The sequence below is a fragment of the Colletes latitarsis genome, chromosome 2 (genome assembly GCF_051014445.1).
Source record: "Colletes latitarsis isolate SP2378_abdomen chromosome 2, iyColLati1, whole genome shotgun sequence".
In the NCBI taxonomy this organism is placed as follows: Eukaryota; Metazoa; Arthropoda; class Insecta; order Hymenoptera; family Colletidae; genus Colletes; species Colletes latitarsis.
Genome location: NC_135135.1, coordinates 11,173,154 through 11,287,888, shown reverse-complemented (window position 1 = coordinate 11,287,888; position 114,735 = coordinate 11,173,154). Strand labels below are relative to the sequence as shown.

Below are 114,735 nucleotides of genomic sequence, written 5' to 3'. Positions count from 1 at the left end.
ACTTGATCGTGTTATGCATAATAAAATTATTGCTATGAAAATCTTTGCATGACATTTTGTTAGTCTCCTCCCCCCTCCCCCCTTGACCTCTTCAAGATCCGTCAATGTCTGGAGCTTCTCCTTTATCAAAGTGACCTACTTATTCGCTAAATTGAACGAGTACGAACGTCGATCGAGAATTTTTGGTGTAAACACTTTTCAATTACCGTGATTTATGTTTCGTACACGTAGTGGGGATAGTAAGACGTAAGAATATAATGAAAATGATTACTTGACGTTTGTACAAAAAATTCTGACCAATAATTTTCATAAAAAACAGCGACGTTAATTATCGGTGTGTACAGAGTCCACACAGCTGTTACAAGAAATTATACGACGCATAATTTCGCCGAATAGTTAAGTCGAATGACGTCGAGATGTTTGTCGGGGCCACGTTAATTGGACGTTAAATTTTAATATTTTGATAATTGAATTGTAACTGAACTTTATACTCGTCCGAATATTGATATACAGCTACAGTTAAGTTTCTGCGCGCTGCAACGCAAAGTAGTGTTTTTCATCCGCGAGAACAGAATCAAGTTAATTACGTCCATTCGTAAATTAATTTTCATTTACTTTTCATTTATAAATCAAAATCTATTAACGGGTATTTTTAAACCGAATTTAAAATTTGTATTCGTTATTCGCGAATAAAGTTTGTTTAATACTACGTGAGAACGCTTATGATCTGACAATTGAAAGAGGATTCAAGAGCGAGTTTCTACATTCGTTACTTTCGAGCGGGTATTGCTACACTCTTAAGCTAGGTAAGACATCTGGATCTTCTTTTACACAGTTCTTTAACACAGTTGCAAAACGTACCCCCAATTAGTTCACAGCAAATGTCATAAAAGTCCTGATCGTGAAAAATCGGTGGAAAATCATTTATGGTTAATCGAATGTCGTGGTTGTAGTGGTTCGAGTATGTACGATTTCAACAATTTCGAGAATTAGACTCGAATTTCTTAATGTATGTGTCGAGATCTCCACTTTGTTCTTAATCAGTCCACTCCACACAAAAATAATTTTTACAATGTTAGGGTTTTTCTTGGTTGTGTATTCTTAGTTTCTACCTGGGATTCTATTGATTCTCGGAGAGGTCGTGGAGGGTGCAGTTTTTACCGCTCCAGATTTATAACTACACCTGCGTAAAATTGCTTTCCAATGACGATACTTATAAAGCTTTTGCACCTCAACATAATTTAACTTTATTATTATTCAACGGTACTTACGATTTCAATCGTTACTTTTATCAAGAGCCAGAAAATTCATCTCTCTTTCAAAGATTTTGTTCTAATATTTCTTAAATTTTCTTCAACTTGCTCGTTATGTCTCAAAATATAAATAATAAATAAGTTCGGTTGCAAGTATGAACATGTTTTAATTCCAAGCATCTAAGATTCTATTTAATTGATTAAAAATTGCATTCAAAATTGGGGTCGTAAATGCTAATGGAGATCGTGCAATCGATCGAAAGCAATTCTGTAGTAATTATTTTACAAATAGAAATCACCAAATACAGCAAAATCCAGTTAATAAATGTTGGTCGTTTGCAACAGAATTTCAAAAAACGCGAATTTCTAAGGACGCGTCAATACTAAACACAAATATTTCCCTCTCCACCCAGTCTCTTGCAACCAGACAAAGATGCATCTATAAGGTACAGGCTTTCTTGTCAAACGGGTCGAATTTTATTGCGCATGTGCGGATGACGAACACAGTGGCGTGCATAACGCAGGTTGTGTGGTTGTCAAAGTCTTACAAGGGAGGTTCATCATCTGAGCACTTTTTTAACTGTATAATCTAATTGTAGAGTCAGACGACTACAAAAATAATATAAAAAATTAACCGTTTTATTAGCCAGTTCTACAATAAATAACTTCAAATATAAAAATTTCGTTATTATCGAATCAAGATGATTGCTCGTGCAAATAAAAGTCTCTAACGAAATGGGTACAAATTTTTTATAAGATAGTAGGTCTAGAATCGATAATTTGATTAAAAAAATTTAATGTGCTATTTTCATGAACTTTCATTGAACCTAAACAATTGCACAATGTTTCAAATTCTTTGTCGAATGACTTATCTATATAAGAATCAAAAAAAAAACATACAATCGTATAACACATAAATGTAACAGAACAGTGATTTATAATACCTATTGCAATTTATAATTTTAATTTTTCGATACTTTTTCTTTTACAACATCTTTTCTTTGACATAAGTCCTTCAAAAATAAGTAAAAATTAGACAGAAAATTAGACATCCCTTAATTTTCTATTCTTGAGTATTTCATGTTTTATCCAAAAAGTAAAGGCATTTCTTTTGCAATTTGAAATACTATCATACTATATGTATTATATATTTTCGACTGCTGTTATAATTGAAAGGCTGTTTCTTCAGAACATTTCTTATTAATTGACAATGAAACGTATATCAACAATGATGACGACATATAAATGTGTTTGTTCGTTTCATTTTCGTGCGTAGTAAATGTTCATATAATTGGCGCGAGGCTCAGTAATATTTGAGATAACAGAAGTCCATCAAAGTTGACGAGAATTTCGTTCCAATAAATGGAGTTCTACCATACTGGTATTAAGTCTGTCATAAACTCCCTTGTTGGCGTGCCCTGTCGAGCAACTGCCAAAAATAAGGGCGATGGCGTTATCTCATTGGCAGCTGCGACAGAGACGAGCGTCCCAAGGGTCGTTATTTCGAAAGATCACGAACAAACTTCGTGACTTCGTGATATGACTACGTGACTGGTCCAGTGTTTGCGTTAAACAGCCCTTTTGCTTCCTCCACTGGCCTCCGCGGTAGTCCTTCCAAGAAGCCAGTCAATTGGTCCGACTGCTTGGGAAGCCTCCCGCGGCGGCCAATCGGCGTCCCGTTTCGGTTGGGTTTGAAAGAGAGCTGCGAGGTCGCCACTTGAGCTACGCTTAACGTCGCGACGCGCATTGCCGGATGGCCGCAGTCGTTGCGTGTGCCTAGCCGTAGATGGTGATGAACTCCGCTGCCGGTTTGATCAGCTTTTAACCCTCCTCAACCAACATCTCGTGACCAACGCCAGCCGCGACCGGTTTATCGATTTCGAGGAAAAACACCGAGCCACCAAAGAATGGGCATATTCCGCGAGTTTCCAATAGTATTTAATCTTTACAAAAAGTATAGTTAGGCGTGTCCGTGATCGAACGGGACCGGTGGAACGGAGTGATCGAACGGTTTATATGGGCACCGACCGTCGTGAATTTACATTCGACGTTCATGTAAATACAAAACTATACCGTGAAGGTGAGTAGTCGAATGGCCTGGAACGTTTCATTTTCTTAATTGTGACAAACTACAACATCGTGACACCGTAAAACGTTCTTACGAATTTCCGTTTGGAAACGTATTATCGAGAAGGTACAAGCGTACAAAGATTTCCGGACAAGTTACGGTAAATGTTCGAAGGATACAAGTCTACGTTCGTCGGAATTAAAATTTTTCAAATTCTTGTGATTATTCGTTTCGCGTTACGAGTTATGGTATATTTACCGTATTTTCGTGAACCAACGACTTTACACGACCCTTGTAAATAAAAATTAAGGAGAATTTTAAATCTGGTGACCTGGAAGGTCAACTGTTAGATCTGCTGCAGCCGATCTAACGTCGAGGGAATTGTTTATTCTCTCACGGTTTCAAGTACAGTCCCCAGCAAAAACATTGACTACATAATTTTTGGGCGAAAGAGTGACATGACGTTCGAAGGTTTTTTCTTTCTGAGCGCTAAAAGTACTTGGACTACCAGTGCATAATTTATCTTGATTCCCCATGCACTGGAACATTCTCTTCGTCAATTGGTCTGATGGACGGTGACAATTCACCGTATTTCCGCCATCCAATTATTAATTAGTCCGCGACCTGTACCGTCGAGGGTCGATCGACACGGTACTTTGTCCCCCATGTTTACCTCGTTGTCCTCGTCATCTCTTTAAGGACACGGCCAGAAGTTTCTCGATGCGACTTAAATTTTACGCGGAATACTTTTGCGATTTGGTCACTAACCATTATCATAAGATCAACGTGACCGTTTTGCTAAATCAACCGTTTGGTATGCCTCTCTTTTGCACCGTGTTTGAGAAACTGGTATCCTTGCGAAGGAACAATGCAACGAAAGAGGTTACTTTTTCTTCGATCGCTGTCTTCCACGGTCGAAGCAAAGATTTCAAGGTCTACGACACGCTAGTATGCTCCGAATTTGCTGTACCTGTTTCGTCAATTATAGAGGACTTAAAGAGGATTTAAAAATTAATCAAAAAGATAGAGACAAATAAACTTTTATATTTGAGACTTTTAGTAGCAACGAAAAACAAAAAGTATTTAAAATTTTGATCCAACTAAAAAATGACACAAAATATTTTGGAATAGTGGTATTTCAATCTATATAGAATTTATACAGAAGCAAAAATTACAGCATAAGAACATCTTTGTTAAATGTCAATTCTAAATCGCAAATGTAATTTCCGGTATCATAACCAGCACATTCGCAATACACTCACATTTCACTGATAAGACAATGCACTCATTCTTCTCTTGATTATCTTCGTTGTAGTTCGTATTACAGAAGAAATACAGTTAGTCTTCCGAATTAGCAATACAGCATTACAATACAAAATTTTAAATTTAATATGTAACCGAGTATCATGGTTTCATATTATATGATTTCCTTTAAAGTTTTTCATGTCTTTTAGCCATGATTTGAACGATTGAATATTTGGCTGAAAAAGCTTTGAAAAACGTTTACTTATTCTTCGGATTGCATCGATAATGCTAAATTTTCAGGAAAAATATTAAGTAGAAAACTTTTTCAGTTTGAAAGGGGAAATATAATTTCTACGTTATGTATTGCAGTGTTGTTTTACTGAAAAATGAAGTTGTCCTCATGATTTCCTTCGATAAAACAAATCAAAATATCTTTGAAAAGATCGATATATTTACTTGTAGAATTGTATTTCTTTCTTGTTTTGGAATTTTGTGGTTTTGGGTAAGAGATGGCTTCGTTACATTTTTAATACAATTTAACTGTTTATCTTGATGTTCTATTATTATTTGTTATTTCTTTAAAAATACGATACTTATTACGTCTCTTTCATATTACCACCCATCTAATAAATCTATTAATCTTGTTTGGTATTTCTCGAATGAAGAATCCTAATCAAGACTTTGCTTCGCGGCATTCTGACACGAAAGAATTTATTTACGATATTCGTATATGAATATTACAAAATATTGTATTTCAGTTTCGATATTCGCTCTTCCTGAGATACGGATAATGTTTCTTGTAGGATGCAGAGCCGAGAAAAACACATTTTTCTTATCTGAATTTCGTTTTCACCTCGGTCAGCATTTTAACATTTCTCTTTCTAAAGCAAGAACCACGCGAGTTTGTTTACATGCAGTGTTTACAAGGTTTTCGAACGATGTTAACATATATTTATAGCATAAATAAACTTGTCGCAATAAATCATAGTCTTCTTATTAGAGCTGTCCAAATATACGAAATTCAAACCAAGACAAAACTCATTTGTTCGAACCAAATCTGATCATCCAAGTAGCTTGAATATTTGTTCAAGCTTGAAAAGATTCGATCTGTTCAAATGTTTGAACTACTTGATTCTTTATACAAAATCATCATATTCTAAGCTCGAAAAAAATTAAAAAATTTTAAATCATTCTTTTACTAATATCAGGCCACCCCGAATTATTTAAATGCACAGATATTTCTTTTTAATTTCTAGAATTATCTAAACTTGTCCAAATTTTAACCAAGCGAACTTTAATATTCAAATATAATAATTATGTAAGAACACATAATCAAGTTTATTTGAACAACCAAGTTCATTTGAATGATCAAGATTCTTTAAACGATCAAATAATTGATTTGATTTAAACAATCGAAATTAAGCTTGACTTTGCTTGGTCACCTCTAGTTCATAAAAAAATTTCGTCCACTGCAAGTGCGATACGACCTACCTAAGTCAGGGTATGACTGTACACAAATGGTTAGTCAATTTGGACCAGTTCCTCTACATTCGATGGTCCTCTATCTACGATCTACGAGGTCGCTTATTCGCGTTGATCAAGAGGAGGTGGAGGGGAGGCATGGGGACACAAGAGTATATTACGATCGACTCAACCGGTTCGCGAGTGTGTCATGAGGCTCGTGCCGTTGTGAAATAGTGCGTTGTACCGATACGCGTCCGTAGTCATTGTTTGTTCTTCTGCCCTGACGGTTCCACCTACGGATACCTTCTACTGTGCGTTGCGTTTCCAAACTTTATCGAGTTTCTCGGTTTCGCCAACGGTACGGCTAAAGTTCGAACAAACTGTTCGTTTCGCGATCGACGTTGCTCCGAATCGTCTGAAAATGCCGCTGGCTCCTTAATCTCGGGTCGCATGGGCTATCTGACTGCCGCCTTTTTTTTCTACCACGTAGCTTTCACAACGCGAAAAGGCAAAGGTCTGTTCAGTAGCGATCAAAATGTTTGCTCGCGATTCTTGAACCGTACGTCAAAATTGACCGCGACCGGTCTACGTGCATCGATGAAAATATTTACATTTACGTTCGTTGCCGATCTCCTGTCGTTCAAGCTCTTTTCGAACAACGTTTTTCGTTTATTTTTCAGAACGAAATACCAATAGCCGATCGCGATCGGACATTGACTGAAACGCCCAAAAGAAAACGCAAACGATCCAAAAATAACACAGAAGTCTTGAGCTATCGCTAGGTAACAAACAGCATGGCGAAAGTACCAGGAATGGTGGAGACTGAGAACGTGGTTGGGAAACAGACTCTAGTGGGCCGTGTATCCAATATGCTCAAAGGTGAGAGACATTTTATGTGTTACGTTTACCCAAATTACGCACTATTGGGAGACGAAACGCTGAGACGCAGAAATCAAACGACACAAATGTCCGAATTCTTCCAGTTCTTGTTTGTTATTATTGACCGAGTTGATCGAAGTAAGATACAGCAACAACAAATAATATTGGCGTAGACGTAAACTCAGAATATTAATCGTTAACAGAGTATTTCGATCCAGAACTTCGAATTTTATTTCATTTTACATCAATAACGAAGTTATAGAGATTTGAATATGTTTGTTGCATACAGTCATGTACCTTTTCTCAAACTTCTTTTGCCCCTGTCTCTCCTGATATCTCAACATTTCGTCTACCAATAGTAACAACGTCGGTTTCTGCAGCTTGCCAATGATTACTCTCAGGATTAAGTTAACTAGTGTAATATGGTTGTTTTAAGCTACCAGAACATCGTGTAAAAGGAAAATTATTTATATCTAATCGTTTTTTTCTAACGAGCACTTACAAAAAGGCTCGATCTGACTGCCTGGTTCCCTTAACGCGTCGCTGAAGCATAGGTTTTCTTTGTCCACAGATGGAAGCTACAGTGGACCACCAATGCTGTTCCGCCACGCGTCGATGCAGAGAATCCGCCATTGTTGCCAGAATCTGAATCTCTTCCCTTATCTGCTCTACTCCTTCGACAATTCAAAGTCGCACCCCATCGCGCGCAAGGTGCATCTGCGCTTCGGTCAGCTTCTCCAGAGTATCGCAGCAAGGATCCTCTGCTTGTTCAGGAGCTTTCGGCAGTCGTTGGTCCAGGACATTCGTCCCGACGAATCCCAGACGCAGGAATCGACGCAGCCCAAAAAGTCGTGCAAGTCGACGCGCAAGTTCCGGACGGTCGATCCGCAGAAGCGCAAACAGCATCCAATCGGGCTGATCATAGCCGTTTACTTCGCACCGATGCTACTGATCTTCCAATCGATCGGCCTGTTCAGTATAATGGTCTTCGACAAATACACGCCAGGCTTCATCTTCCTCATCGCGGCTCTGCTGATCTTGGGTGGGATCTGGCTGAAGATCCTCTTCCACGAGTCCGTGACGTACAGTCCCAAGCACGAGAAAAACAAAGATCAGTGATACCACGGTGATTCCTTCTTGACTCCATCATCCGTCATGCTGCGATCGAACTGTTCATCGAAAGGATAGCGGACTACAGAAAGTATTGTGACTCTTGGTCTCCCATCGCAATTATCCGCCCGTCGCATTTAAACACTTAAACAGTGCCGGATAGAGTTTACGACTGTCGCGAGACTAGCTCGTCGATAGATCGTGTTCTCACTTGTCCATCTGCTTCGATAGTTTCGTAGTTTTGTAGGATCTCTGGTTCGACCCGGTCAGTTTTGCGAGTTCTGTAATATTTGTTCTTTTTTTTTTGTACGTCGCCAAATGGACATGTAAGAAGCGTTAGAGGATAGGAAACGATGACATACGACCGTGAACCCGGGTAGATTTTAAGGATACCGTTACAGCACTTAAATGCCCGCATAATTGTAATTGTTCTTTATTTTAAACGTAATTCTGGGAATTGCTACTTTCCAGCGCCGTTACGAATCGAGGGCAATCGAAGGAATTATTTAGATAACGATCGCGAAGCACCTTATCCTCTGCAGCAGAAGACTGAGAACCGTTTTAACTTGTTTGTATATATAAAAGAAGAAGAGGAGGAAGAAGAATAAAAAAAAAAAGATAAAACGCGTTAGGGAAACATTTATTATCTATATTACACGGAGTTGCTTGATCGTTCTTGAAAAGATTTGGTGCGTTCATTGAACAAGTTAGGTTGATCTGTGATGAAGTGGATCCGAGTGTATTTTTCACGGCCACTTGCTATTCCACTTACTTAAGTACAATAAGAATACATGTGTAACGTCGGTTTTTTTAAAATATATGTTGCTTACACAATTACGTTCTCTCGTACTATGAACACTGTACACCTTCCACGAACAATTTCTACCACCGGTTGACTATAACTAGGAAGAACAAACTGCAGTATAAAAGAATGGTAATTAAAACATCGCTGTCGTGTCTCCAACCACTGTTTACGTCTGAATTTGAGTTCGTGCGTGGTTCCATATTCGCTGCAAAACCTATAACGCGAGCGACGTAATTCTGCTCGTGCACGCTATGGAATAGGTGAGCGAACGGACCTACGGAATGGAAAAATATATTCAGCAGAGTTGGATAGAATGTTAGTGATTACATTTTGCCCAACTCTGACATTCAATCGGTAAGTTCCCAATTGCTATACTCGTTTCAGACTCCTATTATAAATCATTCGTATTAGTACCTATTGCATAGACAGCTACGTCGCCGCCACCATGATAAGCTTCGTCCGATATGATCGTAGCTTGTTGGCTGTACGTGAATGCTGTGGTGTTTTCTCGAGAAGGGTCCATCCTAACCGAAACGTTGTTTTTTACTGTATACGCGACGTTGTTGGGGCCTCCGGTGCTGTAAGTCAGCGTCGTGTATGGAATACCGTCGTGTTTCGATTTCTGAGCGACGCCTGAAATTTTTTGGTCCGTTACTCTCTTTCAGATTCACTTAACAAGCAAAGCTCACGGATGTGGAAATGAGTTTAACTCATTACGAAGTCCCATGCATTAATATCAACACATTTACGTACGACTCGAGGTCGATCGACTAGGTTGTTCAATTAAAAATTATCTAATGTAAACGCGGTGTACCGAGGATGTTTGAGCCACGATCACTGTATCCGTTGAAGCTCATCGAATGAGTGTGATCGCTTGTTACGATAACCAAAGTATCGTTGGTGTTGATCATCTTTAAAGTCGCGTTGATAGCATCCGAGAACCTAACGGTCTCTAGTAATGCCTGAGCGGCATGGCCACGATGATGGGCAAAGTCGATAAGACCCCCTTCGACCTAAAAGTAACACTCCATGTACACTCCGTGTTAATGTGATAGAACACCTCTGAAATTTTTCTGTTTCTCGAAAACAATAATGTGGAGGGTGTTCAGCCATCCCTGGGAAAAATTTTAATGAGAGATTCTAGAGGCCAAAACAAGACGAAAATCAAGAATACCAATTTGTTGATTGAGGCTTCGTTGAAAAGTTATTAACGAAATTATCGTTAAAAATTAACTTCCTGAATTTTTTTCTCGAAAGTGCGTAGGATTTCGGGGATGTATGTATTCACCAAAAATGGTTGCATTTGACCTTAGAACCTAGAAATAATTTTTTTAGAACAATTCGAAATTTTTTTTGCCGAGAAATTTAGGCATCTACCCTTGTCAATTTTTCTTAAAAATTAATTTTTGATTTTTAGCAATTTTGTTTGACGCCTTATAGAAAAGTTGTTTAATACTTTTTTGTAGGTATCCATGAGCTCTACTTCACCAGTAAATTTCAATTAAATCCATTGACTATTGTAGGAGTTATGATCGTTTGAAAACTGGACCACTTTTATGGGGTTTTTCGAACTTTACAGAGTTAAGGAACAACTTTTCCAATATTTTTAGGATTTCTACATATTCTTGACTAAAATACGCGTTGTTTGCATTTTGAAACATTAAAATCGTCCAATCCGTTCAGGAGTTATGACTTTTTAAACATACGCATGACAGTTACAGAGATTAGGCATGTGATTTCATTTATGGTCAGACATTGTATTCTTGAAGAATTTTTTTCTCGAAAGTGCGTAAGAATTCGGGGGTATGTTTATTCATCAAAAATGATTATAATGGACCCCTGCAACTGAAAATAATTTTTTCCACAACGATTTGAAATTTTTTTTTTTCGCCAAAAAATTTTCCAGTCGGTATGAAACTTTAACGTTAACAACTTTTTAACGAAGCCTCAATCAATAAATTAGTATTCTTAACTTTCGTCTTATATTGGTTTCTAGAATCTCCCATTAAAATTTTTCCCAGAGGTGGCCGGATATCCTATATATTAACAACCCTAAAAGAAACAGAAAAATTTCAGGGACGTCCTATCATTTTGTCGTTTCAACCAAGAAAAAATTTTCCATTTTGATAAAGTGTCATTACCACTAATAGGTAGCCCCGTTTCGATCTCTGTAAGATTTTTAACGCCGTGACGGTCATCTCTTCGAGACTTGGCTGCCCTTTGGGACCCTTTTCTCTGTTCCAGTCCATGTTAATGTGACCATTCGCGAAGATACCTAACAAATAGTCCACCTTGCCAGTGTTTACCTTGGATAATTGTTCGTTATTTTCAACGACACTGAACGACAATTTCCTGGACACTTTGTCCCGTTTCCATTCTTCGATTAAATCTCGACCATCTTGTCTTTTACACGCCCACGTATCTATCGGATCGAATTGTGTACCTGTTGTGTTGGTCTTCATTACTTGTCTTCCTCCTCCCATGATTACCTGGATATGAAAGTTTCTATTCAGCCGTAATCTTCCTCCATGTAAAGTGGGTTGCGTAACAAATCCATGCGCATCGTGTAATACATAAGGTTGTTGCATATGAAACGACTCGATTAATAGGCTTTACACTGTTAGTGTTTATAGCTTAAAAATTGGCTTCTTCTCAGATCCGTTCGAGACGGTAGTAAAAAGATCGTTAAATACATTCACACTCACATTGTCAATAATAACAGTATTTTGCTTGTTTTCTTTCAAACTTGTCATAATAATTTTAACCCTCTAAAATGAGGTGTTTATGGGTTATTTATAATTAATGGAGGCCACAACTGTCCGATGGTGGGAAAACTGACTAGTATACAATTTCTATGACTCTATGCAGAAATGAAATTTCCCATCCCTGTTATACCATTTCATCTTTATCAACTTAATATTTTGCCTTTATATTTCTCCCTGGCTGATCCTCCACCAACTGCCTCGCGATGTCCTTGCATTTTCCAGCAGTTTTTGGCATGGTTCCATCGCATTCCCATCTCCTGTCTGCGCTATGCGCGTACAAAGGCGCGGGAGTAGCATGGGTGACTCTGGTGGTTGTCACGAATCCTGTAAATTGAAGGGTTCGGTGTTAAATCCTGACATTCGTTTGGGGGTAGTTTCATTTTCAAAAAAGTACATAGACTCCGATATCATAAAAGCATTCGTGGCAGTAACTTTTTATAAAAATGTAAAAACATAGCGCAGTAACTACGTACTTCGACACTTATTCAAAGGGAGGTCTTGCTGCTTCCAATTATGGCTTAGTTATGGAGAAAACACTAGTAGCTTCGGAACTGCACGCGTCTAAAGTTTAACTATTTTTACGCGTTGTTAGACTGTTAGACTGTTCTAAGACAGTGGAAACTGAAGATTCTCTCCTTTCGTCTTTCCTATAGATATATTTCCTATTTACATCGGAAACTAACCAGAATTTCGTACCAAATTTTGTCCAGTATTTCCGGTTCATTGTCCAGTTCAACCGGTCATTCGACCGGTCACGGTAGGTTTAGTATTAATTTACTAATTCTCAATCTTAACGTATGTTGATTTTGAAAAATCGTATGAATAATATACATATGTACGCTCATACATGGGAATAATAAAAAAAAATTTCTTTTCTTCCAATAATTAAAATATGATCAGGGCGTCTTAAAACGTGTATTTACGTAAAAAAAATTTGTGCCCAAAAAAAAAAATATTTGAAATCGTTCTGGAAAAATTATTTTCGGTTGCGGGGGTCAATTAGAATCATTTTTGGTCATTATACATACCCCCGAAATCCTGCTCAGTTTCGAGAAAAAAATTCCTTACCGAAAATCTAATTTCTGGCCAGAAATGTCTGTCCGAATTTTCATGCGAATCTTTAAAACGTCATAACTTCTGAACGGATTGGACGATTTTAATGTTTAAAAAAGCAAACTACGCGTATTTTAGTGGAGAATATGTATCAATCGCAAAAATATTCGAAAAGTTGGTCCTTGACCCCGCAAAATGAGAAAAACCCCATAAAAATGGTCCAATTTTCAAACAGCCATAACTCCTACAATTGTGAATATATTTCAATGAAACTTTTTTCTGAAGTAGAGCTCATGGGTACCTACAAAAAAGTATTAAACAACTTTTCTGTAGGGCGCCAAACAAAATTACTAAAAATGAAAAAGGAATTTTTAAGAAAAATCGACAGGGGGTAGGTGCCTAAATTTTTCGACGAAAAAAAAAAATTTCAAATCGTCCTAAAAAAATTATTTCTAGGTTCTAGGGTCAAATGCAACTATTTTTGGTGAGTACACATACCCCCGAAATCCTACGCACTTTCGAGATAAAAAATCAGGAAGGTGGACAAATTTTTCGGCGAAAAAAAATTTGAAATCGTTTTGAAAAAATTATTTTTAATTGCAGGGATCAATTACAATCATTTTTTATGAATAGACATACCCTCGAAATCCTACGCATCTTCGAAAAAAAAATTCTCATCGAGAAATACAATAAAAAGAAATACAATAAACATTCCAAGCTACCGGAAATTTATTTGAAAATCAAACGCGAAAAGATAATCGCAACACTAAAGACAATCGCGATCAAATTTATATTATTCATAACTTGCAACGCGATTAATGTTTACACGCAACTCTACCCTGAAACAAACGCGAAAATTGTCATTATACGCAACTCTAAATGGAACTATACAATTAATAAAAATTATTTTCAACTTTAACTAGACAAAGAAACGCGAATAATTTATACTTCGCGACGCTAATAACAAACCGCTATCTGTTCTTAATCGCAACACTACTTTGAAAAAAAACAGGAAAAATATTAATTGTTCGCAACTCTAACAGTAATCATGATATATTGATATTAATCGCAACGCTATTCTACAAGCAAACGCGATTAATATTCATATTTCGCGACACTAATGAAATCGCGTATTAAATAATGCGCAACGCTAATTTTATTAACGACGACAGGCGTTCCAGGCTGGATGAATTGAGGCTGGAGCAGGTAGGTACCAGTGTTATATTTGAGGCATTCTCTATATCGCAACTCTACATTAACACAAACGCGATCAGTGATTATTCGCAACGCTACACCAAAAGCAATCTCAAGGAATATAAACGATCGCAACTCTAAAAGTAATCAAAATCGGGATGTTTGCAACGCGATAATACAATATATTTCGCAGCACTAATGCAATCCGAGATCAGTTTTCATACGCAACACTATTCTGAATGAAAATGCGAAAAATTCTCATCCTTCACAACTCTAAAGTTAACTATAAAACTAATTATTTGCAAAAATAACTAGACAAGCATCGCGAATAACATATATTTTTTGCAACTCTAATGCAAACCGCGATCAGTGCTTACTCGCGACACTACTTTGAAAGCAAACGCGAAAATATTCAGTTCGCAACGCTAAATGGAATCGCGATAAGTTTATAACATTCGCAACGCTATCTTGAAGACAAACGCGATCATTTGTATTTCGTAACACTAATGCAAACCACGATTTGCCCCAAAATATTGGACGTTGTGGTACAAGTACCATCTGAAAAACTACTAAATACTACAACTACAGGCGAATACAGTGACATTAGTAGTAACAAAGAATGACTTTCCATCCTCATCCGAAGATGAAGATGAAAAGCCATTTGTTGTAGCCCACTCTTGAGACAGTTTGTCAGGGCCTCTTCGACTTCGAGAGTCTCTTCTTTCTTCAGCGGTCCTGCCAAAGCCTGAAACTTAATACTAGGCTCGAGATTCCATACAATACACAGTCCTCCAACAATTCCAGGAATTGTTATCAGAACAGGTGTGCAGAACCTCGAGCGGGACGAGCGTTTCGAGGAACCTACCGCGGGCGACCACGACCGCGAAGAGCGACTGTAAAGTCACGCGATTCCAAGAATCGAAACTAAAACCAAAACAAACGGTACAATCCGTTTGGATCGGCAAACGTTTCGACTCTCAAAATCGAACTACAGGAATAGGTCTGCCACAGAAATAAAATCTGTAACAGCTCTATCCTGACCCTACCTACTTACATCTAACACACATACCAGAAAGTTAAGTTACCTACCTACCTAACGCTATATTTAAAAAATTCCAAAATTCATTCTCGCAAACAACCACTCCACGGTTCTCACACATAATGTCCGGGCGCAAAAGCCTAAACTAGAGAGGATTCCCCGGGGTTCCTCCGACACCCGAACATTTCACACAACATTCACTCTCTAATGTACGTACCAATTTCCTGAAATCAACTGACAAAGCCAAGTGACCATTGCGTATTTATATTATATGTATTACGTTATTTTCATCTAATAGAATTTTTTATAAAATATGTTATTGTATAAACGATTGCAATCGTATTTCATTCTGTTATTTAAGATCAAGAATCTAATTGCCGTATATATTTGATTGAATATTTCATACTAGGACCTTTGTGAATGTAAAAAATATGTAAATGGTGAAATAGAATTTTTATTGTAAATTATTATGACCTTTTGAAACGACGCAATTACACAGCCTAACCACAAACACACACATGTGTAAATTGCGTCGCGCACGGTACACTAGCGCAATGTCAGTCGCACATATATATTATTAGAAATTTTTATAAACTAAATCATCGTGCCCATTGCCTTCGCTCACGCAAGTAGCACCTGGGCACTTGGGTGAGTTTAGGCAATGAACACGGAAAAATAACCTGAAAATCTTGAACTAGAAAAATGATTATAGTGAATACTAACGAATAAGGAAATAGTATTTATTTACTTATTTTATTGGACTTCTATTTGTAATAAATTAGGAATAAACGTTTAATATACATTAATAATGAGATATATTATTAGTAATGAAAATTATTCTGATTAAAATTGAATTAATTAAGAAAAAATACTTCAATCAAGACTTTACTTTAAAATCATATACTTTAAAAATTGAAGATAAATTATTCAAGCAAACTAATTAAAATATTCAACCCTCGGGCAATTCTGTCATCAAAGCATATTTTTTAAAGATGCAAATAGTAGATAATACTTGACTAAAGAATTGACCCGTCGCGGAATGTTTTCTTGTGCATAAATTGAAACATATTTTTCAATATGTAAGGAAAAAAGTTATTAAATTATATTTACATGCCGGACACGAACAATACAAAAAAACGATCAATATTGTAAATTATATATTCAATAATCATAAATAATTATTATAGTAAATGTAATCAAATTAGTACAATAATGTATCATACTATGAAGCATTCATTTGTCTAATTGGAAATCGCGGAGCACAAGAAAACCCTAGCCTACACTAAAAAAAATATAATAGTAGTACATGTTACTACTCACAGGTATGATTCATACCCGTGGTCACTGTATTCGTCAAATATTGCACGTATACAACTGGTCACCCGCGTCGATTCGGACCTTTTTGTCCTACGACGTGATTGGGGACCAGAGGAATCAAAATTGGCATGCAACTCACTAATTGTAGAATGCAACCACCCGCACGACGATGTTGGCTAGTAGGAGTCCTCAGCCAAGTCATCACCGAAATCGGGAACGTAGTCAGTAGCGAAGTCATCCAAGAGTTTCCTGGATCCGTAAGTAAGTATAAGTTGATGGGATGATAGGATCCTGTAAAAAGAAACAGCAAATATAACACTCTATTTCTTAAATTGTAGGCATTTTAATTTTAATAAAAAAATGTCTGCTAAAATTGAAAATTTAACGTTGCAACATTTCTAAGAAACAATTTTTTTTTAAACGTACTCGGAACAAAGTACGAAGATACTTACATTTTTTGTTCGTGGGCATCGCCAAATACTCCTGTTCATTGACGCACTGACTCTACTATCGCGATTCATGAAGCAAAGAGAGCCCCGGTGCTCTGACTAAAATTCACGAGAGTTCAATATACACTGACTCGAACTTCGCGTGTCCCTAAAATCGAAACGATAATTTGCTACAAGTCACTGTGCTTCGAAAAACAAGACATTCTAAACGACGCAAGCACTGAATTTATTGACCGCATTGCACGCGATCATCAAAATTTCTAAAAGAAAAAATGAAAATTTGAGATTAGAAATAAAAAATAATTTAGTAAATACACAGATCTATCTATCTATCGATTTAATATTAAATTTCAGCGATAAAAACACAAAAATTCGTAAACATATATAGGTACATACTCACTTGTTATAATGAAGTTGAGGTTTGAATTTCGTATTCCCTCGTTTTACGATTTCCACGCATCAATGGCGTCCATCCATTGCATGCCGGTAGCGTCCCTTCCAGCCGAATCGCAGCAAAGTCTGTAACAGAAATAAAACAAAAATTACGATCCGATGCGTTAAAATAAATGTATCCACACCCTAATTGAAGATCGACCGAACTCGAAATATGGTCTATGAATTGATAATTACGTTTACAGATGTCATAATTGATGTCGATTAGACATGTAAGAAAATACACGAAACTGACTCGACTTTTTTCGCGATTCCGGCAAAATTTCTAGTAGATACGTGTTAATATTACATGAAAGCACCAACAAATACTAACGGAGAGTACTAGGAACGATTCGGGACATTCAGATGATAATAATTAGAAATTACATACCTAATTAGACGTGAAACTGTCAACGCACTTATCACCCCACCTTCCAGACGAAGAATGACGAACAGGATCGGACGTGTCTACCGTGCGAGGAGTGGGGAGTGGTGTGAGGGAGTCACGTACTCCATCTCGATTCTCAATAATGTATACTTCAAAAGAAAAGTTAAACCTTTCATTTCGAATAATTGAAAATAAAGTAGATACGAAAAATAAATACAAAAAGATACCAAACAAACAATTAATTACTTAATTGACGTTATACTTTTGTGACGTCAGAATGCAAGCCGCTCATTGGCTCTGCTTGAACATTGAATATCGACCTGTTATTGGATGCACAAGTTACTAGATCGATTCAAATATATTAATTCTAATTATGGAAACATATAATGTGTTAATATTAGTTTTAAACCTAAATTTCAATCAGTTTCTTATATAAATGTTCCTTTTGTGTATAGTATATTTTCTAAAGTTATTTGTTTCAATTTTCACTAGATCTTTATAAGAGCCTATCGTGATTCTGTGACGATACCACTGGGTAATCTTTTGTGCAGACAGATGTCAGCAGCAATAATTTTTTCGTGACACACGGATTAACGACACAGCAATGCATCGTGTAGACGTGTAAAAAACACAGTTTCCCGTGCCACGCGACCCAAGGTGAAGTCGAGAGGCCGGCGACCAAAGATAAACACGGACCGATCGAGTTTCCCTGGCCAGCGAATGCTAGCAACGGTAGGAATAAAATTATTCTTAAGAAATATTTTAGAATACACAAGAAATCGGTACAGACGAGTAATAAATTAGAACAGTCATTTAGTCAAACGTTGTGAATATTAATGTTTTTGTGTATTCTATACAGAAACTACAAAATTTACATGAAAAGCATTGAATAATTTTTCGATCAAACATTAATATATTTACATGTTATTAAGTAGATATTTCGATCGATTTAATTACCCATGAATAGTATAATAAATCGATATGTCATTTTTAAGAGACACTATCGAATTTATCGAATGTATCGATGTTCAACAGAGCCAATGAGAAGCTTGCATTATGACGTCACAAGAATATAACAATAATACATCATTAAGTAATTAATTGTTTCTCTGATATCTTTTTATATTTATTTTACAGCAACAGATCCTAAAAATGTATATCATGAATATTATTTGAAATATAAGGCTTAATCTTTCTTCCGAAGATACACATCGAGAATCGAGACGGAATACGTGACTCTCTCACCCCACTCCCCACTCCTCGCACGGTAGACACGTCCGATCCTGTTCGTCATTCTTCGTCTGGAAAGCGGGGTGATAAGTGCGTTGACAGTTTCGCGTCTAATTAGGTATGTAATTTTTAATTATTATCATCTGAATGTCCCGAATCGTTTGTACTACCCTCCGTTAATCTCTGTCGGTGCTTTCATGTAATATTAACACATATCTTCTAGAAATTCTGCCGGAATCGCGAAAAAAGTCGAGTCAGTTTCGTGTATTTTCTTACATGTCTAATCGACATCAATTATGATATCTGTAAACGTAATTATCAATTCATAGACCATATTTCGAGTTCGGTCGATCTTTAATTAGGGTGTGGATGCATTTATTTTAACGCATCGGATCGTAATTTTTGTTTTATTTCTGTTACAGACTTTGCTGCGATTCGGCTGGAAGGGACGCTACCGGCATGCAATGGATGGACGCCATTGATGCGTGGAAATCGTAAAACGAGGGAATACGAAATTCAAACCTCAACTTCATTATAACAAGTGAATATGTACCTATATATGTTTACGAATTTTTGTGTTTTTATCGCTGAAATTTAATATTAAATCGATAGATAGATAGATCTGTGTATTTACTAAATTATTTTTTATTTCTAATCTCAAATTTTCATTTTTTCTTTTAGAAATTTTGATGATCGCGTGCAATACGGTCAATAAATTCAGTGCTTGCGTCGTTTAGAATGTCTTGTTTTTCGAAGCACAGTGACTTGTAGCAAATTATCGTTTCGATTTTAGGGACACGCGAAGTTCGAGTCAGTGTATATTGAACTCTCGTGAATTTTAGTCAGAGCACCGGGGCTCTCTTTGCTTCATGAATCGCGATAGTAGAGTCAGTGCGTCAATGAACAGGAGTATTTGGCGATGCCCACGAGCAAAAAATGTAAGTATCTTTGTACTTTGTTCCGAGTACGTTTAAAAAAAAATTGTTTCTTAGAAATGTTGCAACGTTAAATTTTCAATATTAGTAGACATTTTGTTATTAAAATGAAAATCCTTACAATTTAAGAAATAGAGTGTTATATTTGCTGTTTCTTTTTACAGGATCCTATCATCCCATCAACTTATACTTACTTACGGATCCAGGAAACTCTTGGTTGACTTCGCTACTGACTACGTTCCCGATTTCGGTGATGACTTGGCTGAGGACTCCTACTAGTCAACATCGTCGTGCGGGTGGTTGCATTCTACAATTAGTGAGTTGCATGCCAATTTTGATTCCTCTGGTCCCCAATCACGTCGTAGGACAAAAAGGTCCGAATCGACGCGGCTGACCAGTTGTATACGTGCAATATTTGACGAATACAGTGACCACGGGTATGAATCATACCTGTGAGTAGTAACATATACTATTATTATATTTTTTTTAGTGTAGGCTAGGGTTTTCTTGTGCTCCGCGATTTCTAATTAAACACATCAATGCTTCATAGTATGATAAATTATTGTACTAATTTGATTACATTTACTATAATAATTATTTATGATTATTGAATATATAATTTACAATATTGATCGTTTTTTTGTATTGTTCGTGTCTGGCATGTAAATATAATTTAATAACTTTTTTCCTTACATATTGAAAAATATGTTTCAATTTATGCACAAGAAAACATTTCGCGACGGGTCAATTCTTTAGTCAAGTATTATCTACTATTTGCATCTTTAAAAAATATGCTTTGATGACAGAATTGCCCGAGGGTTGAATATTTTAATTAGTTTGCTTGAATAATTTATCTTCAATTTTTAAAGTATATGATTTTAAAGTAAAGTCTTGATTGAAGTATTTTTTCTTAATTAATTCAATTTTAATCAGAATAATTTTCGTTACTAATAATATATCTCATTATTAATGTATATTAAACGTTTATTCCTAATTTATTACAAATAGAAGTCCAATAAAATAAGTAAATAAATACTATTTCCTTATTCGTTAGTATTCACTATAATCATTTTTCTAGTTCAAGATTTTCAGGTTATTTTTCCGTGTTCATTGCCTAAACTCACCCAAGTGCCCAGGTGCTACTTGCGTGAGCGAAGGCAATGGGCACGATGATTTAGTTTATAAAAATTTCTAATAATATATATGTGCGACTGACATTGCGCTAGTGTACCGTGCGCGACGCAATTTACACATGTGTGTGTTTGTGGTTAGGCTGTGTAATTGCGTCGTTTCAAAAGGTCATAATAATTTACAATAAAAATTCTATTTCACCATTTACATATTTTTTACATTCACAAAGGTCCTAGTATGAAATATTCAATCAAATATATACGGCAATTAGATTCTTGATCTTAAATAACAGAATGAAATACGATTGCAATCGTTTATACAATAACATATTTTATAAAAAATTCTATTAGATGAAAATAACGTAATACATATAATATAAATACGCAATGGTCACTTGGCTTTGTCAGTTGATTTCAGGAAATTGGTACGTACATTAGAGAGTGAATGTTGTGTGAAATGTTCGGGTGTCGGAGGAACCCCGGGGAATCCTCTCTAGTTTAGGCTTTTGCGCCCGGACATTATGTGTGAGAACCGTGGAGTGGTTGTTTGCGAGAATGAGTTTTGGAATTTTTTAAATATAGGGTTAGGTAGGTAGGTAACTTAACTTTCTGGTATGTGTGTTAGATGTAAGTAGGTAGGGTCAGGATGGAGCTGTTACAGATTTTATTTCTGTGGCAGACCTATTCCTGTAGTTCGATTTTGGGAGTCGAAACGTTTGCCGATCCAAACGGATTGTACCGTTTGTTTTGGTTTTAGTTTCGATTCTTGGAATCGCGTGACTTTACAGTCGCTCTTCGCGGTCGTGGTCGCCCGCGGTAGGTTCCCCGAAACGCTCGTTCCGCTCGAGTTTCTGCACACCTGTTTTGATAACGATTCATAGAATTGTTGGAGGAGTGTGTATTGCATGGAATCTCGAGCCTAATATTAAGTTTCAGGCTTTGGCAGGACCGCCGAAGAAAGAAGAGACTCTCGAAGTCGAAGAGGCCCTGACAAACTGTCTCAAGAGTGGGCTACAACAAATGGCTTTTCATCTTCATCTTCGGATGAGGATGGAAAGTCATTCTTTGTTACTACTAATGTCACTGTATTCGCCTGTAGTTGTAGTATTTAGTAGTTTTTCAGATGGTACTTGTACCACAACGTCCAATATTTTGGGGCAAATCGTGGTTTGCATTAGTGTTACGAAATACAAATGGTCGCGTTTGCCTTCAAGATAGCGTTGCGAATATTAGAAACTTATCGCGATTCCATTTAGCGTTGCGAACTGAATATTTTCGCGTTTGCTTTCAGAGTAGTGTCGCGAGTAAGCACTGATCGTGGTTTGCATTAGAGTTGCGAAAAATATATGTTATTCGCGTTGCTTGTCTAGTTATTTTTGCAAATAATTAGTTTTATAGTTAACGTTAGAGTTGCGAAGGATGAGAATTTTGTTGTGTATGAAAACTGACCTCGGATTGCATTAGCGTCGCGGAATGTAGGTATTATCGTGTTGCAAATATCCCGATTTTGGTTACTTTTAGAGTTGCGATCGTATATATTCCTTGCGATTAGTATAGAGTTACGTATAAACATTAATCTCGAATTGCAATAGTGTTATGAAATACGAATATTAATCGCGTTGCAAGTTGCAAGTAATATGAATTTGTTTGCAGTTTATCTTTAGTGTTGTGATTATTTTTTCGCGTTTCATACTCTGGGTAGAGTCCAGGAATCATCTGTGAGACTCCGCAGCCTGTCTTCTTTCACTCCGTTGGGAAAGAAAAGAATTCTTGTCATTTCATTTCCTACCATAAGAAGCGCTACGGTCGCTTTCTCTACCCTGTTGGTAATGTTGTGAGCGACACCGAAATGATAATGGGGCTGTAGAGCCCCAGAAAAATGGGGCGAAAAAATACATTGGGTCGAAGGTCTAGTCGTAAACCTCGTTTGTGTTGTGACTAACCTGTGTCTTTGCCAGCAGTCAGTGCCCACGATACGATCGAATCCACATGATTGTCGGTATTCAGGCTCGCGGTGCAATTAGCCAGAGGCACGTTCGCGTTGACACCGACTACTTCGTAATTAGTTTTCACGCCGCCGAACAGTGCTGTCGCCGTTGACGCAGAGTCCGGCACTTGCTTGTCGACGTTGTAAGTCTGGTGCAAACAACGTAAACGGTATATATAAATTAACCTTTACGAAACACGCTCTGTATATCATAAAAAAAACTGTAGTGTTTATACCTTAAGAATTCCAATGTGTGGGAATTTCTCCCAGGCCAGGTGACCGGTTTCGCTAGCACTGTAAATCCTGCTGGCAGTTATGGTGTCGGGACTCATACCGTCGCCCACAAAAATTATTACGTTTTTGGCTCGGTTTGTGTTCCACTTGTACGACAAAGCCTCCTCTAATTCCCTTTTCGATAATTCCTGCCAGTGTTTACTGTCTGCGCAATCAATGATCTCTTTAGAAACCGCAGGTTTATTCTTTTGTGGAAACGTATTCATAAATGGCTTACCAATGATAAGAAATTAACGCATACGTAAAAATGATCGAGATAAGAGTTCACAGACAAGGATGAATGTCACACGATTCGACGGAAGAATCGTCGCTTTAAATATTCTTTCCTGAAAGATTTGCATGTTTCTGCTTCTAACGACGAGGCAATAGTGTATGTTTGCAAGCAATTTATGAGACTTATAGACTCTAATGGAACACCGATAGTTAAATAAACGTGGAAACTACATTATCGTCCGAGGACGTCGACGGTTTCGCTGACGATTGCAGAGAGCCACTGATGATCACAATTTACGCACGAGTCGATAAATTTAATATACCTTCTTTGATCGTTGCACTAGCAATTCCAATCAGTAGGATGACAAAGTGTGATGTGAAAATCTTCATTTTAAACATGTTCTTTTCCTGTCTCTTGATGGTTCTTGCCGGTCATGTCACAAACGGGTGTCAATTACGTTATACGCCAGAGACGACTGAAAGGAACAACAAGACTCTGTTAACTACTTGCCTATGATTGCTCCCAACGCTCCCTATTGCAGGGCAGATTGTATCATGTCGGTAAGAAAGAAACCTGTTTCTGGCTCAATAACATCAGATAGAGCCAATAAACCTACCTATAACTTTATTCCCGACTGTTCGCTGTAAAACATTTAATTTTGAGATTGAAATGTCTATTCTAGTTAAACGAGTAACAGAGAAACGCTTTCTGGTTGGTTGTTTATCTTTTATGCGTTACTTAAAATTTTTTACTAGATAAGATGTCGTTGCACTTAGCAAAAACAACCAGTGGAAATTATTTGCACGAATGATTAGACAGCAATGAATAATAAACTACTGCCTCGAAAAATAGTGCATCTTAAATATTTGAACTCAAAGAATCAAGGTTTAACATAGAGTTATTGAACAGGGATGAAGAATAATTTTATTTATTCTCTTAATAGATGTTTCTCAAAAATATACTAATCGACAAAATGAAGGGATCGTGAATTTTGAGCCGAAAAATGATAATGATCAATTAATGCTTGGATAACTGAAAGAAATGCGGGATTGAAATCCTGCAGTTATAAAAGCATGGTTAATTTTCAGTTCTTTTTATTGTTCGTTAATGGAATCTTTACGAATATATTTGTGAAGTTTCTTATTGAAATAAGATTAAATGCAGTATAACTTAGATCATACTAAACTGTTGCTATTAATGGGTATACATTATATTTTCGTTTAGGAATTTTTTTCTCGAAAGTGCGCAGGATTTCGAAGGTATGTCTACTCACCAAAAATGATTGTAATCGACCCTTGCAACTAAAACTAATTTTTTTAGAACGATTTGAAACACGTGAAATTTCAGGGGAATCATTCATTCGTGATTAGACATTATATTTTCGGTAACGAATTCTTTTCTCGAAACTGAGTAGGATTTCGGGGGTATGTGTATTCACCAAAAATGATTGTAATTGATCCCCGCAATCAAAAATAATTTTTTCAGAATGATTTGAAATTTTTTAATAACTTTGTAACGAAACCTTAGTTAAGAAATTGATATTTTTGATTTTCGTCTTATTTTGGCCTCTAGAATCTCTCATTAAAATTTTTCCTAGGGGTGACTGTACACCCTGCATATTATTCAAATTATCGTGTTTAGTCTTATTTCAATCTGAAAAATGTGAGAAATACATTGGTTAAAGTTTCATTAAAAAAAAAGAGCAATAATAAACTTCATCTTTGCATTAGGTACTATGTAAATATGTCTCATCGATATATGAATCAGTTTTCAATAGTAGGGATGACTATCGTTCACTTATCCGATCGAAAGTGAATCTCAGTTATCCAAACATTGTTGTATTTGATACGATGGAAGCTTTTAGGAGCACAGGGCGGGCAACACGAAGGGATCGAACGGATTTAGCTAACATTCATTGTAACGTTTTATTTGATTTTTGTTCATATTCACTGTCTGTTCGTACAGATCGTAACACATCGCGTAATACAATTTCTGTAGACGAATTTTCTTCTCCACTCGCGTGTTCGACGTTAAACGAAACTACTAAAAATAGACTCGATAAAATCAACCGTTCAAGTCATTTTTCTTGTCACGTCGCTGGTGTTACCTGGGTCGTGCGTTTTTGGAGACGAGAATCCGTTTCTTCGAGAAACGCGCAGTAGAAAAACCAGGAGAAACCTACATTTTCTAACGTCGTCTTCTTCGCTTTCGACGTTCACCGCGTCGAAGGATTCACGACGAAGCGCGCTCGCGCTATACATATTATCAGATCACGTTCCTAACATGCCTAACGTCCTCCACGATTACGGGAGTCGACGATACAGAGTATAAGTTTGTAAATTTTGATTTTGTCACCGCGGTTAGAGGCTTCTTGGCGCGCTCGATCCTTCAACGCTCGATTCTGTTACCCTTTGGCCGAATTGCGAGTCAAATACACGTGTATATAATCTATCGTCTACCGTCGACAAGATTCTCTCGATGAAAAGAAATTAGGCGTATCAGCGGTCCGATGGTTCTACGTTTGGCCAATCCGGGAGGGTATACTACGATGAATTTCGTGCAGCAACAAAGTTTAAATCTTTACGGACTACGCGAGCATGTTTTGTACTGGCACTCGAGGTATCCTCTTATCGAATGGCGTGTTATCGAACAATTGTACAAACGCGAACTCGTCATCAACGGCAATCGTTACGCGAGTATTACGCTGGAACGCGACACGATCTTTTGTGTCTATAACTGTGGCCAACAGTTCGGGCTGCTCAAGGTTACTGCATCCATTACTTCCCCCACCTAGGTTGGTTGTCCCACTTTTCAGGGGTCTCTACACGACATGTAGTTACAGTAAAATAATGAACGGTTAATTTTCGGATGATTTGGGACCCAACAGTGAAAGATACAGAAGATATGAAAAAAGAATGATCATGCAATGTACGAAATTTCACTTTCCGTAGCTTTCGTGTTATCCTTCTGAGAATGGTACGCATTTTTCAGATTTTTCTAATTAAAATGAGTGTATACTTGACCTGACTCAAACTACTTTTAATTTACTTAATATATGTAATGTTACATGGTATGTACAGGATGTTATAAAATTATATATCACGATAATGTGATTCTACACCCCTGGATCGGTGGAAATCTACCAAAAATTCTATTTGCAAAATTGTCCTTGATTGACTTTTTGAAGGTTAAATTTTTTTTATGAGTGCATCGTATTCTATTAATTATAAGGAACAAAAGTCTTAAAGAAACCGTATGGCACAACTCGATCGTAGTCTTGAAAAATTATATTAAAGTTTTATTAATTTATAAATTTACATTGTAAAGAAAAAGCTGTGTGTTATCATTGAACTGCATTTGTTTATATTTTAAATTCTAAATAGTGTAAATGTTAATGTGTGGACAGATTTTATAAGGGATAATATTATAGACTCCATTTGCCTACATCATTAAGAAATAAAAATTATTTACATTTTCTTTGTTCTCGTCTCCTAATTGAATTAAGGCACATTATTTCTCGACATAGACGTAACATAATTCTTTTCATACATGATGGTACAAAAAAATTAAGGTGAACATCGAATATCAACTATGACAAAATCATTTTAGAAAAAAATGTTCCCAATTTGTAAGTTTCACGTTTGTAAATACGGAAACTGTTACAAACTTAACGATTCAATGTTTTCTTTAAAGTGTGAAAAATATGAATTTATAAATTACACAATTGTGAAAACTATATATCAATGTGCGAAATGAAACTTGAGTAATCTTTCAAAAATTGAAAGAAAAATGCGCAAGCAACAGTGTCACAAATATAACGAATCAGTTATGTATATTAACATTATATATGTTAAGTTTGTTAAAAGTAATTTGATTTACGTAGTGTTTGGTGTTCGAAATGCGTATCGTTTTTAAAAAGTTAAGATGAAAAATATGGAAAGTAAACATTTTTCTCATTGCATGATTATCAATCTTTTTTTATTCTCTTTGTTCGTCAAATTTCTTAGCGAGAATTTATTTCGATCCCAACAAAATTCACTCAATGGTAAGAACTTCGATTTCCTTAAAGCTTGCAAAATCCACGTTCACGGTATATTACCAACAAAACAATAGAAAGTTAGCCGCGAAATGGCAAAAGGCTATGGATCGAAATGGTAAATACGTTCTTCAACCCTTTGCACTCCACTGAGCGCCGCCACGGTGCCATACACAATACCCACCACAACTTAGTTCGAGTTTCATTTATGATAACACAAACTGAATTAACTAAAGAAACGAATTAAATTAAAATTATAAACACGTATAAAATTTTGTGCGAAGCAAGAACACTTGTAACTTCCAGAAATGGCGCTACAAAATTATCCTGACGTCTAGAGTTTCATATTTTTGGTTTTTTTAGGAATCTTTTTAGAATAAAGGTGTAAGTTTCTAAATTTTGATATCTTGCATATACATTTATTTATGTGAACAAGATTTCTTTGAAAATCAGTGTCCTGCTGGTCGACACGATTCCAATCATTCTGTTTATTTGAAATAAAAAAGTCAAAAGGATTCTTGGTTAGTATGATTGTGATTATGGTGTGAACCAAGATGGGGGAAAAATAGTACAAATTTATAATAAGGTTACACTTTGAACAATAAGGAAAATTCTTTTTTTTATAATTTTGGTTCGCACCATAATCATAATCTTTTCGATTTTTTTATTTTAGATAAGCAGAATAATCGAAATTGCATTAACTAGCAGGACACATTTTTTTGAAAGGAACCTTCTTTAATGACATATGTATAAGTCAGTAAGTTTTGATTATTTTCACTTGAAAAAAATTGTGACTATTCGTATAACATAAAGAAACATGTATGCAGAATATCGAAATTAAGAAACTTATACTTTATTTGTAAAAAATCCCTAAAAAGACCAAAAAATATGAAACTCTAGACTAGAATATCCCCTTAAATAACTTCCTTGGATTGCAAAGGATTAATAAAGTACTCTACGTTTTAAAAAGAATAACGTTCCTATAGAAAATTCCAGTGTTACTTTTCGAACAACCCAATGGTTCCTTCGAAGATTGACTGAGCAGCCCGAATGGTTAGCTACGACACTAGTTGGGAAAAAACATCGCTATCATAGAACTCTCGCTGCGACAATTGCTCTAATATAAACTCTCTACAAATCTCTCTTAGACGATAAAGTACAATAAAGTTGTCCTCCGTACGCATTAACACAATACACGCGTGACACGCTGTATCGATTACAGACGCCGCTCGATCGTTCGCCCTTCAGCTACTTTCTTTCGTCTTCCTTAAGTCGCATATTATTGCCAACGGTTTGTGTCTTTGGTATATCAATTCTCTTTACTCCGTGAATAGTCTCCGTGACGAACTAGTCTTTCCAACGAAACTATCGTTAACATATTCAGACGAGTCTTCTTCGTTTCTGAAGGATCCTCTGCAACGTTGACGATACTATTACCAGTCCTGAGGTTTCTGATGCTAGTCGACTCTGCATTAAATGTTATTCTATCTATTCTCTAGCTTCGTAACTAGTTTCAACCTTGTTCAACGCAGGGATTCTAACCCTAACCACAACCTGGTTTAAAAAATACGCAATAATCAAGCTTATATTTTAGCTTAACCAGACTTGTTTGAGAGGTTTAATTTCTTTTATAATTGGACATAAAAATCAGGGCAAAAGAAATCCTTAAAATGGGTTTTTATAATAGTTAAAGTGTAAAAGACCCTGATCAGAATGGATTGGCTCTTATACTGACAATATTACTAATATTGTAATAGAAATTGGTCAATAAATGTTTCAGGGAATGGCTATGCTAAAAACCGAAATAAAATCCTTTACTCACAAATTTCTATAAAAAAAACCAGAACATTTGAGACAAAAATGGGACGAATCGGAATCTTATCGTACATCTACCGAATGTTTACGATAAATTGATTTATGAAAAACTTTTTCGATGGTATTCGTCGCTAGAAATTATAATGATAGAACAACAAGCACTTTCAGACCAACGTGATCACGTGCTCCAAAACAAAAGGAAAAATTCGATTCGTCGATAATTGAATTTGTAGTGTAAAATCTGCAATGGAGTCAGCAGACTAGATTAACGGTAGCAGTTAGACGTCATAACATTTAATACGGACGCAAATAACATCCGGAAGCCTAGACTATAACCAGGTCGCAAGGAACTGGTCGCTGTAGGTTACCTTCTGCCAGCAAGACACTCTAGATACGTCCTCCAAGCTTAAGCCTCGTACATACTTGCGATTAAGGCTCGCGGTGCAAAGTTATCGACGCGTTTCGTACGGAAATTAGCCCGACTCGTCCGTAAATCGAGGAATACAGCGATCGTGGATCGCTGTGGGCACCGTCTAGATCTTGTTTCAAGTGCGTACGCGGCTTAAGGGTTATACCATGCTTGATCGTCGCTCGTGCATAACTATATGCACGATTGCAGTTGATACAGCATATGTATTGGGAAAGTGTGCTAAACATAACGCAGACCTTGAACGGCCAGTTGCTTCCGGTCGGGCTACGGTAATAGTAGGAACAGCGGCCGTGAAAGTCTCAAGACTTTAACGCTGACGCCAGAGTATTAATTTATTCGTTTCCTTTCTTCGTCCACGAAGCACTGGCCACGTACATATATCGGAAACTAGCCAAACGGTCTGGTGAATTCCACCAGAAATATCCATTCGCAGCGATGCATATACACACACGTACACGATAAAATTGACTTCACGATGGCAGAAAACACTCATTCTCTCTCTCACTCTCTCTCTCTCTTTCTCTCTTTCTTTCTTTCTCTCCGTGTCATCCCTCAGTCACTCGACATCGGTCTTTCTTCGTAGTCTCCATCCTTTCCTTTGGGATTCGAGAAAGTCTCGCGAATGCAACGAAATGATTCGAGGTCGTTCTGAACACGCGAGGATTCTCTTGACATTTTCCCACCGGTTCTGGGACTTCGTTTCCTCTTCGCGTTCGTAGGATTCTAACTCCAAATCGCGGGAATCCTCGTTTTTAGAACCGTCTGTGTTCACGAACCCCTTCGACCCTTTGCGTTCTTCGATGCAAACTCAATGTATATCGTCTAATTCGATACTTTTACTGTTGAGAAGTTGTTCCAACGGTTCTCAACTAGCTTTATCAGGGTTTGTACGACACACTGATACTGTATACTTTGTCCACCGAGACGAGACAGCAAATAAAAGCAAACGTCCGAGCGATGAAACGGATCGAACGTCAATATTAACAGGCGATGAATAAAGACTAGCTCGCTGTCTCGTCTCGTTAAACAAGGTTTAGTTATGTTGGAACAACTTGGAGTGTTTCACGAAGTTAGAAGATTCGAGTTACATTTGACAACAGCCTTCGTATACATATATGTACAATCACTCTCATTCGTATTCGTACACTGTAATGGTGATTCGCTATAAGTAAAAAGAAACTTGTTTCTTATAAATTCTTTGCAGTTATTTTTATCAAATGTTATTTCTTGCACTGTGTTACTTCTATTTATGAAGTAGTTTTTTTCAATATTAACGGATAAGTAATGATCGATAGAGAGATATAATATAAACAGTATATAATAATGCCAACAATATGGCGGTGTTCCCAAGTGTTTCCATTAACAAGCTTTGTTTTTAAAAAATATATCAGATTCGAAAACAATGACTGAATTCATAAGGAATAAGTTACGATATAATACAATATAGTGTACGAATACGAGTAACTGTATCCATTGTTATATGAATTATTTACAAGCCAGAGCGATTAACTCTACTTTTTAAACTTTAAAATTTTAGTGTCAGAGCATCGACACATAACTTCTTGCATTTAAAATAAATTTCCTTCATAATTATACTCAACGGTACATATTGACAGAAAGATATTTTAATTCTAAAATGAACTTTAAGAAAGAATGCAATTTCTTTTCCTTTTGCGGAGTCAATTGATTTGACAAATTAGCGGCACAATTCTTTCTTGAAGCCTAAGCCCGCGTAAAATGGAAGATTTATTACAGATGAAAATGACTCTGCATCTCGAAACGTCTACCAAATTTTCTGGTTGCACGTGGGTTAATTATTCGTAACGTAGTCGATTCATGGAATGGGAGCCGTGCATCGAAGCGCAAAGAGTCTCAGTCCACGGTAACTTCTGCTTCCAAATCATCGACTTCTAATAACACTAGCTTCACGTCGAGATAAGGTATCGAGCGATATCCCGATGATGTCGTTTGGAAGTAGAAATTGTTGTAGTCCGCGCGAAATAGGAGTAAACAGACACCCTAAGTCACAGAGAATCGTCGGCGCTAACCACGACGTCTTCCTCTTCGTGAAACGTCGACAATGTTGAACTCGTTACAGATGAAACTGATGTAATAGGTAATAATTGACAGTCTACATTACACGCTAATTAGCAGCGTCGTTGAGTCAACTTCGTCGCCCGGAGTCGTCGAATACCGCGACTCCCGCGAGCTCGACGGAGGTTACGCTCGTCCTCGAGGATGAAGTTCAAGCAAGGACGCCAATTAAAATGTACTAATTACTACTGATATGTGCGCGACGTTCTCCTTGGATACAACAAATTCTGCTCGTCGAGTTCCTCCGTCGCGTTCCGTCGAACGCGCCGCGAGAACTTAAAGCGTCCACCCTCGGTGGTGATTCGTCTAAAAGCGACGTAACGAGCTCGTCCTAACAGAGAAGAACTTTTTGGAGACTTTCTCGACCGTTTGCTCGCGAGAAGAACCCTGGCTGGGAGCAACGATGCTTCCAGAGACCAAAATGTCGGTTCCGTTCAGCCCTGGAAACACGGCGAGCCCTTTGACGATGACTCTCCCTCTCATCTCCGATCGTTGAAAAAGAAAAAGTTGGTTATTATTTAGAAAAGGCCAAGTCTCACCGATTTCGATCATGTCTTTCACAGGGACTGTTTAATCGAACAAAAATTACAATCTTTTTCTCGGTTTAAGTGTCTCTAGGATTATGAATTTATTTTGATTACTCGGAACAGTTTCTTGTCATCGATTTTACTTCATTTTTCTCTCGAATGATTCGTTTTACGAAAGTTGTATTATTAATATTGGTAATTCATTAACCGAAGAATTTGGTTGGTCGAATGCAGTCTGATAAATATTTCATAAATAATGGTTGTTGCCCGAAAAAGTTCAGCATTCGATATTTTTTAATCGAATTATTTTTCAACTTAACACTTTGATGACCACACTAATTACCACTGTACTTCTAATCATGAGCGTCGACTTGTTTACAAAATCTGTGTTTCAAATTTTCAATTTTAACAAGAAAAAAAATTGTTCACGACTATACAACGAATGTTAAGTTTGTTTTGAGAGGTCAGAAGATCGCGAATAATACTACGCATTTAGTTTCGTTTGTATTCTACGCGCAAATATCGACGAAAAAATTATTTAAAATTTATCGATAATCGACGGGACTTTCCTTTTTCAAAATAATCACCAAAAAGTTACCGGCAGTGCGTAAATTAGGTCAAGTTGAAGGAGGACGAACGTTTCAACGCACGCGGGACGTAAGAAGCAGACGCAAACGGGGATCGTAGGGACAAGCCAAGGGGCAAAGCATGAGAAAAGTAAACGAGAAGCTTTCGTACTCGTTGCTTTCCCGTTTGCTCTTCTGTGTCTTTCTATTCGCCTGCTCGTCTTCCTCTAGTTTTGATATCGCGTCTTTTTTTTTTCTTCTAAATAATCATTGCGCGTTGTAAAAAAATTGCTTTTGATTTTTGGCTGCTCGAGCTGGCGCGCGAGCGACGCTAGTTGTATCTCGTAATGCAGAGTACGGCGCAGAGGTTTCGAAAAATAGTTATAAAATCGGTTTCAGTTCTTAACAGGGATTCTAACCCTAACCTAAATCCGGTTCGGGCTCTCAGTATCGTAGAGTGATCCGCGTAACCGGGTTAACCAATGCACGAAGACTTGATTAACCCGGTTAATTCGCTCTTACGAGTCGTTCTACTATAGTTAACTCGTTCTTACAGAGGGGATAATGCTACGGTGAACCCACTCTTGAAAAATAGGTTACTATTTAATTCTTATTGGTTATTCTCAGTAATTTATGATACAAACAGAATGTTGCAATCATCGCATTTGAAACGCATCGCTTACAACATCATTAATCAGTCGATGCAAAATAAAATTAACGGTAGGTTATTTGTAGCACTTAAATTGTAAATACTGCGCGTCCGCGAGAACTTCAAACTAAAGTGGAGAACCAATCAGACTCGCATTCCTTTCGCTAGCCAATTTCTCGCGGACGAACAATATATTATTTGGTTTTATTATATATATACAACGAGAGTCAAAAGTAAATATACTGTACACACTTTTCTTAAATATTCAAAACTTCCTCTTGTTAGTAAATAATGCTACATTTCACGAATAATAATGGTGTACTTTAACATTGCTTTGCAAATTGTAAACATAAAGTACAATTTTTAATGATTTTGTCAATGTGTATACATACTTTTGTCTTTTGAGTTAGATAACCTGTTCTAAACGGTTTAACCCGCTATTTGTACGAGTCGTTCTCTTGTGTGTTACTATTGGTTAACCAGTCTTGGTTAACCGGGTCACGGTTAGGGTTATACAGTGGTTAGAATCCCTGGTTCTTCAAACAGTTACGAGAACCGAAAAAATGGTGTAACATATTTTATTTATATTTTTGTATAGACTTGTAAATTTTCCATTTTTTAATTTAAAACCAGGTTCGAAATCAGTATAAATTATCTAACTTTGAAAAAATTATTTGTTTTTTGCCATATACTACACAAGACGTAAGCAGAATCGACATAAATAATTGTTTCCTGTAATTTAAAAATTCAATCCAAATTAAAAATAGTTTTTCCGAAATAAGAAAATTCATAAAAATCAGTTACTTTTAGAGCTGTTACACGGAATTTTCTTCTACGTAACCATACTAAAATCGATATAAAAATGTATTTATATACACAGAACCATAATCAAAGTAGAATAATATAATATCGATTCTTCAGAACTAACTGAAATCGATATAACTGTAACAGTTATGACATTTTCTAGGTCCTCATAGCTCTTTTAACTCAAAACCGATATACAGTAGTTTGAAATAGTTATTTTCGGAATCATTTCTGCATCTGCAGTTGTGTAATTAAAAACGTGATGTTGAATCCCATACATTTGAGTCTGTTTTGAGTAACGTGTCCAAGGTTGTACTCAAACCTCTCAATTTGATTTCAAGAACGGAGGAAGTACTCTAATTACACTGAAAGACAAAGTATCGCTGGTTCGTTTAATATTAGGTCATCGCATAAGTTTGTGCCGTTCTTTCTTTTTAGACTAGCGAGGATAAAGTTTCATAGATCAAATTCACTCAAAAGTGAAGTAATAATGTTATTTTGTTGTTTCTTGTGATCTCATTCGTACTTAGTTGTACGGTTATGCGAGCTAGCACTCAAAAACGATAAACTGATTTTTAAACGTTAACTAAGCATTAAATGTTATTTTTTGTGCAAGTATTATTACATACATGCAATAAAATTTTTATTTTTATTACAATGTAGTAAGAAGAAAACGAATTTGTAGAAAAACTTGATTTGCGAAAAGGTTAATTTGGAGAGTAAAACCCGTAAACTGTGATCAATTCGAAAAATTACCATCGTGTAATCATGGGCGTAAAGTAATCAGTATTATTGAATGGACACAACGTGATAAAGACATTGTGAAAACATTAACCCACACGTGACAAAATATATAAAAAAAAATTATGTATATTTTTTGGAGAAATTTTGTCACGTCTACCTTGTTGTGCGGATATTGCTTTGTACGATAGTTACTTATTTCGTGCATTACTCGCAAATTTTGTAATACCCATTTTTTAATGGATAATCAATTTGAAAATATCAACGTATTAAAAAAGAGCATTGAATAACATTTTAATGAAAAGTCAAAGAAGAACGAGAAGGAGATTACAATTTCTCTCAAAATTCAATGATACGTTTGAAATAATATTAAATTCTAGAATGTAATTTGGCACAAACTTATGGGGTGGTTATAAAACAGTGATCGGTCATCATTATTTCATCTAGCGTCGCTCACGGCGCCAAAAGGACGAAAAAGGAGCGCAGGTTGGGCAGAGGGTGAACAGTTTCAAAGAGTTCTAATCGCGTATTAGTCTCGTTATCGTTAATCGTATACTCTTAATATTCGAACCATTTTCCTTTTAAACAACATTCCGCGCGTATTATATTATGTATATATTTATATGTATGCGTTTTCACTCATTGTTACTATTGTTCTGTAACCTTTTCACCGGACAACTCGATCTCGGTACTCGAAATAACGAAAATCAGATTTCTTCTGTACCATAGTCGACGTAAAATTAACTGTCCGCTCGAGGTTACTGGTAAGCGCCATCCCCCACTCTGCCGATTCTCTAAATAGGCGTGGCGTAAAAGTAGGCGTTGCGTTTCAGCGGGCAATTAATTTTCCAACCGTGGAACGAACACTTGCGAAGAAAGTTCTTTCAATAATTTTATTTAAAAATGTTTTCTTTAACGAGTTCCGTATCGTGGATTCTTTTTATTAAAGTAACTGTTTACAGATCTTGCATTTCAAATTAATCCTTTTGCAGATCAAGTTCTTCTAGAAATTTGTTTTCTTAATATTTATTTCTATCGAACGGGTCTAAGGAAAACAAGAAGAAAAAACTAAAATTTATACGCTTGATAAAGGCCACCAAAAATTTCAGAAAACAAAATAAGTCATTTTAACCCCCAAATGATAAAATGACGTGAAATTAACGTAAAATACTTGTTTAACAATAAAAGTATCGATTGGTCGATTTTTGAGTGCTGGCTTGCTAATTAAAATCACAAAAAACGACAAAATGACGTTATATTACTTCTTTTTTTGCGTCGAGTTTGATTTGTGAAAGGGTGAATTTGAAGAGCAACACCTGCATAACTCTCTTTCAGAGTTCGTTTAGGATAATGATAACAAAAAAACTGGTCTAAATATCAGCAAACGCGAACGAACTTCGACGCAAGTACCCGCAAGAGATCGTTTCGGTTTGCCCGGCGAAAGGGTGACTTCTTAAACAGCGATTAGGGTAACGTGGCGGAGGGGATATTAGTTTTGCAAGTAGTCGATCGATTGATCGAGTCTCTCGAGCCGCGTCTCGAACGAGAGAAGAGGAATTTAACGAATCGGTTCGTAAAACGCTACGGATCTACGATAATCACGAAGTGACGAGACACGCACTGCACTCGAAACTCTGCTTCGTCGTTTACCTATTGTATTGTACTATGATTTAAAACTATCTTCGTCGCGGAACGGGCACCGAATCGCGCGCGTTCCTCGATTAGGCTATCTTCGTGTACGCTTGTCGCCTCCCCGGAGCGGAACGAACTCTCACCTCGCGAGGAAGAGGGTCGGAACAGATTGGCGGGGGCTCACGAAAAGCGAAATAAACGTCTCCGCGTTTGAAAATTAGCACAAACGTTTGATGCTCGTCGATTCGAGCAAGGTTCCGTCAGAATAGTCGGCGTTCAACCTAATTCGTCCTTTCGCGTTCGGAGGATGGTGACCTGGGGTTCCTGGGTTCGAACCGACTGGAGGAACAGGCTTTATCGACGACGAACGTTCTCGCGTGTCCTCGTGACAAACCGGCGACGATCAGTTGCGAAACAAGCTACCGTCCACAAAGTATTGTCTGTGAAGCAGAGTCGAAATAATAGATCGCCGTTCTTTCACCGCTAAAACGACAGACATTAAGTACGAACTGACGGGTGATCTATAAAAAAGTAACGACAAACGTCACGCGGTTACTGTTCCTAAAAAGGAAACGTCCAGAATAAAGGGGTTTCGGGGTTTGGGAGGGGGCTTTGGGAGGGGGAGGGGGGCGAAGATTACGCGATTAATCAAATAATAGCAACGTAGCCGCTACGCTCTCGAGTCTTCCTATCGATTAGTATTATTAGTCCGCGATAACTCGATATGACAGGTTGCTAAGTTTGGCCGCTTCTAGGTTTTCTTAGGTATACTTCTCTACCGTCGCTATACGTTCGCTGCCCCCCGGGATCGTTGGTGGTTCAAGATGCGTCGCAAACGCGTCCGCCAGCTTTTTCTTTTCATTTTATAAAACGTTAAAACGCCTTATCCTAATTGTCCGAGAAACGAAGCAACGGTACGTTCGATAAAGAGAACCATTCTTCCTGGAACAAAACGCTAGTTCGACGTTGTCACGCCTCGATACGATAGCGATCGTGGCGGACACGCCTCGGGAAGAAAACTACGCGAACCCTAATAATTACAAAACGCACGCGAATCTTTGATTTTCGGTAACGACTGGGTTTGCAGTTCATCTTGAACAAATCCCGGTGGCGGTGAGATCAAGTGTATTCAAAATCCTTCGTCCCCATCAGGGTCGAGAGTCGTCCGGGCTTTTGGAATACGTTATTGATCACTCTGAACTCTCTACGTTGTTCCTACTCGACAGAAGACTACTTTTCTTCCCTGAGGAGGTTCTCCTCGGCCTCCTTTCGCCTCGCTTTCGCTTCCTTCTTGGCTTTCTTCTTTTCCTCCTTGGCCAGTTTCTTGGCCTCCTTCTGTCTGGTCTTTTCCGCCTTCTCCTCCTCCTTCTGACGAGCCTTCTCCGCCTTCTCCCGCTCCTTCTCCCTCTCCTTCTCCTTCTTTGATTTCTGGACCTCTTGGATCACCGACAACTTCGGCGCCGATTGCGGCCTTTTCGTCGACGTCCTCGCTAACATCGCGGACGTCGAGGTGGCCCCACTGCTCGAGCCTCTAGGACTCGGTGATGTCTCTAGTTGAGTTACGATTTTTTGAGCACATCTGCGGAGCAAAAATTGCGAATATACGTCGCAAAAGGATGGAGCAACGATTGCCAGTGGATAGTGTGAGTCAACGTTTCCCAACTTCTTTTCGACGCAACGTTCCTTCAACGAATCTTGTTTGTTATTTGTTTGTTATTTTATTTTTTCACCAACAAAATCTTGAATCTTAACGTGAATCTATAATCATTCATTCGTTTTCGCTGTCACAGTCGTTGCAATCATTTAAAAAAACTACATATACAGGGTGTTCGGTCACCCCTGAAGAAAATTTTAATGGGAGATTCTAGAGTCAAAAATAAGACGAAAATCAAGAATATCAATTTGTTGATTGAGGTTTCGTTAAAAAGTTATTAAAAAATTTAATTAAAAAATTTCAAATCATTCACGGAAAAATTATTTTCGGTTGCGAGGGTCAATTACAATCATTATTGGTCAATAGATATACCCTCGAAATCCTAACCATTTCCGAGAAAAAAATTCCTTACCGAAAATATAATTTCACGCCAGAAATGCTTCCCGTAAATTTCATGCGAATCTTTAAAACGTCATAACTTCTGAACGGATTGGACGATTTTAATGTTCAAAAAGCCAAACGCCGCGTATTTTAGTGTAGAATATGTAGAAATTCTAAAAATATTCGAAAAGTTGTTCCTTGACCACTTAAAATGAGAAAAACCCCATAAAAATGGTCCAATTTTCAAACCGTCATAACTCCTACAATTATGGATATATTTCAATGAAACTTTTGTCTATAGTAGAGCTCATGAGTACCTACAAAAAAGTATTACACAACTTTTCTGTAAACCATCAAACAAAATTACTAAAAATGAAAAACGAATTTTTAAGAAAAATCGACAGGGGGTAGCTGCTGAAATTTCTCGGCGAAAAAAAATATTTGGAATCGTTCTAAAAAAATTATTTCTAGGTTCTGGGGTCAAATGCAATCATTTTTGGTGAATACACATACCCCCGAAATCCTACGCACTTTCGAGAAAAAAATTCGAGTAAGTGCTGAAAGTATTGGGTGAAAAAAAAGACTTTCGAATCATTTTTGAAAAATTATTTTTAGTTGCAGGGGTCAATTGCAAGCATTTTTGGTCAACAAACATACCCCCGAAATCCAACTCAGTTTCGAGAAAAAAATTCGTTACCGAAAATATAATTTCTGGCCAGAAATGTCTGCCCGAATTTTCATGCGAATCTTTAAAACGTCATAACTTCTGAACGGATTGGACGATTTTAATGTTTAAAAAAGCAAACTACGCGTATTTTGGTGGAGAATATGTACAAATTGCAAAAATATTCGAAAAGTTGGTCCTTGACTCCGCAAAATGAGAAAAACCCCATAAAAATGGTCCAATTTTCAAACAGCCATAACTCCTACAATTGTGAATATATTTCAATGAAACTTTTTTCTGAAGTAGAGCTCGTGGGTACCTACAAAAAAGTATTACGCAACTTTTCTGTAAGGCGTCAAACAAAATTACTAAAAATGAAAAACGAGTTTTTAAGAAAAATCGACAGGGGGTTGCTGCTGAAATTTCTCGGCGAAATTAAAAAATTTTAAATTGTTCTAAAAAAATGATTTCTAATTAGGGGGTTAATTACAATCATTTTTTGTCATTACACATACCCACGAAATCCTACAGACTTTTGAGAAAAAAATTCTTTACCGAAACTACAATGTCTGATCCTGACATGCCGATTCCCCTGAAATTTCAAAAAGTTTCAAATCATTCTGGAAAAATTATTTTCAGTTGTGGGGGGCAATTACAATCATTTTTGGTGAACACACATGTCCCCGAAATCCTATGCACTTTCAAGAAAAAAAATTCCTTACCGAAAATATGCTTTGTTTCTATAACTTTTTAACTAAGCCTCAATCAACAAATTAGTATGCTTGATTTTCGTCTTATTTTGGCCTCTAGAATCTTCCATTAATATTTTTCCCGGGGGTGGCCGAACACCCTGTATACAGGGTGAGGCATTTGAAGCAGGTCTCACGAATAACTTGTTTGTTTTTAACAATAGAAGAAAAAGTACTAAACAGAACTTATTTGGTTTCAAGGGGCACATATGGTGGCAATAATTTTCTAATGGGTCGAGACGCAGAGGACGTATGAAGTTATGTTTTTAAACGGAATGAAACCTGTATTTTTAAATGGAATTGTACATTTTATATTCCAGAATCATATTCAACGTAAGAAAAGAAGTAATTTTTGTCCAAAGAAATTTTTTGTAGGAGCTTCAGATTTTAAGATATCGAGGGATACAAGTATAAAATAAACAATTCCTAAAGCACTTCGAGATGTGCTTCAAAACACTATAAATCTTAAGCTTTCTCTTGTTGCAATCACTTTCGTTATCACTTGGGTCATAGATCGTAAACACGATCAATCACAGTTTATGCTTATCTGTAGGTACGAATGCTATTAATAGTTTGTCTATCGACCAAACAGCGACGGTTATTCGGTTTTTATGTGTTTTTAAAGTCACTCTAGAATATAGAGGGTTAATGAGAATTATGTAATTTTTAATATCATGTTACTCAAGAAACATGATTAAACTTAGAAAATAATTTCAAGTTAAAAACTTTATGAGATATCTTTTAGCACTTTTGGGTAGGAGTAGTGTAAATAAAATTAATCTTAAACACTTCAGTGATTGTATTCGATCTATAGTGTTAACTATGGATCACTGTCCTCTAGTGTGTTAAAACACCCCTCACCCCTAAGGTTTGTAGTCATTTTAGAGCTCCCCTGAAAGACTGTAGCGCCTCCCAGAGGGTTATTACCGTCCATGTTGGGAAACGCTGGTGTAAATGTTTCAGTTAGGTTTGGAGTAGGTGCAGTGGGTATGTTAGGGTTAAGTAGCCGAGATATGCCAAGTCTGAGTTAATTAAACCGGTCGCTAAATCATGATATGCACGCCAACTCTGCCAGATAGGTCAGATATATTAGGTGTTGATTAGATTTGGATTAAGTGATTCCAGACTTGGATAGATTAGAGTGGGATTGGTTCCTTGGATGTTGCTTGGGTTAGGCTGATGCTTTACGTGTTTTGGGTCTGTAATACAGAATATCTTGATATGCTTCTAGGTGATAGTCCTCTGAATGTATCGTTCTCCAAGTATGAAATATATAAAAACGTTCACGTATTACCGTATCCTAGTGGAGGCTTTTCCTGCACGATAGTCCCTCTGGAACTCCTTGATCGGTGGCAATCTACGTTCCCGGTTTTCTCTCATGACTTCCTCCTCCTCGGTAACTTGCTGAACAGGATCCTGATACTCCTAGTACGTATTTGTAAAGTACACAAGGTTAGTAAATTTAGTGTGCAGCAATTCCCACTTTCAAGCGATTAAATCGAACAAAATCGAAACAGTCAGTTTGCTCTGAAGCAATCCTAACAAGATGAGCACCTCGATTGTACCGCTTTTTTAACGATCTTTTGTAGAATGATGGGATATTTAATAATATGGTTGAAATCGTAGCATTGGTTACTTCATAGTTTTAAAGATATAATTAACGTTTTATAGTTGCTCAGATGGCACTAATCGTCGTAGCAAATTGTTAAAACTGTCATTATACAAAGTGCCTCACTGTCTGTATACAAATAAATAAGCAAATAAAAATATATTTTCTATCACTGTACATAAGATCGTTAAATTCGAAGCGTGACATTTGGAGTCTTCCTCTTTCAAGTATCGATTCTTCTCTTGTTCGGTGTGATTGAGTAACTTCAATTTGGTGCAGTAAGAAGTTGTCGATCGAAAGTAAGAATTGCTATAGTTACTAATAAGCGTTGTTTAACTATATCCAACGGACCTGAATCCTCATTTTCATGGATTGCGTCTGCGAACGTCTCAAGATCGCGCTACAAGGCTGCCTCACTCTTGTAGATTTCCCAAGGTTGGAACTTCCTGTGCTACTTGCAGAAGACGAACTCGAAGAAGATACGGAAGACACTCCTGCACCAATAAAAATGAAGCAATTTCGTTAGGGTAGGGTTAATCGTAAACGTACTTCAACAGTTAGGCTACCTAACAACACTGGTCAACAAATTGCTAACAATAGTTTACATTCTTTACGATTAAACTATCTTTCTATTCATGTGTGTACACTAGGAAAGAAAATAGTTTTTGACTCTGGTTTAAAAACATGAAGCATGGTTTATTTAATTCAAGCCCAATTGATTAAAATATACGTATCTTAATATAAAAGATATTTTTCTTTAATGCATCAAATGAAATTTTCATGACATTAAACTAATGAAATTACAATGGATTTTTATGTCTATGTTGAGCCACCACAGATTATAAAATGATAAAACTAAAATAATGAAGCTGAAAATAGTATGTTTGCATATTAAGTCTATTTAGCGTTGGTTACGTTCATTTTCCAGCAATAGTCTGCTGAAATTGTAAATCAGATAAAAGGCTGTCGGATATAAAATGTAAAAGCTGGAAAGAATGACCCATTTTTATGTATTATAGAATTTCTATTTTTAGTTTTAGAAAAACCAGAGCCAATATTTTAATTTAACTTTCATTTCTGGAATTCGAGTCGTATAACAGGAACTTGAATCGATTGCTTAGATGAAGAATAAATATTTGTTGTTGACCAGTCTAATTAACAATGGCACACGGAGCAACACTTTTCTTAATTTAAGATAAATATTAATTTCTAGGGTTAGTTTTACTGTTAAGTTTTACTGTTACTTTAGACAAGTTAACTTATCAATTACATTTATCATCTGATTTTCTCTTTCGAAAAATAATAGAAATTTCATTAAAATATTCTTGCAATTTTCGATACATATTAACGTCATTCTAAAAATATAGATTTTGCAATGTTTTCCCTAATTTCTTGACAATTCTTGAGAAATCAGGAAGACTATTGCTGATAAGATTCTACCAAACACAATGATATCCGATATTCCGTAACTCCGTTATTTTATAACTTTAAGTGCTAAAATTTGGTAAATATATAGTTTAAGTATTGTTTTATATGTGATAAAAAAGATATCCATATTCTATTTAATAATTTGCCCAGGAAAAAATTTTAAATGAAATTGAAAATGAATGATAAAAATTTTTTTGGTTTAACTTGTGGTCCTTGGAATTACAGAATGTGTGGTTAAGTAATTTCTACATGACAGATTTATACATGAAGTCTACGAACCAGAAATAGAGGACGAGCCGCTGGCCATAGAATATAGCGACGCAGAGGCTGGTACGTTTCCAGGAACCCATCTGCCACCAGGACCAGACACCCCTACGGGCACTCCGGTGCCCATGTTGTACTCCGATGCACTCTGTGGCAGCACCCAGGACTTCCCTGACATCGAGTACTATGAGAAAAAATAAATCATAATTTATTATATCGGTACCTAAAAACTTTCAAAAATGATTCGATACTTTTTCATTGCTTTTTAAAGGGCTACGTTCAACTCTAAAGTACCACAGTAGAGGCTAACGAGCCCCAAAATATTTATATTTATTATACACAGTGATCTTTAAGTCCCAGAATAAAGAAATTAGAAACCGAACGCTCCTTGAATTTTCCCTAAAATATTATATAGTGTTTCAGATTGAAATGGTTAGACTTGTGGTATGAATGTAGAGTCATAAAATAAATAAACTTTTTATATGGTCGTTAACAGAACTCCTTTCATTTGTACCAAGTAATAAGTTCACTGAATGCTTTTCAACGAATGTAATAATAATAATATTCTCCTTTAGTGCCAACTGCATTTATGTTTCGACTACATAGACTGTCAATTATAACTGCCAAAATACTTCTCAGAGTTATTTTTTCTTTTTATTACAGAATATAAGTATATATCTAAATACAAATTTTTACCTTAATGGTACAAATTACGAAACCAGATTCCTACATTGGACCGTTGACGCTATTACGGAAATATTATTTTGTAATTAACCATTCAATTACACTGCTGAAACTTTTCTGCTCAAAACAATGAACACGTTTTCAATTTACGAAGGTACTTTCTTAAATGGTCCAATATAGGGAACTTATTAATTCCTTGATATTTTAACATACTTCCAGAAAAATTTATTTGCTTTATGTTTATTCGTACCACGAATCTGGCTATTTATATTAGAAATACTCTCGGAGAATAATAATAATTACGAACAACATCGGTGGGAACAAATAACAATAGGGCCTGCTGCGAACTGCAATATAGTATTAACGAACGAACAAAAAAATTGTTGGTACTCTAAGGTTGAAGCATCGCCAAAGCACTCGAAGCTTTTATCGGGGGAACAAATTCGAGCGGGTCTGAACGAATCATTTACGGATCGTTTCTCGTCCGTACAGCGGAAATTTCGCAAGATTAATCGCGAATGAATGCAAAAAGAGCGTACTGCGCATTCATGGCGGACGGTATTTATGAATACTGCTTCGAACGGAATGGTCATACGTCGCGCGACGTGGCATTCAGATTCGTTGAAAGGCGACGAGGACTTTCCGAGTCCGCTCCAATTACTCACAATTTTACGCCAACGGAATCAAATGAGCGAACGCGAACGCCACGTTACCGTGGACGCGTTTCTGGACCACGATTTCAAAACGTAAATAAAGTTCTCGGATACTGAAGGGTGGCCAAACTAATGGCCTAGATCCCGGTTGGCTAAAAATTTCAAGGGTGCACGAAGTTTCAGGATCATCGTCGAATCAAATATTTTTTTTAAGCAACGTATTGCGTCTCACTGTAATTTCGTTATTTAATTTTTATTTCAAATCCTTAAAGGACTTGATTAATCGTAAGCATTAATCGTGCTAATGGAGCTTATGGACCCCTTTTATGTAATATTTCTATAACGTTCTTAAATATTAGATCAATGTTAAATCAACAATAGTACATTTTTCATTCTGAGGTGAACGAGTTAATTCTTGGCTAGGTCGTGGAAATTGACTGAGGTAGTTAATTCCGGAAAAAACAATTATTTACGAAGAAATGCTGGCATAGTAATTACGAAAACATTCTATACACAAATTTAAATTCATTTTCTATTATATAAATAATTTGTAATCCAGTTTTATCGTACAACATGTATAATCAATAGGAATTGCTGAAACTTTAGATATATAGCGTTAAAGGAAGTATCAAAATAAATATAGACGACAGCATGAACTATAACAGTAGTTGTATTCATCGGATAGAGGATAAAGAGCCTTTTAAAATGAGGGTTCATTCAAGTCAATAGCATAATTAGTTCCGGAAATAGAAGGGGTCGAAGCGTTTGTTTACTTTTTATTGTTGACATCGCGAGGTAGATGAACTTTCACTACGGCCTTAGCAAGGTCGTTGATCGTACGTGCTCGTAGTAAATAGTAAATTCTTGGAAATACTACGACTTTCTAGTCACGAATGTCAGAGATAGTTGAATTTTAAAGATTAGCCCTTCATTTAAATTACGATATCTTCAAAACGGGAAGTCAGATCAACATACACAAAAAAACATTTCAAAGGAGAGGTATTGCCGTTCAAATGGTCAGATGACCGGATGTGGTAGGTTTACTGTTAATTTTCATCAAGATTAATTATCGATATTTCGGTATATTCCATTGTTCATTTATCGTATACTAGTATAGCAGACTTGGTATTACGAAGGAAGAAGATTTGTCAAACAGGCGGTTTTCACAATCAGAATACTGGAATAATACCGGTATTTATTTCGGTTTTCGGGATAAGTTTGCTGGCATAATACCAGCATGAAAATCACACCGGTGTTAAATCCCTACTCAGAATGTCTCTCAACGAGCACGAAGAGTGGTACGACGGATAAACAGTCGACACGGATGTTAAAATACGAACGTGCATAATTATTTGCGCTACTTACGTCTCGTGGGATTAGGGTCTGCTTCAGACGCAGGATCTTCGCTCTGCATATGACGCATCTCAGTGGTAGCAGCCTCTGCGAGACAGCCATTTGTATCGTTTTGACGAAACAGCGTCTGCAGCACACCGAGAACAAAGGCACGATGAGCTAAAATAGCATTAACTGTCTCACTTTCAAACCACACACGTAACTCTGAAAATCCTTAGAGTCGCGTGTAGACTTATTGTCTTGTTTCGCAAACTGCTATCGCAAAGATGTAATGTGTATTGTTTAAGTGAGTACAGCAGGATATCTCGGATAGAGTTGTAGTTATTAAAAAAATGTTCGTACAAAAGTTGCTTGGTAAGACGGGCTACATCACGTAGTAGTAATTGTTTTTTCATGGCAAGAACATCGAACATAATGTGATTACTTTATCTATTTTACCTGCAGACCACTCGATGTCCACACGGAGCCGTTTGCATCGTGGCTCTGGCATTCACGCAGATCACGCACTGCAAGAATAAAAAGAACGATAATTGAAAATCCAACCCCGTACGGGTACGACTAACTACATTAACCACGTTAACTCGATCTTTCGAACTAGCATTCGAGATTAATTCTCCAAAAGGTCAAAGATAAAACCTGATGAACCCTCTTTGGGGAGTTTCTGGTTATTCGTCAGAAATTTTCGGGTAGTTAAATGGACAGCTTTGGGCGCTTGGGTCTCGTCAAAGGGAGCGTTCTTCGAAAGAGGATAGTATACTTAACCCAAATAAGGTTCGGGATTTGAGAATGGAATTCTCAAAGGATCGGCCTTGCGAAAATAATTTCGTTCCTTTCCGTCGGAATGGGAAACATTCACGTTGAGTTTTTGTTGCAAAGAGACATTTATTTCGTCATTCTGACAAACTACAAACAAAGGAGTCGTTTACAAGTACATTATCGGTTTTGAAGACACGTAAAATATCTGGTAGGTGTAGTTTGGGCTTCCGTTTATCCCATATGGTGACCTCCACCTAGAGAAAAACGTATCAGTTTTTTAGATTCTGTATCGTCGTTAGAAGAGTTCAGAAGAATTTGGAAGTATCGTGTTCACCTCCTCCCATCGGGTTGTGCATGTTATCATCCATGTTCCTGTCCCGATCGTTACCACCCTGTCCTCCCTGTCCGCCCTGCTGATCTAAATGATTGTGCGCGGATCTTTTCATCTTTCCCACAGATGACATCATCGCATTCCCTGCGCTTGAAAGTTGAGCCATGACACCAGGAGGCATACACGGAGGAGCTCCGTCTGGAGGAGGTCCCTGTGGTGGCTCTCCGTTTGGCGGGGGAGGACATGGGGGCAGATCCTGTGGACTGCGTTTTCCCCGAACAGCCAACACCTGGGGAGCGGGGGCTTCCGTCGAAACTTCATTGGCCGAAATTTCGGTGACCTCCAATTAACATTTATCCATTTTAATCAACCTCATGCGGTGCAATTTTCAATTTTAAACAATACAATGAAGCTGGTCATTTAAACAGCGATCTTTTAAGGAATTACGTTCCAGAGCTTGAAAAGAATTATAATATAGATTTCGGTTCTTGAAACAATTATGAAGAACTTCTATTCCGAATAACTGTCATAAAGAATACTGTACCCGTTAGTTCTTAGGTTTTATACAAGTTTTGTAACGGTTTCGAATCTATACCGGGAAAAATTTTAGTGGGAGATTCTAGAGGTCAAAATAAAATAAAAATCAAGAATACCAATTAGTTGACTTAGACACAATTCGACTTTTATGTTCTTTACAACAGTTTCGATTACAACTTTCATATAGGGTATTCCAATATCGAAAATGTAAACCGAAAATAAAGAATAAGACATTTTCTTTGTAGTTGCTTTGGTATGTCTGTCCACTATCCACTGTTTCTACTTATGCTAAAGTCCAGGTCGTGCTCTATTGCCGACATGTATTTACAATGAATTTTCAAAGTCGATTTTCTTGAAAACGAAGCTTCAAATGAGCAAACTATTTATTTATTTTCAATTTTCAACCTCCTCTTAATTGTACCATCGATACTGAAACACCCAGTATGAAACAATTATTTTCGTAGCTTTTTCAAGCCCTGGTTACGCCACAGAAAAGATGTTAAGTGAAAAAGAGAAAATCATTTATAATATTGTGAAATTATAAAAATATTAAGATAGAGTGAAAATATTGTATAATCTTACTTCGAGTTCCCCCATTGGATTATTGTAAAGAAAATAAGGAACACCATTAACGGCAGCTACTAATGAGAAAAAAAATAAAATTCTTAATGAAAATGGCCACCTTGCGCGACGTTGCGAGTTTGCAAGCAAGGTTATTTCGAAATCTTTTGTTACGGCGTTCTTCATTTCACCTCGAAGCACAGTTTATAATCAAACGGATTGAAATCTAGGCTACCAAAAGGTCAATCTTTAGCTGAAATGAACTCTGAGACATTAGCTACGCTTCGGTTGTTTTTGCTTTGTAAGCCGTGGCAAAATCTTGGCGGAAAGTAACCTTTGCCTTTGGAAGTGTCACACTCAAGGGTTTTACCACTCCTTTCACCTTTTTGACTAGACTTTGTCCCAAGCTTTAACACCCTTCTCGCAGAAATAAATGCGCGTTACAGCTTAATGGGCCACTTACCATTAAACAATCATTAACTTTGTATGGGGCCTCACTCGAATCCATTTATGAACGATTACAAATTATGCTCAGAATCGGAGAATAAAACTTTTTGAAGTAAATGTTACTTGTACTAACCTCTTACTAACAATGATTTTCGACTATTGTTGAACCATTCACTATGCAATGAATCTTTCTCATTCGTTTAAAAGTGGTGACTATGTATATACTTTCTTTATGTCTCTGGCAAAATGTCTATACTAGTATGGTTTCAATTTTTATTATGATCTTACGTGTTACTATTATCTAGATTTATTTTTCATTGTATGACACTTTTTATTAATATTTCCAGGACATTTCCGGGTCATGAGAAACTAGTATAGCAGTTAACGTTTTAAAAAACTTGATACACTACAATATACAATCACTCAAATACTCGAATTATTTACGTTAAATATTTAAAAAAAATATTTAAATTCAATTCGAAAATGTAGATTCAAATGGTCGGTAATGTCGACCCGTTCTTTCTCAGGATGAAACGCCATAGCTGTTGCTACCTACTACAACTGATTGTTTTTTTGTACACATGATAATCTTGCTCCTTTACAATAATCCAATGGTATTGAAAAAGATCAAACTCTTATAACAGTAAAGCTCGAGCGAGTTGAACAAGTATAAACGATAGTAATATTTTGAATTTGGAACTAGAAATGGCGTTATTAATGCGTTAGAATGTACAAACGAAGCTTACAGAGAGCACCAGCAAGGTGGCCATGCCAGCTAGTAGGATAAAACGCTTCATGATCCTTGATGTCTTGGTACTCGATACTGTTCTTCGTGATTCCGGATCGAGAGAATAAATAGCGAACAGTGGATGCATCGCGTCATCGTAGAGAAAAAAGGTAGGAGAAGCAAAAAGCGTCAGATGGATGAACGTTGCACGGCACATCGCACGCGAAAGGAACTTGCTGGAGAGAAAATCATCTCTGTCGTCATTATCGGCTCCCCCGATTACCGGCCATTGTTCTACGCCCACGATATGTTATTTCCCTTCTTGTTTTATTTTTTCTTTTTTTTTCTGTCACGAACAGCAACGGAAACGATGAACGAGCGACATGAAAGCATTGTTTACAGGTACGGAAGAAAATTACCGCGCCTGGTCCGAGATTCTCGACGTTTATCTCTGATTGGCCTCAATGTTATCGTTCCTACTCCTAATTTCAGTTTAATAATTGCGATGCTTATCGACCCCGGAAAACAATTTGCTTCGCGACAACAATATTTAAACATTGTCTTGAGATACTGGAATTACGCAATCAAAGGAGACGTTGGATTTTTGATTGCTTTGTGTGTTTTCAATTTCCCCTTCATCGACAGAAATGACTTCATACGAAGAACTTGACACGTTCGCTACCACGCGTCCCATATTTGCCAATTTTCATGACAAACATAAATTAAATTTACCTGAACAACACTTTTATATCTCTCGTACTTATTGAGTTCTGTCTGATTGAATACGTTCGATTTTCATTCCATTTATAAATTATATGTTTAACGGAATTCAGTGTTCATTTTGGTCTATTTTACAGAGTCTTGTTTTTAAAAAATTAGCTACTACTAGCTGCTACTAGAGAATTTAATTTATTAATATTTCGATTGAATATTATTTTAATATTTAATTATAAACAGATTGATATTTAAAAGTTTATATTTGTATAAAGAAATGAACTAAAACCTTTTGACCATTATTACATTATGTGAGATACTACATTCAAAACATTCAGTTGGCCTGTTAAATATGTTTTATTTATACATAATTGAAAGCATACACTATACTGAAAAGAGTACTACAAATATAGCAGTCATTGAAAAATATTGAGAAACTTCGTAAAGTAATTCAACTGTTCGTCGATGTGAAGTTTGCATTCAAGCAGAAGAACGTTTTGAAATGTTTTAAAAATAATACGACATGGAATATAGTTTGTAGAAATAATAACACGCGTGAAATCGAAAAAAAATTGAATATGGGCACTTATCAGGTGTTCCTTGACAACGATATCACCTTTTCAAAAAAGTCATTATTTAACATAATGCAAATGAACCTGATTACCCAGCGATAATATAGTCATTATTTTTCAGTAGTGTAATTCAGTGAAAATGGCGAAGAATCGTCGAATTCATAAGTTTTGGTCATTTAGTGAGTCATGGTTGAATATATCACCATTATTAGAAGATATACTAACTAATCAAAACTGAAAAAACAGTGATAGACATCTCAAGCCTTTGACACGTTGATTGTTATACCTGCTTCTCTGTATTTAGGGATTTTCTTGACATTTTTTCAAACTTTAATGCTGACAACAGAAATATTCAACAATTCTTTGGTGTATTTGTAACTTTAACGCGATTAAAAGTTTATACATGTTACGGTTTAGTTTTTCTAAGTACTTGAAAATATGGTATAAAGTTATAATTACCATACAACACACAATGTTTTCAACATAAAATTGTACAAATCATTGAAAATCATTCGATGAATTTATCAATCATATAGCTCATAATTCGAAACCAATTTCTGATGTTTTAAATTTAATAGTTTACAACAATCTTATTTTATCCTCGAGTAAATTTGAACGTAAAAGATTGCAATTTATAAAGGAATTCTAAAAGATTTACAGCCTTTCGATGTCGTTGCAAATATTTAAAACACCACGTACAATTGTACAATTAACAGTATCGAAAAGTTTCACTCGCTAATTTATACGGTAGTAGAAAATCAAACTAACGAAGTAAAATTTTATTATTCCAAAAGCAAATATTGAAATTATTCAATTTATTTGTTTCTTCCACCGATGTTGAATAAATAAAAATCCACAGCACATGGATTGCCCTCCAAGAATGGACGGTCGGTACAAGTGGCGACGAGCTGAAGCTCTTGGAAGCGACAAAGAAATGGAGTCACGAACCGTCAATCAAGGGAAAAGTTCAAGAGGTATTGTACCTTCTTACGAAGGCTTAACTGATGAAGAATTGTTAGAGAGGTGTTCGGAACGCCATATACAAAATTCCAACGAAATCTTTAAGACTGCAGTATGGCAAGTTGCCCGGAAACATTATTTTTCTATATAGAAGTCCTTTGGTTCACATATTTTCTTGATAAATAAATAGAAGTGCTCCAAAGTCGAATACCCAATTCTTTTTTTATGTAGAATTTTTTTATGATTAACTTCTCAATGCTCAAAGATTTTTTTATTAGTTACCTAGCATTGTCAGTATTCTTATAAAAAAATTACAATGAAAGACGTTTTCGAATTTGGGAAATAGTTCTAATAATAATGGCTATAGAATAGATGCTCCAAAATGTTCTTTTTTCATAAAAGAAAATTCAAATAATTTCGTATGATTGTATATAATTTTTTCTAAGAAAGTTATTAGAGGATTCCCTCGAACAAAATATTTTATTAAGTTTGAAATATACGAAGAGAAGATAATATTGTTCATTAAAAATAGATTCATGTTTGTAACAAATAAAATTATTGACTAATCGGAAAACTAAATAAAAGTAATCGACTGTTTTTATTAATTATATCCATGCTGTATAAAGAAGATGGAAAATATTTCCGAATAAAATTAATTTAAAATTTATTTCAGTTTGGTATCCACTGCAATAAATTATTACCTACAAATATTAACTCGATCGTTAATATAATATAATATTTACAATTTCGGGTTCCTCAATTTTCAACGTAACATAATAATTCACATATTGTCAAATCGATCAATTTAATGATGATTAAATTCAGGGAAATTTGTTACCCGAACGACACAAAAATCTATAAATAACTCAAGAACTGGCATTCGTCGAGACCTCAAAAGCGATCTGGCGTAATAGAAATTATTCTGTTCTCTCAGAAATACTGGTCCCGTTTTAAATTAACATTATATCTTTGGAAATGTTCGAGCAAAAGCATCCTGTAATACTCAAAGGATTCGGCGGTGATAAAAATAGCCGCGTTTGTTGGTTCATGGCGAGTGTCATTAGGGATATTAAAGCTTGTAGAAGTTGATGACGTAAACCGGAAGTTTCCCCGTGGTTTCAGGCATTGGTGAACATTGAAAGTGTCGCGTGTGTTCAGCGAGCAACGTTGCTTGCACGGATCTCAGCCATCGTAATTGACATAACCGAATTAAGCATCGACTTAATCGAAATATTAATAGTTTGCCGAGGGTGGACAAACACGTCAGGAGTCGCAGGGTCGACAGCTACTGCTTTGTCAGCTCCGTTAATCGACTTTTGCAACCCGTTGAGCGGCCTATTCGCTCGGAAATTGCAACTTTCCCAGACCAATGGCTGTCTTTCGAGCAGCACAGAGGCCTTTCTGTACAGCATTCGATAGAAGCGACAAAAATTTCGTGTGCAGCTACCCTGCCCCTAATTTCGCCGATGTATTAATACAACGAAAAGCTTTCTGGGTCAGTGTATCTTACGGTTCTTCCTTTTTTTTTCTAAATTCGTTATGGAAATACTCGTCGGTGTTTAAAATAATACGGAACGGATTTTATCCGCGACAGTCGCTCCAAAGCGAATTAGTAACATTTGCATTGCTCAAGTCCTTTGTGCAAATCTTTTTTATCGAGATCCGAGCCAAGTACGAGGATTGATCGACGACTAGAGCCTCCAACAACGCCATTATGCGAGTGACATTAATGTATAAATATGTACGTTTCAAGTACAATGAATATATTTTACTTTGAGATCGGTTTTATTAATTCCTCTTGTATCAACCACATTTTATAGGATTGGAGATCTTAAACAAAATAAATCGTTGTTACAATTTCTTTTTAGAGAAAATTAAATGCAAAGTAATGCCATTTTTTTGGACTGTTGTATTACGAATGTAGGAAAATTTTTTATGTAAATTGCGTGCACTTATATCTTTGATATCGTATGCTGCATCGCTATGAAAATCAAAGACGTTCACAGGATCATCTAAAATAAACAAAGACTGAAAGAACTGTTTCATTTTATATGAATGGCTCCCATTTCTTTCTCTGGATATTTTTCTACGTGAAAAATACTACATTTCGGCAAAAATGAAAATGAAAAATCATACATTTTTACAAAATATAATTAATAGCAGTAAAATGGAATTCATATTTTACAGATCAGTATTTGAGTATTTATATAATATTTATACCGAATTCTGAATACATATTTAGGTATATTTATTTGAGTATTAGTATTAATTTACTACTTTTTCCATTCTATAATTTCTATTTAATTTCATTAACATTTCGAAACATTTTCTGGAATATCACTTATCTAATATTGAATTATGTATCCAGTATGTGATTACTTAAAATTGAGATTCCTTTCTCGAATAAATATGTTACGTCTTTCTAAAGAACTTTTTTTTTTTTAATGCAATTCATAATCACATTTTAAACGGATTTAAAAAATGTTATTTAACGGAAACAGGTGGTTTCTCAAAAAAGAAGTCAATTACGGCAAGCGCAAATTGCATCTAAGGCAAGGATTACTGAACGAGCATTGCTGAAGAGTTCTTCAGTAATCTAGCACGAAACGCACTTTTTTGGAAAACCACCTGTTTCCATTAAATAACGTCTCTTAAGTATTCTTAAAACATGATTATGCGACACATTTAACTAAGCAAATTATTACGTAGCAATAATTAATTTCGGTGACAAATAAATGAATTCTTTAAATATCTTAAATATGCAAGTTTAATTTATATATTTATAGAGAATCCAAAAACTTGTTGAAGAAAAAGTTGAATTAATGTCAGCTCTGCAGACTATACAGGGTGTTCGGCCATCCCTGGGAAAAATTTTAATGGGGGATTCTAGAGGCCAAAATAAGACGAAAATCAAGAATACCAATTTGTCGATTCAGGCTTCGTTAAAAAGTTATTAACAATTAAATTAAAAAATTTTAAATCGTTCTGGAAAAATTATTTTCGGTTGTGGGGGTCAATTACAATCATTTTTTATGAATACACATATCCCCGAAATCCTACCCTCCTTCGAGAACAAAATTCGGGTAGGTGGTGAAATTTTTCGGCGGAAAAAAAATTTGTCTAATCGTTCTAAAAAAATTATTTTCGATTGCAAGGGTCGATTATAATTATTTTTGATGAATAGATATACCCCCGAAATCCTACCCAGTTATGAGAAAAAAATTCGAGAAGGTGTGAAATTTTTCGTCAAAATTAAAAAATTTCAAATCGTTCTAAAAAAATTATTTCTGTTTGCAGTGATCAATTATAATCATTTTTGGTCAATAGACATACCCTCGAAATCCTAACCATTTTCGAGAAAAAAATTCCTTACCGAAAATCTAATTTCTGGCCAGAAATGTCGGTCCAAATTTTCATGCAAATCTTTAAAACGTCATAACTTCTGAACGGATTGGACGATTTTAATGCTTAAAAAAGCAAACTACGCGTATTTTGGCGGAGAATATGTACAAATCGCAAAAATATTCGAAAAGTTGGTCCTTGACCCCGCAAAATGAGAAAACCCCCATAAAAATGGTCCAATTTTCAACCAGTCATAACTCCTACAATTGTGAATATATTTCAATGAAACTTTTTTCTGAAGTGGAGCTCATGGGTACCTACAAAAAAGTATTAGACAACTTTTCTGTAGGGTGTCAAACAAAATTACTAAAAATCAAAAAGGAATTTTTAAGAAAAATCGACAGGGGGTAGGTGCCTAAATTTTTCGACGAAAAAAAAAATTTTTAATTAATTCTAAAAAAATTATTTTCGATTGCGGGGGTCAATTGCAATCATTTTTGGTGAATAGACATACCCCCGAAATCCTACCCACTTTCGAAAAAAAAATTCAGTACTGGCGGAACTTTAAACGTTAATAACTTCTTAACGAAGCCACCATCAACAAATTGGTATTCTTGATTTTCGTCTTATTTTGGCCTCTAGAATTTCCCATTAAAGTGTTTTCCAGGGGTGGCCGAACACCCTGTATAATATGTAGGTATTGAGTTAAGATATTTAACAATCACAAAATAATTATCTCTTTTTTCAACGCTTATACAATTATAATTACATTCATTGTTATACTTTACCAATAATTAATGTAATTTTTGTAACATTGTACTCGTACATTGTGTAGAACGAAATGTACGTAATTATTATTATTCCAGATTTAAATTAATTTGTTTCTGCGAAACGTTGAAGGGATTATGAACGTCAAACAATAATAATTACTAGAGGAACAACTATTGCGAGTCGTTGGTAAATGTCAACTTTTGCAAGCTATATTTTTAAAACTTTCTAGACAGAGTTCCACACACAATGAATCCGCAATTATAGTTTCAATAATTCACACATTTGGATTGATTTGAACACAGGTTGCAATTTCCTATAATCCGGGGAAACGATTTCACGTCTGACTTATTTCGAGCGTTCAGGACTTGTTTCTGCGATTAAATCTGTGGAGATTGAGCGTGTTTAAAATAAGATGGCGTACGAATGAAAATATGGGGGAAATTAAAATGCATTTAGGCGGATCGGTAATAAGACTCGTTCTCTATCCGTAGAACAGAATTGATTCGTTGAAATTGTTCACTGACGTCAAGAGGGAGACGATTTCTTTTATTCTGGCCTTTTTAGCCTTCTACTCGAGGGGAAATGAGAAAATCTGATTCTCCCGTCAATCATTGGCCCCCGTTCCCGGCGAAATTACGAATTAGGCTTGATTACGCCTTGTCCCTCGTAGCTAGGGAGAAAGTAACAAGGTTACCCCGGGAAACCTTGAAGAGAAAAGTGGAGGCGGGCATAGCAGAAAATGCAGCTGACCTTACCCACCGAACATGCTTTAGGATAACTCAGAAACTCCCCTATAGGGTCTTCCTGGGGTGTTAATTGGATCAAAGGCTACTCGAACTTCCCACAGGAAATTTCTTTCGTTCGATGGGAGGATTAAGTGAAATATCCTTCATGGCTGTTCGTCGAATACGAATACCTGATTTTAGGGTTACTTGGCCAAGTAATTTATTTATCACTGATTACTTACGAGGGTCGAAATCACTATGGTCATTTACTCACCTCGTCTTCCTGCGAGGAGGCCAACTCTGGCTCGTTCTCCTCCAACTTCGTTAAAAGTTTATCCTGCAACAAAAGGGTAGTCATTGTTTATTCAAATTGAAATGTGAATGTTATCAATCTACTCGTGACAATTCTATCTTGTTAAATTCTTGGCTAATTTAGACGTATTGTATATAGGATATCTGAATCGAAACACACTTTTTTAGGATTTTTATCCGTTGAGCCAAAATCTATGTATTTGTAGTATTAGCAGCAAGCAATTATAAATAAGCCTCAGTTATGCTTGTCTATATACAATTTATTCGATTTGATTAGGTGATCATGAATATTTTTATCCGAAATATTTTTCTATTTACGTAAAATTAATATTAATTATAGACACAAATAATCATAGAAGAATTTATGACAAACTTAAATAAGAAAAACTAGAAACTTACAATATAGTGAATAAAAAGTTAACCCAAATAACTATAGAGTTTCAGTACACACATAAATAGCTAAATTTCCAACAGTTAATATGTACGACTCAAAATAGTTTTCAAGTTTAATTCAAATACGTACACGAAATTGTACGAAATGTTGAAGAAATACAAATTATGAAAGTTAATAATAAAAATTAAACAACTGTCTTATTAGATCGCCATTTATATTCTTTCTATAAAATTGTACCATTATAGTAGAATTTCAAAATACTCAATTTCAAGTATTATACTGATAACTTGAAAACCAGAGTTGAAAATGTTCTGTAATAAAATAATTGAACTGTCTAATTTCTCAAGAAACTGTTTCTCTGAAGCAAGAATTAATTTTCATCGGAATTCTATTGATTTTTTCTTCGAGACAGACAAGTTGAAGGCCTGATCGTTTTCGTGGAAGGTTGAATCATAATGATATAATGCTTCAACAATAGTTTCCAGCGCTATTCTTGCACCCGTGCATACTAGGAATCGATCGATATATTATTTCGTTCCAGTGTCCCTTGTTTTTCGCATTTCATGAGGTTCCTTTTACCGTCTCGCGTCACGCGATCTTAAAAGTTGGTAAACAAAACCGTCTCTCCGCCCACCAAACAAAAGGAAACCAAGTTCCACAACCACTTCCGGGTCCCTGGATTCGATATTCCGTTGACTTCGGTCTTCGAGGTTTCATGAAATTCAAAGCGAACCGTTGCATCCCCGAAACGTCACCAAGTCGCACAAAGAACATCCGCGACAGTCACCTCTCACCCTCGCCGATTTTAATAAAACTTTTCAGGTTTTTAGAGCAACCAAAAATAAGGGATACTTATCGTATGGCCAGGTTAACTTAAATTTCAGGGGTGAAATATAAAATAAATGTATTCTACTGTATCGCTTTTTCAGAAATGTTAAAAGCGATTTATTGACACTTTTAATAATTCTTAAAAAATGATTAGGAATAAAGCTTGAAGTATTAAATTAAATTCTGTACTTTAATTCGATAACTGTAGGAATGGAAGTAATACCTTTGAGCAATTTTATAATAAATATTCCTGAATAATTCGTATATTTATATTCATCGAAATTCCTATCAATAAGTGTTGGAATGCATTCGATTTCCGCTATCGTATTTTATGGTTATTCTGAAACTTTCTGTCCCAAGTTTTTGGTTGAGTTTATACCAGATTTTTCGTTCATCAGATCAGAAGACGTTGAATCTACTTTCGCCTACAGATATGACTTCGTTTCACCACGTTTGTTCTTTACAAACAAAGCGATTAGCAAACATTTATTCACTTATATAAGGCTTTCTACGAGTCACGTTATCTACGGCTTTGATCGCTTTCTTTTAACATTTAGTAAACTGTTGCGAACGAAGAATCTATCCACTTTCTAGGAAAAATTTTATAGCCAATTTTGGAGCACGTAGTCCAAAGTCTTTCTTTATCTTTTTTATAATGTTAATCGCACGAATGTACATGTAACATAGCGTTCCTCAAACTTTTTTAAAGAATTAAACACTTATTCTTACTATATATTTACGGAACACTTACGTTCCTTTGTGGCGAATGGTGTTTTAAAATTAAAAACAATCAGATACATAAGATTCAAATGCATTTTAATTTTATCAACAGTAATCAAATTTCGTAAACGATCGTAAATGAAGTTAAAATATTTCTAATCTCTTTAGAGAATTTAGTTAGTTCGTACGATAACAATTAAAAAATAGTTAACAGATTTTCAATTTATTTACGTAACGTTTATTACATTATTAAATTTTATTGAGGCTATTAGTTTTTAAAGTAAAAATGCAAATATGTGTTAAGAAAAATTTATTTTATTCGTGTAATAAAAGATAATAGAGAATTAATAGATGGGTATCGTTCTTTTTTCAGGTAAAAAATTAGATGTTAATATTATAATGCTCGATTAGAAAAAATTGTTATTAAGCTGTAAACTCTTTATTATAAATACAGTTAAATTTTTGAAGAGCCCAACGGAATCGAAACGTCAAAAGAATTTGATATTTTTCAATTTATCAGAAATTTTGGTACCTTATCAATCACCACCATTCCAAGTTCATTTATTCTAATAGGCATTATTGATTCGATTTATTTTTGTATCTATAATTTTTCTTTAAAATGTCACCTGATTTTGTCAATTTTGAAAATATTCAAATTATCTGTCATTTTATGCAATAAAAAGTCGCCTGACCATTGTAAAAAATTGTTATTTCTCAAGCTAGCTCAATTTTTAGTGGAAATATCGTTCACACTATACAGATACCCTTTCTTCAACCAACAATACCATCCACAATATTTATTTTATCGGCATAAAAAAAATACCTGTTACGTCATAAAAGTATGTTATAGTAAACATCTTAAATAGGTCGATTGTACCGTTTACTTGTAATAAATTCCTCCAAAATGGTTCCTGCTGAGCCGAAGTAAACGACTACCCTTTAAAAAGACAATAAATTCGAAAGAATAATTTACAAAGTAGCGTGATATCCGTACTTTAAACACGAATCGTAAAATTCATTTGTAGATGAAACGATACCGGTCATATTAATTTTTATCACCGTCGTTTCTTGCAAAGCCATAAAGAATTTTAATCCCCAAAAGTTTTCGTGATATCATTAGACGTTAGAAGTCCGGGTTAATTTCACCCTTTGAACTTAAGTGCTCGTGGACGAAAAATATACGTGTTCCTTATTTTTGGCAGCCCCGGAAACTTGCAAAGTTTCACGAGAATCGCGGCGAGGGGGAGGGGTATTTCCCGGACGTTCGTTATTAAAGCGTCGAACAACAGAGTAGTAAAAAAATATTTCGTCGTGTTCTTGGCACGGGGATTCGTCGCTGAAACAATGGCGTCGCGAGGCGGGACGATCGGCGGTCCTCGCAGGTTAAATGGAAAATTGGCTGGCTGTGATTCGAGACGGTCCACGGTCGGTGCGTCGGAGTGAAAAGTTGCTGTACCAATGCTGCACACCGTGGTGGGGATATTTTGCGCATCATCCCCCTAATATCTGGAAAGCACCCTGACCCAGATACACGTACGCGCCGAACAACCGGACGGTCCTCTGCCAGGATCATCCCGACAGCAAATGAAAACCTGCGCGACATTTGCCGTCGACTTTCCTGTTTATTGTTTACCGATCGACGCCCGTCCCGACCGCGTTGCATTCGGCAAACCGTACACACAAGGGGGTAGTTTCGTGTGTACGTTGCAAAATTTAACCATCGTCATTAATTGTTTTAAACTAAACGGTACATCTAATGCTATAATTTATTTTCGTAATTTACTTAACTATCCTTTGGGAATACAAAACAAATTTTTCAATAATTTTTATTCACTTTTCACGTTTTTATTACGCCCACAGTAAACATGTGTTTAAACACTGACGTAGGTGATTGCAGTTCTCAAGGTTGACTAAATCAAAAAAATTAAAAAGATTTTTATTCGGTAGGTTTCCTCTTATCGTAGCAAAATAATTCATTTATTTAATTATAATGCATAACATTTGGCATTTATCTCTCAAAATTTAATAGTACATTCTTAAATAGATATACTTTTAAAAAATGAAATGAAAAATAACGTAACTTACTTTGATTATTTTCGAAACTACAATTAGTTAATTTACAATCTCCAACTTTTACGAAATAAATTTCTTTTCTTTATGGGATTATATTCGTGTTCGGGGGCTGAAAGCTTCCTTGGAAGTTTCCAGGAAAAAGGTTTCTTCAGACGAGTGGTAGGTTTAAAATGATTCGAGAGAAATATACTTCTATAATTGTTAAATTTTGATAATTTGTATTAATAGGAAACGATCGAGTCAATCGTATCTTTCTGAATTAGAAGTTTTCTTTTCCGCCCTCTGTGAAGACACTGTTTATATTATTAAATTCTAGATTTAAAAAATTTACTGTGTAGTAGTATTTGAGGCCAAAGGTAAGGAATACCTTAATAGAAATAAATGGCGAGAGTATAATACATCTTACGTGGTAGGTTCAATATAAAAATATTTTTATTCTACTAAATATTACTTATAGTCTGTCAAAACATTACAATAACTAATATATACAACAACACGTTCTTTTACCATTTTTTTTTATTTTTAAATGGGGACAATTACTAGAATAATTTGCTTCCTTTTAAAATTCTTCCGTCAGTTCAATTTATTTAATTTCAAGGGAGATACAATCTGCTAGAAATAATTTTTTCGTAGACGATCAATTTTAATTTTTAAAATTAAATTGTTTATTTTATTTATTTCCCAATGCAGGATTTTAGACGTTTCGATTCATAGTTAAAGGTCGTTAGACGTCATCATCGAATTCCTAAAGTTCTTTCAAAAATCGACGAAAATTCAGAAGGTGTAGACGAGTGTTCAAAGTTACGCGATAACATGTCACAAACAATCAGAACAGGAAACGGATGTTATTGCCTCTAAATATAGGAACGTCGTAAATAATTCCCGGTGTATACATGATGTAAATCTAGAGTCGATTAAACTCCTCAAAATTCCGTATTCGGCGAGTTAACGGAATTATCGCGTGGAAATTGTGCAATTTCCATTCGATACACCCCGTCGATCGCAAATGAATTTGTACTCGTTTCTATCGAAGCCAAGAAGGACATCGAGCATTCAATTAGTTCCTCGATCTACTGGGTCCAATTTGCCGAATAATTGTCGTAGTTGCGCTCGAGGATTCACGAAGAAGCATCGACTCCATTTATTTGCACATCGAAACAGAACGTCCGTAGGTAATTGATGTTGCTTAAGACTAGATTTGGACTGGGCACCCATTCGGTAAAGTTATGGTTCCTAGTACCTTTGAATTTAAGTTTTAGTCGTAGATAAATCATACTCGATTATATTAGTCTATTATTCTGTCTTTATTAATTTTTAATTTGTTTCAAAAATTTATTTTTAAAAAAGGTAGCCACGTTGACACTTTGATTGCCACATCACCCATATATGGATAGCAGAATTTTCCCCTATGGAACTAGAAAAATTAATTCTCAAGTTGAGATATCGAGGAAGATAAATTCAGATAAGATTTGTGAATTTTAGAAAAGGTTACAAAAATAAGTACTCAAGCACATTCTAAGTTATGTATTTTATAATGGTCTGAAATCAAAATTTTAGTTTTGGAGAAAATTGTATGGTTTTCTGGAAAACACCATTGGAAATATTAATATTGATTAAGGTTAGGTTTGAACTAGGGGTATGTTCAACTTTTAGTTACTTGGTAGGTTTTGATTCAAGTTTTAATTTTGTCTTAAATCTCATAATTTATATTTGAGAGTCCAATAAACAACACTAGCTTTAAACATTTACTGATTTGAATAGAATCTCCATAGAAAATTGTGTTATCTAGGATTAGATTTGAGACTAAGAACTTATTTAATAAAGTTTACGTACTTAAGTCGACGGAATTTAGAGTTTTAATTTTGTCCCAATTGCCTTTTGCGTTTGGAACATCAGTATCTATTATTAGCTTCATATTTATTTATCGAAATAGAATCCTCGTGAAAAATTAATATTCTCTGAGACTGAGTATAGGCTAAGTACCCACTTGATGAAATTGAAGTACCCAATAGATCAGATCGAGAGTTCTAACGTTGTCTTAATTGCCCCAGTTTGCGTTTGGAAGACTAATAAGTATCATTAGCTACATATTTACTTATCGAAGCCAGATCATTGCCACAAATTAGGTGCCTTGCTCTCAAGTCGATGCGCCTATTAAATTCGAATCTAAGTTCTACTTTCGTTTTAATTGCCATAATTGCGTTCGTGAATTTGATAGAAAACTTTTTCGAAGAACCGATGTCTAAGTTTCTGTTTAGAGACCCATTTCTTCATCACGATTGTCTCCGATGTCGGAGTTTCACTACCGCCTTACACAATTTTCGTTACTCGGAAATCATATTCCACGAAGACACGATGGGAACTGGGTTCGTTTGCACAAAATTTCCAAGTTCTCCGAAAGGGAGTCTGCCACCGCCTAACGTCATGCTTCAGATCCTCGGTGCTGGAGCATGCTGATCATAGCTTTCGATTGCTGCCAGTTTGCTCTCGGTTCTATCGTTGACTGGAATCCTGTTTCCTTCCGCCGTTCTTCTGATTACAGCGTTCCGTTACGAAGACATGGTGGTGCCGCAATTTATGGTTTCTCTATTGTGCCGCGTGCTCGTGTTTAGAAGAGGTAACAATAAACCGAGTTTATTATTTTCAAACGGCGATAAACGTATTAATAAATTTAATAAACTAACACTTGATAAGTTTTATCGGTCGCCTCGGTGATCCACGGCTGATAAAAAGGGACGAAATTTTGGGAATTATCCTCGGGGATTCCCGAAAGTGAAGTTTCAGTGAAATTACCAGTGATAAATAAATGGCTGAAAACCCGGAGGAAACGTTTCCTCCTTAATTAAAAGAGTTGTTCCAGTAACGTGTACGCGTGCTCCGGACGAAGTAAGCGAATAATGGCGGCGTTTGAATTTCGACAGGTTGCATTTAAGCCACGTTTGTCCCGCTTTTGACTGAAATATTCTGAAAAGTTCGTTCCACGGAAAGGAACATTTAGTGTCTGTGTAAACCCCGGGTTCCTTTCTCGCCGCGCAGGATTTATTTAAATTTTATTCATAATCCGGGAAATTCCATTAGGAGGATATTCAAATTTCTCGAATCGGTGCCCTACGCGAATTACCATGTAAATGGATAATGTTTTATATATAAACAAGAAGAATGGTCGGTGAACAATTTCATCTGAATCTCGGTTGAAATGTCTCGGTATCGTGGTCTCGATCATTGAAGTATGAGGGTCGCGGGTACTTTCACTTCGTGTGAAGGGGACCAAGATGTGCAGGATTCAACGCGTGTTCCACTGCCATGATTTTACAGTATTAATTAGTGCGTGCGATATGCCGGCTTTCCCGATCGCGGATCCGACGAAACTTTATTTTCTTATCGTTGCGTTAAATATTTGTTAGAAATAATACATTTTCATGGTTAATGGTGACGCGTGATTTCTCCGAAGAATTTCACCGTGATTTAAACACGTTTTTCTCGGTGCTTTTCACGAGACGTGACTGTGTCATCGTTGAATCGGTCACGGAGAATGATTTCGCGTTACTGCAAAATCACGGCTATCGAGCCACCGATGCATTAGGTTAACAGTGCACGGTGATCAATATCGCGAAAGCCAGGTTGCACGTAGTTCCGTTTCGCTTGCCATTTCGCGCCTCGACTTATGGACTCGCGACAACAATGCCTGCGGTTGATTAACTCGAATATAAAGCACTTTTAACGACCAGCCACTTTCTCTGACATTTTGACGATCATTGTTGCAGTAAAAAATTGGCCGAGTGGCCGCAACGATGATAAAACGTCGGAATATAATTTGCGGAAAGATCCGCGCTTGGGAGCCTCGACCAGTCAGCCACAAAGTAAACGACGTTTAGTGAGTGTGTCGAGTATAGCTTACGTTCCAGCTGAACGTTTCGTATGTTTTATCAAAAAAGTATTTCGGTTTTAACTAGTGCGAGCGGAAAAGTTTTGAAATGGTTCGAAAATCGTAGGAATTGTTTTTTGCAAATATCTCGTGAATACTTTATAAAGGAAATAACATAGAAATTAAAGAGCAAACAATTCTCCATGAGAAAAGTTTCATTTGTATTTCTAATAACTCTGATAAGCAATTCGTAGATGTTTATAGAAACGTACCGTCAAAAATATAAAAAGGTCTGTAATATAAGAAAGCTTTTGCAAATATCTCGTGCATACTTGATTTCATGAAGAAAATAACTAACATCAAAATTAAAGAGCATACAATTCTCTGTAAGAAATGATTCATTTATATTTTTAATAACTCTGATATTTTACAAACAAATCGCACATGAATATCACATTAATTGATCAATAACACCAAAATTTGTATAGAAATTCAACATTTTAATTCGTCAATCATGAGATTATAAAAACAAGATATTTATGGTAATTTTGTTGTAAAATTGTATTATTGTATTATTTAAATACAATTTTCTAGTCTACAATTTTCTAGACACAGAATGCACCAACTTTTCAGTGAAACCTAATGCAATTTTCTTTTAAAACTCTCTAAATAATCTCTAAAAAATGTTGCTTAGATACATCATATAATAATTATTCTCAAATTACCTGGGCTGTATTCTATTAAAAGATCAAATTATTTCCTAAATGCAATTTTTCTGAATTTCTTTTTAAATGGCTTTCCAATATTTCCAGATATACTCACCGATCGATGATAATGCTTATAGAAGCTAACCATTCTAACTCAGCTGCTGTCATTGCAACCCAAACCATTAATATATTTTTTAATTTTAGTATCACTTTATCATTCTCGATTTATTTTCATCGGTGCATAAAATGCATTTCAAATATTTGAAATCTATTTCTTGGTCTTCTTTACCAAATTCAATCGATATTCAAATTCATATTTCAAACGCAAAACAATGTAAACACATAGTCTTTATTTTCCGAACCACAGACTTTTATCGAAACCAATTATTTATCGATCAATCAGCTTACAGTACAAGACAGACGTACAAACATCGATTTCGTGTATTGTAATACGCTTAAAGAAATATGTTTAATATACAATCCTTTTGTTTCATAATATTCGTTTTAAAATCTAAAATCTGTATGAATATCACTGATATTTAATAGAGCGATAAATAGAGATTCGCTGAGAATCTACAAAGAGTCTATCGCGATCATACTAACCGCGATATGCTAGGATAGGATCTCATGATATGTAGTAAGCACGTAATAATTAAAATCAGAGTTGCAACTTTCTATATAGAAAATGAGGAATAATAAATCCATGTTTCTTTTTATCTTTATTTTCTTAAATGAGATCACATATTCTTGTATGTACCAATCTTTGCAGCTTATTATTTTCCATATAAAAGTACCAACTGCTATTATGAAAAATTAGTGGTTTAGAAAATGTTTCAATTTTAGTATCGGACGACAATACATTACACAATCATCAAACTTTTCTTTGTAACATTATTCCGTGTCATCGAGTATAGTTTCGGAAATATTCAGCTGGATCGATTTAAACGGGGCACTCTATATTTTTCTTTTCTACTTTTAAACTTCTCGAATTACTCAGCCTACAATTTGCCATTCGATTTATCGTCCACGGATAATAACAGTTATTTACTACTTATTACATCAACGCATACATTTTTTGTACGCGATTACGACTGAAAGATTGGCTGAAAAATATTTTTGTTGGCCTACGAAGAAAGTTAGCAAACCGGAAATTGGCTCGTCGAGAAAAGTCTGACGTCTGCGTTCCCGTAAAAAAATGTCCTTTTGTCAAGATCAGCAGGAAGGTGGTTCCAAAAATAGCCTACTGGGATTATGCCAGGATTTTCAGAGCACCCCTCGCATAATTCACGCGTGGCTGAACATTGATATTATTTTGTGCACTGTCAGGAGAGAGCAACGTAACACCGCACACGTCACTGCGACGCATGCAATGCGGTTTAATAGTTCAATAGAGACCGTAAACACGACAGCCACAAAGCGATCCGGTCCGGAATTCCAGGCACGAATGGAACATAAATCAGCAACAACGTTTGTTTATGGTCCGCGAAATTTTATCCCGGCCACTTACCGTACCGACTGGTTTCTAATTTTAATGGAGGGCGGCTATTCCGGTTTCCTCGTTCCGATGGGAATAACTATGGAAAAGGAAACGCGACGGCTATCTGTCGCGTGATCTGCAAACAATGTCGTGCTGACGCGTGATTAAATTTTTACGAACCGTGTCGCGGTGTTACGTATTCAGCCGACGATGTTTGTCTAACGCGAACGTAATACAGGCGGCATCTCCGGAACGAACGAGCAAGTGGCATAATTGCTCGCGCAATCAAAGCCTGTCTTACGTATTACAGTACTTCAGTCGATAAATTAATGTTCAATTTTCGCAAATTTTATTCGAAATTTTAATAAAAAACATTTTCAAAGGGGCCTTCTTGTGTGAAGCGCGTTTTTCTAGGCTTTTGGCAATCTTTACAAGATTTATTTATATATGTTTCAGTGATATTTCAACATTTTTTGGACGAAAAAAAAGTTAAAATTGGTGACACTACATACTCTCAAATATAGTCGTTTTTAAAAAAGATCGTCTCACGGTATCTCTGGTCCCGGTCATTCTGTTTGAAATGAAAAAACGTGAAAGATTCTTAATTACTAAGAGTCTGGATATAGCTGGCAATAGAACAAAAGAAAACGAATGAACTTCAAACCACAACTTTCTATACACATAATGCAAAAATTAGAAGTACGTTGCCTCGTAAAAGAAAAAAAGAATGACCGGTCATTTGAATTGAGGTTATTCATTAATATTAATAAATTCTGCAAGTCTCTGTTCTCTAATTTCCGTAGCATTGAATGTGAAACTCACAATTTATTGTCACTTCTAGGTCAAGTATTCGTTCTAAGTTTTTTTTATCATTTCTCACTGCGTCCAATTCTGCGACATTTCCACTTGATCGAAGAATTAACCCGTGTATAAATAAACAAAACTGAAAATTGAAAACCTGAAAAGCTCAATGCATCACTCTACTACTTCTATAAGACTTGACCCTCGAACATTTGACTCTCGTTCGAGGTTTGCTTTTACAATGCTATTGTGCCATCCAGAACTATTAAATTTCAAGTGTCACGTTCCTTCGACGCGAACGTTTCAAAGCCCCGGAAACTTTCAGGATGACCCGATAGATAATAGAGTCTGCACACCGTTGGAATGTATTCCCTTCGTATCGGAAGTTTGTCTGCCCCATCGTTCGAGCACGTTTGTTCGTATCGATGCATCGATCGTGTTTCGTGCGGTGTCGTCGGGAATTATTGTCGTCGCAGCGTTTCACGTTGAGAAAAAAGGCCTTCGACAGGTACGACGCGTCCGGCGATCGTCGATTGGCAACGCACGCGACATCACGTGTCACGTTCTCAGGTTCAATGACGACGACCGCGGCAATTGGTCGAGGCCGAGCGTCGCCATGCGCGAGCATTCGACTAGCATTCGAGACAACGTTTCCTTTCTGTGAACCAGGTGACGTTCCGCTCTACGTTTCGCCGCTTCCGACCGGCGTCTGCTGGTACTGCTGCCCTATCAACCTGGACCGCGACATCAAGTATCTGTTGTACACCAGGTACGTTCGCTTGGAGTATCGATCGGACCAACCTTTGTAGCGGGAAAGTAATAGAAGACGCGAATTGGTTTGCACCGGTTCGCTAAACTCTGAACGTATTAGTCGCGTTCGACGACGAAAAGCAATTTAATACAATAGAAACTAATCTCGTAATTAGATCCTTGGAATTTTAGCCTGGAAACGTTATACGGGGTGTTCCACGTAACTGGGACAAAACTACAGTGTATTGCAGCCAAAATCGTACACCACATATATGAAAATATATTTCATTCGAAAAAAGAAGTTTAGGAATGATTTGAAAAAAAATAAGGCAGACATACGTACAGGGTGTTCGTCCACCTCTGGGAAAAATTTTAATGGGAGATTCTAGAGAAAAATTAAATTAGAAAAAATTATTTTTGGTTGCGGGGCTCAATTATAATCATATTTGGTAAATACACATACACCTGAAATCCTACCCACTTTCGAGAAAAAAATTCGAGTAGGTACTAAAATTTCTAGACGAAATTAAAAATTTCAAATCATACTAAAAAAATTATATTTAGTTACAGGGGTCAATTACAAGCATTTTTGATGAATACACGTACCCCCGAAATCATTCATGCGAAACTTTAAAATGTCATAACTTCTGAACGGATTGGACGATTTTAATGTTTAAAAAAGCAAACTACGCGTATTTTAGTGGAGAATATGTACAAATCGCTGAAATATTCGAAAAGTTGGTCCTTGACCCCGCAAAATGAGAAAAACCCCATAAAAATGGTCCAATTTTCAAACAGCCATAACTCCTACAATTGTGAATATATTTCAATGAAACTTTTTTCTGAAGTAGAGCTCATGGGTACCTACAAAAAAGTATTAAACAACTTTTCTGTAGGGCGTCAAACAAAATTACTAAAAATGAAAAAGTAATTTTTAAGAAAAATCGACAGGGAGTAGGTGCCTAAATTTTTCGGCGAAAAAAAAAATTTTGAATCGTTCTAAAAAAATTATTTCTAGGTTCTGGGGTCAAATACAACCAGTTTTGGTGAATACACATACCCCCGAAATCCTACGTACTTTCGAAACAAAAATTCGAGTAGGTGTAAAATTTTTCGGCGAAAAAAAATTTCGAATCGTTCTAAAAAAATTATTATTAGTTGCAGGGGTCGATTGGAATCATTTTCGGTAAATAGACATACCCCCGAAAACCTACGTATTTCCGAGAAAAAAATTCTTTACAGAAAATATACTGTATTGCCGAAAATGTTTCTATAATTTTTTAACGATACCTCGATCAACAAATTAGTATCCTTAATTTTCGTTTTATTTTACCCTCTAGAATCTCCCATTAAAATTTTTTCCAAGGGATGGCCGAACACCCTGTATGTATGTCTGCCTTATTTTTGTTTCAAATCATTCCTAAACTTTTTTTTTTAGAATGAAACATTTTCATATATGTGATGTATGATTTTTGCTGTGACTCACTGTATGTATTATTTTTAAAACGGTTAGACATACAAAAGAAAGTCATAAACTGAATGTAATTTTATTAAGCTTTATACTACTGAATCCTTGTTTTACATGGAACCCTATAATTTGAATTGCACTGTTCGATGCAGTTTCTAAATCTCTACAAAATAGTGTTAAGGTGTTCATGCCCTAAATTTAAGTTCAGGAGTTATATTACTTTAAAGTTCGCTATATTTGTTTAACTAGAAATAAGACAGTTGGCATAGTACACGAAGAGTTTCCCTAATTATTATTATTTAATATCTTGTGGGGCGATTCTACAGACAATAATTCTGAATCTATGTAATTTGTAAACTGAGGAGAAGCACAAATAAAATTAATATTAGCCGCGTTAAGTAATTTTTATGAAACGTTACTCAATAATTCTGACCGCTTGTTTTCTGTTTTCATGTTAGACGGAATCCAACTTACGCCACTACGTTGGATATCAGGAATCCGTACTCGTTACGAAACAGCTATTTCGACGGTAGATATCCAACCATAATCTATATCCATGGATACAGCGATAGCGCGTCTGGTGGTAGCTCCACTGCAATTCGAGACGGTATTTTCACTTTTTCTCAGTTACAGGTTTTCAACCCCAAATGTAACCTTTTTTCAAATCAAATTCATCCTTTCCTTTTGCGTTTTGGAATACTTGACCTTGTTGGTCGAACAATGCATGCTCTACTTCCACCACTATATTCCTCAACGTCGAATTCCATCGAAATTACCGTCAGTTACCATAATTTTCATACTACACTCGAACACAATTACGAATTCAATTCGTATACATCTTTGTATCATACACAATAAAATTTGGAATATTCTAACAATAAATTTACATTGAATTTTATTTAAAAATTTTCAATTTCATCTTCGCCATTGCAAGTCTTATTTTTGTGCACAGGTCAAGACACCATTTAAAATTTTTACTTGAAATTTAGTTTAATCGTTTTTCTCTATCTAACTTTTTCTGTAACAGTTGTTATTTTAATTTAGCAGTATCTTCTTCCTCGCTAAATATTTGTTATTTAGCAATCATTTCCACCGCTATTCGCATTCAAATGCAATGGAATTAAAAAAGATCTTTTCGTGTTAAATATCAGTCCCCTTGAGAATATTCTCAATGGTCAAGGATATCTAGTTTTGAAGTTACGAATGTGTAAGAGGAAAATAATAGATTTATTTATTGTTGTTGTCTCATATATAAACATATTTTGAGGCTATTGGAATTAGAACTGTCTTTAATAATGTTAAGAATTCCTAAAGTTCGAAATTCTAGTTGGTCGTGTGTATTTGTAACTTTTGATACTGTTAGTCACATTCCCAGACAGGAATTGATGGAACTGACTGGAGGACATTAGTAGTTACAAGAATCACCAAGCCACTCAACGATGTTCCTGACAGAATGATGCATCGCGGATCTTTCCGAACTTCACCTCTCGAGCTTGGAAACTTGAGCATTCGCGCGGGATCCATATTTCGAAACGTTCATGACTGACATATTCATTTCAACCCCATTCAATTGAAAATGCTAGAGTGCTGTGCAGGAACAGACGTTTCAGCTTCGTGAGATGTTCGATACGTTTGCATCGAAATGTAACTGTGTCACTAAGTTAAAATCGAACGAAAGTCACGATCAAACCCGTAGCTGAAAATAATTTCTATACAGAATATTTCTTTACATGCGAGCAATAATTTAGGGAATGATTCTACAGACTTTTCAAATTTTTCTCTCATTACCTAACACAACAGCAAATGAATTTTTTTTCATTTATAATCATTAAAAATATTAGACACAATCTATGACTTTTCTTACACTATATTACGTGAATATATTTTTTAACCTTAGATGATGTTTATGTAACAATATTGCCTTTTCAGCGCATTTATTTTGTCAATCCACGTTACTTTTTCAAACGATGTATTTAGAATATTGTTTCGAAAGAATAACTCTGACTTATGATAATTTATCTACACCAAGCAACGATTCAAGCCTTCGTTAAAGTAATATAGTACGCCACTAGTAATTCTTAGCAAGTGTTTACGTTTCACGCGAGAAAATCTTTTCTCGAATTAAGACCGACGTCACGTTCGTTTGTCCAATCTGACCGATTGTTTTTAGGATACCTCAAGCGTGGACAATACAACGTGATACTGGTGGACTGGGCAATGTTGGCAGGCTTGCCTTGGTACGTGACAGCAGTCGGGAACACGAAAATCATTGGACCCCAAGTTGCTCGTTTGGTGAGATGGTTGGACGCTCAACGAGCGGTCCCTTTGTCCAACTTGCACGTGATTGGTTTCAGTTTGGGCGCTGAAATCGCCGGGTTCATGGGAAAGGCGTTAGGCCGGCGAAAAGTAAATAATAATATTCAATACGATGGAAATAAAAGTATTTCTTCTTTTGGTCAAAAACAATCAAACCTCGATAATTGCGAGAAAATAAGACTGAATCGATGCACTAGTTACATCCCTTCAAATTTTATTTATTGCTAAGCGACTATTCCTTTTATTTGACTACGCGTTGCAACGAAACAGACTTTTGTGCAAATATCGAGATTCTACTGTATTCTTTAGAACAAAAACAAAAATGCAGTTTTATATAATATCGTCCACCATTTCTATTTTACTTCTAAATGGAAAAATTATGTTTAAGTCTCCCACGGCTATTGTCAAGATATAGTAATTACGCGAACGATAGTCGCAAGGTCTTTTTAAACTCGTATCTCCAATATTGCAATATTTACGTATTTAAACTTTAAGTGTATAATAATACAGGTGGGTAAAAGTTATTTAGAATAAGGGATAAATTCGATTTAAACTCAAATAGTTCAAAATAAAAATAGTTTTTTTAAGGTTTTTCTTATTTTTAAATTTTTCTCTTTAATTTTGGTACTCGTATTTTGGAAGTTTATTAATATTCCTTTACCAGAGCCACGACTTTTATTTTTAAATGCTAACCTAAACAGTCACGAAAATTTGACGCATGAAATACGTCTGTAACATGAAGAATGTAAATAATATTATCTTGTCGAGATATAGGTAAACTCGAATAGGAAATAATGAATCATGTCAGCTATCGGGGCCACTTGTTTTTAAAGGGACACTCTTCGATGATCTGTAGCTTGTGCAGTTTTCATTATTTTTACTTGAAAAAAGTACTGTGCATACTCAAAATATCGGTATATGTGCAAAGTCCCAATACATAACGATTAACGGTCTTCTTTTTCAAAAGCAGCAAAAGAGGCCTAAAAATTGCATATTTAAACGGAAATATCACCTTAACAAAAGAATTTGCTTTCAGGTTGGACGAATCACTGGGCTGGACCCAGCATACCCTCTCTACATGAACAGTGGCAGAGAGGGACACCTAACAGCGGCTGACGCGTTGTTCGTAGACGTGATCCACACGGACGGTGGCCATTTTGGATTTCCGAATCCTCTGGGCCACGTGGACTTCTATCCAAACGGTGGTAGAGCGATTCAACCAGGTTGCAATTTGCAAAGTGTGATACGTAGGAGCATTTCGCGACTCATCAATCAGTATAGTACGATTCTCAATGTCTCATGAATTGACACGTTGACTACCATTTCAATTTTACGTTTCCTTCAAACACCACGATAACGAATTCCGGTACTTACATACATATAATTAATATATAATATATAATTTAATTTATTTATAATATAATTCAAATTAAATTATATATTATACATTTATATATAATATAAATTACTTATTTTTTAATTAATAATAAATAATCCAAATCAGTGTAACAAAGAAAATTTAAATTGTTACAAGTTAACTGTCTAGTCTGATTAAAACGCAACGAAGGAGGATAAGGCCAACAAATTTTTTAATATTGATCATCGAGCATGAATAAGACAAACCCATGTCGAACACATGGCATACGAATTCTATTATAATTAATCAAATAAGTAACAAAGGTTCTGTTTCGAATGGGGTGTACAATGTTATCAAGAACATCTAACTTAAGAAAATCAAACCACTCTAAAATTTCCTATATATTCTTGTCAAAATTTGAAAAAATAGAATATGCTTTTTCTAATGACTTCCTCAATTATTTAAAAATTCATGCAATTATCGATGAAACTATATTGAAATTTATACGAATGTATTTATTTTTCTGCCCTTAACATCGAATTTTCAGCTCATTTTGTTGATCGATGTGGCTCGTTGACATTTATTATTTTAACAGCAAAACGTATATTTTGGAGTGGTTTGGACACGTAAAGTAGAAAGAGATGTGACAGTCAACGTGTTAATTTAGACTTGGCTTAGCTAGACGACTCGATCTATCGTGGTAAATTTAAAAATTATTTATTTTTTGTCCAGTTGTATGCGGACATAATCGAGCTTGGATGTTTTACGCGGAATCCGTGGTGAATCCTTTCGGGTTCCCTGCCAGTCGGTGTCCAAGATGGCGTGCGGATATTCGAGCGAATTGCATGTGGACCCCGGATGTATTAATGGGATTCGCGGTGCAATCTACAGTCAGGGGCAAGTTCTATTTGAGGACAAACGCAGAACCACCTTTCGCTAAGAATGCGACCGGATACATCGGGAAATGACGAACAACAGTCTCAGTTTGGATGAACCAGACGTGTATCACTGATGTTACTACCAATTAACTTGCTTGAATCCTTTGAATCCCGTTCAGAGGAGGTTGCACTGTCCCTTATCGGGAAAACGATAATTCACGATTAATTTCTCTATCCCTAATTTTTTGTTGTAATTATTCGACTACTGTAGGTTCGATTTTCAAACGATTCGTTTTCGAGTTGGACAATACTTTCCCCGACAAGCCAGGAATGGTTACCATAATTCTCTACCACGGAGCGGATAAGACACGTCACGGTGGGATTTATGATTCTGGAATTTAGAGACTGGCCAATTTGCGCCGGGCCACGAGCACGATACTGCCTAAGCTATTCCGTCCAGTGCGTGACAAATCGATGTAAATAATCGACAATAAAAATCTTCGTCCATCGTGAAACAACGCTTCTTCTATTCGTGATTAGAGATAGAACGAAACTGACCATGGAACACCGAGGCAAACTTGAACGATGCGCGGTTCTCGTGCCGCCTCCGATGCATCTTGGCTGCCGTCGAAATATGGAAATTCCAAGGACAAGTGCTACCTTATTCTCTGTTTTTAGGCGATCGATAAGGGTTGGTGGGAAAGTTCCCGCGAGTCGAGGGTAATTGCGTTAAACAGTTTATAAGCCAGAGTCTGGCATCGGAGAGAACAGGGCCACAGCGAATAAAAATGTTCGGGGGGGAAAAAAGCTGGCGAGTTTCCAATACCTTTCGATGCTTTTATTTTGCAGTGATTTTGCTGGATGAACGAGGAACTAAAAGTCTGTGAATTCGCGACTCGTGCGTTCGTATTTAAGGGCTGAAAGCACGGTCAAGGGTTATCGATCACTTGAGGCGAAGAATCATACTATCGCAGGCACATAATATGATCCTCTAAGTATCGAAAGGAATCGAATTCCAAATGATACTTGTTCGTAGCGATCAACCATTCTACAAGTAAGTTCGGATCTGACACGAGAGTTACGAACTCTTCGTGAGTACTTTGAAAATCTGAAACGATACTTTCAAGTGTACTCGAACCTAGACGATATAGGTTCGAACCTTCTACAAAAGCAACCAGAACATTGTTCTATCTGCAGGGTGAGGCACAAATTAGTCCCCACGATTTTTCAGTCCCTTCCGATGGTCCGAGAAAAAAAAGTTAATCAGTATTTAACCGACAAGAAAATTTTTTTTTTTAAACAAATAGATTTCCAATAAAAAATTAAGGTCATTGTTATATTTTTAAATGAAACTGGAGATTTTTCAAACGACATTGAAGAAAAAATTGCCATGAATCAATTGCCACAATATTTCAAATAATTCCGTTAAATTAGTCCGTTACTGTCCCAAGATCTGTTAATTCATTGTGTGAAATTGTCTGAGGTACGTTATACAGTAACCTTCCTATATCGTATCGTAGAATATCTTAAAACTAATGTTTTTTATGAAAAAGGATGCTATTATTGGGCTTTTTTGAAAGGTATACTGTCACAGGTTTGTTACAAAAATTAAGAGTATTTGCAATAACGAAAATCTATAACATTATTTTAACAAAACAGGCATTTTTATATATGTCAAAAAAAAGTGACCGCCTTATAATTTCTCACTTTAAGTATTTCTTATATTTTTGCATATTGAGTGCATTCTGTAGTTTTTTGAGAATTCAAATTTCCCATAAATGCATAAATATCCGCCGTCTAATTATAACAATGAATCAGTGTCCTGATAATGAGAAAACAAATAGGTTAAAAATATTTCAAGAACGCTATAAGACTTTATTACAAAGAGCAGAATTTTGCATTGCAGAAAGTGGAATGCAATTCGTACATTTAATATAATTGCTAATTATTCGCATATTTATAATATGCATGTTTTCAATTTGGTTGTGTATAAATTTTCCTTTTATTTTGCGTGTTAAGGACGCATTCTAGTGTAAACTGCATTTTGAAGCAGAAAATTAAAACATCCCGCAAATGACAAGAATTTGGCTCGTAAACTGACGTTTTGAATCGAGAATAACTTTATGATGCAAACGCAAATCGACTAATGTTTCTACAGGGGTATGTTGACGGATGCCCAAGTTAATTGAACGACACTTATGATCTATTTATTTTGATTACCACATATCGCTAAAGCCAGCTGTTAGAAAACGGCGAAAGCAAAGTTGTACGCCTGATACCACAGAGTAAATGATTTTAAAATCATGGTATTTTCATCGAAATTTCGCTCGTTGTGCTCGAGCAACGATTCCTTTCGGTTATAGCGCGATATCGATTCTCGAAAACACCTCTTCGCGAGCGTCAAAGAAATAAAGAACAATATCGATTCGAAGAGGATGAAAGCATTTCCCGCAGGAAGCAGTCGCGAAATCCTATCCCCTCGGAGTTGTTCAGCACAGGAGAAATCATACGTCAAGTATTTGTCCCGCGCGGATCAGAAGTTTCCCGCGAAACATTTACGGGATACCCACGGCAGAGATTTTCCAATCCGTCGTTGCAACAAAGACGTTTCTGCGATGCCGCGGCTACCTTTTCCCTCGTTCCCTTTGTCTCCCTTTGGCAGCATCGTGGATAGTTTCCAATCCATAACGCTCGGACGGGCATCCGCGCGAGACAATGCTTTCCTCTTTTTTACCGCTGGCTTCTTCCACGTTCGGTCGGGTCTTTCGAGTAGATACGGTCCTTTCATCCGAAAAAGCTCGTACGATGTAAATGACGAAGGACTGCGCTCGTCCCTCCATCCCCCCCCCCCCCTCGTTCGTTTTTATTCACTTCGAAAACGAACACTCGAGACGACTATCTGCTGCTCTGCATCTAGGACGCAAGTGTTGACACGAAATGTTTGCACGAGAATTCATGAACTCGGCACGCGTCCGATGCCTTGGAAAGAATCCGAAGCTCGAGTGTCTAAAGGACCCTCGAGAAGTCGATAGCGATACAAGTAGTACATAGTTCGTTGTACGAGTGGGTAGTGCGGGCTCGGTGCAACGTAGTCAAAAAACGTTTATCGAAATATTGTGAAACTGGTCAACGATTTGGCTGAACGCGTAGAAGAGTCTCTCCGGTCGGAGCTCGTGTCTTAAAAACATTATAATGCAAACCACGCTCGACGATGTCGGATAGGAGACGAAAGGAAGATGTTGAAAATTCATTAAGTATAGTCCGGGCCACGATATAGCGAGTAGGTGTCAAAGTTTACACGTTTCAGCTCCCGGAACAAGTTGATTGACAGAAATACGATGAGCTAAGGGCCTTAGACCATAGTCAGGGCCGTACGAAGAAATGTTTTATCCAGTGTCGCCATTTTTAGAGATATCGTTAGAGAATTAATTAGAAAAACGGTAGTGCAGTTACGGATACAGAAAGACATTCAAAAAAAAACATGAAAAAATCGTTAATCCTAACTTCAAAGTGTTGTCAGTTTTTTTTAATTATCGACTTTTCTCTTTTATTTTGCTACCGGTTATAACCAAATTCATACTGATTAAGAATGTTTCACATTTTTTCATTTTAAACAAATAGAATGGCTGGAATCATGGATATTGTGAGACGATCTTTTTTAAAAGGAATTATGTTTGAGACTATGCAGTGTCACCAATTTTAACCTTTCACTTAACAAATTTTTATATATCACTGAAATATGTATAAATAAGCCTTGTAAATTTTACTGCAAAAGGTGTTATAGTTCATTCACAAAAAATTCCCCAAGGAAGCCTAAAAATACTCGCTTTATATTAAAAGACCCCAGGAGGTACATCACCCAAAATAAGTGATTTTTAAGTCTGTTTCCTGAGGTAACTGTTAAGTAGTATAACTTTGCAAATCACACCTAATGTTCTACTTTATTTGTACCAAAAGGTAATAAATAAATAAATAACAAGGTCTCAACTCATGTCAAGAAACATCTAACTTTTACTGTCACAAAAGATTCATTACCTCAGTTTACAAAATTACGGAGTTATGTACCGATATATTTGATAGTATCTTATCAGCTGGCACCCAATAAACCTCAGAAAGTATTCATTCTATTAACTTCGATTCGAAAATGTTATAAATTATAGGATCATCTACAATGTAGCGTATGCTTTGCCTACATATTTCAGAAGATGAAGAATATTCATATAGTAATTTCCAAACGGTTACTTTATTTCTTAATTTTTGTCAATAAGTGCCTTGCAACGAAATAAGCGCCTTGAAATGAAATATCTTCGAACACATTTGTTTAGATCGAATATTTGGTTTATCGAGGGAATCATTTACGTTTCTTAACTTTCGTAATATAACCTTTTCTTTTGTCGAATCGACGCGAGCCTGACATTTCGGATGCCCACGCAGCTCTACCTGGAAGACATTTCCGTGCGAAATAGAACACAATTTCGAGAATCAATAGGATGATTCATGTAAAGCAGGAACAATTTGCACGACTTCTCTTCCAGGTCATCTGACGTTTCATAGACGCGCCATCTCGGTTCATAGTGTTCCTTCGACGCGACGAGGATCTTCGTCCTGGAGGAACCAAGGATTCCTAAGTTCTCTCGGTGGAGGCAAACTGCGGAATCTCGGCGAGAGCTTCGGGCCTCTCGGTCAGTGAACCCGGCACTTTCGCTAAAAAATTCAACACTGACAGGTCGATAACGATCGACGACCTATGGCCGGGGTTATAGATGACCCTAGTCTTGAAAGACCACAGGCTGTAAAGGCCTAAGCGTGCAGTCCACGCCTCGCCACGTTCGACCACACGTCTCCTTACTGGCGTGGAAATCCCACGAGTATCGTGGCCAGCTGTGCTGCCTCTGAAAAACCTACGCGGAAGTTCAGCGCGGAAAACTGTCCCGAGAACCGATTATTACTCTCTCGCAACCGCTAATGTCACGTTCAATTAAACTTCTGACGCTGCCCGTTAATATTTCGACGTACCAATAAACTAAACTTCAGGAAGATAGTTTTTCGAAAGATATTCCGATCTGAAAGTTTGACAAAATTCATTTCTTTTTTTCTCTATTTGCCAAAATATATTAGTCTTTGAAAAAACGTCTGTAGCGGGATTTGTTTGAACTGGTATTCATGATGGTTCTGGTTGCCTGAAGGACTTGATGAATTTTTTAAAATATTGAGTTTTTCATACGTTTTTAGTATGCTGTATACCATCAAAAATCGAGAAAATCGATACTTGCATTTCGATGTTCCGATATTTTTTTTAATTGTTCAGCTTTTTTATTTGTTGTGGTTCGTACGATAGCCATATTCATCCTACACACTGTCACACCATTTTTTTGTTGTATACATACATACATAAAATGGTGATGAATAAGGCTGGAAAGACCTTTTAGGCCACGATGCCCCTTTAAGAACCAATTTGACATCGATTTCGATTATTACTGCAAACTTTTGAAAAAACTAGACAATTATTTTAAATATTCAAAATTATTCTTGTAAACAACGTTCTTATCTTCTAACCTTGCCCCAACTTCCCCTGCTTCTTCGCCGGTGTCATTTTTAAATACGTCCAGACATTTTCTATCGACTTTGAATCTTAATAAAGAACACGGATCCAGGTTGGTTACGTGCAGTCAACAATTGTAAAAATATGTCAAAGCAAACCCGTGCACCCGGCTATTCACACAATGGTTGAAAAATAAGCGATCGAAGAGACGAGGCAGTGCCAGGACGCACAGGATTCAGTTTTCCAAATTAAATGGCCACTAGACCTAGATCGTGCAACACGCGATTCCCCCGGGGATTCCCGCGAGAGGAAGAAACAAAATATGCCGTAGCACGACGAAGCGTGAACTGCGAGCATGGAAGCCACCAGAGATTCAGCCTGCCCTAGGTTTTACTGGCGTTTAACCAATCACAATGTCCCATTAATAACGCCTGCTTTTCGTACTTCGTTACAAAGCGAAAGCAACTCCGGTAGATTGAGATTCAGAGAACTGTACGTATACAAGTTTTCTGTTTGCCTGTAAACTTTTGTCGTTCCGGGGTCTATCAAGGCATCCTCTACTTGGCGAACCCGTAGTTTGAAATTTAAAGTGAATTTTCTAGCGAAAAGCATTTACCAGACCCGCCGTTACCTCGAGCCTTCAACATTATTTCTGCCGAAGGTGTCGATAAACATTTAGCATTTTTTAAATTTTAACTTGAAATTATTTTCCAAGTATCATTGGTTTTCCTTCATAATACAATATTAAAAATAAAATAATTCGCATTAACGATTACACTGATCAACAATTTGTAAATGATGGTTTATATTCTTCACGATTAACACTCGCACGGCGGTTGATGGGTCTTTTTCGACCCAGATAGCACTTATTTTTCATTCATTCCTCTATTTTCTAAAACATTGATGTTTCTGGTATTTATTGTACACTCTGTAACTATTTATATTTCATTGGTATTTTAAGAGCGATGGTCTAATAAAATATGTATTCTTTTAATAAAACTCGAAAGTATTTAGGACAAAATTAGGATCATTGTGTCTTCTCTTTCAACTCTGGTTTGAAAAATATAAGGAATGATTTATTTAATTCAAATGCAGTAGATTAAAGTATGCGTAGGTATGTTAAAACAAAACATATCTTTTTTAAATTAATTATGTCTCTGTCAATACACCACAAATTTAAAAACTCTAAATCTTCCGTGATAAATAAAAATGATAAATAAAAATGATTTTTAACGGTATTTAAAAACAATATTAGTTTTCAGTGAACAGCAATGATGTAATAATACAATAGCAGGTGAACGAGCTTATAAAAGTAAGCAATAATAATAAATAATGAATGTGGAAATTCAAATGCGAGAAACAAATAAAAAATAGCGGTATTGGTCATATGGAGGTTATATGGGGATATAACATGCCCAATTGTTATTTATAAATAATGGATTTTTTTATAAATATTTTGTATTCTTTGCATAAATCAAAGCTGATTCGCGATCATTGTTTTAATTGATGGAAAATCGAATGCTTGCATCAAAAGAATATGGAAATTGCAATTCGATATTTCATATTGAGAGTTAATTTCCGCGTAGAATCAACATTTTCGTTCGTTACTGCTTTTTCTGTACGAATCTAATTTAATTTTGAATGCAGTAAAATATAATTAATCGATTGATGTTCAATTCTGGACTGTACAGCTTTCCTTCCGTTAAAAAATACTAAAATTTCTGTAATTACATTTTCTGTCTCACTTCCACTTGTGTTTATTTCTAAATCTGTTGGTAACGTTGCGAGTGACACGAAAATGGTAATGAGGCTCTAGAGCCCCAGAAAAATGGGCCGAAAAAATATATTGGGTGAAAGGTCTACTCGTCTGTGGTATAAATTAGAGAAGGAAATCGCTCGGTAAATTGAACCGAATGAGACATTATATCGTTATTGGCTTTGTCATCGCTGTCAGTGACAGCGGTAAAATCGATAAAACGGAATAACGTCTGGCCGGTGCAGTCGCGGCTCCAATTCAAATCCCGGCCGCGTATCGAGAATTTCGATTCCGCAACGGCGGGGGTGCATTGTCCTCCGCGGAAATAGGAAACGAAACGCGAAATGTCCGACTCCCGTCTCCTGTCGATGACTCCGTTATCGATTTCCTGCGGTTGAGATTATAGGCACGTCAGAACCGGTCGACCCTAAGCGACGGTTCCACCCTCGTTACATTATTTTGTGCGTGTGCATGGTCGCCCTTGGAGAAGGTCGCCAACGAAGGGTTCGCCTCCCCTACGGGTCTCCGTCTGCATCGCTTTTATGGCGCGCCGCACGCCACACAAAGCTTACCTGGCGATTTCAATCGTCGCACAGTGAGATATTTGCATTCAAAAAGCAGAGAAATTATATATAACGATAAACATCACGTTTTCCCCTATGATTTTCTCATCCTATATGTTAATACTAAACCTACTGCAAACTACTCACTAAAATTTCGTTTAGAATTTCTAACACACAATATTATTTTAGCGTCATTTAACTCCACGGCTTTTCTTGTAGTGAACGTGCAATGAATTTTACAATATTCACTTCTATTCTTATTGTTTATTTTCTGAGAAAAATATGTAGCCTGTCTTGCCTACTACGATTGATCATCTGACCGGTTGAATGATTTATATTTTTTTGTAAAGAACTGGACGAAATTTAGTATCAAATCCTGGTTAGCTTTTGATGTAAATAGGAAATATATGTATAGCAAAGACGAAAGAAGAGAATCTTCAGCTTCCACTATCTTAAAACAGTCTAACAACGCGTATTAAAAATAGTTAAACTTTAGACGCGTGCAGTTCCGAAACCACTAGTGTTTTATTAATTATTGAACCATTGTTAGAAGCGGCAAGGCTTCCACTTTGAAATGGTTTTTGGTTTTTGGCGATCCGACTTTCCGTTTTCGAGATATCGCAATTTATGTAAAAGGTAATTTCTTTAATCCGACTATCTCACTGTCCGTCGCATGTACAACACCCTATTCGCGCGTATTAAAACTACTAAAACTTTAGACGCGTGCAGTTTCGAAACTACTAGTATTTTATTAATAATTGAGCCATTGTTAGAAGCGGCAAGGCCTCCCCTTTAAAATGGTTTTTGGTTTTTGTCGATCCGACTTTTCGTTTTCGAGATATCGCAATTTATGTAAAAGGGTATTTTTCTTAATTTGACTATCTCTGTCTCCGTCTGACGCGTCGCGTCGTACCTCCTTGTCGCGCGTGAGTCGAGACAGTCACGTGACCAGGAAGTCGTAGTATTTCCAAGAATTTACTACGCACTGTTTACTATTTTCACGCGCGCAAGATCAATGAACACGCGCGAGCACAACGAAACGTAAACAAACCCTATCTTCGAAACTAGCCACCGCATCGACTTGAAATTAAAATCGCTATATCTCCGGAACTAATAAAGCTATCGACTCTCACAAACGCTCATTTTAAAGGGCATTTCATCCTCTATCCAATGAATATATCACCTATTATAATTTATGCCATCTTCTATGTTTATTTTGACATTTACTTTGACGCTACATACCAAAAGTAGTTTCAGCACTTCCTATTGATCGTACGACTGGTGTGCGATAAAACTGGATCATAAATTGTTTATTTAACCAATCAGCTATGGCGACCTCTCTTCAGAGCACGCACTTGTTTGTTTTATTTCGTTTTGACCTCCAAAGATTCTAAACATATTAAAATTTATAATATTTTAGTTTTCGCTAAAATTAAAATTTAAATAGCAAATGGTAATTAAATTTTACGCCTGTCGGATATAGTAGTTATGACACAAAATACTGTCATTTCTCCATGACGGATATAGTCGTCAAACACAGCTGACTGGTTAATTGAAAATGAATTTAAAATTGTATTCAGGGTGTTTGCATAATCACTATGTCATTTTTTCGTAAACAATTGTTTTCTCAAAATTTGTTTAAGAAAAAATGTGCATATAAAATTCTATACATATAATGCAAAAATTAGAAGTACGTTGCCTCGTAAAAGAGAAAAGAAAAGGCTGGTCTAATAATTCGCGACGAAGAACATCTATAAGATACTCATTTTATACCCAAGTAAATTATTTATTAATAAGAGTGTAGTTTATGATATGAGAATTATATTACGTGTTTGTAATTAGATTACATAATTCGACACTTTGTGACATTTTATTAAGCTTTTTAAAATATTTATTTACTTTAACAACAACCAGCACAATTTAATAAAACAAATGTAATATCAGGGAACGATTAATAATATTTTTATTTCAGTTTGAGGTAGCCAATTGTTGACTTTTATCAGTTAATATTAATTTATACGCTGCGAGCACGAGTTCTACGTCATAGTCCACAATAGCTGTGCATTTAAATTTTCTTTAATGTCGTACTGATATGCAATATATTCGTGCAGATGATATTTAATGTAAACATGCAAAACGTATGCATTACAAACAATATGTAAAATAAAACATATATATGAGTTCCACTAATGACGAAACAGAGGCCAGTCAAAAGTCAATACTGCTGTTTTCTGAAATTGTGGTAATAACTTCTATCATACAAGAGTGACCAGAATAATTAAAACAGAAAGACGATATTCAAACTGCAATCTACAATTTAAAATATTTACGATTATATACTTTGATAAGAAACAATCCCTAATGTAAATCTCGAGGTTAATAAGTTCATTATTATTTATTAGGATCTAGTTGGAACATTTGTTACTAAAACATAGTTTTCATGATACATAGATTATTCCAGTACTTGACAAGCCAGATTATAATTTATTACAAAATATGACAATGTAATCATAATTGGGCCACTGTCGAAATTAGGTGCACTTACCTCAGTGTACTTCATTGAGAGATTAATTAATAGATTAGCGAGGTTCTCCCGATGAAAATGAGTACAAACATGACCTCATTCGGAGCCCCACGCACATTTAGGGTATTTAGAATCAATTCGTATTACGTTTATAGTACTGTCCCTCAGGTTGTCACGTGTTCTACCAACCATAGCAAATTTTTTACTATTAAAAGAGATAGAAATTTTCAACGTACGAATCACGTCTAGGGTTCATTTTAAAAATCATTACTGTATGGAGATCGGCGGATGGTGATAGGTTAACTAACAAACAAAGAAAGAGAGTCGCGGGACATCAAAGGGTACGGAAATGATAGTTTGTCTTTTAATAAATAGATATTTCCATTATTCGTTGTGTCTCGACATGTGACGTCGAGGTCGCGCGTGCACGCGTCGTGGTAACGTGATCAACAGCAATTACAATATAATTATGAGAATTGTGCATATATCTGCTAAGCGTACAGCTCACGTGAACACGTCGAGTCATTGCCACAGTATTTCAGTGTTAAAAGTCGATATGTTTGAACAATCTCTGTCGAGAAAGTAAAATCAAATTCTCGAGATCTGCAAAATTCGTGATCATTTAGAAAAATTACACGAACTTCGTGACGGGCTTGTACATCGTAAACATAATTAGAAAAAATTGCCAAAATTGTAAATGTTATAGTATTCATTTAAATAATAGGTATTTTTGGAAATGATAAAACTTGTTCATTTATTGTGAACTCCTCGTTTGTGGAAGAAATTCAAACCAACACAGAATAATTCGTCATTGCGTATTGAATAAATGAAAACAGTGGCGCAGACGACTGCATTTCATCTACGCGGGGCAAAATCGTTTCCTTGTGTCGTTTCAAGTTCGATACTGATCTAATTGTCATTATGTTTTCAATACAATTAAAAATTACAATTTCATTGAATTATTTCATATTAAAATTACAATTTTATTTCGTCAAATTTTTGTAGGTCGATGTTGAACTTACTTTCATCGAAAAAGCCTGGTAAAAGTCTATTTATAATCGCAAATGTATCAACGACCCGTCGCTACACGCTGAATGAACAAAACCAGTGGCGCGGAGGGCTCGGTTTCATCTACGCGGGGTGAAATTCTTTCTCGCGAGCCGGGGACATTAGACCAGACATTTTCGCTCGCGACTGGCGTCATAAATACCCGGTATCGCATATTCCGGTACGCCACCCTTCGATAGTGACCCCAATTTAAATCTTTTCACCGGTTTACCCGGAGTTCTTGAAGAGTGACACGACCGAATACCGACGGTGAGTACAATAACGGGAGCCAGTTTCTTTCTTTGCGCGGAATTGGAGTGTGTGCAAGTCGTTTCGAATACGCCTTCCCGTGACGTCATGTGATTATTTCCACAGAAGAAAGTCTTCCGCGCGGCCGGGAGTGACGCTCGAGGCATTAACGCCTCATTAACGCCCTTCGTAAATGACGCGATCCTTCATCACGTGCTGCCACTCGTTTCCACGTCCCTCGTTTCGGTCCTTTTCCATTCTCGTTGCCTCCTCGCGTACTGTTCGGTTAACTTAAAATCAGATATCTATCCCCTAGTTTGATAAAGCAATCGCGTGAAGTGTAACGCTCACGTTTTATCGAACCTTTGTATACACCCACGAACTCCTTTTATACGGCGAAAGCGTATCACGATGTGAAAAGTTAGATAAGGAAATATTGATTGATAGTATAAAACGTGTGTTGAAAGACACAAACTGTACAAAAAGTAATTGTAAACATAGGAATGTATACGTTAAAGCGTTCTATTTAACACTTTCTTGCCATTTTAATCGTGAAAGATTAAGAAGAGAAGAAAAGTATTGTTAAAATGAAGATTTTATCTCTACGATAAAGTAGAGATTTTTTTTTGTAAAAGACAAAATATAAGTTACTTGCTTTAAATAATGATTGCTAGTCGGCATTTATAAGTCGGTTCGAGATTGCTACCAGTCACCAGGGACTAGTTACGTGTCCCCAGCATCAGACTACGCGTTTTCTTCTCGAAACTATCTAAGAGGACCTCGGAGGAACGTGTTAATATTGACGAGCAATACGTTACGTTTCGCGTGCAGGTCGAACTAATGCAAACGTTTATATGATTTTATAGTTTTCGATTATACGTTTCATAGAGTACGGAGATCCGAACAAGAAACACCGGACGAGGCAATACGGTAGAGAACTGCGTTTCAACTATTCGCTCTATATGGATCCTCATTAAGCCTCATTAAGAAGATACGCCCAAGTATCGTGGCCATTCTATTTTTGCTACATCCTGCAGTTTGTCCAGAATCTCGCCCCCGGAGTAATTAAGCCCTTTGTTCCTATCGTTCTCGTTTTTCCACCATCGACCCTTTCCGTGGCATCTTTGACCCCGAACTGCACCATTTTGTAAAAGGCAGCGAACGCAGAGATTAATTTCACGCGTTGCACCGGGTCGACGTTCAATTTTAAACGCAGACGTAATTTAACCCGTCACAGTTTCAGCCATTGCGATCTTCCAAAGCACCACGGTTACTTTGCTAGAAATTATGCTATCGTTTCTTTCTTATCTTTTACATTCCGTTCCAACAGGTCCACGCATAATTTAAATATCTCTACTTATACTTCAAGATTTATTTGTAATAATGGTAAATCAATTTAGACTAATATATTTAATACCAATGAAGCAGTAATTTACAAAAATATGTTTTGTTATATGTTTCACGTATGCGGGGTGTTCGGCCACCCCTGGAAAAAAATTTTAATGGGAGATTCTAGAGGCAAAAGTTATTAAAAAATTAAATTAAAAAATTTCAAATCATTCTGAAAAAATTATTTTTGGTGGCAGGGGCCAATTACAAGTATTTTTGGTGAATATACATACCCCCGAAATCCTACGCAGTTTCGAGAAAAAAATTCATTACCGAAAATTACATGTCTGGCCATACCATTGACATGTTTCACTGAAATTTCATGCGTATCTTTAAAACATCATAACTTCTGAACGGATTGGAGGATTTTAATGTTTCAAAAAGCAATCAACGCGTATTTTAGTGAAGAATATGTAGAAATTCTAAAAATATTGGAAAAGTAGTTCCTTCACCCCGTAAAATGAGAAAACCCCCACAAAAATGGCCCAATTTTCAAACGGCCATAACTCCTACAATAGACAATGGATCTCATTGAAATTTAGTTTGGAAGTAGTGCTCATGGATGCCTACAAAGAAGTACTAAACAAAATTTCCATAGGACGTCAAACAAATTTATTAAAAATGAAAAACGAATTTTTAAGAAAAATCGACAGGGTGTCTAAATTTTTCAGCGAAAAAAAATTTTCAAATCGTTCTGGAAAAAATACTTTTAGCTGCAGGGGTCAATTACAATCATTTTTGGTGAATAGACATACCCCCGAAATCCTACGTACTTTCGAGAAAAAAATTCTTTACCGAAAATATACTGTATGGACAGAAATGTTTCTACAACCTTTTACGAAGCCTCAATCAACAAATTAGTATTGTTGATTTTCGTCTTATTTTGAGGACTAAAATCTCCCAATAAAATTTTTCCCAGGGGTGGTCGAACACCCTGTATAACATGCTTTTCTGTTGCATCATTCTGCACAATCTTTATACTTTTCTAGCGAACGTAAGATAATTATATTCGATTCTCCGTTTAAACGTTGTTAATCAAATAAAAAGCAAGTAATACAATGTCATTTTGTCGTTTTTTGTGATTTCACTTCTGATTAACAAGCTAACACGCTCTAAAAGACGGCCCACTGATACTTTTTATGTTAAATAAGTATTTCATATTAATTCTTATCAAATTTTAATTTCGGAATAATAACTTTACATCAGAGTTTGTTTTGATTACAATGACTTAAGAAAACAAATGTACAGAAAAACTTGATTTGCGAAAGGGTGAATTTAGCAAACTAAACTTGTATTATTGTTACAAAAAAATTGTAAAAAGACCCTTACAAAGTGTGGACCCCTCAAAATGACGTAACACTCCCTACACGTCTGTGTGTACCATTTACATCGATATTAAGAAATTTAGGCTCGAAACAACCCCTAGATCCTCCCCACGATCGTTTCTTCTCGCACTTTTAGTCCATTCCAGAACTATCCCTACCAGTTTCGTTCCATTACAGGAAATTATACGCGATACAGTTTCATCCATCGTAGCATCCGCGACCAGACAATAGCGGCGGATCCACTCACGCGCTGATACTCCTGGGGAAGTTCCACAGCCGGCCATTAACGACGACAGCGGAGAGAGCCGCATCGTCACGGAAACTCCGAATTATACCCTCCAGCCAGAATGAACTTCCATTGTGCGATGCGTTCCTTTTTATCGTACCGATTCTCGGATTTCGCTGAATATTTTCCAGCCTTCGTCGACGGTGCGAAGTTCCTCGAAACCAATTTTATTTCTTCGCTTTTATTCTTAACTATTCCCCGTTCGCGACAAACTTTTAACTATGTTCGCTGGACGTGTACGGCCATTGGTGAAATTTGAACAAAAAATCCAGTTTATTTATCTTTAATGTTTCCGATTACCTGGATCGTTACGTTCAAAAAATTTACGAACGAAATACGAGGACACCTGATATATTACACAGAAATATTACGACACCTGATATTTTCAGGTTTTTCGATACTTTCGATAATGTCGAGAATCCGAAAGCTATTGTGTTCTCGAAGATACACGTTTTGATAGACGAAAAGGTTTATATTAATAATACTGTAGGAAGTATTGCAATACTTCAATGACACCATCATGTCACTAATAATTTTAGATTTGCTATTTTCAGTAGGTTTCTATCGAGAATGTTCATTTATCTAGTTTGCCTATACGTGCAACGAAAGAACATTTTTATAAATGGGGGTAGAATAAAAATAGCAAAAAATACTAAGAAATAAACACTTCCAGGAATCCCATATATTTTCAAGATCCCGCGCACCCCTAATTATTATAGACAAATACTCTCTTATTACTATGGTTTTGACTCACGAATCGAAGATTGCAATTTGCTACTGTTCAAAGAAAATTATTTCACTGTATTTCCCAGGAAAATCTTAACGTTAAGCAACTGCTCCGAAGACTTTAGAATAGGATGGTTCTTTTCTATGGACGGTTGAAATTTGTTCGATATCGCCTTCTAGGATAGATCCAGTATAAAAATGAATAACTCATGCACAATATGAACTCGATCGAATAACTGGAAAGCACAGAGCAGGAGTCTTGAAGTTTAACACGCGTCGGAACTCCCAGCTGTCGTGCAACATGTGTTCGTCAATTTTCTTCTTTTAGAGGGAGTATAAAACTAAAAAATTCTAACATGAAACGTTCAATGTTTTAAAAATATAATTTTTAGACTATTTCATAGTTTATGTTTTTAATTCATACTCTCGCCCATACAGTAACTCTATTTTTATCAAAAATCTCAAAAGATACTTCTCAAAATTTTTTATCACCTTTTACAATTAAAGGCATCAAATGGATCATATTAATTGTTTTTGATAGAAATCCAATCATCCCATGGAAAAAGCACTTAATTACTCATGAACTCACTTTTTGGTGAATAACTTCGCAGATGAAGTCATGATGCAAGTTAAAACATCTTTTATCCCACCCAATGTTCCGATATTCTTCAAGCTAACAACAAGACGTTTTGTAACTTTTCCTATAAACTTTGAAGGATAGTTTCACCTCATAAATACGAAAACGAGCTAAAATAAAAAGATACGTGACGTTGGGTGAATAAGAAAGGTGTCAATATACACGTTTTAAAATTTTAACATGAAATTATTTTCTAAGATTTATCACGATATTAAAAGTAACATAATTCACATTAACAATTGTTTCCGCAGTTATTTGTATTCGAATACAATGGTATCAAAAGGTACCTTTTAGTCGAGATGGGTGTGCATACAATCGCGATGGAAATAGTATATAATAAAAATCTCTTAGATCATCACCCTTAGGACATACATTCATAGTCATCCTTGGCACTTTTCGGGGTCTTTTTTATGTAAATTTTATTGTCAGAAATTACAGATTCTGGCCGGCGACGTCGTAGAATTTTCAAGAGTTGGGTAACAGAAACTATTAAGAGATATGTTCGATTACGCAATAAACGTGGGAATATTTGTTGGAACGTTCAAACGAAGCAACGCTTTTAAACTAATAATCCGATCTCGTGGGCGTCGTAAGCTCCTTGCGATTGTTTCCACAAGCGCGAAAACTAATGAACTTTATACTCTTTTCCGCTGACACGTTTTTCATCAAAGATTGGAAACGTGGGTTACGAATAAAAGAGTACAATTTTTAATTAACATTAGACGATTAAAGAAGATTATCGCCTTGAATCATTGAGGATTTATTTACGTTTAATTCTGAGACTTTCCAAGATTTTTCCGTTTGGAATAACCTTCGTTAAAAATGAAATATAAGTCATTAACTAAGGCAAAGTTTATCGATGGTAGACGAAATTAAATTGTAAAACCTTCTATACAGGGTGTCCCGTAAATAGTGTAGGAGCCGGAAATGTGGGGTAGCTGAGACGATTCTGAACAACAATTTCCTTTGCAAAAATGTCGGATGGAGCTTCGTTTTTGAATTATTAACGAAAAACACTGACGAATCACGGCGCGTGCCTGCCGCGCGCTCAGGGCCGTCCGAACTAAGAGAGCCACCGTGTCGGGTAGGTAGCAAGATGTGCATCGGAGATACGTCGAGGAACGAATACAAATAATTAAAAATACTACCACTGCAACTGTTACCTCTGCGGATTGGATAAATCAGCCAGCTAAATCGAATTTATTAATTATTTGTATTCGCTGTTTCCAAGGAAGAAGGAATAAAATGTGGGAAGATGCTCTCGGAATTTTTAGGAAATTAATTCTTCGCACCTGAGTGACGCTTCTCGCCAGAGTGTGTTAAAATTAAAATAAGAATTATTTTCAGAAAATTAAAATAAATACGGTAAGAACCATTTGTAATCGTTTGTTATTAAAAACTGTACTGGAAAAGCAGACTGGATTTGTGCGAACCGAAACATTTTTCGCATGCAAGGGGTTAATAGAGAATTAATTGAAATTCGCCTTACCCATTTACTTGCAAGTTGCAATAGGGCCAGTTAGTGCACCCCTGTCGATCATGGAAAGGTCGAAGACCCCAATAAAAATCAGCTGATGGGACGGCCCGGTCACTGCACCCGCTTCTTACCCCGAAAATGTAAAAGTGAAAAGTGCTAGTGACCGTACTGTAAAGTGTTTTCGGGGTAAGAAGCGAGTGCAGTGACCGGGTCGTCCCATCAGCTGATTTTTATTGGGGTCTTCGACCTTTCCATGATCGACAGGGGTGCACTAACTGGCCCTATTGCAACTTGCAAGTAAATGGGTAAGGCGAATTTCAATTAATTCTCTATTAACCCCTTGCATGCGAAAAATGTTTCGGTACGCACAAATCCAGTCTGCTTTTCCAGTACAGTTTTTAATAACAAACGATTACAAATGGTTCTTACCGTATTTATTTTAATTTTCTGAAAATAATTCTTATTTTAATTTTAACACACTCTGGCGAGAAGCGTCACTCAGGTGCGAAGAATTAATTTCCTAAAAATTCCGAGAGCATCTTCCCACATTTTATTTCTTCTTTCTTGGAAACAGCGAATACAAATAATTAATAAATTCGATTTATCTGACTGATTTATCCAATCCGCAGAGGTAACAGTTGCAGTGGTAGTATTTTTAATTATTTGTATTCGTTCCTCGACGTATCTCCGATGCACATCTTACTACCTACCCGACACGGTGGCTCTCTTAGTTCGGACGGCCCTGAGCGCGCGGCAGGCACGCGCCGTGATTCGTCAGTGTTTTTCGTTAATAATTCAAAAACGAAGCTCCATCCGACATTTTTGCAAAGGAAATTGTTGTTCAGAATCGTCTCAGCTACCCCACATTTCCGGCTCCTACACTATTTACGGGACACCCTGTATAGCCCTCAATGGCTTCTCGTAGTTTTCTTACGTGTCTGTCCACGAAAACCCAAACTCCTTAATGACTCCCTGTAGTTCTACTGCGAGTTCATCCACGAATACCAACCCCCTTATTGACTCCCCACAGTTTTGCTACGAGTACATTCACAACATCCAATCACCTAAACAGTTCCCTGTAGTTCTACTCCGGGTTCGTTCGTGATTAACAAATTCTAGTAAAACCTACAAACCTCGGCTTTGTACCCATCTCAGCCCTGGGCCTGGGCTCGTAACATCGCTAAAGTAGCAGAGCACGAAGATAAACGAATATCCGTTACAACAACGTCGTTAACTTTTGAGATTACTTCAACGACCGAGGGCACGCTTAAGGACCTCTTCTTAAAACTGAAGGGTTGTAGTAATTAGGTCTGCGATATATTCAACAGCCAAATTGTGGGTTCTTGCGATAGAGGAAACCTTATCAGGTGCATATCACGCTATCAATCAATCGATAAGATGAAAATTATCAACGATCCTCACTCGTATCGACAGAAGGGTAGAATTGGTCAAAATGTAATCTGATTACATTTACCATTATACGATTTCATATAATTGCAGGGTAAATAATCGTCCAATTGAGGTATAATCATAATTGTAAATTTTTGACACCTGAGAAAGCTATTTAATAACTGTAATTGTATCATACCAAATGTAATACCAGATTATATTTTATCCAACTGTGAATAAAAGATACTTCATTCATCCGAACTGTTCGAGTTACAGTTTTGTTTCGATTGCCATAAACTTTTATAGTCAACGAATTACCAAGGCAATTGCATGCAGAATTCGAAAACTGTTATGGTATTGGTTTCGATTCTCAAAACAGTTACGGAAACCGAAATGATGTGATAACTGTTGTCAGTGAAAAAGGTTCTAGCATATATCGGTTCCGGTTTCAATTCCAGCTTCCACTGCATCGGTTTTGTATTGATTCCAAATCGAAACAAATCCAATATTGACAAATTTTAACTACCTTGTTTCTGAATCTGAATTATTTCCTCTGTTTACTTCCAACCGTATCTCTATTTCTTTCTATATAAAAAATAAAAAATATCCCGCGAGGACAGCATTTTGGAGTTAGAAACACGAGTCGATTAGACGCGACGAGACTGCTAAAGACCATACCAAATGTAAAACTGTAGAAATGTTAAGAACGATAGAAACAACGTTGAACTAAGTGTGTCGATTTTAATGGAAACTATTTTGTTCTTTTCTTAACATTTTGCAAGATTTTGTTGAATACACCACGTATAATAAATGATTTTAGGTTTCAAGAAGTGGCACAGAGTCTTTTCATCGAGCACTAATCGCGTTATCCTCGAGTAATTGAACCCTTCATCCCCCTCCCTCGCCTCTCTCTTTCTAGTTCACTCCTCCTCTCCTTTTCGCATCTGTTTCCCTCGATATCGTATCTTTAGCTATCGTTCCTAAATAATAGTAGACATTGTTGTATTTGAAAAGCTTGCAAGCACCACTTTCAACGAACTCGTCCATTGGAAAATCTGACGCTTAAAATGTTTATTCCATTCTGGTATTTCGGGCAATGCATTCCGATTCATCGACTCTTCAAAAAATACTTTAATATCTCGGCAAAAATATCGTGTGAAATCGGATTCCCTTTTTTGACAGAGTTGGGCAAATTTTATTCACAATTAACAAATGAAAATCGCAGATCTAAATCTAGCTTGTTACTTCTGCTTCGCTCGCTTTAAGGGGGTAGTCTCATGTGAGACCTTAAAAAAATCAATTTCTTTTTATTTCATTTTTTGAAAGTATATATATTTAAGAGATAAATGTCAAGTATTGTAGATTATAGAACATTTTTTGTATAATCCTCATGGTAATTACGGAATTCTATATGAAACTGGGATTGATTAGTATGATCTTGCAGATTTTAAATGCGTTTCTCTCGAAATGTTACTTTTTAACTGTTGTAGATAAAATCTCAAAAACTATACGTTCGATTGCTGTGAAATTTTTACACGTCGTTTCATATACTAATAGCTCTCGCTCGTACCAAAATTATATTTTTATAACGAGTTTATCATATTTTTTTTATTAAAAAGTTGCGAAAGAAACGACAAAATTTTGCAATTTTTACTTCACGCTTCCACCGTTTTGTCAATTTGCAACATAAATTAATTATTTTGCTACGGGCGATAACAGGAAACCTACCGAATAGAAATCTTTTTGATTTTTGTTATTTAGTCTACCTTGAGAGCTGCAATCACCAAACGCCAGTGTTTAAACACATGTTTACTGCGGACGTGATAACAACATCAAAAATTAATAAAAATTAATACAAAAATTATTCTGTATTCCCAAAGGATAGCTAAGTAAACTGCGAAAATGAATCGTAACTTCAGATGTAACATTTCCTTAAAAAAAATTACGAAAAATGATTCAATTTTCTATCATTCACATGAGACTACCCCCTTAATATTAGTTGAGAAAGTCCGTTTACGAATGAATCCGAAATTTTCATTCGTTAAACGCGAATTTTTGCTCGACTCTCTAAACGAAAATTGATTTCTTCGTAAATATAGAATAGTTTGGAAGTGACGACAAATGTAACTAGCATGATGATTGATTCAGGCATCGGGCGTCATAGTGTCTCGTACGTGAATTTCGTGAGAGTAATTGGACGTCGAACAAAGTTTTTTTAGCGAGCACTGACGAAACCGTAAAAAATCTTGTTTATTTTCTCTACCTCGAAACCACAAGACCTCCTTAAAGTGTGTTACTGTGTTGTTTGTCACTGTAAAAGAAACACACCGGTGGGAACCGATTACACTGATAATCCTCGAAACCTATCTTCTGGAAAGTGGACAAGCCTTGTGTAATCCTACGGAAGCGAAAGACTGCATCGATCGGCATTCCTAAGGTCTGAGCATTATGGGGGTTTATGCGGTCGACCTAATGGTATTATCAACCCTTAATACCGGGTCGCTGTGAGGTCACTGACCACGCAGGCGCTGGTATATTTTTAAATCCACTTCGCTGCTCCTAATTAAGGCCGTTTCATTCAGGAAAATTAAAACGATCGCGCGCTAAAAATGGCGCGAGCCCACGTACGCCGGGGGGTTACGTCAGTTCATTGTTGCAAAGGTAGTTCACTGGCATCGTTCACGTGTTATCTATTACTAGGGGCGAGGTCACATTACCGTCGCGTTTAAACAAACTTTGTAAAGCGGGCCCTACACTATGATACTTACCTCGAGACATGCCTCGCGACAAGAAATACGTTCGAGATATTTTGATTGCTATCGTGAGGCGAAACGAAGCGGTTCGAGTACTGTTACCTATTCGCAAACAGTCTCTTGCACAACTCTGAAGTAGCGAATAGGAATGCCAGAATCTTTCAAAACGAAAAGGAATTGCAATTGGCGCGGCAATTGTTTTCTGTTTGAAAGAAAAAGAAAGGGCACAAAAAAGAATGAGATCAAAAAAATTGTTAATTGATGAAAAAAAAAGATTTTCTCGCGTACAACGTGTACCGGAATTGCGACGGAGTGATCCCAAAGATTTATTTAGCTATTTGCATATGAACGAAGAAAAAGATTTCATTTTAAATTTAATTCCATCATACATACTATTATACAGGGTGTTCGGCCAACCCTGGGAAAAATTTTAATAGAGGATTCTAGAGGGCAAAATAAGACGAAAATCAAGAATACCAATTTGTTGATGGAGGCTTCGTTAAAAAGTTATTAACAATTAAATTCACAAATTTCAAATCGTTCTGGAAAAATTATTTTCGGTTGCAGGGGTCAATTACAATCATTTTTGGTGAATACACATACTTCCGAAATCCTACTCACTTTCGAGAAAAAAATTCGAGTAAGTACTGAAAGCTTTGGGTGAAAAAAAAGACTTTCGAATCGTCTTGGAAAAATTATTTTTAGTTGCAAGGGTCAATTGCAAGCATTTTTGGTCAACAAACATACCCCCGAAATCCTACTCAGTTTCGAGAAAAAAATTCCTTACCGAAAATATAATTTCTGGCCAGAAATGTCTGCCCGAATTTTCATGCGAATCTTTAAAACGTCATAACTTCTGAACAGATTGGACGATTTTAATGTTTAAAAAAGCAAACTACGCGTATTTTGATGGGGAATATGTACAAATCGCAAAAATATTCGAAAAGTTGGTCCTTGACCCCGCAAAATGAGAAAACCCCCATAAAAATGGTCCAATTTTCAAATAGCCATAACTCCTACAATTGTGAATATATTTCAATGAAACTTTTTTCTGAAGTAGAGCTCATGGGTACCTACAAAAGAGTATTAGACAACTTTTCTGCAGGATGTCAAACAAAGTTAATAAAAATGAAAAAGGAATTTTTAAGAAAAATCGACAGGGGGTAGGTGCCTAAATTTTTCGACAAAAAAAAAATTTTTATTTGATTCTAAAAAAATTATTTTCGGTTCCGGGGATCAATTGCAATCATTTTTGGTGAATAGACATACCCCCGAAATCCTAACCACTTCCTAGAAAAAAATTTGAGGTGTGAAATTTTTCGACGGGGAAAAAAAATTTCAAATCGTTTTGGAAAAATTATTTTCGGTTGCGGGGGTCAATTACAATCATTTTTGGTGAATAGACATACCCTCGAAATCTTGCGCATTTTCAAGAAAAAAATTCAGTACGGTCGGAACTTTAAACTTTAATAACTGTTTAACGAAGCCTTCATCAACAAATTGGTATTCTTGATTTTCGTCTTATTTTGGCCTCTAGAATCCTCTGTTAAAATTTTTCCCAAGGGTGGCCGAACACTCTGTATAAGAGTACATACTATTATATGAGGCTTTGAAAGATAATTATTTAAAGGTAAGTAATGACATTTTAAAGAATTTTGTACTTAACTAATTCTTATTGAAATATAAATGTAGAAAATGCTTACACGTATAGTCATAATACATATTAATCAATATTTTTTATGGATGAAAATTGTCAAGAAATTAAAAATTATTTAACGAACTATTTCTCGATGTCACGTTTCGTAAACTTTCATACAGTTTTTAATTCAATTTTAATTCAATACAAAACATAGTTTCTCGTGCAGCATTATTAAGGACATCGTAGCAAAATAAACTAAAAAATTTAATTGGGAAATGGAAAGTTGGGATCACAAGCCAGGCGTTTATGGAGTAGATGGATCGATTTTAATTATGGAAACGGCCCAAGTTGACTGTCGAACGTAGAAAAGGACAGCGAGTAAAAGAGGAAGGATTCCTTTCCAGTTGTCGAGCTTTGTGGTGTGTCAAGAGAAGTCTCCCCTCAGTGGTGGGGATGAGCACCGAGCATTTATACCGTAGATTAATTCGGACATATATCCAACGTTCGCTACTCTTTGTATGGAACGAAGTTACAAAATCATTTCAAATAGTCTCGAGCCCATCGTTTGTCGCGAGACGCATCTCGAGGAAAGTCTCATCGTGTAGAGGCTGCTTTACACCCAAGGATAGACGCATTATGATCTTTTGCAAACGATATGAATGAATTCGATACGCGGAGTAACAAAGTGACTATTTACGACTGACAAGAGTCCAACTGCATCTTGATAAATACGCTCAAGAGGAGTTAGGTTATCGACCGCTCTATACATGGTACATATTGTACATGTTATACGCGTTTATTCTAGCAAGTAACGAAAATGGAAAGATCACCATTTGTAAATCATAACGAAAAAATGGTGCTTATTAAGTAAAATTTTAATTTTACAAAAATTAACTTATTCTTACTTATTATATAGATAACATTTATGGAAATTAAACAGTAGAATTTTTATTATCAAGCAATGTATTAACTAAAGAAGATGAAAACAATTGCTTTTAAATAAATAAGTATTGTGATAAATAAATGAACATCTTTTTGTTTCAATTTTGACATTTTGACTAGTTTATTAGACAGAGAAAGTGTCAATCTTTTGGCTTCATCGATTGAAAATAATTGCCATTTTTCTTGTATTATATACATATATGACCACACATTTTCTCTCTTTTTGAAACGTGAAAGACGACATTTGAAAACACGAGACGAGTTGTATAAAAATGAACATGCCAACACTGAAGCAACGTTCACCTTACGAATCATTAATGTGAAAAAATGTTTAAACCACAATAGAAGACTATTTGAACATTTCTTACAGCGCGAGTGTCGCGCAACATCCATAATGTGCACCAAAGTAAGTAAATTTTAAAGTTTGATAAGATCTGGCATAAATCGTTCGCCGGTCTGTTCCACGAGTCCGCAACCTGTGAACGCCTTTCGAAACTTCCGTTAAAAATACGATGACGTTAACGTGTCCCGGCGTCGTTCGTCGGCAGGATACTTGAAATGGAAAGTAAAGGCAGGAATTCCCAAGTACGTTGGTCGATGGAAAGAAACTGTTTTCTACACGGTGGAGGCATTTGGCCAGACCAGACGAATAACGTTAAGGTTCACGTACACCGAGCGATGGCGATCTTAACGCGGAGGTGGCGTGCGCCTTATCTATCACGACGTCTAGCTACGAAGGTCTTCGATCCAGCGAGAAGGACTCGAGTTTCCAGCCATTTTTACCTGCCTGCTTCTGCGTACCCGCATTATTGCCAAGGTTACCAGTGCCGCCGGTAATCTCTGACTTTTCCGAATGTAAAGCTCACGCAAGTACGTAGAATAATTCGAAGAAGGTAGCAGCTTGTTACCACGAACGACCAAGAGGATTCTCGAAAGTCGCTTTCCAGATTGGTCAATTTTCGCGGTAAGTGGTCGACACCTGGGTGTCCGTGCAAGGCCGAGCGCTAACTCGTTCCTCGCGAGGCTCCGGGTTCGCGTCTGACCGTTTACTAGCACGCGAGAACGTTTATGAAATTTTAAAAAACGAGGAAGTCCAGACTTCTAACGATATCCTCGATAACCTAGCGATTCGTTGCAATCATTAATGAGCCCAGGATTGTTATTAAGGTCGCAGTCGACTGGGCCGTGATAAGGTCTAAAAATTCCAAGGCTTTGGTTGTCGTTTACCGACACGCGAGTCTACCACGGGTCCACGATTCGATTTGCCAGCCGTGGTTCGCGATCGAACGGTTCTGGGCGTGGTACGTCTCAAAAACGGTCACTTATCGACGATGCAAAATGAGCCAAGTTAAGGAATTTTGGGATCGAAATATTTGTATTGGATCATAAAAGTTTCCGTGCTTCTTGCTATACCTGACTTTAATGCCATGCGACTAAAACAGTGGTCCTTATGAGACCGTAGCTAGATTCTGGGGGTCCATGAACTGGGGGGTTGAAAACAGTTGAAGAGGTTGAATTATGAACAATTTTTATTTTGAATAATTGTTACACAGAACCGATATTTTCCACTATATCAATATCTGTTTCGGTTCTACATCCGTTTCAAAACAATTGTATTTAAAGAAATATTATTTTTAGGATTAAAATTTATTGTATCTCTTTCTCGTTTTACAATAAATGATAATCAAATTCGTAATTACTAAATAAATTAATAAGTGCTATTTTCTTTTTTCGACTACACAAAAGTACAAAGTACCGCACTTTATGCATTAATTTTTTCAAAAACAATAATAGTATAAACAAAACCTAAAATAACGTCGACGTGAGAATTAAGTAACAGAGAATAGCACAGAACCGAACTTCAATGAAGTTCTTTCAGGATGACACGATAATATGTACCTGAATCTAAAGACGACTCGAACAGTGGGTATTGTACATTCGAAAACGTTTTAACGACCCAATTCAACTTCAGTTTCTGGAATCCGACTCGATTCGAATCCCGGAAAACCCGGACGCTCTCAGAGATTATAATCCTCGTTCCCCTGAGTCTGGAGTTCACTCGCCGGGAATAGAAGCACTGGATAGATCCTGAAAGAATTGCCTGGGGAAGCAATCTCCATTCGTTCGTCGAATGATTTCATCGATCTGTGCTGTCGAAATCGACGGGGATCTCGGGTAATCGAGCGAAGAAGCCTTTCGAATCGCCGAAATCACATTCATGAGGAACGAATTTGCGGTCCGCGGTAATCGAATATCGGAACTGTGGGAATATCGCTGTCGTATCATTGTTTTCAGTCTCCGATGGGACGCGCATGAGAGGATCGTAAATCAGAGGAGCGACGGGAGCTAAATGGATTCGAGAAATTCCAGTCGGCGAGGCACGAATGTTGGCCATACTAACTGTACCAAGCATCCGGGCTATCCGATCCTCGAACCACCGGCCGTGAATACTGCTCCTTGGCAGGCTTCCTGACAGGGACACTTTTTTCAGTTTCGTTTTTGGCGGGCTACGCCAACTCTGCTTGCTGACCTACTGAACTACGGAGGATGGTGGTGATTTCTGAAGGTGACCGGGAAATTGCTGCGCAGAGACACATCTTGGGACGGGTCTAGTCTGTGACGACACTTCCCGCACTGGGCAACAGAGGGATACGCTCAAATTGTACCTCTCTCGCAAGTACTCGATCGATCACGTACAGGGTGTTCCGCATTTTTCCGTACACACGTCAGCAGTGTGTTCTAGATGTAAATCTAAGACTAAAATGTTATATAACAAAAAATCCATAAATGCTTTGTAAAGAAATTATAACAAAAATATAAAGAATATATAAAAAGAATTTATAATAAAATAAAATCAATCTTTTGTAAGCACACGATATCGTGAGTTTACTGAACATAAACTTGAACAATAGTTAAAAATTTTAAAAAGTTATCATCGAAGAAAGAATACTTCAGCATCCAAGGTAAATGATATAAAATAAATATAAATATAAAAGAATAGAATAAATTAAGCTAATCAAGTTATGTGGTTCATCCTGAACAGCAACAAGAGTATCCAAACGAGGTTGAGAACCGTCAAAGAAGTCTACTTCGTTATAAAAAAGGACATTTAATTATTCATAGTGAATATTTTCGGTGATTCTACGGACGAAAATAAGATAAAAAGTAAGAGTGACACAATTATTCAACGGAACGTCAGGATATGGGATTTGTCTTCGTTGTCAATAAAGTCTGTGAAGTTTAGTCGACAATTTGGGGTTTCGAAAGCCGCGAAATGTGTTCATGGACAAACTAACTTACCAAAGCCCAAATGTATATGCTTTGGAACCTCGTGAACTTAATGTTCGCTTGGAATTGTACTGCTGGATTCAAATAATATAAACAAAACAATTAAGCCATTAACACTTTGACTGCCACGTTACCCATGTATGGGTGACAGAACTTTTAACAATGGAACCAAAAGAATTAATTCTCAAGTTGAAATATTAAAGAAAATAAATTTGAATAGGCTTCATAAATTTTAATGAAGTTACGAAAGTAAGTACTACGACAAGTTTTAAGTTATGTAGTTTACAATTGTCTAAAATCAAAGTTTTGGACTCGTAAACAATTTTACGGTTTTAGACTGGCAGTCAACGTGTTAACTAAAACGATATTTAAATTCTGTATTATTTTCCTCGAAAGAAAGGTATCGAATTTCTAATAGGGATTCAAACCAGAGAGAGTCTCTTCCTAATGGGGAGTGAGCTAAGTTAGCTTGTGTATGTGGTGGGGTATAGAAATCAATACGTATTCAGAGTTTCTAGTCGTAAATCATCGGCATACGGGCGTTCAGAGTAACTCTTATTCAAGATTAAACTGACTTCGACCGAAGGGACGAATACGATTAAATCTTGACGTAGTTCTTGACATTATTAGAGGTAGTGACATAGGGTACCAGTACGTCATCCGTGATATCCGAGAGTTAGGTCACGAACCACTATTACGTCGAATGATGCAAATGAGGGTTAATATTTTGCAGATTTACCTGGTCGCTAAAAGATATTACAAATTGGGTATAATTCGTTGATCGCGATGTAACGTCAGAAAAAAAAGCTGAAGGACCCAATAAGGTCTGAAGTATCGTGCTTACGCGAAAATAAGGCTAGATTATGTTGGCATACCGCGATTATCTGTTTTATTCGGTCTCGGTGTAGTCATTATACAATTTCATATAATTACAAGCTAATTACCATCTAATTGCGATGTAATCATAGTTGTGAATTTTTGAAACCTGAAAAAGCTATCTAATAACTGTAATTTTATCATACCAAGTGTAATACCAGATTATATTTTATCTAACTCTGAATAACAGATATTTCATCCATCCAAACTGTACGAATTATAGAGTCTCGTTTCGATTGCCATAAACTTTTATATTCAACGAATTACCCAGGCAATTGCAGGCAGGGTTCCAAACCTGTTGTGGTATGGGTTTGGGTTCCCAAAACAGTTATGGAAACCGCAATGATGTGATAGCTGTCGTCAGTGAAAAAGGCTCTAACATATATCGGTTCCGGTTTCAGTTCTAGCTTCTACTATCGATTTTATGTTGATTCCAAATCGAAACTAATCCAGTATCGACAAATTTTAACTACCTTGTTTCTGAATCTGAATTATTTCTTTCGTTTACTTCCAACGTGATGCGAAAGAACACTTATCACGATATGAAAAGTTCACAAGTACGAAAAATGGATTTTATATTGAAATAATTACTTGTAAAATCTAAATTTATTTTCCTTGAAGACTAGTAAAAACCCATAAGAATTGCAGAGCCACTTTTTAACGACCTGTATATCAGCCACTAAAAGTTGTAACAGTTTAAAATTGAAGTAGCCTTTCGAGAAGACGATGCACAAAGTTAATATGATTCATTTTTATACATCGATGCAACTAAAACATGCAACTACTTCCTTTGTTTAAATGGAACTCTATAATTTTTACTATACTATTCGATGCAGTTTTTTAATCTGTACCAAAAACTATTAAGATACTTATAACCTTCACTTAATAGTACATTGAATGATGCAAATGGGTGTTAATAATTTATAGAATTACGTGATTGCCAAAAGACGTTTCAAATTGGGTGCAATTCGTTGATCGTGTGTTCAAAAAGTTTGTGTCACGACTTTTTCCCTCTTACGCCAATTGCAGCTCTTTCTTACCCTAGTAAAGCTAGACTTGCGAAGATGAAACCAATAGATTCTCCATCGCGACAATGCATCGTCGCAAACAGCATTCGCCATTCGTGAGTTCCTTGCAAAATGTAATATTACCTTTCTCGATCATCCGCCCTATTCCCTAAACCTATCTCCACAGGACTTCTTTCTATTCTAAAAAATAAAAAATATCCCGCGAGGACAGCATTTTGGAATTAGAAACACGAGTCGATTAGACGCGACGAGACTGCTAAAGACCATACCAAATGTAAAACTGTAGAAATGTTAAACGATAGAAACAACGTTGAACTAAGTGTGTCGATTTTAATGGGAACTACTTTGTTCTTTTCTTAATATTTTGCAAGATTTTGTTGAATACACCAAGTATAATAAATGACTTTAGGCTTCAAGAAGTGGCACAGAGTCTTTTCATCGAGCACTGATCGCGTTATCCTCGAGTAATTGAACCCTCCTTCGCTCCTCTCTTTCTAGTTCACTCCTCCTCTCCTTTTCGCATCTATTTCCTGGTATATCGTATCTTTAGCTACTGCCTCTAGATAACAGTAGACATCGTTGTATTTGAAAAGCTTGCAAGCACCATTTTCAACGAACCGGTTCTCTTTCCGATGCAGAGGAGCGATTACAAAGGAACTCGTCCATTGGAAAATCTGACGCTTAAAATGTTTATTCCATTCTGGTATTTCGGGCAAGCATTCCGATTCATCGACTCTTTAAAAAATACTTTGATATCTTGGCAAAAATAACGCGTTCAATTGGATTCCCTTTTTTGGCAGAGTTGGGCAAACTTTGTTCACGATTAATAAATAAAAATTGCAGATCCAAGTCGAGCTTTTTATCGCAGCTTCGCTCGCTTTGATATTAGTTTAAAAAGAATGATCGCCAATCCGGAAATTAAAACAATTCTGAAATCTTTTAGTTATACAGGGGATATGTAAATATGTATTAAGCAATAATTCTTATTGTTAATATTCACGTTTCCTAAATATCCATAACATATCTAAAATCCCTATCCTGTGTTAGAACGCCTCGATGGTGGGGATGAACACCGAGCATTCATGTTGTAGATCCGTTGGAGCATATATCGAACGTTCATTGTACTGGGTACTGAATATTCAAGTACTCACGATTTTATGATGAAGATGTTGGAGTTCCCTTTCGGTGACCCTTCTCCGCGACAATTCGCGCTGTTCTCGTCTGTACTGGCTGTACTTGTAGAAAAGGTACATGCCAGGAAGTGCTAAGACGACCAGCGGCCTCATCAAGCCAGCTCGCCCGCTGCCTCCACGAACTCGAGGCTCTGGTGGCTCATCCAGGTCCTCCAGTTGGGCAGCAGCCTCGGCCACAGCCGGTACAGCTGGCATGATCGATCACCTGTATATGATCAGTATCATTCGAAACTGTACAGGAAATAAGTGACAAAATCTTTAATATACAAATTTCTAATCCCTACTGAACGAAATCCATTTTAATGCATCTATAAGACCGGTCTGTGAAGAATAACATTAATTAGTAACTTGAGTTGGAAATTGTTATTGTACGTGCGACAGAAGAAAGATCGTTTGGATATTGACTAATTAATGACATTGCATCTGATTGTTACGACGTTAGACAATGGTTTGCACCGGTATATTGTGCTCCATGGAGGATATTGAAACGCTACGGCTACTGTTCCAATTAGACGGGACGCGTTCCACACAGAGACGTGGCATCCAAGTCTCGTAAAGGATCACTTCTTCGATACAATTAACCCTCGTCCTGCTACCTGTTATTGTTGTCGAAGTTGCAACTGATATACAGGGTATTTCAAAACAGCGGGACAAACTGAAACGTGCGAAAGGCTACGATATCGGGATTATAAGCAGTTAAAATCGGCGCGTGTATGCGCAGGCGCTCGATCAGGAGATTTGAAGAATTGCATCAGGAATTTAACCGTTTAAATCTCGAGAACGACGCATCCGATTATAAAATAGTAAAAGACTTTTCGATTTCTCTTCTCTCGATGAATTTATATGTTCCGTTTTGTAAACAATATTCGATATAGCATCGAAAAAACAAGGAATTTTCGTATTTCTATAAATCATACAATAGCCTTATGACTTCTTATTGTCATAATTACGAACCGATATAGTCAGAGTTGTTGACCTGCTCTTTGTACAGAAATTAATAAATCATATTATTACTCTTTCGATATTCTACAGAGATACATTTACACATATGTAATTAATAGGTCTCCTTTCCTGTATTTAAACGTCTTGTCATTTTTGCAATATGTGCAATACGTTTTCTTTTCTGACTTCTTTATTTGTTTCATTATCTTTTCTTACAGTTTTGTTAAAATTGTTACACACTCGACTATTTTATGCACATATTGAATATATGTTTTTACATATATCTTTTATTAGATTAAAAAATATTTCGAGACAATATCAATATTGTAACTCGGCATAAAATCTTGTTCCAAAACGAGGACACCGAAACTTTTACTGTGGATCAAATTGCCCTTCGTCCGAGGGTTGAACTGCACAAGACATAGTGTATCGTTCAAACTATCGCTCCTTAAATCCCTGGAACTGCAATACCATATAACAAAGCAAATAGCTTGCCAAGCTGACTTGCACAGTTATTCTTCGACCCCGGACGAGAGAAACGATATTCCGTGCAATGATTCGACATTTTCAACTTTTCCAGGCTTTTTTCGAAGCGTAGATAGGACTAATACAGAGGATCTGAAAAGGCCGGATAACCGTTTGCTCGTTCGCGCGAAGAATTTCAGTTTTCTGATAGAGTTCAGTAAGCGAACGACGAATTTTAGGTCACCAAGAGACGACTGGGTATTGGATTTCCATCAAATCATTCTTTTTTTTTCACAATTCCTCGTCTGTGCGAGCGAATCGTCGAACAAGGCGTAGATGTATATCGCGCGCGACTTTACTTCCTCATTTTTCGATATTTATAATCCTCGTTAATGTCGCGCGAGAACATCTGCGACGAAATAGCTTTCCGTTGCAGATGACTGCGACGAAAAGGTACCGTTGGCCAATTATTTCAGCCCCGGAATATTTCTGTGCGAGCTCCGCCGCCCATAAACCAACGATATCGACGAGATCTTCCGGCCCAAATGAGTACGAACCTCCGTACAACGAGCACTATCTTCGCGAACGACCTACTGGAAAATGTATCTGGGAACACCGATAGAGATGATATCAACAGCAGGACTGTGACACAGGTTCGCCTCGTTCGGAGACCTCCCGCAGAAACCTGTTTGTTATCAAAGTACTCAACAATCTCCGCTGAAAACTTATTCTGCACCACTCGCTGCGATCAAAGCTGAGACGAACAGGCCTGATGCTCTTTGATTTTCCAGAGAATGGGAATCTAATAACAAAAAGGTCTGGATCTGTCTGTCATGACCTTTTCCATTATAAAAGAACCTAAAATTCGCTATTCGGTGAAACAAATCTGAGGAGGGCAGGTCTACCCTTTAAGTGTTTGGTTTCTCAGGGAACAGGAATGTAATAACGAGAGGACCTGTCTTCATTTTATAGGTTTAAGCGAACGCTAAATCTATTCTCAGTATGACACAAAGTCGATCATATCCAAGGATCGAGGAATGTAAAAGCTTAGCCCATCCGAGCTAAGGACACTCAATAAGGATTCTGCCTTTCAATACGAATCAAACATGAAAAGGATAAGGTCTCTTTATCTCTTTAATTCGTGGCTTCTCAGCTAGAGGGAATCTAATAACGAGGTCTGTCTTCGGTAAATCTCCATAGAAGCCTGTTCATCATGAAAACACGAAACAATCTTTATCGTTTGGTAAACTTATTTTGCTCCACTCGCTGCGAACTACACTTGCGAAGTTACAAATTTCTCCCTTTTGATCTTCGACTTCTCAAGGAACGTTGATTTAATAACGAGGAAACTTATGGCGGGTCTGTCCTTCAGAGAATTCTATGAAAGTCTGTTCATTGACAAGATACTCAAGAATTTTCACTATTTGGAAAATACATTTTACAGAACTCGCTACGAATAAAGTCTAAGGTCGGTTCTCTGATTTTTGTCTTCTCAAAGAATAGGAATTTGATAACAAAGTGTATCCATTTTCCGTAGATTTCAATAGGACCCTGTTCATTACCAAGTTACTCAACAATCCCAAACTTTCTACAAACTTGTTCTGCTCTCATTGTTTTAAACAAAACTTGAGAAGAACCAGTCTGTCGCTTTTGATCTCTGACTTCTCGGAGAAAGTAGATTTAATAGTGAAGAAGTTTATATTAAATCTGTCTTTCAGAGAACTTCAAAAGAATCCACTGTCAAAGTACTGAACAAGTTTCACTTTTCGGCAACCGTGCTCTATAGAACTTGCTACGAATCAAATCTGTGGATAGGTCTGTACCTCTGATAAGCTACTAACAACGAAGGCTTTTTATCATCAAAATCCTCAAACGATCTTCACTTTTCGGCAACTTTATTCTGCTCCCGTAGCTTCGAATAAAGCCCAAGGACAGTTATGTTTCTTTTGATCTTCGACTTCTGAGGGAACACGAATCTGATAATTAGGAGGCCCGTGTTAGGTCTGTCCAACAGAGAACTGTCAAAGTACTCAAGAATCTTCAGTTTCCCGTAAGCTTATTCCGCTGTACTTGTTACGAGTGAAACTTGAGGGCAGGTCAGTGGAAAGGAGCCTTGTCCTTTCAGGGAACAGGAATGTAATAACGTGGAGACTCGGATAACGACGTAGCCGTCCTAACGGACTTCCGTGACTTCAATGAAATTTCGTAATCTACTTGCCGGTCGTTCACCGACTATATTTAATTCAACCGCCTATTTGCCGTGCTATTCTTAACCGGCTGCTCTAGAAATACACGCGGCCCGCTCTATATCGCCATCCGCGCCTGGGTCGTACACCCTTCGTTCATCGCAATCTGCACGGAGATGCAATAGTGTCTGTGTTGCGGGCACCGATGGTGTAGCGATGGGGTCGATCCGATTACGCGCAGTCTGCGAAGCAACCTGGTATCGCTTTCATGATACCGTGGCGTCATTACTTGACGGCTAAGCACCCAGACTGTCAAGCTTTTCAGCCTGAGAGACGGAACAGTCGGGATTCCCGATCGAACGCTTCAGCCACGACGAGTAGGCGTCGACGAAGCCGCTGTTCTCGTTTTCAACGACACGTGAATCGTTCCGCGCGTGCGAGTTCCTTGCGAACCGACACGAAACTACGTTTCTCGATAACACTATTAACATAAAATCAAACAAATATTTCATTTACTTTTGACACATTTTACGTGTCTTTATCTTTTCTTAAATCACGAAAATCATAGTTCAGGTCACCAAGTCCGCATAACTTAAATCCTTCCTCGTCAGAAAAATGTGATCTTTGCTCGACAAACTCTAATCTTGCTTGTTTGTGGCGGTAGTAGCGGTTGTTTCATCGTTTTATGTTTCTTGAACTTTTTATTGTTCTTTGCACGGTCCTTGCGTTTGTTTTCACACCAGCTTCTGCTACCACTTGTCTTATTGTCAACGTAGAGTTGAAGCTTGTTTTAAAATGGCCCGTCATTCATTTAATTGTGGTAATTTTAGTTTCATAAATGGAAAATCTGTTTCACTCGCAATATTCTCTTTGGCGTTAAACTATTAATATTAATCATTTTCTTGCGTCATACTGTTCACGCTGCTTGTTCAACAGAAACTGTCTTCCAAAAGTTTAAAAAACTTGTCTCGCGACTAAAACTACCCCAAATTTAAAGATTAAAACCTCCCTTTTACAAACCATTCGCTTAAAAATTGATGCATCATGTTTTCGTAATTTGGTTGTACTTTGAATGAGCAGTGTCGGTACTGCAATAGCCAACGCCAAAGTATTAAATCAGATCTATCATATTTGTAGAAAATGAGACATTTGTTCCAGATAGAACATTTCTGCTTTCAATTCAAATTCGTATTCAACTTCTAAATCATACGTGTCTTATAATACTCAATAAAGTGAAGAATTAATTTTCAAACTTGTCCACTACTATTCTTTATAGAGTGAGTGTCCTCTATAAAGTGGGCGAGTGATAAGTTAATATGAACAAAATGAGCAGTAGGTTGGCACACTTTTGTACAATCTTGTACTTCTCAGGCATATTCCTTCCATTTTCTCATTTATTTCAAAATAACTTCTAAATTCCTATCATTATTTAACTCAATAAGTTTGTCAAATAGCTTTGCATAATTGAGTCGTGTGTTTGTCGTTTCTAAATTCCATGAACTTTCTATAAGCAACAGACAACTCTTAATATTTCAACAATCTTGAAACCTGCTCTTAAATACCTTGAATCTGGCAACTAAATATCTGTATATGCAAGAGATACGTATTCTTATACAAGGTGTTCGGCCACCCCTGGAAAAAATTTTAATAGAGGATTCTAGAGGCCAAAATAAGACGAAAATCAAGAATACCAATTTGTTGATGGTGGCTTCGTTAAGAAGTTATTAATATTTAAAGTTCCGCCAGTACTGAATTTTTTTCTCGAAAGTGGGTAGGATTTCGGGGGTATGTCTATTCACCAAAAATGATTGTAATTGACTCCCGTAATCGAAAATAATTTTTTTAGAATTAATTAAAAATTTTTTTTTTCGTCGAAAAATTTAGGCACCTACCCCCTTGTCGATTTTTCTTAAAAATTCCTTTTTCATTTTTATTAACTTTGTTTGACATCCTACAGAAAAGTTATCTAATACTTTTTTGTAGGTTCCCATGAGCTCTGCTTCAGAAAAAAGTTTCATTGAAATATATTCACAATTGTAGGAGTTATGACTGTTTGAAAATTGGACCATTTTTATGGGGTTTTTCTCATTTTGCGAGGTCAGGGACCAACTTTTTGAATATTTTTGCAATTTGTACATATTCTCCATCAAAAGACGCGTAGTTTGCTTTTTTAAACATTAAAATCGTCCAATCCGTTCAGAAGTTATGACGTTTTAAATATACGCACGAAATTTTGGAGTGACATTTCTGGCCTGAAATTATATTTTCGGTAAGGAATTATTTTCTCGAAAATGGTTAGGATTTCGAGGGTATGTCTATTGACCAAAAATGATTATAATTGGTCCCTACAATCAAAAATAATTTCTTTAGAACGATTTGAAATTTTTTAATTTTGTCGAAAAATTTCACACCTTCTCGAATTTTTTTCTCGAAACTGGGTAGGATTTCGGGGGTATATCTATTCGTCAAAAATGATTATAATCGACCCTTGCAATCGGAAATAATTTTTTTAGAACGATTTGACAAATTTTCTTTTTCGCCGAGAAATTTCACCACCTACCCGAATTTTTTTCTCGAAGGAGGGTAGGATTTCGGGGATATGTGTATTCATCAGAAATGATTGTAATTGACCCCCGCAACCGAAAATAATTTTTCCAGAACGATTTGAAATTTTTTAATTTATTTTTTAATAACTTTTTAACGAAGCCTCCATTAGCAAATTGGTATTCTTGATTTTCGTCTTATTTTGGCGTCTAGAATCCCCCATTAAAATCTTTCCCAGGTATGGCCGAACACCCTGTATATATAAATGTATCCACAATGAGTCAGTGTTTCGAGCCGTGCATAAAAGCTTGGAGGGCGGCAGGTTGAGTATCATGGCTGCCCTAAGTCACCAGTGTTTAGGATTTCAGTAGACAATTTCAAAGACGGTTTGTGTGGAAGAGAAATATCGTGGGATTGTTTATTCCATCTTACGAGGATCGCAACGGAGTCGGCACTTATTGACGTTGGGTGACTGTTTCTCCCACCCAGGATAAACATCTCTACCGAATGTTTGCCAAGAAGTTTACCAGCTTACGCTCAGCAATCAGGAAACATGCCATTGCGAATGTTTCATCGATTAATTACGCGACATCACGGTCAAGATGATGCTACATCGTTGGAAGATTGTCCCGTCGCTTTGATTCGAGGAGTTCGATAACGCGGCATCGATTGAACGCTGTCTAATGCGCTAATTGGACCATACATGTATAGTTCATCCTCAAAGCATTGCGACAACCGAGGATTCGAAACGGTAAACGGTTACTCCGATAGCGTCCGTTGAAAGATGACAGGTTTGCCCGGTGCGTAGACGACACAGATGCCTGTGCACGCGTTATCACCTTGGGAGGTAATATATTATCGGAAATGAATCAATATATCGACTCGTTGTTGTATGCTCCGAGCTCGACACTATGAAAACGTACACCACCTCGGGGATTCGTCGCGTTTCTACCAAGGGCAAGGTCGTTTACATGTAATTTGTCTGCTCCAAGTCCTGACCAACCTGAAATCCAGCTACACGTGACAGTTGGTTCGCCAAGCTAAACCCTAACTCATCGTCTGACCGAATGGCGTCTGGTCGCTTCCGAATCACGAAAGTTCTGGTAACGGTAAAAGCGTATCTATGAAATTGGGACACGTGACAGGAGAATCATAATCGAGGATGTCTCCAGGAATTAACCGAATCACGCGAGAAGCGCAGTTCGATAAGACAGAGTTCACGGTGAGAGTGGTAGTATGACGTTCGGAGAAATTATTACGCTATTATCGCGAGGACTATCGCTCTGATCTAATATTACACGTACGTATGCGTTTCGCCTTGACATGTCGCAATGGCGGTCGCAAGAACAAGGACACCCAACGCGGCAGGATAACATCGTACCGGATAGGCTACGGCCAAGTACACGTCCTGACGATTTCTATTTTTATGCCATTTTCTGTTGTTCGGTACCGTTCGATTGCCGTGTTGCACGATTAGGATCGATCTGCCCGCTCTATCCTCGTCCTCACGTGACTCCGTGCGAAACCCGACGACGTGACAGAGAACACGTTCGATTTTTATCGTTTCGATTCATCGTGTCGGCGGTCTTCGCTCCAAAGAGCTTCGGGATCAACGAACGAAACGATTACCAACCGATTCGTAACTGTAAACTAAATACAGAAACGTGGCGCATCCTTTATGGATCGATGTAATATCAATTGATTGTAATGACGCTGAAAGGTAAACACCAACCACTATCGCGTAAACGAAATATTGTAACCAAACAAATGGATATATGGTCCCATTGCGGCGATCAAGTTCATCAAATCATCGAGAGTAAACATAACGCGCCGGGTAGAATTATTGTGCGCCGTTGTACACATCGAACCATTCTTTCCCATTATTTCAACGATCGTAAGTCAAGATTTTATCGGATTTTAAGAGGTATGGAAATTCGATGCAATTAACCGCTTTTAAGGCAACTTAAGTGATTCCCAACTTCAATGATCGATTGTCCGGTAACAACCGGGGTACAGAAAACGTGCGGCATAAAGTTCCCGATAACGTTATTCCACTTTTAATTACTTGCCTGACCGTGAGATCGTTACTTCGAACCAGTTCACTTTCTGATAATTCGTTTGACGAAGCCGGGACGTCAAGATCAAAACAAATACGATCGAACCGCGCGCGTAAACACTAAGAACCGACAAAGGCACCAGCGAATCGTCGGAACAAAGGACGACGCGGACTTCTTGGAGCATCGAGAGGGACAAATTTCTTCCATCATCGAGCCCTTACTGTATCGCAATTGGCACACGTAGCTTTGCCGAGTCGATCCGTTTCCACAGAACAAATGCACACCTCGTACTTGAAACCGTCTACATAGAAGTCGTCGTTCATCTTCGACGAGGGTGAATCGTAACCTTCGATCGTTTACCAAAGGTCTCGCACTCGGAACTAGCAACTAGATGACACTATGATCATCGCGGTGCACTTACGTCGTCGTTTGCTGGCTCCTCGACGGTACTCGTGATCGCGCGTGCTTGCCAGCGAAGCGTGGAACGACGACGTACAAGAACCCGGGGAAGAAAGTGCGTCGAGTACGAGGAGAGATCACGAAAAAAGAGACCGCCTGCGCCGGCGACACGAGCGTCCCTCGTGCGCTCAGCTCAGCCGAAACATCGCCGAGCCGCGACTGTGTTGGCGGTGTACCGGCGGCTGCACTGCGCGCCTGCAGCAATGCAAACCGCGCAAGAGCTCTGGTTCGTGACCGCTCGTGTCAGATCGGCCGTTTCCGGACCCCGTCGACCGAACACTCCGCCACCCGCTCGACCTCGATGCTTTTTGGCGGTCTACGATGCACTTGCGCGCATGTTCCACGCGCAGGGTTGTATCTATGCAGAGGCTCCGATGCGTACTGCGCACGCGCTGTACACAGGGTTGTATCTACATAGGGGCTCTGTCACAGGAATCACTCGATTCGAAGAACACCGCGAACCTACGGTACGAGCGCAGGGTTGTATCTATGGTCAAGATCCCGCGGATCGGACATTCCTGAACAGAAATTTAAAAGGCTCAAAAAATAACTCTTATACAGGGTATTTGGCCAACCCTGGGAAAAATTTTAATGACAGATTCTAGAGGGCAAAATAAGACGAAAATCAAGGATACCGATTTGTTGATTGAGGCGTCGTTAAAAAGTTATTAACGTTTAAAGTTCCGCCTGTAGAACGGCAACGCGTGATAGTGGTTCTCAGTCACAAAACTGTAAGGCTGTCGATACGTCGGTAAGCAGAATTTCTCATGCTGAGTGAGAACCATTATCGCATGCACGCAGCTGTTCGCAGATTGCCGCTCTACAGGCGGAACTTTAAAGGTTAATAACTTTTTAACGGAGCTTCAATCAACAAATTGGTATTATTAATTTTCGTCTTATTTTGGCCTCTAGAATCTCCCGTTAAAATTTTTCCTAGGAATGGTCGAACATCCTGTATAAAGGTTTTGACTTAAACGATTATGAAGAAGAATACCAATCAACATCAATTTTGGTTACGGTTCTATAGAACTAATATTTTATCGGCTCTGAAACGGTTGTATATCGATTATCTTTAAATCA

The 114,735-nt window shown here is 36.8% G+C and overlaps 5 protein-coding genes across 7 annotated transcripts; 2 read left to right on the top strand and 3 right to left on the bottom strand.

Annotated features, from left to right (window-relative positions):
- Nucleotides 1-3,003: 3,003 nt before the first annotated feature.
- LOC143351725 (uncharacterized) lies at nt 3,004-8,856 on the top strand. Of its 2 annotated transcripts, XM_076783555.1 has the most exons (3): nt 3,004-3,333; nt 6,711-6,909; nt 7,481-8,856. In XM_076783555.1, exons 2-3 carry the CDS (start codon nt 6,825-6,827, stop codon nt 8,026-8,028), a joined length of 633 nt encoding a protein of 210 aa, XP_076639670.1. In that variant the 5' UTR covers nt 3,004-3,333; nt 6,711-6,824; the 3' UTR covers nt 8,029-8,856. The 2 variants fall into 2 exon arrangements, with proteins under 2 accessions (XP_076639670.1, XP_076639671.1); XM_076783556.1 differs by lacking the exon at nt 3,004-3,333 and having other exon boundaries at nt 6,808-6,909; nt 7,418-8,856.
- LOC143351723 (alkaline phosphatase) lies at nt 8,635-23,710 on the bottom strand. The gene is made up of 8 exons (XM_076783552.1): nt 23,574-23,710; nt 22,980-23,182; nt 22,700-22,892; nt 11,750-11,913; nt 10,966-11,313; nt 9,639-9,837; nt 9,239-9,457; nt 8,635-9,098 (listed from the first exon to the last, which is right to left on the bottom strand). The coding sequence occupies exons 1-8, from the start codon at nt 23,647-23,649 to the stop codon at nt 8,902-8,904; spliced, it is 1,599 nt and encodes a 532-aa protein (XP_076639667.1). The 5' UTR covers nt 23,650-23,710; the 3' UTR covers nt 8,635-8,901.
- A 1,660-nt stretch (nt 23,711-25,370) lies between these two features.
- On the bottom strand, nt 25,371-113,830 carry LOC143351724 (uncharacterized). Of its 2 annotated transcripts, XR_013081802.1 has the most exons (10): nt 113,618-113,830; nt 104,961-105,207; nt 56,702-56,764; nt 46,423-46,490; nt 45,997-46,111; nt 43,310-43,478; nt 41,954-42,096; nt 41,288-41,418; nt 36,280-38,124; nt 25,371-36,229 (listed from the first exon to the last, which is right to left on the bottom strand). XR_013081802.1 is itself a non-coding variant. In XM_076783553.1 (9 exons), the coding sequence occupies exons 2-9, from the start codon at nt 105,195-105,197 to the stop codon at nt 37,776-37,778; spliced, it is 1,275 nt and encodes a 424-aa protein (XP_076639668.1). In that variant the 5' UTR covers nt 105,198-105,207; nt 113,618-113,830; the 3' UTR covers nt 25,371-37,775. The 2 variants fall into 2 exon arrangements, 1 of the variants encoding a protein (XP_076639668.1); XM_076783553.1 differs by having other exon boundaries at nt 25,371-38,124.
- Nucleotides 46,847-49,497, bottom strand: LOC143351726 (uncharacterized). Its single transcript, XM_076783557.1, has 3 exons — nt 49,363-49,497; nt 47,075-47,411; nt 46,847-46,994 (listed from the first exon to the last, which is right to left on the bottom strand). The coding sequence occupies exons 1-3, from the start codon at nt 49,489-49,491 to the stop codon at nt 46,972-46,974; spliced, it is 489 nt and encodes a 162-aa protein (XP_076639672.1). The 5' UTR covers nt 49,492-49,497; the 3' UTR covers nt 46,847-46,971.
- Nucleotides 70,301-74,866, top strand: LOC143347235 (putative endothelial lipase). Its single transcript, XM_076776254.1, has 4 exons — nt 70,301-70,429; nt 71,993-72,228; nt 73,175-73,418; nt 74,228-74,866. The coding sequence occupies exons 2-4, from the start codon at nt 72,040-72,042 to the stop codon at nt 74,461-74,463; spliced, it is 669 nt and encodes a 222-aa protein (XP_076632369.1). The 5' UTR covers nt 70,301-70,429; nt 71,993-72,039; the 3' UTR covers nt 74,464-74,866.
- Nucleotides 113,831-114,735: the final 905 nt, after the last annotated feature.

Coding starts and splice junctions, on each gene's coding strand:
- LOC143351725 (XM_076783555.1), top strand. CDS start 6,825: ATGGCGAAAGTACCAGGAATGGTGGAGACTGAGAACGTGGTTGGGAAA. Junction 6,910..7,480: donor TGTATCCAATATGCTCAAAG/GTGAGAGACATT, acceptor CTTTGTCCACAG/ATGGAAGCTACAGTGGACCA.
- LOC143351723 (XM_076783552.1), bottom strand. CDS start 23,649: ATGTTTAAAATGAAGATTTTCACATCACACTTTGTCATCCTACTGATT. Junction 9,838..10,965: donor AACGGGGCTACCTATTAGTG/GTAATGACACTT, acceptor TGTTACTTTTAG/GTCGAAGGGGGTCTTATCGA. Junction 9,099..9,238: donor CGTAGCTGTCTATGCAATAG/GTACTAATACGA, acceptor TCCATTCCGTAG/GTCCGTTCGCTCACCTATTC.
- LOC143351726 (XM_076783557.1), bottom strand. CDS start 49,491: ATGCATCCACTGTTCGCTATTTATTCTCTCGATCCGGAATCACGAAGA. Junction 47,412..49,362: donor CCACCTTGCTGGTGCTCTCT/GTAAGCTTCGTT, acceptor TGTTAATTGGAG/GTCACCGAAATTTCGGCCAA. Junction 46,995..47,074: donor GCACAACCCGATGGGAGGAG/GTGAACACGATA, acceptor GTTTTTCTCTAG/GTGGAGGTCACCATATGGGA.
- LOC143347235 (XM_076776254.1), top strand. CDS start 72,040: ATGTTGGCAGGCTTGCCTTGGTACGTGACAGCAGTCGGGAACACGAAA. Junction 72,229..73,174: donor AGGCGTTAGGCCGGCGAAAA/GTAAATAATAAT, acceptor ATTTGCTTTCAG/GTTGGACGAATCACTGGGCT. Junction 73,419..74,227: donor GCGACTCATCAATCAGTATA/GTACGATTCTCA, acceptor TTTTTTGTCCAG/TTGTATGCGGACATAATCGA.
- LOC143351724 (XM_076783553.1), bottom strand. CDS start 105,197: ATGCCAGCTGTACCGGCTGTGGCCGAGGCTGCTGCCCAACTGGAGGAC. Junction 56,765..104,960: donor AACATCTTCATCATAAAATC/GTGAGTACTTGA, acceptor CTTTTGTTGCAG/GATAAACTTTTAACGAAGTT. Junction 42,097..43,309: donor CGGCTCGTCCTCTATTTCTG/GTTCGTAGACTT, acceptor TTATTGGTGCAG/GAGTGTCTTCCGTATCTTCT.